The sequence below is a fragment of the Lynx canadensis genome, chromosome D3, assembly GCF_007474595.2.
Source record: "Lynx canadensis isolate LIC74 chromosome D3, mLynCan4.pri.v2, whole genome shotgun sequence".
NCBI classification, from domain to species: Eukaryota; Metazoa; Chordata; class Mammalia; order Carnivora; family Felidae; genus Lynx; species Lynx canadensis.
In genome coordinates this window covers 71,707,893-71,838,716 of record NC_044314.2, presented here as the reverse complement: position 1 = coordinate 71,838,716, position 130,824 = coordinate 71,707,893, and the positions used below count along the sequence as shown (strand labels likewise).

Below are 130,824 nucleotides of genomic sequence, written 5' to 3'. Positions count from 1 at the left end.
GGGTGGGGCGGTGCGGAGAGCAGGTGGTGCCGTGCTCAAAAACCGTGAAATGCGCCCGAAGCACCGGGACCCAGCCGGATGATGCTAAAAGCTGAGGAGGACACCCACCGCCCCCAACGGGAGCCATTACCTATCTGTGGGTCCTTACCCCCCGCCCCCGACTAGCCGACGATCTGTCTCAGTGGCCGAAGCCACTGCCGCCTCCGCCTCCTGGGCAAGCTGGCCTCTAGTTCAAGGCCAGCAGGGCACTTCGCTGCAAGTGGCGACATAGTTCAGGCTCTCTAAAGAATAGAGAGTTTTTGTAAACTCAGCGTTTTAAGTATATATATAAAGGAACATCTAAAAGCAGAGTTCTTAACTTGGACCTCCTGGATATCCTGGGTAATCTTGGCTGGCTGGCTGCGAAGCTTCTGCGATAGGCTGCAGAGTTTTATGTATCTGTGCGTTTTCTAGGGAGATGGACCACGGTTTTCATGAGATTCCTAAAGGAGTCTGTGATACCAGAAAAGTTAAATATCACTGATTTTTTAATGTTTATTAATTTTTGAGAGAGCACACGGGGGTGTGCTCTCTTAATCTATTAATTATTAGTATTAATATTATATATATTATTATATATTATATAATATTAATCTATTTAATCTATTAATAAAATAATAAATTTTATTAATTTTTGGTGGGGGTGGGGCAGAGAGAGGGAGAGAGAGAATTCAAGCAGGCTCTGCACTGTTAGCAGAGCCTGACCTCACCAATGGTAAGATCATGACCGGAGTTGGATGCTTAACCGAATGAACCACCCAGGCGCCCCTAAATAATACTGATTTTTAAAAAATTTTTAATGTTTATTTTTGAGAGAGAGAGAGACAGAGTGCAAGCAAGGGAGGGGCAGAGAGAAAGAGAGAGGGAGACACAGAATCTGAAGCAGGCTCCAAGCTCAGAACTGTCAGCACAGAGCCCAATGTGGGGCTAGAACTCACAAACTGTGAGATCATGACCTGAGCCAAAGTCAGATGCTTAACGGACTGAGCCACCCAAGTGCCCCAATAATACTGATATTAAAGGGAAAGGTTCATGGCTACCACAAATAATGGGAAATACAAATGGAAATGTTAGATTTGCAACTCCTACCCAGACCCTTCCATCTCTAGACCTCTGTGCAGGCTCCCCTCCGTTCATCCTAATATGTCTTACCTTCCCTTTGCCCAGTTCTTTCTTGATCTTTGCTTGTGATAAGACTGCCTGTGCAGGGACCACCCTCCTACATGAAGTGATAGACTGAGCAGAGGAAGTTGGAAAGTCCTAGAAAAGGGTGGTGTAGGCACTGCCCAAACAGAACTCCTTGCCATCTTTGCTGGTGACTCTGGGACCCGCCCTTGAACGGTGATCTTACCTGCAGATTTTTGTGGGCTCTGGAGTGCAGACACCTGCTTCTCTTGATGTATCGGCTAAATACAAAGATGGCCCTCAAACTTCAGTGTGTGGAGTCAAGGAAAAGTGGTTGCCTCTGAGAACTGGGCAATTGGGGAATGGAGCTGGGGTGTTTGCTTTTTTCATTTATATCCTTTGAACCTTTTGAATGTTTTAACTGTGTGTGTTTCACATATTCAAAAAATAATAATTGTTTCAGCTCATCCCAAGGAAGCTTTTTAGAAATTCAGTTTTCCATCCCCATCTCCCTGGGGTTCTGAGTCAGTAGATCTGGAATGGAATCCAAGAGTGTGCATTTTAATGAACTCCCCAGGGGTTTCTGAAGTGGGTGGATCATTGACCACACTTTGATGGACAGTGATGTGGAGGGAAATCTTGGGCTTTGTGCGTCAGATCCACTACAGAAATCCCAGCCCAGCCACTACCTAGCTATGGGAACTTCAGCCACCTCACTTAGCTTCCTCTTGCTCATCTGTAAAATGAGGATAATAATCCCTACCTCACTGGCTGAGAGTAATAAAATCATGTCTGTAAAGCACATTTGGCATAGTAGGTGTTTAGTAAGTATTTTCTAGCTATTTAACTAGAGGGTGCTCTGTGAAATGTATTAAACAGAAGCCAGAGCAGGAAGAGATGAGACCAAGGTTAATAAGCTTGGAAAATAGCCACAACGATAGGAAAAGCTCAGTGCCTGCTATGTATGTGCCAGATGTGTTTGCAACCCCAAGGAAGGAAGCCAACTATTAAAAGTTTAATGATCTGTTTTGACTACTTCAATAAATGGATGATAGGATCTAAGTCACCCGCCAGAGTGAGTGAAGAAGGTGTCACAGAAAGGGCAAGGTTTGGGGGGTGGGGCGCCTGGGTGGCTCAGTCGGTTAAGCATCCGACTTTGGCTCAAGTCATGATCTCACTGTTCATGGGTTCGAGCCCCATATCGGGTTCTATGCTGACAGCTCAGAGCCTGGAGCCTGCTTCAGATTCTGTGTCTCCCTCTCTGCTCCTCCCCCACTCGCCCTCTGTCTCTCAAAAATGAATAAACATTAAATTTTTTAAAAAAAAAGAAAGGTCAAGGCTTGCACTGAGTCAGAGGGGCAGGAAGTGGAAGGGCATTTAAGACAAAGGAATCAGTGTGCACAAAGTCCCAAATCAGGAGAGAAGACCTTGTCTGGGAAATGACAAAGAGCTCAGCATATTTGAAAAAGCTGGAAAGGAGATAAAACAGGGAGCTAAGCTAGATGGGCACCATACAATCAGGAATACCCTATATCGTACAGAAAGTGGGCCTCCTGGGCACTGGGGTCTCCTGGGAGATTTTTTTTTTACATTTAAAGTGCCAGATTCCACCTAATGGAGAAATGGCTGTCTCCAAGTCTGGGGCAGGAAATATGCGAGATGAGCCTGCCTGAGATATTTTGTCATGCCAGAAAGTAAAGAGGCTAGTCAAGACCACTGTGTGTCAAAAGGACTCAGATGCCATCTTTAAAGGGACTCCCACAGGCCAAAGACAGGACAACTTGAGCATCCAAAAGAATAATGATTACAATGGGTCAAAACACCAAATATATAAAGATCCAGAAGTTAGGCCCACAAGTTCCTAAAGTTACCAAAAAAACAAAAACAAAAACAAAAACTTATAGGTTGCTTTTGGTGACCAGCACCAATTCATTTTTCTGAAAACTGAAAATAAAGAGAAAGAATTAAGTCTGTATCCTTCCTTTCTTATACAAACCCTATCTCATAGTAACCAAAGAGTTTATGAGGGAAAAATCTTTATAGACGTATTAGCTAATGAATGCAGAAGGAATAATAAAATTAGTGGCGCCTAGGTGGCTCAATCGGTTAAGTGTCCGACTTCAGCTCAGGTCATGATCTCATGGTTCATGGGTTCAAGCCCCACGTTGGGCTCTATGCTGACAGCTCACAGCCTGGAGCCTGCTTTGGATTCTGTGTCTCGCTCTGTCTCTGGCCCTCCTCTGTTCACGCTCTGTCTCTCAAAAATAAATGTTTCAAAAATAAAATAAAATTTAGAAGAAAACATCATCTTTTGGCAACCCCAAATGAAATAATGGATCCAGGCAATGATCATCAAAGCTTCCTAGTAATGGGGTATATGGGCAACTTCATAAAGACTGATCAGGCTGTTGTCAGCTGAATCTACAGATCGATCTCACAGCACTGAAAGTGAAACCACAGGATATTATGTGCTTCTGGATATGACGCAGTAGGAAACTCATAGCACCACCTATGAAGTATTTTTACTTCTCCCTCCTTTTCCCTCCAAAAGAAACCTCTAAACCTGAAACTAATCAAGCTTCTAGCTTGATCAATACAAAAGAAATGCAGAGGACAGAGGAACATGCTAAATGACCCAAGGAGTCAATCAGTCAAATTCATAAAATAGGAAAATCTAATCAGCAAAACTAAAGGGCAACCGATGGAATGGGAGAAGATATTTGCAAATGATATATCAGATAAAGGGTTAGTATCCAAAATCTATGAAGAACTTATCAAACTCAACACCCAAAAACCAAATAATCCAGTGAAGAAATGGGAAAAAGACAAGAATAGACACTTTTCCAAAGAAGACATCCAGATGGCCAACAGACACATGAAAAAAAAATGCTCAACATCACTCATCATCAAGGAAATGCAAATTAAAACCATAAAATAAGAAAATCTATATTCAAATGACCTATTCAATAAATACATGGCCTAGGAAAAAAGATGGGAAAAGGAAAATGCTATCAATTTTAAAGACTTAAGAGACATATCAACCAGATGCAGTATGTGAACCTTGTTTGGGTCTTGATTCAAACAAACCAACTGTAAAAAATATATTTCCGGAACAGTTGGGTAATATTGAACAAAGAGTGGGTTTTAAGAAATATTAAGAAATTGTTAATTTTGCTATATGTGTTATAATGGTATTGTGATTTTTTAAAAGAATTTATCTATAGAGATACATTCTGATGTATTTATGAGTGAAATTATATGATATTTGGATTTACTTTAAAATAATACAGTTTTAGGGGCACCTGATTGGCTCAGCCAATTAAGCATCCCAACTTCTCTTAGGTCATGATCTCATAGTCCGTGAGTTCGAGCCCCATGTTGGGTTCTGTGCTGACAGCTTGGAGCCTGGAGCCTACTTCGGATTCTGTGTCTCCCTCTCTTTCTGCCCCTCCCCTGCTTGCACTCTGTCTCTCTCTCTCTGTGCGTCTCTCTCTCAAAGATAAATAAACATTTAAAAAATTACAAAAAAAAAAAAATAATACAGCTTTAAAAAGAATGAGGTGGGTGGGGAGCAGATGAAAAAAGAATGGCCAGATGTTGACAGTGTTGAAGTTGGGTACACAGGCATACATTATATTGTTTTCTCTGTTTTTGTGTAGGTTTGAAAATTACCATGAAACTGCTTTTGTTTTACAAATGTTGGGCCTTTTACAGAACTCACCTCCTACCTTTCCAACAACTCTGTAAGTTCCCCTATGTTTACATAATAGGAAATTGAGGTTCACAGAGCTAAAGGCCTGCCCCCAGTCACACCATGGGCAAATGGGAAGCCAAGATTCAAACAGAAGGTTTTCTATCCACAAAGCCTGTCCACCTGTGCCAGAATAGAGATTCCAGACACCTGCCTCCCACCCCCAAAAGAAGCTTTCCCTGACTGTCCCTGAGGACCTTAGGAACAGGAAAATACTAAGAGTGACAGTCAGTGAAGGCCCTTGTGAGCCGAAAGACCCTGGGATAGCTGATCCAACCTCATGCAACAGAGCTGGTCACAGCCACCACTTACACCTGAGGTCAGCTCAAGGTCACATTGCTAACTGGGTAAGAACTAGGCCTTTCAGTTCCCATTGGTCTTTGTTCAAAATCCAGACAGATTCTCCTATAGGCTTGTAGGCACAGATGTTGACAGTAGTTTGTGCCTCATTTTCCCCAGGAAAAGATATGCATGAGCTGAGAGGGAGGCAGGACGGCAGGTAGCTAAGAGCACAAGTTTGGAAGGAAGGCCTCTGTTCAAATCCCAAGTTAGCCACTTTCTGGCTGTATGCCCATTAGTGAGTACCTCGTAAAATGAGTTGGTGTGGGTTTCTTCTGCTATTACACAATTAGGTCTGTTGTACCTCTGGCCCTTTTGCTAAATGAGAATAGCTGGCTGGAAGCCCTGTGTGAGGGAGAATCACAGATAGCAGAGTCAGGAGGCTTCTATTCTGTGGTGCCAACATCCACACTGCAAGCTCTAGGTGACTAGTAAAAAAATTTTTTTTAATATTTTATCATTTTTTTGAGAGCAAATATGAGCGGTCAGTGTGTGTGTGTGTGTGTGTGTGTGTGTGTGTGTGTGTTGACAGAATCCTAAGCAGGCTCCACACTGTCAGTGCAGAGCCAGATGTGGGGTTCAATCCCATGGACTGGGAGATCATGACCTAAGCCGAAATTAAAAGTCGGATGCTTAACCAACTGAGCCAACCAGGAGCCCCTGACCTGAGATATTTAATTCAATTTCTTTAGAGAAGAGCCATACTGTTTTCTGCCTGGGAGAAATGTTACCTGCACTTTGGAAACTTGAGTATAGAGAAGGGTAGGACAGTAGGTTGGAGCGGTTATCCAACCCCCTCTCCATTCCCATCCACCCCAGGTTGTGTATGAGTTTATTATATACTGAGTAGATACAAAAGAATATTATAAACTATGTGTAGGACATACAAATAACAGTACAAGTGACACCCATGAGCTTACTAACTAGCTTAAGGAATAAAATGTCCTATTTTAGTTCACTTTTCTCCCTCCTCCCTTCTTCCATAACCTGTTGACTTTGAGCCCAAAGCCTCCATGGATTTTTTTCAAGCCAACTGACTCCTGTCTCCTCTTTAGTTGGCTAAGAGAATATTCTCGACTGCTACTTCCACCTGATTCATTCATCAAGAGCTCTCATCCTCTTCCACATTCCAAGCACCTGTTGAAATTTCTCATTCATCAGTTATCCATCTTTAAAACTGAAACGCCCCGGGGCGCCTGGGTGGCGCAGTCGGTTAAGCGTCCGACTTCAGCCAGGTCACGATCTCGCGGTCCGTGAGTTCGAGCCCCGCGTCGGGCTCTGGGCTGATGGCTCAGAGCCTGGAGCCTGTTTCCGATTCTGTGTCTCCCTCTCTCTCTGCCCCTCCCCCGTTCATGCTCTGTCTCTCGCTGTCCCAAAAATAAATAAACGTTGAAAAAAAAAAATTAAAAAAAAAAAAACTGAAACACCCCAACATGGCCTCACCAAGCCCCCTTAACTGTTTTCTTTATCTCCGACAGAATTTGTCACCTTCTAAATGATTTCTTTGGTTTATTTATGTCTGTTCTTATTAGAATATAAGCTCCAGGATGGCAGAAATTTTTATCAGATTTATTTCACTGCTCTACCATCAAGGCCTAGAAGAAGAGTTTTCATATAATATGACTTCAATGAATACCTGTTAAATGAAGTCTTCTTTCTAGTTCTCTTTGCTGTTGAGTGTTTAGTACTTTTAGAATTTACTATACTTCTTTTTCACTGGGGTCTCAAGAAAGATGGGAGCCCAACATGGGTGCTACTAGTGCCTCCTGAACTAGAAGTCTCAAAGTCAGTTGTTCTTAATGTGTGTGTGTGGGGGGGGGGGGGGGGGGGATTGAGGACCCTTATAAGATTTTGATGAAACCTACAGAATCTATAAATCAGCATTTACATCTAAAATTTTACATATAGTTTATGAACTTCATCTTAAGGACCTGTGATCTTAGAACTTTTCTGGAAAGATGCATAGAAACTGTTAACTTGGTTGTCCCAGAAAGGAGGAAGTGGGGAGTTCTCATTTCATTATGTACCCTGTACATTTCAATTTTGTATAAAGTGTAAGTTTAAAGTTGTAGAAACTAGTTAAATATTTTAAAGGAACCTATGTTCTGGCACTTAGGGGTGATCACAAACTCACATGTCTTCAGGGGCCAGGGAGGTAAACGCACTTGGCCAATGGTGGTGGTTGGGGCTGTTGCTAATCAGAACTTGGATATCCCACTCAAAGTGCTTAACTTTCACAGCACGGAAAACATGGTGTTGATCAAACTCGATATCCCCACTGTCAGCCCTCAGAGGACTATTGGTTAGCAACCTCTGTTTTGCCCTCTGCTTAGAGTGATAGATATCCTAGGTTGTGTTTGAAAACCTTTCTGGGTAGTCAAAGAATCCTCAGTGCTAGGGTATGCAGAATCTCTGAAGTGGTAGAAGGAAAAAGAAAATAGAAAACCTCTTAGAAATGACCTGGGAGCTCCAGAGAAAATGGTGGTGCATGACACAAATTTTACAAAGGGGTAGCCAAGTCTCCCTTTTGCCTATTTGTCCAACCCCTGCCTAGTGGGGCCTCCCAGTCCCATTAGAGAACAAAGGGAGGATGGTAGACAATGACAACACCAGGTATGAGAGACAGATGGGGTAGGTCTAGGTCCAGGAAGGAGAGCTAACCTCAGGGCAGGCTTCATGAAGGTGGACCAGGAGTCAGGCAGGCCCTGAAGGGTCTGGGTTGAATATCAAGTGGAGAGGTGGGAGGGCTGTATTCCTAGCAGAGTAAACAGTAGGATCAAAGGTTCCAGGTAGAAAATCAAGAGGCCTCTTTGGAGAAGAGAATTCATGAGGTTTGGCTCATGGGAAGAAACACAGGAAATAAGCTTGGAAAGCTAGGTTCCACAGGGTTAGGTACTCCTGGTCCTCTAATTTACATTTGGGATGAAGCTAAGGAACTGTTTTTTCCCCTGTGACCACTTCATCCTGCAGAGCCTGTGTACTTGGCCCCATAGAACCACCAGAGGGAGGCTTGGTTGGGGTCCCCCAGTGACTGACCACTGCTCCATGACCAAGTTCCCCCAGGTAGTCATTGACTTACAGAGGCTCTGAGGCCCTGAATGGGTTATAGATGTATCTCAGTCCATCCTCTTCCTCCTGAGCAATTAACTAAAATTCAGGGAAGAGAGAAGTCCATCAAGACCCAGAGATGGGATGTATGTTGCCCAGGGTCTCAGAGCAAATTGAGGGGCTCACTCTCCTCTTTTTTTCTCAGGCTGTCTCTTAAAAATAAAAAAAGCTTATTTATTTATTTTGAGAGAGAGAGAAAGAGAGAAAGCATGCGCACAAGCAGGGGAGGGGCAGAGAGAAAGGGAGAGAATCCCAAGCAGGCTCCTCACCGTCAACATGCTGCCTGACATGGGGCTCGATCCCACAAACTATGAGATCATGACCTGAGCTTAACCAACTGAGCCACCTAGGCGCCCAGCATCAGGCTGCCTCTTGAGGTTTACATGTCAACTCCAAGTACATCTCAACGATCGCCACCACAATCCTCTTCATATTTACCCCATGAGGTGCCAGGCCTCATGCCATGTTCCTGATGTGAGCATTAGCTCACTGAGTTCTAAGAACAAGCCTATAATATAGATACCACAATTATTCCCATCATCAGATGAGGAACTAAAGCTCCAAATAGGGGGGGTGGAGGGTAAAATAGCTTTCTCCTGAAAGATAGAGCTGAGATTCCGACTCAGAGTCATTCAACTACAGAGCCCATGTACATCAGATGAATGAAACCTCACTGTGGCAGTGAAGAATGAGGACACATGAATCCTCAAGGCTTGTGGGCAGCATTTCCAGTGGCTAAAGGGTTGAACAGGGCAAGTGCAGCCCCAATAGTTCTTCCTGTAGAACCCAAAGGAGGTACCAGGCACCAACAGCCAGGATTTTCATCTGATTCATTTTCCCCCACTAGGGACTATTCAAATGTAACCTCCATGAGGGCAAATGATTTGAGCCAGCCAGCAGCTGAGAGATCTAACGTGAATGGAGGGCAGGAGGGCATGTGCACTTGAATGACAGTGACTTGGTGACAGAACCTTTAAAATGCTCCCAGATGAGCAGAGTGGCTAAAGTAATCTCATTAGGAATTATTCTGCCAAGTGATAACATTAGTAAAGCAAAATTCAGCCTGAATTATCATTTGGGATAAACCTGGATTAGAGTTTATGGGAGGTTCTCCTTCCAGTTCTCAGCCCTTTGCCACATCTCAGGAGCTGAGAACTGGAAGGAAGTGCAGGTATCAGCCACCAGGTTGCAGGTGGGAAAGCTAAAGCCCAGAGAAAGTTTAGTTGAGAAGGTAGGGAGCCCCAGGCCTGCTTCTAGCTCTGCCTCCTCAGCCCTCACAGCTGGGCAGAATTCCAAAGTCATCAGCTGGACCAGGCTCTGTACTACAATACCCAAAGTAACACTTCTCAATTCAACAAGGGGCTGGACTGGGATAGGTCCCCACCTCTCTGTGCTATGGGTCCCCAGGAATTGAATGACTTGGCCTCCCTCCCAGACCCCAGCACACAAGCTCCTGCCTTCCAGCAGATCCTGACTGAGCTCACAACTGTCTGCTGACCCCTTGTGGTCACTGTGGGATCTGTCCTGGCCCAGTAGCCTGGGCCTTGGTTGCTCCTCTGGGACATTCTGGCCTAATAACCTCACTTCTCAAGGCGCTTTCCCACCACTTACCTTGTGGGGTCCTCCCTACAATCCCAGGAGGCTAGGAGAGCCAGGATCCCCACTCCCACTTTACAAATGAGTGGCAGCATCCTGCAATCCAGTCCTAAATCCACCATGAATTCCTTACTTAACCTTGACAAATCAGTTCCCCTCTCCCTGCCTCACTTACCCACCAGTAAAATAAGAGAAGTGACCCGCACCAGGCAGCCCTAAGGTTTTTTGAGCCCCACAAACTCCCAGAGTGGAGAGGTGACTTGCCCACCCACGGTCAGAGTGAAGCCAGGCAGAAGCACTCCCAGCCGGCAGGCCACCCCACTTCTCCCCACTGATCAGGAAAACTGAGAGGCATCACAGCAAACAAGAAAATGAGTTCTTCCACCTTTGTGTTCTGATTATGTGCTGAAGGGCCACATGGATAGTTGAGTGGATGGATGGATGGATGGAGGAATGGATGGATGGATGGATGGATGGATGGATGGATGGACGGACAGACGGACTACTGGGGTGGATATGTAAGAATTCTGGGTTCACTCTGAGCTGCAGCTGTAGCAGCCAGCTCCCTCCCCCTGCTCCCTGACAAGCTGCGGCTATAATTCTAGCTGTCTAGCCCCTTGGCAGCCCACATTCCCCTGCTGGGGTTCCAAAGCCACTGCCCCAGTCTGACAGCCTGGAGCTGGGACCCGCCATGAGGGGATTGAGTCTTCATTTAAGACTTCCTCCCCGCCATGTCACTGACCACCGTGGCCAACAGCAATAGCCAGGAAGAAAGTCAGCAGCCAAGGCCATGAATAGGCCCACAACATGGGTATCCCTCACAGAGCAATTTCTGCAGCCAACAATGGCTGGAATTGGGTTCGGTGCTGACAGTGAGGCTGAGGATCACCAGAGTGACTGGGTGGTATGGAAAGAGTGTGCCCTATGCATTTCATGGGCTGGATCAAACCTACTGACTCTGAGCAAGTTCCTTAGCCTCTCTGTGCCTTGGTTTTCTCACCTGTGAAATGGACATCATACCTGACAACTATTGTGAGGATTGAATGAGGTAAAATATGAAATGCCTTGCATGAAACAGGTGCTCAGTAAATAGAAGCTCCCTCCTTTTGTTCCAGGTCATGGAGAAATTCTGGAAGGAAAACAAGGTCCACTGTGCACCCAGTACATTTTATACACTGGGAATTTTTTCCAAGTACTCTAAAGTAGTAACATGCATGTGGTGATAGAGGAGGAGGGAATGAAATGTATTTTCAGCAAGAATTAAAGGTGTGCTGAAACAGACTCGATCCCTTTCAAAGAGATTATATTCATCTGTGCCCTGCCCTCAGCATAGCTCCTCAGACACAAAAGATATCCCACAGAGATTTACTGAGGGTGAAACTGGGAACATGTCTTCACAGCCAGTGGGCAGTAGGTGGGACTCCGGTGCCCTACTTCATCTCGCTCATCTCTATCTCCCTAGCCCAGCCTAACTCTCCTTAAACAGCCTATCCATCCCAGGATCACTGACAAGGTCTTCTTAGCCACCTGGCAGAAGGCAGACCTGGGCTTTAGTCCAGCTGCTATTACAGCTGAGGCTCCTGCAACACCATCTGTGAAATCATGCTCCAGAAGGCTCTAGGTCCCAGGCCCTCCACTTTCAACTAGAGTAATAAAGATGGGGAACTTAACACATGGTGGTTAGGAGATGGTCTTCAGAGTGAGACAGGCTTAGGGTGGCTTTTGTCACTTATTAGGTGCCCAACCTTAGACAGGATTCTTACTCTCTGAGACTTCTCACCTATAAAATGGGGCTAATAAAATTACCTACTTTGTCATTGGGAGGATTCAATGACTCATGTTTGAAAAGAGCTGAGCCTTGTGCCTGGCACATGAGTGCTAAATAAATGTTAATATGGCAAAAGTCTTGATTACCATAATGGGCTTCCAGGCAAAATTTCATTTGAACTAATAGTTTCACACATGTGTGCATGCATGTATGTGTATCCACTGAACTAAAGAATCTCTAAACCTCCTTAACTTCAAGATTCTATTTCTTGAACAATATCATCCCATCCAACACCCCTCCATTCTTTCCTTGCTGATTTTTCTTCTCTTTAAACTTCTTTTTCCCACCCAACAATTAAGTGGAGTCTCCAGAATTCTATCATGTCTTGTTCCCTGCTTAAATGCAACATCCCATTTTTAATTTTTTTAAAAAAAATTTAATGTTTATTTATTTTTGAGAGAGAGGGAGACAGAGTGCAAATGGGAAAAGGGCAGAGACAGAGGGAGACACAGAATCTGAAGCAGGCTCCAGGCTCTAAGCTGTCAGCAGAGAGCCCAATGCAGGGCTCGAACTCACAGACCTCGAGATCATCACCTAAGCCAAAGTAGGACACTTAACTGAGCCACTCAGGCACCCCTTTTTAATTTTTTTTTAACATTTATTTATTTTTGAGAGATAGAGAGAGACAAAGCATGAGTGGGGGAGGGTCAGAGAGAAAGGTAGACACAGAATCCAAAGCAGGCTCCAGGCTCCGAGGTGTCACCACAGAGCCCAACAAGGGGCTCAAACCCACAAACTGTGAGATCATGACCTGAGCCGAAGTTGGACATCCAACCGACTGAGCCACCGAGGTGCCACAACATTCCCTGGTTTTTAATGTGAAAATGGGAAGACTGGGGCGCCTGGGTGGCGCAGTCGGTTAAGCGTCCGACTTTAGCCAGGTCACGATCTCGCGGTCCGTGAGTTCGAGCCCCGCGTCGGGCTCTGGGCTGATGGCTCAGAGCCTGGAGCCTGTTTCCGATTCTGTGTCTCCCTCTCTCTCTGCCCCTCCCCCGTTCATGCTCTGTCTCTCTCTGTCCCAAAAATAAATAAACGTTGAAAAAAAAAATTTAAGAAAATGGGAAGACTAAGTCCACACAATCAGAGGTGAAGTAGTGACCTATAACATGACTCATTAGGTTGACATCTCAGCTCCACCACCTGCTCCACTCCCAAGGATCTCCCAATCCTTCCAGCCACAGCAAGAGGATGCAAAGACCCTCAGCCAAGGCCAGCCATCCAGGGGAGAAGGGTGCATGTGGCTGGAGGGTAGACTGGGGTAAGGCTCAGAGAGAATGCATTAAATGAGATCCAGGAAGCAGGGAGACCCCGGGGACAGTTTGGAGAAAGAGGGGCTGGGGCTGCTCTGTGTGTCCTGTAAAGACTCCAGGATCCCCAGAGCCTTTCCCCTTTCCTGGTACATCAGCTGATGGTCAAGGGAAAATATTTGTGGAAAGGAAACAAATACACCAAATTTAGGAAAGACACCAAAGTGCTAACAATGGTTGATCTAACAGAAGAGGTCTTTGGCAAATGTGGTCATATTGCTTGTATGATAAAATTTAAACATTGAAAATATTAAAATAAAATTTAAATACTGAAAATCAATTATTCTAATCAGTTGTGATCAGCCAAAGAAACAGATAAGAGTCTGGGAAAAGACTGCTTTTACCCCTGCTGAAAAGCAGCACACTCCAGTTCTCAAAGGAAGACTATAAAGGAGGAAAAGAAAAACATCATGAACATCTCCCCCTCCCCCTCCATCTGCAGGCCACCTGGGCTGGGGACTCCTGGAGATTCAGCCTAGAGGAAGGTCTGCTGCCAAGCAGCAAGACTGGAGAGGGCATGGTGAGGACAGTGAGGACAGCCACTGAGAGTACTGATGTCCTTACCTAGCAGGCGTTGTGATGCAGAATGACCACTCCATGGCAGTAAGGAAACCTGCTTCTAGTTCTCTGCCATTAACATGCTGCATGACCTTGGGTATATCAGGTCACCTCTCTGGCCTCAGTTTCCTTATCTGGAAAATGAGGGGACTTGGTTAACTTAAAAAATATATATATACTAGGCCCTTGCTCTATGCACTGTGCTAAAGCTATAATACAAAGAGGAACCAGTCATTTATTAAACAAAAAACAAAAAACAAAAAAATAAAAAAACACCAAGTGCCTACTCCATTTACTAGGCATTGTGGTTACAGATGAGTAAGTCAGGGTTCCTGCCATTAAGACATTCACAATCTGGTTAGGGAGACAGTGAGCAAACAAGAAATGGCCAACCATATACTCAGTGCAGACAGAGGTGTGGGCACAGGAAGGAGTGGCCTTTTCCACTGGGGCCAGGTGGGGCAAGTGTCACAGAAGAAGCCTGGACTGAATCTTGGAGGATCCTTCGTCCCTGCTCTTGAAGTCCGTACCATCTAATCGGGGTTAGGACAAATGCCCAAACAGCTACCACCTAAGGCAGAATGAAGCCACCCTAGGTAATCCAAGTTCAGAGGGGAGAAGAAGCCCATGTGACAAAGGCAGGGTGGGAGAAGGGTCAGGCAGGAGGCAGAGGAGGTCAGAAACACTTTGCAGGAAATGGCATTGAGATAAACTTTGAAAGATGAAGAGTTTTCTGACAGCCCTGGGGGGCTGAAGGAGTGTTCTGGATAAGGGGCCTGTGCATGTAAAGGCACAATGTGAGGACTGTCAAGAGTGTAGTCGGAACAGCAGGCAGGCCAGGAAGTGAGAACTGGCAAGGCTGGAAGCCAACGGGAGCCATCATGATAAGAGCCATCAGCAGGCCCCAGGCCAACCACACCACACACCACATCCTCACACCAGTTCTTGGAGGTTGGTTCCCTCACTACTAGCCCACTCTTTCAGATAGGAAAACAGAGGCTCAGAGAGGTTACAAAGTCACACAGCTGAGGGGTAGCAGATATAGCCCTTAACCTAGGTCTGTCCAATGCCCCACCTTGACCCCCTTACCACTAGGCAGCGGCACTATTGAATCCTTCCCATTTAAGGTACTACTGTCCCAGGACACCTGGCCTAGCATTTCACTTCAGACACATGGGTACCAGAGGTCGATCTTTGCCTTAACCATGGAAACCAGCTTGATTCAGCCTCCTCCCGGTTAGGCAGCTACAGGACCTTCAGGATCACCTTTACCAGAACAGATGGGATGGGTAGGGGAAGGAATATTACAGTGGCTGAGGGTTTTGGTGCTCCACTGTCCGCTGATCTTAGTTTATTATGGTTCTGTGATGGTGTAGGCTGGCTAGTTTCTAAGTCTCCTCCTCCTGTAGTCTAGTGTCATCATGGTTCAGGGGCAGATTATTCTGCCTTGACTAGGGTGGCTGGCTTTTCCTGTGAGGATGGAGGTTGAACTGGACCTTGCATACTTGGATGCTTCCCAGGTACTGCTGGATGTTCATGGATTCCCGTCTCTAGCACCCCAGCTTTCTGAGCTGGTCGGTCATGAACTTTTTCTTCAGATGGTCATACAAAGTGGCTCATCTTTCTCTTGGTCTTGTCTGAAGCTCTTATCTGACAAAAAACAGAGGCGACGTTAGGATGAAGAGGCTACTTCACAGAAAGAGAAATGCTCATGCTGCTGATATGGGGGTGGAAAATGTGCCAGATGGACCCAATATTCCATAAATATATTGACTCATAGGGAACCTCAGTTTCCCTATTTGTAAAATGTGGACATTGAGCTAGATTACCCCTAGAGTACCTCCAACAGTCTGCAGCCCAGGGGCCTGATTTTGACCTCAACATCTCTATTTGAAAACTGGTCAGAAAGAGGTGCGGGTGGGGAGGGTGGAGGAAAAGACCATCTTGTTCCTCCTCCTCCTCAAATCCTATCACCCCGTCCCTATGATTCATTCAGTGCTTACCACATATTGTCTGCAACATCCTCTGTATCACACTGAACTCTACTTATTTCGTCTATCATATCATTTCCGTCCTGTCCCCAACAAGACTAGAAGCTCTGGGAAGGCACATTCTCTATCTTATTCACTCATGTACTTATTCCAATGAGCTAGCTGTGAGGAGGATACTAACAAAAATCAACCACAGGTCTTCATAACAACTACAACATAGTCAGGAAGGTGGGGCACATGCCCAAATATTTCTAAGTGAGGCACAGAGTGCCATATCCCTAAAAGTACAGAGTTCCAAGAAGGGAGATATCAAGAAAAGCCTCCTATAAGAGTGACATATAAATTGGGGTTGGGTTTTGAAGGATGGGGAAGCGTTGGGCGTGTGAAATAAGAATCAGGTAGGAGGTGATCTTGGGGTTGACATTTTCACAAACTCTCCCAGGGACTCTAAAAATGGATTCTGTCTCAAAACCCAGCACAATATAAGCAAAGGAAAACTCCATAAAGGCCAGTCAGTGTTGCCATGATTATGTGACAAAGAGAGTTAAAGAACCTAAGTGGATCTTGGGAACAAGGGATAAAGAGGGAGGGTGGGTGATTTCTCTCTGTGTGCTCAGATTATTCCCAAGACACAAGGCCTTTGCTGTTCTTGTCAAGGTCCTGAGAAATCAGTGGCTAGTCAAAGCTGCCTCTTTTCCTAATGTGCCTCTTTTCCTTTCTGTGGGGAGACAGAAAGACTGCCATGCTGGGCCCTTAGCAAGTCACCAGGTCTACAAATAAGGAGAAGATAGTCTTTGTCCTTAAGGGAAGATGTCCCATACTGTGGTCAGTCAGACCCAGGTTTGCAATTCTACAATGATGCACTGTATGATCTTAATGAATTTACTCCATCTCTCTGAGCCTCAATTTCCTGAACTAGTAAGTAGGTTAATAATACATAATGGACACTGAGTATCTAAAACACATAAGGGCTCGATATAGCTTTAAAAGGAGAACTTCTGGATGGCTGGAGGGTGTTTGGCACAGCCCTCTGGTACATATAAAGCACCTCAGGAGAGTCTCCAGTTATAGTATCTCAGGGATCCTCAACCCATTTGCCAGAGGTATAACATCCCCTCCCCCACTGGTTAGAGGAATTGACCCCCAATCCATCCTGAGCCAATCAGAATAGCTCATACCCACTGGCCACACTGACCGGGGCAACAATGGACCAGTGACATATCCTGGGCCAATAGGAGTCCTTCTCCAGGAATTGTCTAATGTGAGCAACAGTGGAAACACTCCATTTCCTTTCTAGGCTACAGGCCAAGGTTTCCTGGGGCCACACTCCCCAGGGATAGCCAGCCAACATGCAAAAAGACACAGGAAAGAGATGAAAAGGGAAAATGGAAGATACATCCAATGGTATTGGAGCCCCTGGCTCCTCTCATCCCAAACATTGGTGATCCTGCCCTACCTATCCTTGATTATGTAAACACATTGTTCTCCATTTATTTGTACTAGTTCAAGTTCAGTTTGAGTCACCTGCAACCAAAAGGATCCTAATAGACCCTAGTTTACAAATGAGAAAGAGTCCTACAGGAAATGTGATTCCCCAAGGTCACACAAAGCTGGCTTGCCCATTGCCAAGTCCACCCTCTTTCCACTAACTGTGCCATTGAAGTTTAGCAGAAGGAGAAACACCCAGACCCCTGCTCTTCTTTTGGCCTCTAAGACCTTTAAGAGGATTTAGCATCATCTCCCGAGCCTCTTCTACTCTTTTTAATGTCAGAATCTCATAGGCCCATCCAGATTTGGGCCTGGAATGTTGGAGAGAAGTCAGTAGAGTCAAGAAGGGGGCAGCAACTCAACTCTGGGCTGCCTGCTCTGCTTGAAGAAATGAGTACATTCTCATAGTCCATTGTGTTCACCAGCCTCTTCCTAGTGCCCAACACAGTGCCTATCCCAAAAAGCCCCTAATGATATATTTAATGAATTAATTGAGCCTGTGTGGTGAAAACACTGTTTTCTTTCCCATTCTTCTGTGGGCTTTTGGGTAAGCAGGTCTAACCCTACTTAAAAGCAAAAAAAAAAAAGGGGGGGGGGGGGGGGGGGCTTCAGTTCTCCTCCGGAAAACAGGGGGAATCTCTGAGGGAAAAAAACAGACCTAATAGTGTTGATGCCACTTCAAACTCTAAGACCCAAGATTTCTTTCTACAGGATATAGTAGAATCCATTTATGGATTCCCTAAATAGAGAAATAACATGATTGGAGGGGGAGAAATGCCACAAGAGCCAACAAACATAGAATCCTCTCCCTAGCTCCCGCAGCCCAAGAATAGCTAGGACATCTGGGGTAAATCAGTAACCCTGAATCTCAGTTGCCTCCTCTGTAAAATGGGACTAGCTTTAAAGCACCTTGATGGCCCCCTATCACCTCTGAGATCTGTAATCTGCACCCCCCAAGGCTACTGGGGAGAGTGAAGTGAACACGGGTCAAGCCACTAATGCCCTCTAAGCCAAAAGCTTTTGATGACTTTACCTCCATCTCATAGACTCGTTGTGCACTGAGGTTGTCACGAATAATCACCTGGGGTAAGTTGCTCTTGGGTAAAAATTTTTTCACTGCTGCTTCACTGGAATTCATTAAGCTGGAAATGGAAGGGAAAAGTGGTGCAGGGTGAGATGGCTGGGGACATATGGCAGGGCTAGGACAGGGACTGATTTGCTGGGGTCCTAGGGGAATGACTAAGGCTTCTCCAGGATATTCTTAGGAGAGACACAACTCTGTCATAATTGTCAGAGGAGCAAAGGAGTAGGCCTAGGCTACTCCTCTTGCAGAAAATGCACTAAAGGGGTATTTCCTGGATGTTGAAAGGAAAAGCCATCCTGAGAAGGATGTAGAAAGGCCCAGAGCAGTCCACAAGAAAAGTGTGAACAGGACTCAGAACTGTCCTCAGAAGCAGCCATCTTAAGGAGAAAATGTAGGATGAGATGGAAGGTGGGGGTCTTAGTGGAAAGGAGCAAAAGTTGTACGATAAGGGTCAGAGGGAGGTGAGGAGGGGAGCATTTGCTCCACAGCCTAGGTCTAAGAAAGACTGGAAGGGGGAGGGATCAGGGGAAGCAGGGAAAAAGAGAGGTTTGGAGGTTAGGCTGGTTAATAGGGAAATTCTAAGGGAAGAAGGTTTGGAAAAAGTCTAGAAAAGTGAGGGAAATCTGTGGTGGAGAAAGGTTTGAGAAAACCCTCTGAGATGAGAAATAAAGATGGGATGGGAGGGAGGCAGGTGGGGTGGGGAGGGGAACAGAATGGAGCCAAGTGCTCCAGGTGAAACTAGAGATAAAAATTTGGCCAAAATGAAGAATTTGGGTCAAAAATGGATATGCCAAGTTTTCACTTTTTGATAATTTGGTTGCACCATGAAATGGTTTTGCAAATATGTACCTTTAAGTGTTTTTGCCTATTTCAAAATAATTCTTCATATTTTCTTCCTAAAATTTGTAAACTAAATGTACAATAGGGAAGCAATTGAATAAATCATAATTAGGTCATGCAATAAAATACTATGCAGCCATGAATAAAACAGACATCCATGGTGTATTAGAGGAGGGGGGGAGCAGGTAGGTAACACAAGAGTGAACTTTCTTGTGACAAAATTTTCCCCTAAAAGATGTATCACTATGTTGTGGTACATATACATGAATGGATCTGGAAAAATATACACGGTGGTTGTATGTGGCCATACATTTTGCTTGTTTGTCTGGTCTGGTTTTCCTATAAGTGTATATTACTTTGATAGGACAAAAAGGGCAATTTTTAAAGGTTAAAACATTTTGAAGGATTAAAAAATGTTTTTCTAGTTTACTTTCAGCCAATTTCAAACTATCGTTTTATGAATGTTTTTACATTTTCAGACTAGTATAAACAAATGTCCCCAGTCCCGCATTTACATTTTTCTGACAGCAAAGGCATGAAATGAAAAAGGCTCACATACAAAAAGATGCTCACATACGAAAGTCTCCTAATTCCTATTTTTTTTTTAAAAAAAAAAAGACCAAAAATATTTAAAGATAATATAAAACACTCTTCACCCACTCAGTGGTGCACCAAATTTACCAATACTTCCTGGGAAATTTTAAAAAGGGGGCGGCGGGGGCAGTGACTGTATGTATCCCCTTTCAAGTAATAAGTGGTCATTTTGAACCAAATTGCTTTCCAACCCAAGGCCTTTGTGGGAGCCTAGAGGATGCTGCCAGGGTTGTGGAATGGACGGGAAGGAGGGGAAGTTGGAGTCTGTGGGCCTGGAGCTGAGCTGAGGGGCTTTGTCAGGACTACTGGGGAACAGAGAGGCTGAGGACAGGGATGTCAGAGGCCTGAGGGGGCCTGGGACTTGCTAGGTTCTAAGGAAATTCAAGGCTGGCCCAAAGGGCGCTGGGGACCCTGGCGCCACGTGATGTCAAGCTTGGGTGACTGAAGGGCCCGGGAGATTTGGAAGACGTGGGTGGGAGATGGAGATTCCAACTTCTCCTGGGAGTCCGGGCTGAGGGCGTTTGGGCTCCCGGGGATGCGAGGAGCTGGACTGGGAAGGAGCTGAGGGGCTCGCACCTGCGAGAAATCCAGACTCTCTTGTAGTTTCACGAAGTGCCAGGCTCTGAGGGGCTCGGGGCTCTGGGAGAGCCAAGGGTGGGGGGGGGGGGGGAGTCCCAAGGCCGCTGGGGGAGCGGGGATCTGAGAGATTTCCAGGTCTGAGCAAAGCCCTGGGCACCTGGGCCGCACCTGAAAAGCACCGGCAGCTGCGCTGTCCGCGGCCGCAGGAAGCAGATCTGCGGGTGGGTCCCTACGTTGATTTCGGGGTGAGAGCCGAGCCTATCGCGCTGGAAGGTCCAGGCCGGGGTGGTGCCGGAACTGGTGGTGGCCTGGGCGGCGGTCGAATAACCCAAAGGCGAGCCCAGGTTCCATGTGACCGAGGGCCTGGGTTGCTGGGCAGCCGCGTCTACCACACTGGAGAACGACTCAGAAATGGTAAAAAATGGTAACCAGATGATAAGCCATGCTCGGAGGGCGCGGGCGGACACAGAGTGAGTCCCAGGGCACACACGTTGCGCAAACCCATGCGCGTTGCCCGGGGGACTAGGTGGGACCTGGAGGCGGGACTTGTGCCAGGAGCCCCGGAGGCTGCGGGCGCGGCAGGATTGTCCCTCGGCGGCCGCCGTGCTGCGGCCGGGCGCGTTGCCGTGGAAACGAGCTGGGCGAGACTCAGAGGGCTGCGGAGAGCGTGGCAGATACTACCTCACCGCTAAAACTCATGTGGCCCGGGCGTGATCGAGGGGCGGGTAACCTGGCGAGGGCGGGCGGGACAGCTCCAGAGAGCGGAGAGGAGGCCGGGGTTTCTCCGAAGACGCGGCCCTGAGGATCCCTCACCTCGAGGAAGGACCATCGCTATGGAAACCAGAGCGTGGGAAGGCCCGGGATTGTGGCTCCCGGATGGTGGTGACCGGTCTTCTCTCTCCCCGAGACCCTCGCCCACTTCGGGCGAGGTTGCTTCCTGAACGAACCTGCTCTCTCGCCCACGAGAGAAAGGTAAGATTATGGGGGTCTTAACACCCAGCAGGCGAAAGAGCCTATTCCAACATTAACTCCCCCAGGAAACCTATGTGACTCACCCCTGGAAGGGGCTATTTGCTCTTGTCAACCCGTGGACCTCGTTCCATGCTTTTAACCCAGTATTAATGAACGCCCCGCGGTGTTTGCTGACTTTTCTCGCCCATAATGAGACCATAAAGATCAGCTTTAGGACCTTGCTTCGTGACCCTAGATAGATCCTTTTCTCCTCTCTATCTCACTTTCCCCGTGTGTATAATGGAGATACTAACTCCAGACACCAGCCTGTTATGTTGGTTTGAAGACAGAACCAGATGAGGGAAGCCAAAGGCTTTGTAGGCTATAAAACGGTGAAATTAGTCTCCACCACCCTCCCCTTCGTGCTGAATATTTTTCAAATCTTTGTGTCATTTCTTGAGGCAATCATTGCAACTCCCTCACCCCCAGCCTGAAATAAATCCTTTTATTCTTCACTCCCATAATGCCCTGCATTTCAACGTCCTTAACAGCAGCTAGTTACCATAGCTTACTCTGTGCCAGGCCCTGTTAAGCACTTTACCTAGGTTACCTCATTTCATCCTCAGAAGATCCTTATAAGATAGGCACTGTTTTCCCTGTTTTCCAGCTCTGTTGTGCTTATTATTGTCTATTTAATGTCTTCTGTCTCTCTTACTGGACTTTTTGCTCTGTGAGGAAGGGCCATGACTCTCTTTTACACTTGATTTTCCTGGCACCTAATACAGAGCCTGATAAATATTTCTTGACTAGCATGAAAACGTCTCCTCCCATCACTACCCTCACCTTCAAGAGAAGTGTATTCTCTGCAAACTTTTTGTCACTGTGATCAATAGCATCCTCTATACCTGTTACCCACTGGGCACTAATTTTGGGGACCCTCAGTCCACTTTTCTCTGGATTTTCGGGCGATAAAGATCCTTCATTTTGGGTAATGGACATCCCATAGCATTTAGGCTTTCAACTGAGTTTTGAGGGGATTTTTCTCTGCCCCCACATGACCTTTAGAACAAACACCCCATCTGCCATTCCTGAGGTGAGCCTGATGCTTTGGGGCATTGGCTGGTAGGATTTGCCTATGTAGCCTTTGGCCATCCTCTCCAGCAGCTTAGGAATCATTCTTACTTCCACTAAGCTCTTCGCCCAAATTCTAGACAAAAAAAAAGCCAGGGAACTCATCTTTTCCAGAAGATCTCTCAGAACGCAGAGTTGTGGCTGTTAGAGTCATTCCTTCGTTTAACAAATATTTATCAAGCACCTACTTGTAGGGACACAGAACTTAGCATTAGTGATATGGTAGAAGTAAAGATAGTTACAGTGAATCTCAATAGAACTCACAGACAAATCAAGGCAAAACCCCATCTTCAGGAAATGGTAGGAAGAGGAACACTCAGGGCTTAGAAAGCCTGGAGCAGGGACTTGATCAAATGTGGGAGAGGGGTATGGTTCCAGGAGGTTTCCCTCAGGAAGCGACCCTTGACTAAGATCCCAAGTCCTCTGCTGAATGGAATAGATCAGGATCTGATAGGCTTGTAGGGAAAGAGGGTTCTGGGCTGAGAGAGCAGCAAAGGCCCTGGGCCAGAGAGAACCAGGTGTCCATAAGGCACTGCTAATGGCTCAGCCTAGCTAAGGCCCTTCAGGATGTAGGAAAAGCTAATAAGAGGCTAGAGATGGGCAGGAGCCAGACCACAAATGGCCTTGACAGCCAAGCCAAGGGGCTTTATCTCATCCTGACAGTGGGCAGCCAGTGAAATATATTAAGCAGGGGAACAGAACTTCTGCTCCTCATTTGTCTATGCCTAATGAAGGCTGCTATTTGGCCTTGAGAAGTGTGCTTTAAATATGAATACTCCTATTTCAGTGGAACATGTGAAAATGTGCTATTTTTTTACAGCTATGTTCAAGACTAGGAGAATGAAGGGCCAGGGATTTCTTAGGAGAAAGCAGGGCTATGCCCCTCCATGGGGTGCATGCCACAGCCCTGCTGCACACAGCATCATGCTGGTGTAGCTTGTCTACCTGAGGCCCCTCTGCTTCTCTGCACTTGCTCCTGGGAGCTGCTATATAGTGTGCCTTATGCTGGCCTCCAGGAAGCTTTCAGCCACCCTCTTCCCCAGGCATTCCTTAGAGGCAAGGTGTAGGAACTTGGTTAGTGATGTAGTACTCTGTGATTTACGTCACTTCTACAGGGGCACATCTGGTCTCTTCAAAGGGGTAGTTCTTGAAGGGGGGAAGCTGAGACCCTACGTCCTCTTATACCACTAGTGACTCCCAGCACAGTAGGCTCTGGTACCGTATCACTGGTTCAGAGTCTCATGATTTAAGCATAAAGTCAGAAGAGAAGGAAAGCTGTGTGAGTAGTTCCCACTTAGAGGGAGAAGAGGGCCGTGTGAACCTAGGTAGAGAGGCCAGGCCACATCTGATGGACACCAGTCAGCCTACCCAGCTAGAGACATGGAGCCCCTCAAGGGAGGCCTTGAGTTCCAGACTTGAAGATAAGTTCTCTGGCTAATTCTGCTGTGATGGCCAGAAGACCACCTTGGGGATTCTGCTGTAGATCCGTCCATCCATTTCCCAGGAATCCCCTGCAGTTGGCTTTCTGGCCCAGCTGGGCTCCTGCTCTCTAAACATTCTCTCCCTCCTTGCAGTTTCCCATGGCACAGCCTAGCAGAAAGATGCAGCCTTTGTGCCTCACTGGCCGCTGACCCACTGGCCTGATGACAGCACCCCCGTGTACCTTTCCGGTTCAGTTCCGGCAGCCATCAGTCAGCGGCCTCTCACAAATCACCAGCAGCCTATACATCAGCAATGGGGTGGCTGCCAACAACAAGCTCATGCTCTCCAGCAACCGGATCACCACGGTCATCAATGTCTCGGTAGAAGTAGTGAACACTTTATACGAGGACATCCAGTATGTACAGGTGCCGGTGGCTGACACACCCATCTCACGTCTCTGTGACTTCTTTGACCCCATTGCTGACCACATCCACAGTGTGGAGATGAAGCAGGGCCGCACACTGCTGCACTGCGCTGCTGGCGTGAGCCGCTCAGCTGCCCTCTGCCTTGCCTACCTCATGAAGTACCATGCCATGTCCCTGCTGGACGCCCACACGTGGACCAAGTCATGCCGGCCCATCATCCGGCCCAACAATGGCTTTTGGGAGCAGCTCATCCACTATGAGTTCCAGCTCTTTGGCAAGAACTCTGTGCACATGGTCAGCTCCCCTATGGGAGTAATCCCTGACATCTACGAGAAGGAGGTCCATTTGATGATTCCACTGTGAGCCATCTCACCAGCCTCTGTGCCCAGGTCAAAGGTGCAGATCTGCTGTTGACCGAGATCTGAACTTAAACGTTCTACTGTTGTTACAGAAAAAACAGATGATGCCTTTTATAAGGATCAGAAAAAAAAGGAAAGGTGCTGTAGTTTTTAACCTTATTATCCATATCTTCAAAGATTAAATTCACTAACTGTACGATGGTGCAGGTAAGTTTCCTACCCTGTGAGTGACAGGTCATGGCTGCTGGCCAGATGGGAGAGAGAGGCAAGTGCCCAGGTCAAATGGACCAGTGCCTAAAGCATATAGCAAGCTTGGAAGCCTGCTGCCCTCCCGCAGACCAACCAACCCACAAACGAGTCAGCCACCATTCCACTTCACTCTTTCAAACCCAAAGCCAGAGCCTTAAGCATCATGGCGCCTCCTGTGCCACTCACAGTCAGTGCCAACCTACTAGATAAATGGCCTTCAGGTGGTGCTCTGGGAGCCCTGGGGGCCCAGGCCAACCCTGCTTCTACCTTCAGCCACAGGGACCCAACTCTGGTTTTCTGGATTGGATTTACACATGACATAGTTTTCAAAGAAAGCATTCCATTGTATAAAACTAAAAAAAAAAATTTTTTTTTAGTGCTATTGTAGGTGGCAAGGTCTCAAAGTACCCATGGCAGTGCCCCACCGGCCTTTGATGGTGACATTAGTTTCCTTCTTAGAGGCGCACGTGGAGAGCAGGCCTGACATCAGGCTTCAGGGGTTTCTCTCACAGGTCTTGATTTGGAAGGCCAGAGCTGCAGACTGGAACCTAGCCTTGTCACCTCCTCCCTATATGATTTGGGACCTCTTGGAGCCTCAGCTTTCTCATCTGTCCAAGCAATTACAGCCCTTTTCTCCCAGCATTGTCATGAAGATTCAGCGATTCCTTAACTTGGTGCCTGACACATGGTCAGGGCTTATGGTAGCAACTCTAGGCATGAATGATGCTTTGGCCCTGCTGGTCCCGGGTTATTGGGGTCATCCTCACAATGGCATTTCCCCTATCTTTGCGCAACCCTTTACTGTTTACAAAATGTTCTTCCAAAAAGTCCTCCTGTGTGAAAAAAAAAAATGGTTTAAGTCCCTTCACACCCTACTTTAGAAGAGGCCTAGCTTCTTAGCCTTTTCAGAGTTCCCATTGCATTTAATCCATGCATGCCCTGGGGGTCCTAAAGCAAGGAGCACTCTTCCAGATTCCCCACAAAGGCCTTGTTTAGATTGCTGACCACTAAAGCCAGTGCCCTGGTCTGGCTAACCACCTGGGTCTATGAGGGCACATGACAAAGGGACAAATGAGTGGGCCCAACCTATAGACCCTGAAATCCAAGATGGTTCAAACCTCCCAAGGACCTGAGGATCTGACTCAAGACCAGCAATTCTAATCCAGAGGTTTTCAAATGAACAATATAGGAGACAAAAGCACAACTTCTCTGTGGGTCGAGTCCAGTGGAAGCCAAATGCCTTCTACCCCACCCCCACTTCCATGACGGGCATGCCCAAGGGTACAATTTTAGAGTGTGGGGGAGAAGGAAAATCACTGCTGTAGACTGACTTCTCGTTTTATAGGCGAATAAACAGACCCCCAAACACCAGGGCTGGTGTGGCAGAGCCCCCACAAAGCAGACTTTCTGGAAGTGGGAAATTTCTTCTATAGCCTTCTTAAAAAGAAATTGATTGGGACATGTTTTATCTTCATTTTTAAAAACTTTGAATTAATATACCATAAAATTAACTTTTTTGTATGTACAGTTCTGTTTTAACACATTTGTGTAACTACCTCTGCAGTTAGAACACAGCAGTTCCATCACCCAAAAAATTATCTGATGCCACCTCTTTGTTGTCAAACCTTTGCTCCACTCAAGCCTCTGGCACACACCAATCTGTTCTCCATTCCTGAAGATTTGCCTTTTCTAGAATGTCACATCCATAGCATCATAGAGGATGTAATCTCTGGAGACTGGCTTCTTTAGTATGTCTTTGAGATTCATTCAGGTTGTTTTTTATAGCTAAGTAGTGTTCCAATGTGCAGATGTACCACAGTTTGTTTTTTAACATTCACCCATTGAAGGATATTTGGGTTGTTTCCAGTTTGGGGTGATTTTGAATAAAACTGCTACAAACATTTGTGTTTAGGTTTTTATGTCAACATAAGTTTTCATTTATCTAGGGTATATGCCAAGAGTGGGATTGATCAGTTATATGGTAAAGGTTATATTTAACTTCATAAAATAACTACCAGACTTCCAGAGTGGCTGCATACCGTTTTGTGTTCCACTATGAGAGATCCACTTCCTCACTAGGATTTGGTATTGCCAATACTTTTTATTTTAGCCATTCTGATAGATGTGTGGTATTAGCTCAATTTGCATATTCCTAATGGTTCATGATGGTGTGTACTTAATTGCCTTCCACCTGCCTTCTTTGGTGAAGTGTCTATTCAGCTCTTTTGCCCATTTTAAAATTGGACCGTTTTCTCACTCTTAAGGGTTGGGAATTCTTTATATATTCTGGATACAAGTCATTTGTCAGATATAGATTTGTAAATATTTTTCCCAGTCTGACTTGTCTTTGCATCTCTCTTAGAAATGTCTTTTGCAGAACAAAAGTCTTTCATTTCGATGAAGGGCTACTTGCCAATTTTTCCTTTTATAGATTGTTGTTTTGGTGTCATGTCTAAGAATTCTTTGCCTAACCCCAGAGCACAAAGCTTTTCTCCAATATTAAAGATTGGGGGGTTAAATTTTTCACTTATTCTTATTATCCTTTGGTATAAGGTGTGAGGTTTAGTTTGAGGTTCATATTTTTTTCATATAGATGTCTAATGGTTTCAACTACATTTGTTGAAGACTGTCTTTATTGGTTGCATTTGCTCCTTTGTTTAGGTCTATTTTGGATTCTTTATTCTGTGTAATATATGTATCTTTCTCTTCACCTGTACCATAACTGTCTTGATTACTGTGGCTTTATAGTAAGTTTTAAAGTCTGATAGTATGAGTCCTCCAATTTTTCTTCTTTAAAAAAAATTGTTTGGGTTATTCTGGTTTCTTTGCCTTTCATATGAATTTTAGAACCAACTTGTCTGTATCAACAACAACAAAAATAAACTTCTACTGGGATTTCAATTGAAAATGTGTTAAATCTATTGGCCAATTTGGGGGAGAATTGCCATCTTTACTCTGTTGAATCTTCTGATCCATGAATATAGTATATCTCTCCATTTAGTTAGTCTTTGATGTCTTCCATCAGTGTTTCGTGGTTTTTCAGCATACAAATCTTATAGATTTTACTGTATTTATACCTAAGTATTTCACTGAGAGAGGGAATTGTAAAAAAAAAAATTTTTTTAATGTTGGTTTCCAATTGTTCATTGTTGGTACCATATAGAAATACAATTGATTTTTGTGTGTTGGCCTTGTATCCTATGACTTTTCTAAGAACATTTTTGTAGATTCCTTGGCAATCTGCATGTAGACAATCATGTAATATTCAAACAGAAATAGTTTTATTTCTTCCTTTCCAATCTGAATGTCTTTATTACTACACTGGCTACAACTTCCAGTATGATGATGAATATGGGATGAAAATAGACATTCTTGCTTTGTTCCTGATCTTAGAAAACGTTCAATCTTTTACCACTAATTATGATGTTAACTATAGGTTTTGTAGTTAAGGAAACCCTTTGTTAAGTTAAGGAAGTTAGGGATGAGTAGGAAAGTATTTTCTCTTCTTCTGTTTACTGAAAGAGATGTATGAATTGGTGTTATTTCTTTAAATGTTTGATAGAATTCGCCAGGGAAACTGTCTGGACCTAGAGATGTCTTTTTCAGAAGTATTTAACAATGAATTCAATTCTTTTAATAGTTAGAAGGTTGTTCAAGTTATCTCATCTTGGGTGAGTTTTGGTAGTTTGTGAATTTTGAGGAATAGCTCCATTTCATTGAAATTGTCAAATCTATGGATGTAGACTTATGTGTGGTATTCCTTATTAGCTTTATTATCTGCAGGGTCCACAGAGATATCACCTTTTCATTCTTTGTGCTGATAATTTGTCTTCTCTCTTTATTTCTTCATTAGTCTGGCTACAGGTTTATCAACTTTTAAAGTCTTTTTAAAGAACCACCTACGGGGCACCTGGGTGGCTTAGCCGGTTAAGCTTCCGACTTCAGCTCAGGTCATGATCTCGAAATCTGTGAGTTCGAACCTTTGTTGGGCTCTGTGCTGACAGCTTAGAGTCTGGAGCCTGCTTTGGATTCTGTGTCTCCCTTTCTCTCTCTCCCCCTTCCCCGCTCGTTCTCTTTCTCTCTCTCTGTCTCAAAAGTAAATAAACATTAAAAGAAATAAAGAACTACCTATCTTGTTTTTTATTTTCTCTATTGTTCTTCCCTTTTCTACTTCTTTTTTTAAATTTTTTATTTACATTTACTTATTTATTTTTGAGAGACAGAGAGAGACAGAGCACAAGTGAGGGATGGGCAGAGAGAGAAGGAGACACAGAATCTGAAGTAGGCACCAGGCTCCGAGCTGTCAGCACAGAGCTGGACATGGGGCTTGAACTCACAAACCACGAGATCATGACCTGAGCTGAAGTCAGATGCTCAACCAACTGAGTCACCCAGGTGCCCCAATCCCCTTTTCTACTTCTTGATTTCTGTTCTTTATTATTTCTACAATTCTGCTTGTTTCAAATTTATTTTGTTCTTTTTTCTAATTTCATAAAGTAGAAACTTAGATTATTGATTTCAGACCTGCATCCCATAAACTTTAATATGCTGCATTTTCATTTTGTTCATTTCAGAATATTTTCTATTTCTCTTGAAATGTCCTCCTTTACCCATGTATTACTTAGAAGTGTATAGTTTTAATCTGTAAGTATTTGAAAATTTTACAACCATCTCTCTGTTATTGGTTTCTATTTAATTCCATCATGATGAAACATCATAAGAGGACATCATAAGTCGTATGCTTTCATTTCTTTTAAATTTGGGGCACCTGCGTGGTTCAGTGGGTTAAATGTCCAACTTCGGCTCAGTTCATGATCTCTCAGTCTGTGAGTTCAAGTCCCACATTGGGCTCTGTGCTGACAGCTCAGAACCTGGAGCCTGTTTCAGATTCTGTCTCCCTCTTGCTCTCTGCCCCTCCTCCACTCATGCTCTGTCTCTCTTGCTTTCAAAACCAAATTTTAAAAAAACATGAACTTTTTTTTAATTTGTCAATGTTCACTTTATCATGTAGGATATGGTCTATCATGGTGAATGCTTTATGTGCACTTGAGGAAAAAAGGTTATTTTCGATAGAGTGGTCAATAAATGTAAATTTATTGATTGAAATTTATTGATTGATGGTGATGGTGGTGTCAATTCTTTTACACTCATCCTGATTTTCTGTTTACTTATTCTACTGATTACGGGGAAAAGAGTGTTGAGATATTTAACTGAAGTTGTAGATTTGTCTATACCTCCTTTCAATTCTATTAATTTTTGTTTCATGTATTTTGAAGCTTTGTTGTTAGGTACATACATATTTAGGATTGTTATGTCTTCATGGTGAATTGACCCTTTTTCAATATGCAATGTCTCTTTATCCTTCTTAAGTTTTTGAAGTCTACTTTGATATTAATATAGCCACTCCAGCTTTGTTTTGAGTAGTATTTGCATACTTTTACATCCTTTTACTTTGAACCTACTATGTCATTATATTGAAAATGGGTTTTTTTGAGACACAATATGGTTGCGTTTTGTTTTTACACATCCAATAGGTCTTTAAATTGGTGTGTTTAGACCAAAATTATCAATATTTGGATTTAGGTCTACCATTTTGTTTTCCACTTGCCCTCTTTTCTATTTGTTTCCCTTTTCCTGCTCTCTTTTGGATTATTGAATACTTTTAAAGTATTCCATTTTAATTTTATATAGTTTTCTTAGAGGTTACACTAGAGAATATAATATACATACTTAACTTTTCAGAATCTATTTAGAATTAATATCTTAATCACTTCCCTTTGATGTTCAGTGGATAATGTATTAGTTTTCTCTTGCTGTTGGAACAAATTGCCACAAACTCAGTGGCTTAAAACAATACCTATCAATATTTCACAATTTCTGTAGGTCAGAAGTCTCATTGGGCTTGACTGAATCCTTTGCGTAGGGTCTCACAAGGCCAAAATCAAGATATTTCATAAGGCTGAAATTACATGCATTTTTTTGTTGTTGTTGTTTTTTGTCTTGTTTTTTACTGGAGGCACTAAGGAAGGATTCTGCTTCCAAGTGTATTGAAGTTGTTGACTGAATTCAGTTTCTTGTAATTGTAGCACAAAAGACCCATTTCCTTGCTGTCAGGTGGGGGCTGGTCTTTTCTCCTGGAAGCTGCCCACATTCCTTCAAAGGCTTTCCAGCAGGTTGAGTCCCTCTCACACTTTGAATACTGTGACTTTTCCCTCTGTTGCATCACTCTAAATCTAGCCAGAGAAAATTCTCTGCTTTTAAGGATTCATGTGATTAGATTAGGCCCGCCCAACATTCCAGATAATATTCATATTATTTTTTAATGTTTTTATTTATTTTTTATTTTTGAGAGAGAGAGAGTATGAGTGGAGGAGAGGGGGCAGAAAGAGAGGGAGACACAGAATGCAAAGCAAGCTCCAGGCTCTAAGCTGTAAGCACAGAGCCCGACACAGGGCTTGAATTTGTGAACCTCGGGATTATGACCTGAGCCGAACTCAGAAGCTTAACCGACTGGGCCAGCCAGGCACCCCAGGTAATCCTCATTTTAAAGTCCATAAGCTCAATTAGATCTAAATGTTCCTTTTGGCATATAAAGTAACATTCACTGTTTCCAGAAAATTGGGCAGGACATCTTTGAGAGGGGTGGGCATTTCACCCACTTGATCTATCTTCAAGTTTACAGACTTTCCTCTATCATCTCCATTCTGCTACTAAGGCCATCCAGTATATTTTCTAATTTTGATGAATATAATTTCTTAGTTTAAAACTTTCTATTTAGTTTTTTTCTATAGCTTCTATTTTTCTGCTAAGTTTTTTCATTTCTAAAGTCTTTTTCCAATAATTCCGTCCAGGTCATCTCAGTGTTCAGACTTTCTTCGTTCTTTCTACATAGAGTAATTTTGGATTGTATCCTGAACATTTTGAATACTATGTTATGAGGCTGTAGGTCTTAGTTAAATCCTATGGAAAATGGTGAGTTTTTGTTTTAAGAGGCAGTTGCCCCATTGAGGTTCAGTTCTGATCTGCCTCCTATAGACTGTTAAAAACAACACTACAAACAGAAAGCATAAAATGGAGTCATTTATGCTGAGCCCCATGTCACCAAACTGAGACTTTATTTAATTACAGTTTTGGCTCTACCAGAAATGGAATATTAAACCAGTCAATCAGAAGTTGCATGATCAGTACTAGTTAGGTAATCTGCCTGATAAATCCCTGCCATCCCCTAAAGAAAAATTACCTTGCAATAACCTACCCACTGTTTTGCCTAAAATAACTTTCTTGTACCTGCTCCCTTCTGTTTAAAAATGTCTTTCATTTTGTACAACTCCTTGGAGCTCCTTTCTTTCTGCTAGATTGGATGCTGCCAGATTCATGAATTGTTGAATAAAGCCAATAAGATCTTTAAAATCTACTCAGTTGAAGTTTGTGTTTTAAAAGAGCCATAGTTCCAACGTCATTTCAATTTTCAAAACTTTTGCAATGTAGTTTAGATCTGTCCTAAGTTTGTGCCACTCAGGGGCCAGTCTGAAATCTGGGTAGTCTACCTAGTTTAGTTCTGGAAGTCATTGGAATACTGTTTAGAGTCAGATCCATGCATGGAGCCTACCAGTTCATGTGGAACTTTATGGGATCTATTTCTCAAGCTCTCTCTTCTCCACGATCTCTGTCACACTTACGAGTTTTCTAGACTACCCATTCCCTGTTCCTCCAGCTAGAAATCAGGGCCTTTTGGTCTGCCTGCTCTGCAGCACACATTCTGTGACTGGGTCTGCTCTGGGGCCAAGCGACAGGATGAAGAGATAAAAGATAATGAGAATTCCTCCCCCTGCCCCTCCCTTCCTCCCTCCATACACACTTTTCTTATGGCGACAGTTCTTTTGCTCAGAGAGCAGGATTCCCCTCAGAGTTTGGTGTGCTTTCCTAGCTGCCACTGCCACTGCTGCTGCCCTGAGTTCTAACTTAAGTATGAGGCTTGCCTGGGGATAGGGCAAAAGAAGAGAAAAGTCGGGGTTGGGGGGGAGGATTTCCCTTACTTTGTTCTAAAGGGGCCCTCCTTTCTACTCCTCAGACCAGGAAGATGGCTTCTCTTGGACTGTTTTCTTCCACGTCCAGTGCACAGGTCCAGGAGTCACGCTGCCTCTGAGACCAGGCCAGGAGATACAGGAACAAAAAACAAAACAGGAAGCTCACCGCCAGATTGTTAATACTTCAAGATCTGATTCCCTTTCCCAAACCACCTGCTACACTTTCATTTTCAGAATCCTCAGAGAGCTGCTCCATTCTGTCCAGGGTTTTTAGTTGCATTTGGGGGAAGGACAGATGATGCTTACTCTATCTTACTCAGAACTGGAACCCTAAGAAATTTATTTTTAAAAATATGTGCCCATTTGCAGAAAAAGGAAAACAAATATAGTCCACCTACAATACTATCTTCAGGCAATAACGAAGTCAGCATTTTAGTGTACTGGTATATTTCCTTCTATGCATTTTTTTTTTGTAGTTGGAGAAATATAATTTTGGATCTTCCTTTTGAAAATAATCTTTTTAATTTTCAGAATTGGTTGTGGTAAGACCAGGATTTCACATCCTAAGTGGAGGAGGTTGAGATCAAGGGCTCTTGGGAGGGTTCAAGTCCTTTTCCCAAAAAGTTCGCTTCATTCCTTCAGACTCAGGAGAGTAGCCCTTTACTCAAACAACATAGGAAAAGTAGGTCATGTTGGAGCTTTGACATAGTCCTGTAATAGGGGAAAATGAAGTGATCCTCACAGCCCAACATCCTGGCCTGGAGCAGGGATTCCAGGTCTCTGTGAGATTTTATGAACCTTTAACTTTCCCACTTTATTTTTTTTTTAAGCTTATTTATTTATTTTGAGAGAGACAGGGACTGTGAGAGTGGGGGAGGGGCAGAGAGAAAAGGAGAGAGAGAGAGAATCCCAAGCAGGCTCTACACTGCCAGCACAGAGCCTGATTCAGGGCTCAAACTCATTAACCTGTAAAATCATGACCTGAGCCAAAACCAAGAGTTAGACACTTAACAAACTGAGCCACCCAGGTGCCCCTAACTTTCCCACCTTAAAAGTCCAGAATTACTTTCTTTCTTTATGATGAATTAAAGAATTAATGTGGTTTAAGAAGTTTCTGTGAAATTCATAATACCCTGTCAGATAAATAGTGACATGATAGTGGCCCTGGTGATTTCCCTGAAGAACATGTGTTAAGATGGTGATCCTATTACAAACCCCAAGGACAGTTAGCTCTCGACCCTGAAGCACACAACCCTGCTTACCTATCTCTGGGATGTTACATCCAAATGCCCTAAGAATCCTTCAAACTCCACCTCTGGATTTAAGATCTATATCACGTAACAAGCTTGAAAGAGAATCAAAAGATGGATTTTCATCCTGCTTTGTGAGTTCAGGCAGACCCTGGAATTTTTCTGGAATTCTGCCCGCTCTGTAAAATGCGAGTGACAATGGCATCTATGGTGATTCTAAGAATGTGTCCCACAGACCTCCAATAACAGAAAGAAAAACTGACCAAGGGCAGGGTGAAATCCATCACCATGTTTATGCTGAGGCTTGATTTCCCTCAAACTCCTTCTAGCCAGTTCCTGAGTACAGCAGGGATGTACTCAGTAAGGCAGACCCAGTCCTAGGAGACGTGGAACTCTTCTGGTTGGCTTCTTTGGCTCAAGGACTCTGATGACCCTGCCGAACCTTAGACTGCAGCATGGTCAGGAACGTTTCTCCCCAACCATGCTCCCCTCTCTCCTCCACTCAGAGTCTGATTTAAATCATGATCTGACAACTCTCCCAGCCTCCCCAGCTTCCTTCCCATTTTCTCTCACAAACTTTTGCCCTCATAAAACCCTTGAACTTTTCATTCCACCTTGGTGTCTGCTTCTCAGAGGACCCAGAGTAATACACCATCCTACCCACCTCTCAGAGTTTCCAAGAGACACCCAAAAGCAGAAAGCTCTCAACACATGTAACAGCCTCTTGCCACAAATCTTTTTAGACTTCCCCTTGACAAAACATTTGTAATTCTTTCCCCCTGAGGACAAAAATGTTTTGTTGACTGAGCTGGGGGATACCTGGCTGGTAGCTTCTATGACAGACACTCCCTGTCAACCTGAGCCAGACCCTGCATACCTCTATAACTTCACACCCTGGCTCTGTTCTCAGAGCACAGTGGGGAGCAGGATATGGCAGAATCCAAAAACTTAGGAGGTGAAATCCTAGCCCTGCTGTTCATTCTTTGCATAAGATTTTTGCTATGGTCTGAATATTTGTGTCCGCACCCCCCACTCAATTCATATGTTGAAAGCTTAATGCCCAAGATGATGGTATTAGGAGGCAGGGTCTTTGGGAGGTGTTGGGGTCATGAGAGTGTACCCATCATAAATGAGATTAGTGCCCTTATAAAAGAGGCCCTAGAGAGCCAGCTAGCCCCATCTGCCTTGTAAGGATACAACAAAGTGACCCAGAAGAGGCCCCTCACTGACCATGCTGGCACCCAGGTCTCAGACCTCCAGTCTCCAAAACTGTAAGAAATTTCTGTTGTTTATTTCTTACAGTTTTGGAGCCTGTGGAATTTTGTTATAGCAGCCTGAACAGACTAAGATAATCATCTTGGTTCTTCCTCCTCTTTGGGCTTTAGTTTCCTCATATGTTTTTTTTTTGTTTTTTGTTTTTTTTTTAAATTGAGTTATCAGTTTATTTATTTATTTATTTTTTCAACGTTTATTTATTTTTGGGACAGAGAGAGACAGAGCATGAACGGGGGAGGGGCAGAGAGAGAGGGAGACACAGAATCGGAAACAGGCTCCAGGCTCCGAGCCATCAGCCCAGAGCCCGACGCGGGGCTCGAACTCACGGACCGCGAGATCGTGACCTGGCTGAAGTCGGACGCTTAACCGACTGCGCCACCCAGGCGCCCCTTTCCTCATATGTTTGACAAAGACTGAATTAGATCTGTGGTTTTCAAACAGGGTTCCTGGGAAATTTAGCAGCAATGCTTCAGGGGTAAGAGGTTTCCTGGTTCATCTAAGGCCACTCAGCTTTCATTTGCTATCCGACTTCAGCATAGTATGCAGGGACAAGTGTTCTTCCACCAAAGAAAGTTTATGTACAAAGAGAAATGGCCTAGTCCAGGCAGCAGGTGCTGCTGGGCCAGAATCTACCCAGTTGGGATGCTTGGCAGTGCTTAGAGAAGGAAGGAGGGTCACATGAGGGTTGTGGCTGTCAGGAGCAGGCAGTAGGAGGTCTAGATACTGGAAGGTTCCATCAGGCACCGGGAGCAGATCTGGCCTCATATAACTGGAAGAAATCAGAGGGAGGGGGCTTGGAGATATCAGAGCATCCAGGGCTTCAAATAGACCAAGGAGTCTGCAAGTGGGGAGCAGAGAAAGCAGCCTCCAGCCCTCATTGAGCAAACATTTGCCAAGTGACCATGGTGGGCAGGATCATATAGTATTTTATCAGGGAGGATGCGGAGATATGGTTGACAAGATCCACCTGGAGCAGGAGGCTCCCAGACTAATTCCCCATGGCCCCAAGCTGTGTCCTCCTCAATCACTCACTCAGCCAACATTCAGTAATGTGGTAGCCAGCCTGAGATGACCTCAAAGATCCTCTACTCTTGGCATTCATGCCCTAATGGTAGTCAAGGTAGGAGGGCCCATACTGAATGGAGTTGACCTAAGCTAGCAGAGAAATAACAGTATTAGAATTAAATAATAAATGAAGATATTAGAGAAATGAGTGTGACTTTTGAGATTGAGTCAAGAAGGCCATTGTGGCTTTTTGCGCTCTTTATCACTCACTCTGATGGAAACCAACTACCATGTCATGAGGACACTCAAGATGCCTTGTGGAGAGGCCCATGTGGCAAGGAACTGAGGCCTCCTGCAGCCATGTGAATGACCCATCTTGGAAGTGGACCCTCCAGCCCCAGCCAAACTTGCATATGACCACAGCCCTGGCCGATATCCAGAATTATTCCACTAAGCCACTCCCAAATACCTGATGCACAGAAACTGTGAAATAATTCATATGTGCTGCTTTAAGCCATAATGTCTACAGATAATTTGTTACCCCAAACCTATACAATTTATGGTACTCTGTGCTGTGCCCAAAACACTGTTCCCATTGTCATCTGAACCACTACAATACCTCTTCCCTGGTCTTTCTACCTCCTGTCAATTTCCCCTCCACATAGGATCCAGACTGTACTAAAGGGCCATTATCAGGAAATGCTTATTGAACATCATGGCTCTTGCCTGCTCAAAACCTCTCATGGCTCTCCATCACATTTTGTGTTATTTCCAGGACGTACTGGCAACTGAGCAGGAGCAGTGAGATGGTGAAGTTTCTGGCGTCCCAGAGCTGATTCTGGAGCAGAGCAGGGAGCGAGAAGAGTCCTTGTTTGCACTGGCCCCCTGGAATGACAATCCAAGGGCCCCCTGGGGAGGCCGGGAGGGGCCTCCTGGCAGCTGGGGCTAAGACAAGGCAGCAGCTTTGTTCTGAATCCACAATGGCAGGATGCCCAGCACAGACCCAGCTTCCCTGGCTTCCTCCAAAGCAGGGCAAGGGGGCGGGAGCTAGGGCATCCACCCCGCTGTGCTCCAAAAGCACTCTCTGGGGGCTCTCAGTGTGCAGTGGAAGGCTGGGTGGGAGGGGGATGGCTAGTGTGAAAAGCCTTGGGAAGGAACTGTGAAGTGTCTGTGTGAGTTAGTCTGCTAACATTTCTTAAGGCCTATTAAGTTTCAGGCACTATTGCTAAGCACTTCCTACACATTAGCCCACTTCAGCCTCCTGGAGCTAGACAGGGTTGGGTTCTACTGCTGTCCCCACTTAACACACAGAGGCACAGGCGAAGGCCTTTTTCCCGGGTCACACAGCTTAGACTCACCAGGGCTGGGGTTTGAACCCAAGTCTGACCCCTAGTATTCTCTTCCACCTACTCTATCCATGCCAGGTATTGGTACTGGGGAGACAGTCATGAGCAGGACAGCTGTCTTGGCCCTCCCAGAGCCCCTCCTGGTGGAGAAGAGAGGTGATAAACTAGTTCTAAGAGTGGGATGTGCTCTACGCCCCGCCTGAAGTACAGGGAGCTGGGCTGACCTTTAGCTGTGGCTCTCAACTCAGCTTGGCATGGGGCAGGGCAGCGGTGCGGTTAGGAAAGAGTTTCCCAAGGAAGGGGACATCTGTTCTCCTGGGTACAGACATTGAGGCGTGGAGAGGCAGAGTGACTTGCCCGGGGCAATCATCTAGTAAGAAGCAGAGCCTAGAGGGGCAGGGGCCCTTGGTGGGAATCACCCCCCACTAAGCCTTTCTTACCAGTTATTCTAGCAATCCTCACTGCCCACTCCTAATGAAATGACTCTGTGATGCCAAGAGAGACCAAAACAGATCACACTGTGAGAAAGGGTTTTCTGATCGGGGGGGGGGGGGGGGGGGGTGTGCTTTAAACATGACCTTGAGGGAATCTCCTCAGTGCAGGATGGTCCTGAGTCTGGTGACAAGCCAGCCCCCCGCCAAGCACAGCTCCAATTCCCCCCTGCCCTATCCCCACAACCACCAAGGGCTGGCTTTGATCTGCCGGGTTTGGGGATGGGGGTGGGATAGGCTCACTCTAAAGCCAAGTATTCCATGGGGACCCAGGAGCCAGGGCAAGGGTGCTACAGGGAGGATCTTGCTATGGCTGTGGGCTCCCTTGAATGGGGGAAGGGTCCTGGGTACCAGTGAGGTTCTGCCGAACCAAAGATATCTAATCTGTCCTCTCTGGCCAAGCCTCAGAGCGGAGGCTGGAAATGCCCAGGCTGCACAGGGACAGGGCTGGGCCAGTGGCATCTCTGAGTCACAGGCAGGGTGGGTAGTGAGTGACTCAGCCTGGGCCCACTTCCCCTCCACAAGGCCAGCCGGGTGGAGGCCAGGGCCAGGAAACCCTGTGCCTGTCCTTCCCAGGCCAGGTGCCTGAAGGAAGTCAGAGAGGATGGAAGGTAGAGCCCAAGGAGAGGAGAAGTGAGACAGGAGCCTGGTGAGGCCACAGGGATCAGACCCCGGGGATCTTATGGTCTGGGGCAGGAAGTTCTGACTTTGTCCCAGAAGCAGTATGGAGCCCCAGAAGGTGTGTGTTTTAGAAAGATCCCTCTGGGGCTACGTGTAAGGTGGAGTGGAGGGGCTAGAGCAGAGCAGGGAGGAAGCTACTGCCACCATCCAGAATATGAGCAATGGTGGCCTGGCCAGTGGAGGGACTTTAGAGAAGGGGGCTAGGTTGGGGACCCAGACAGGCTATGACAGGTAAGGAAGGATGTCCCCGTTTCAGGGTGGGTGGTGGTCGCCAGCAGGCCCAGAGCTCTCCCTGTATTTCCTTGGCTGTAACCCTGAGCAATGACACAGGTATACAAGCAAAAATAGTTTATTTAAGGATGGAAGACCCAAAATTGGGGGGCCCAGGGGTGAGGCTACAGCAGCTGCCTGGAATTGGCATAGATGACCCCAATCCCCAGGGGATCCCAGCAACAAAGAAGCCCTTCCCTGGGCCCCCTAGCTGCCTCCCCCACTTCCTGGAGGAAGGATTGTGCAATCGCCAAGAATCATCATCGTCGTCATCAGAACGTGGTGAGGTTTTCCAAATTTTTGGAGTAGTAGTTGATGCTAATCATAATAATCAGTCCGACAAGCACAGTGACTGTGCCAGGTCTGGACCCACCATCCAGTGGTGAGTGAGGTCTGTGATGAGAGGCAGGCAGGGACAGGAGGTGGGTGTCTGGGAATCCCCATGCCAGCTTCCAAGGTGGCCTTTCCAGAAGGCCCCTCTCTCTCCCATGGCCCCAGTAGCTGCCTGCTCTCCACTTTTCCCATGGCCACTGGCCGAGGTTGGATTCAGGCCGGGGCTGTTCCAGGAGCCCACATATTCCCCTAGATGTCATAGACCCTTGCCAGTCTGGTCCCTCCGCCAGAGGCCACGGCGGGCAGCCCAGGAGGCCACGAACTCGCAATTGTGGTAAAGGAACATTCCTGAAAGGGTGAGTGCAATGCCCACATAGCTGAGGGCGCTGAGGCGGCTGCCAAACAGGAGCCGGGACAGGATGAGGTTGCCCACGACAGTGAGGTTGCCCAGGACATGGACGGTGAGGGCAGAGGTGAGAGCCAGCAGGGAGAAGCTGGCCAAGTTGTAGAGCACGGACAGGAGGCAGCTGATCAGGATGCAGGCCCAGAGGTGGGAGTTGGTGGGAGCGGGCGGCGGTGCCACACCAGCCTCCAGCACCAGGGCCGCGCCCGCCAGCAGGCAGAAGCTGGGCAGCGAGGTGGCGTACAGCAGGGTCACCGCGTCCAGCCTCTCCTCCTGCAGCAGGGCACCTGCAACCAGGACAGCAGCCATCAGCAACCGGAGGCAGACAACCCCCACTTGGCTAATCCGGCATGGCCTCCGGGGCCCATCACTCTGGAAGCCTGCCTCAATCCCTCGGGCAGAATCAGTGGCTCCTGCTCCGTAACATGACGGACAAGAACCCAGTCACACCACCTGGGTTGTGACCTGTATCCACTCCTTACCAGCTGTGACCTCGTACTTAACCTCTGTATCACCTGCAAAGTTCAGTGATAACCACACCTAATACGCAGCATTGTTGTAATGATTAAAATAGATAACATTTATAAAGCCTTTGTAAGGTAAATGCTCAGTAAATGTAAAAAGATATGATCAATAAACATGAAGCGTGGCTCTAAAAAAAATCTTCAGGGGCTCCACAGGCCCTGGAGAAAAATATCCGAGGTTCTTAACCTGCTCAGAAGGTCCTGTGCCAAGGGACGCCGACCCACCTTTCTTGGCCTTAGTCCTTACCACACCCACTACCCCACACCGCAGCTCCCACCACCAAAGCAGGGACAGACCAGTAGAAGGTCCCAGCTCCGCCACTGACTAGCCAAAAAAAAAAAAAAAGAGTGTTACAATAATGAATTGTTTGAGTCAAATGGTGGGTTCATTCATTGCTTCATTCACTTATGACCCCTGGGATGACTAAGAACAACAAGAAAGTCATTGTTTGCACTTGGCTGTCACTCACTGTTTATAACTGATCACTAAGGCTTGTCAAGATGAATCCAGGCCTAAGAGGAAACCTTTTAGTTTTGCAGAGAAGGAGAGGATCCTACCAGCTTGCATACGTGTGATTGTCTGCCTGCATGTGTGTGTGTGTGTGTGTGTGTGTGCACATATGTGTTATTGCCCAGCTGGTTCACAAAGGAAGCAGTGCCCATCACCAAAGTCAGACACTGCTTCGGTGAAATGATAGTATTTGCACGGGCAATGATGTTTTGGGGCCTCCTCCAAGCTTTAGTGGAGAGAGATGAGTAATCGATGGAGGCCCCCCTCCCAGGGCTCTTGGAGCCTCTGTGCATTTTCTGACACACGCTTTCCAAAGAGCTACAAGGGGTGCTTACTCATAGGCTAGAAGAGGAAAACTGTATTTCTCTCTCTCGATTTCATTTTGATGTTTTGGCTTTGTTCTCTAGGCAACAGTTCCTCCAGCGTTTCTAGAAATGAACAGATAATTGAAATGTCTCCTGCTCATTCACTCCAAATTTAGCACCATTACAAGCAGTGTGTGGCTTGTACGTTTAAGGTCCAATCGTTGGAAGGTGTTTAGGGTTTCAGGTGAACTTCACCTCTGTGAGGCAGCCAGGGAGGAAAGTCCTAACCTCCCCCCACCATCCCCAGCCCCTTGTGCCTATTCTACATCCCACCCAGCCCTCTGCCTCCCTTCCCTGCAGCCAGGGGAAAAGCCAATGATCCTCCACCACAGGCCACTCACCCCACCCAAGCCCCCCCAAATGCCAGCCTCTCATCCTGCCTCCTTAATGACCTCTCCCCTGTTAGCCCCACCAAACCCTCTATCTCAACCTCTCCTTCTCTAAAGGCATTTTTGTTTCAGCATCTGAACACACCCAGGCTTCTGCCACATTCAGACAAACATGTCCTCTAGACCCTCTGTTCCACTGCCTGGTGGCTTATCCCATTTTTGTTCCTTCACTTGCTGTGTGACATCACACAAGCCACTCTGTGTCTCGTCTCCTCATGTGTGCCTGGGGAAGGTGACAACAGCCCCCTCACTGGAGTGTGTGAGATGCTGAGCTTAGGGACTGGTGCCCAGCAGCAACTGCTCACTATGACAGCTGTCATGATCCCCCACACAGCTCCTGCTGGCTGACACCTGTGCCCTGGCAAGGTCTGCTTCCCACTCCCAGAATGCCCTCCTGCATAGAGTTGGGCACAGTGGGGGCACATAGTGAGGGCTCAGCAAGTGTTCACTACTACTATGATCTTATTTTTATCATCATTGCATGCCTCCTCCCCCAGGTAGCCTCCCCTGGTCTCCCCAGGAGGAAGAAACCGCCCCTGACCACACCTGTGCCCACCTTGGCTCTAGAACTTTTCTCTTGCCATAGTAATCTCTGTTTCTGAGTGCATCTCCCCACCAGCCGGAGAGCTCAGGCAGGGATCAGGTCAGGTTGCTCTCTGATGCAGGTGGGTACAGCTAAAAGCAAGTTCAGCAAGCTGCCCCCCCACTTTCCAGTCTTTTTGTGAGTGTAGACCCCCTGGGCCTGCAACTGGCCCAGGTCGGAAGGAAGCTACTGGCCCTGCCTGTGGCTGCCTGGATGCTCCTCTTCCTGGACTTTCATGCCTACTGCCATGGAGTCTGCTCTCAGGAAAGGAGCTGATATCTGTCATTTACACTCTAGTCTGAATCTGGAACCCCTGGAAGTCCAAAACCCAACTCATTGTCCTCTTGTCCTCTTGTCCAAAACCCAACTCATTTCCTGGCTCCAGTCTGTTTCTCCCCATCCCACCTCTGTTGGTGAGGCCTCCAGCCTCCCAAGCGCCCTCCTTAACACTCTAGGCCATGTAGCCTAACCAGCCTGCCAATTATTCTGTCAGAGCCATTAATAACACCACCACCTAAGGAGTACTTGCCCTGTTCCAGGCCTCAGGCCAGGTGTTGGGGACAAGGAGATGCCCAAAACCAGTCCATGCCCACTCAGAGCTCCTGTCTGGGGGGACACAGACAGGTAACCAAGTGGCTACAATACAGGACATTCAGAGTTGTGATAGGGGAAGTAGAAGGTGCTGTGGGAGCCTGGAGGAAGCACCCAAACAAGCCACCTCGAGGGCCAGGCAGTTGACACTTGAGAGAGAAGGCTGGCAGCAGCCAAGAAGCAGCCCAATGCCAGGCACCTGCTGTTCCGTGCCCGTGTTCCTGTGGCCTGGGCGAGAAGCACTGGCCTCAGCAGGCATGGCATGGGCCTGGAAGCTGGGGCCTTCCCAGGTAAGGTGGGGGGTCAAGAGGTCAGGTTTCCCATTGCGACTCCTGCCCAGAGCTCAGGCCCGAGCTTAGTCACCAGCTCTCATGTAACTGGGAGGGCAAAAATAGAACTGAGCTTTGGCCATGCCTCAGGGCCCAGTATGGGGACAAGGCCTCTGAGTGCTGGCTCTGAAGATGCCAGGGCAGGGGCTGAGCTCTACCTTCAACTTTCTCTTCCCTTCAGGCTGCCCCAAACCCCAGCCTAGCACCCTTGGAGCCCCCTCTTCCTTCTCCCAGGCTTGGGTCACAGATCTCAGAGCTGGAAGGCAGAGAGAGCAAGAGACCCCTGGGACTCCCAACAACTCCAACCCTCCTCCACTGAACAGATAAGGAGACTGAGGCCCAGATAAGACCCAGATCTGCTGAAGGCTGACCAACAAGTATGAACAAGGGTGTGGCTAGAACCCAGGCCTCCTACCCCAAATGGGCACCTTGCCTTCCCCAGCCTCTCCCTTCAGTTGAGGAAGAGAGAGAGTGAGGACTGTGACTTGGATGCCCCTTGATAAGCCACAGGAAGGCATCCTCCACCATCAGACACAGTGATTTGGCAGGGTCTAGGCCTGGAGCCTCCACTTCACCTTCTCCCAGAGCCCCCTGGCTCCTTTCCTCAGAGGTGAAGTGACCCAGGGCACCTCTAGGTCTCAGTTCCATGGGCTATAAAACAGGGATGAAGGTGGTGGTTGCCATGACAATTCAAGGTCAACACCCAGCATGGGGCCTGTTACACTGCAGCTCCCACTAAATATCACCTCACCTCCCAGATCCCGGCTCAAGGTCTTGCCCTCTTTCTCTCTCCCAGGTCCCCACTATCAGATTCCCCTCTGGGTCCACAGCCTTATACCATATCACGTGGACAGCATGGAGTCTGACTGCCTGGGTTCAGATCTTGTCTCTGCTACTCACTGGCCACATGACCCAGGACAAGTCTCTCTACCTGTCAGTGGGAACAATATTGTGCCTTCCTTAATCAGGGCAGTATGGAGATCCAAAGAGATAAAGGGCTTGAAAAAACACGAGACACAGATCAACGGCAACTATTATTAAATATCGGTTGGGGTCTAGAGCCTAAGTTTGGGGCCTGGAATTCACTGAGCTGTTGGCCCTTTCTGAGTCTCAGTTTCTGCCTCTTCCAAAGTCATGAACCTCAGTTTCTTCATCTGGAAAATGGGATAACAGCCATGCCCCTCCCAGGATGACCCAGGCCACACAACCACCCCAGTCCCCACCTCCTCAACCACTCACTCTGCTGAATGGACTTGAGGCCACGGAGGCAGGTAGCAGCCAACAGGAAGCCACAGCCAGCAGGAGGTGTCCGGAGCTCACCAGCCAAGCTGCAGGCAGCCCCCAGGCAGAGTGGGCCCATGGCAGCAAATTGTAGCGGGTGGTGGCGACGTCCGAGCAGCAGTGCTGACAGGGCCAGCGTGATCAGTGGTGTAGTAGTGGTGGCCAGTTGTGCCAGGTCTAGGGGCACAGCGCTCAGGCCCACGTTGCCACAGGCCATCGAGGTGCCGAAGGTGAAGCTAAGCAGCAGCACTTGGCGGCGGGTGCGGCTGGGCATGGGGCGCTGTGCCCCCCAGCGGCATGCCAATGCTGCTGCCAGCATGTGCAGCGCTGAGAGCAGGAGGGGCCGCCCGAAGCCATGCACAGTGAAGATCCACTTGTTGAGGCTCGACATGCTGGCTCCTGCCAGCAGCCACACCAGCGCTGCCACTGCCACCCTGACCCGGCCAGGCCGACCAAGGGCCTGGGGAGTGTCGGGGGGCCACTCGGGGGACCCAGCCACCCGAGCACCACTGGCCACTGCCACTGCCTCCGCTGAGGTCATCCTGCCGTCATGGTGCTCCAGTGGGCAGCGACACATCCGTACCAGTGGGTCTGGGGCAGAAGGACAGCTCCCCAGTGACCAGCTCTGGGCCACCAGAGAGTCCCAGTCTAGGCCAGGCCTGATCCCAAGTTCCTCGGGTCCTGGGCCCAGTCTCAGACAGGTTAAGGCACTGCTTCTTGTGCCAGGCCTGTGCCAGCCAAGGTCCAGGAGCTATGCTGTATTCCTGGCTCGGGTAGGACAGAACCCAGGTCGTAGCTGCTGGGATGCCAGGCTCTCTGGTGCTCCAGCCTGGCCTAGTAAGCTGCAGGCACCTCTGCTCAGTCCTAGGTGAAGTCTCCACTCTTCTTCCCGCTTTTAAGCCCACTCCACAATTAGATGGAACCCTCGTTCCTTTTTCTCTTTGGTTCAGACCCCGCGACCTAATGCTTGTTCAGGCCGGGCCCAGGCCTGGCAGGGGCGATCCGGGCACACGCTCCCGGTGGTGCCCGGTGGTCGCGGCTCGCTCCCTCCGCCAGTGCGCCCAGGCCCTGCGGCTGGCTGACACACCGGCCCGCGCTCAGGCTGGTGCCAGGCGACGAGCTCTGCTCGGTTAGGCTGCGGCAAGGCCTGTATTTTAGCCCCGGCTCCGGCTCCAGCTCCTGGCGGCTCCGGCTCCCGGCGGCTCGGGCTGCGGCTGCGGCTCCGGCTCCGGCAGCACCTCCCGCCAGGCTTCAGCCCGAGCCGGCGCGGCGGGCGAGGCCCCGCGCTCTAGACCCCGCCTCCACCGCCGCCGCCCGCGCCCCACCCGGAAAGTTGGGGGGAGCCCCCCAGAACCGCCCCTGGCCAGGCACCGCCCCCGGAGCCGGGTGGGCGGTCTCGCTCCGCCCCCACGCCGCCTGCTCACAGCCCCTCCTCCATCCTCCAAGAAGTCCTCCCCTCAGCCGAGCCCTCCAGCTGGAGTGTTCAGGCTGCCTGTTCCTTACTCCTCCCACCAGTGCGGGATCAGACCCCTTCACACCTAGCGCCAAGGCAAGCCCCCATAGAGACCAACACGAGGCGGGGACAATAGGGTGCCTTTCTGAGGGATCTCAATAAAATCCCCCAGCCTCACAGGAGACTGCACCTTCAAGGACCCCCACCCAGGAACCCCCATTCCAGGACCAGTCTCGGGGCCACACGATCTCTGGCTACAGTTACTCCGTGGGACCTCGGCATCCAGATGAGTTGGACCACCGGGCCCCTTAGGCCCCTCCATAGCCCATCCCTACTCTCAGCACCTCCTCCCTCTCCCAGCCCAGGGCCGGCCCCTTCTAGGCAGGCGCAAGGAAACTGAATCACCAAGGCCACCGACATTTGTGGAAGCGGGGTGCCAGCCAGCATCTATCCCTAGCCAACAGACCCTGTCCCGTCCCCTGGGCACTCAGAGCTGACTCATAGCTGGACTTTCTGGGGTCCACCCTCTGCCCCCTAACAGGACAAAGAGCCCTGGGTGGGCTGGGAGCCAGAGCAGCAGCCACTAAGCCCTTGCCCCTGTTTCGGTCTCCGTTTTCCCATCTGAACAACGGATGCTCTCTGAGCTCAGAGTTGGGTAAACAACGCACCCCAGAACAGAACAAGCTGTTTCGGATTCCAGGCTCGACTCTGAGCTCTGAAGTGTGCGCCAAGAACCAAGGTGGAATGAATGTCTGGAGCAGGTAGGTGCCCACTGCCAACTGTGAGCCTCTTTCCTGACGTCCGGCTTCCTTTCCTGCGGAAGCTCCTGCGCACTGGAACACGGCTCAACCTTGGCCTGCTGTCTGACAAGCAAGTCCTGATGACCGCAGCCTGTTCTGAGGAACAAGATCTCAAAGGGGAACCACTTAGCTCGGTCCGCGGCGCCCCGCCGTGGTCAGACCGCGGGATGACAGCAAGCGTCCCCCAAGCCCCATCACAATCACGGGGCAAGGATTAGTACCGTGTCCTCCCCCGACGCTTGTCCCCAGCTTCACTGGAGGCCTGCTGAATCATACGGTTTCTAGTGGGCCCGGGAATCTGCATTTTTACACTTGCCTCTGGTGATTCTGATGCCTGCTGGAGCCTGCAAATAGCTGCTTAATAGCCCAAATTGTAGGGTAAGGGATTTCTAGGTCAAGGACTAAAATAAGGGAGTATTTGGACAGGGTTTCTCTAGGAAGGGTTGTGGGAGAGAAACTGAGCCAGCCAAGGGGGCAACCTCCCTCCTTCCATATTTCCTGAAGAAGAGGAATCAGTGCCGCCTAAGAGTTATATTCTTTTTGAGATTCTGTCAGTTTTCCAGTAAGTTTCCTTTAATTAAAAAAAAATAATAATAATGATTTTAAAGATAGTAAATACCCTGACCTTCTCAGAGCTGAGCTCCCAGGGAGTGGTAAACAGTGTTTACAACTCCTCCAAGACCGCCACAAAGCAGCTCACCTCCTACCTGCCCTGCCTGGTAAGGGATGGGCTATGAGTAATGAAGATTAGTCAAGATAAGGCCTGAGTGGGCCATGGCAGGATAGAGAGAGCTGCCCATGTTGTGGTGGGAGGCGAGGCAACAGCTGAGAGCACAGCCCAAAGCAGGGGTTGTGCAGCCTGAGTGCTGGTGGGGGCATTCAGATTAGTTTTGTCTGGGTCCAGAGCCCCAGTTTTTTAACCTGCCTTGACTTGTAGGCAGCAAGATTCTCTATAGAATATTTCCTTGTTAAAAAATGGGAGCAGGGGGCTCCTTCCATATCCCTGGGGTCCACCCAAAAGCCCAGAGCAGCCTCTCCTTGCCCACAGACTCCCAAATCCTTTAGATCCAAGTTCTGCCCGTGGGGGGCCCAGGGTACTATGGGAAGCAGGTAATTCAGGGAGGGACTCTGGGTGCCACCAGGGGCAGGAGAACCCATTTCTAGCAACTGTGCTACAGAGGCTGTGGGATAGACCTCTCCTCTGGTCACTGCATGTCCCTAGATAAATCACTGCTAGGACCTCAGTTTCCCATCTGTGATACGATTATGATAGGAGAAGACAGGATTCAGTAGGCAGAGAGGAAAAGATTAGGGCCTGAGGTCCCTGTGTGGGGAAAAACACCTATTTTGGAACAATGCTGGGAATGTCCAAGTTCCTCTTAAGAGTGTAACAGGCCCCAGCTACTCCACCTCAGGTTTCCCTTCTGGAATTTGACAAAAGACCTAAGTATGGCCATTGACCATCCCTCACCACCAATCAGGAATGGACAACCCAGCACCTAGAACTATCAAGCCAAAAAGGGTAGAACTTGGGAAGGAACAAGGGGGAAAGGAAGGGGGAGGGCTGACCAGAACCTTATAAAACAGGGACCCTTGCCTTATAGTCCTCGGGCGTTCACTTTTGAATGTCTCTTCTCTGTAAAGAGAGCTTTCCTATTCTTCTTCCTTTCTAATCTTATATTCTAATAAACTTTTGCCGGCTGTTCATTTTGTGTCCACCTCTTCATTCTTCAGAGCAGTGAGACAACGAATCCTGGGTATTGTGGTAAAAAATCCTGCAACATGATGAGCTGATAAGCATGAACATGCTATGTAAACCCAGGCACCATCGCATAGCTGTGAAAGAGGGGAAGTGGTTTGTCTGGAGGTCTACAGATCTAAGTTAAGGCTAAACACAAACCTGGTCCCCAATCCCCAGGGAGGGCCTCTGTTTATCTCTGTTTATCTCTTATGGTGGGGCCCTGCACCAGACATGATTGTGCTCTCACACACACCCCTTCTCAGGGGACCAGCAGATTGTGCCAGACTAGACCCCTAGCCCAGAATCCACAGGTGGGCTGGGCTGGGCAGACCCCTCTCCAGGCTATGGGACATGGGCTGAGAAAATGAGAGGGGGCTGGGAAATTGAACTGGAAAGTGACAAAGTCACTGCTGGGGCCACATTCAGAAGAAGCTGACTGAGGGGGAAGATACAGAGAGTAGGGAGCATTAGCAGAGCTAAAGGAATCTTGAGCCCCAACTTCTGTTTCTCTACCACCCTTGGCTGCCCCTGAGTTGGTGAGCTGGGCTTTTTCAGCAAATAGCCTTTGATTTGAGCAGGACTGAGTAGTCCCTGCTCCTCAGAGCCAAACACATCCTTGACTACAATAATCCCTTTGGAAGGGGTAGATCACACCTAGTACATATGCCCTTGAAAGCCCGTGCAGGGGGCTCTCCCTAGCCTGGCCTGAGACCTGCCACTGCCAGCTGGTGAGGAGGCAGCAGGGTGGTACAGTGGCAAGTGCCCGAGGGCTGGCATCAATGGCTCTGACACCTCCAGGCTATGTGACCTAAGGCAAGCCTCAGGCCTCTCTGAGTCTCCACCCTTCTTTGTCAGGATTGTAAAACCAAGGAGCACAGAGCAGGTTCTGAAGCCTCTGAGAAGTGCTCCTGATGGTGACTAAGGTGGGGCAAGGGAAAAAGCACTCTGGGGTTCTGGGCACACACATTTCACCTTCAAAGCAGGCTGCATATCTTCATTTGGCTTCCTGGTACTTTGACGTTTGTTTCAATATAAGAATTTTTATTTATTTATTTATTTATTTATTTATTTTTTTATTTTTTTAACGTTTTATTTATTTTTGAGACAGAGAGAGACAGAGCATGAACGGGGGAGGGGCAGAGAGAGAGGGAGACACAGAATCTGAAGCAGGCTCCAGGCTCTGAGCCATCAGCCCAGAGCCCGACGCGGGGCTCGAACTCACGGACTGCGAGATCGTGACCTGAGCTGAAGTCAGACGCTTAACCAACTGAGCCACCCAGGCGTCCCTCAATATAAGAATTTTTAAATCGCCTACTTCCCCTTCCAATCCAGATGCTAAATATTTGAAACTGGAGCCCTAGGAAGAGGCATATATGTAATATGCAGGTTTGATAACTTTGTAGTGCTGTAGCTCAGAAAGCCCCTCTGAGACAAGCCCCCTTCCTAACCTCGGTGAGGTGGGGCATGTGGGGTGCCTCCTTGGCCTGAACCCCACTTCCTGAGGTTCCCGAGGTCAGCTCGGGGTTCAGGGCCCTCCCACTAACAGGCAAGGTTCTGGGGCCTGGCTGCTGGGGCCTGGGGTGGTACCCTGACTGTGTGTTGGGCAAAGCAGAAGCGAGAGCCCAAGCTCTAGGGTCCTGGGCCTCAGGTTGCCTTTGGGTTCTGCCATATGGTCATAACAACCATGGGAACCCCCAACTTTCAGTGTTTGAGTGGAAGAGCCAGGAGGCCACCCCAGGCCAGGTCTGTCTCCTAAGGCACGTCCCCTGCCTGACATTGTGGGTGAGTCACATGTCCTCTTTGAGTACCAATTTCCTTAACTGTAAGGCAGAGATGGAAACAAAAATATCCACAACCTCAGAGTCATGCAAGAAAGTGTCTAGCAAGTACATGCTCCCTAAACAGCAATCACCTTTGCTACGGCCTGCATCACTCCCCCAGCACCCAGGAGAAGGCTCACCCACCTTCCTTTGCTCCCCTGCAGGTACCTCTTCCTTCTGTGTTCCAGCCCCCGGCACTCACTCACCAACTTGAGGCATCAGGACGCTGGGGCAGGTGCACAAACACTTTAATCATTTCATAGGCAGGGTTTGATCGTCTCTGTGGAGCCCCCACCAGCTACTATGCCACAGCAAGCACTGGGGCCACCACCATGAAGGTGGAGTTGAGAGCTGGGATCAGGGCTGTAGCCCCTGGGCCATAGAGGTCTCCTTGCAGGGCTTCAATCCCAGAGGGGCAGTCCTCATAGCACCAGTAGCCGGTGACTTCTCCTCCTTGTGTTGAGGAGTCGGAGATGCTTTATACCCTACAGACCATGCATGGCCTTCAAAGGATGCCTGTGTGGCCAGACTGGGCCAGACTGGAGCAGACAGCCCTCCCAGGGAAAGCGCTTGGTTAACTGATCCAGGGTGGATGATAGCTTAGGACCTTCACAAGGGTGGTAGCTGGAATGATCCAGGGGACCCTATCCAAGTGCACATGAGGTAGCAGCAGGGTTAGGCTGTTACAGCGATGTCTGGAGGGAAGGCGGAAGCCCAGGGAGTGGGCAAGGCTGCTGGGGTGAGTGAGCGCAGAAGCTACCAGGTAGCCAGCCTCAGCTCAATGGTTTCTCCGTCCTTGGGGGTGTATTCAGCAATACCTGCAGAAACAGATTGAGCAGGGGGGTTAACAGGGAAGAGAATCCTATCCCCAACCTCTTCTTATGGACAAGCACCCTGAGGCCAGGGTCTATAAGATCCACTCAGGGCTTGGTGGTGGGAAAGTGGGAACTATGCAGAGCCAGTCTGGAAACTGAAATTAGCTGTAACCTCGGGTCCCTAAGGCCCACAGGCTTATTTTAAGGTGGGGGAGCCCCCCCAGGGGGGTATACAGGACAGCATTCTGGATAACTAACACAGGGTGAAAGGAGCCAGAGACCCCTTGACAACACCTGGTGGGCAGGGTCACTGTCTTCATAGTCCCCTGTGGGGCCAATGGGAAGAGGGACTTGCTCAGTGTGGTCTGAAGGAAGAACCAAGACTGTGAGTGAAGTCTTCTTCAGGGCCAGCCTCTCATCACTAGAGACAAACCAGGCTCCAGCATGATACCTGGGTTCAAGCCCCAGCTCTTCACTCATCAGCGGTATGACTTTGAGCAAGTTATTTAACCTCTGTGAGTGCTAGTTTTCCCATCTCTGAAATGGGGACAATAATGGTATCAACAACCAGGTATTCCTTTTTCCCCATGAGAGGGGGTTCACGCTGGACTGGAGGGCTAGGGGGTGAGAGATAGAGGACACATGTCCCACATCTGCCTCATGATTGAGTTGTCCCAGGCTACCCTCCCTGCGCCACCCCCTTCCTTCCCCACAGCCCAGCCTCAGTAATTAGAGGCCAGATCTGGGGTCTCCATATGCCACGTCTTTGTTTTATTACTCAATCTTCTCAGAAGCCAGGCAGAGAAAGAGAATGCTTTTTCTTGGACTCCTTCAGAAAGTCCCACATTCTGGAAAGCACTTAGCTCAATTCCTGGCACATGACAGGTGCCCAACAGAAGCTCCAGGTAGCAAGAGCAGGGACAGATGACCCTTAAGAGTCTGCCTGGTGACTGGGGGCTGATGCACAAGGATGCTCATGACAGCTTGAGGTGTAAGAGTTAAAACTGGAGACACCCCAAATATCTAGCAGAAATCAAGAAGCTGCAGCCTATCCATCTCACTCCATGCCCCACCGCAGCACCCAGTGCCAGGGCAGGCCCTGACTGGCCTAAACCAGGTGTGTGGCAATCCTTGCTCTCCAGCCAATGGTGAGTGCAGAACCTGAACCAGCTCCTAGCAACAGGGATGGGTCCAGGAATGTGCCTGTGTCCCAATTCCACCTTTGTCTGCTGGGGGCAAACAAAGTTCTAAAAGGGAGCAGCTCTGGGAAGACATAAGAAGGGTGTGGAAGCCAACAGAGAAAGGAGTATGGAATCACAGGGGAGCAGGGCTGGAGACCAGGTTACACCAGCCCGGAAGTCCTCAGTCCAAGACACTCTGGACTTGGGTCACAACAACCCAATGGATGTCATACAGTGGAAGCTAGTTTGCATCGTGTTTCCTGTTACTTGCAGCTCAAAGCATCCTCGTGAGTGATATATTCTACGTGGCTATTACAAAGGAAGGGGGAAATCTACATACAGCAACACAGAAAGATGTCTACAATACATTAAGAATGAAAAAAGGGGCGCCTGGGTGGCTCTGTTGGTAGAGCATGTGATTCTTGATCTCAGGGTCATGAGTTCGAGTCCCACACTGAGCACAGAGCTTACTTTAAAATAAACAAACAAATAAAATGTTTAAAAAAAAGAACAAAAATTAAAAAAAATAAGTTGCAAAACAATATACAGGGCTCTGCCATGCAGTATGCTAGCACTAGCCACATGCAGCTATACAGTGTTTGAAATCTTAGCACAGAAAAAGCATGCAAAATGTCACTAATAATTTTGGAATGATAATATTTTGGATATATTTGGTTAAATAAGATACATTATTAATATTAGTGTCACCAACTAGAAAATTTAGAATTACACATGTGCCTTGCATTTTACTTCTGTTGGACAGTATTGCTACAGAGCATGGCTCCATTTTTATGAAAAAATAAACTTATGTATTTAAAAAATTAGGTAGAAAAAATACACCAACAGTTAAAAACAAGAAATAAAAAGCAAAAACAAAAACAAAAAAAAAGAAAAAAGAAAGGAAAAGAAAATATATCAATAGTTAAAAGAAGTTATTTCCGGGTAGCAAATTATAGGTGATTTTACTTTCTTCTTTTTTGCCTGATTTCCTAGAGTTGCCACAGTAACTTACATAAAAATTCTTAAGCATTCAGTTAAATAACATACAAGCAACCTTGAGCATCAGTGATTATCTGAGGCTGAGGCCCAGAAAGATTCAGAGGAAAGCTGAGGTGTGCTGGCCTCACTGCAACAAGGCTGGATGGGGGAAATGTCCAGAGGTAGCTGGCCACCAGACCTACCCTGTAGCAGTGGGGTGTCAGGGGCTCGGAGGAGCTGCCAGAACTCACGTTCCCCGGCTTCTTTTCCCATCACAGAGGTCAGGAAGGGGCCTGACAAGGTGTTCTGCGTTCCATACCTACCAAAGGGACAAACAGAGGGAGAAGTGACTTTTGCTCCCACTGACCCAACAGCAGGAGCAGAACTGCCCCCACCAAGAAAGTCCTGGCCTCTCCCTTAGGGCCAGAGTCCTTCCCAGGCCATAGGCCTCACCTCCATGCCTCCTCTGCAGCCCCCTGACACTGCCCACCCAGGGGACTTCACCCCCTCTGCATTGACCAGGACCATGGCCTACAGGAAGGGACACCTATTATATTAACAACTCAGCAGCTGCCCCTTCTCTGGGAGCTGATATTGCAGGGGTGACGGTCAGAAGATGCCAGCCCCATATATAAGATGCCAATGCCCAATGAGAGAGGGTGAAGCCAGCATGCAGATAAAAGCAGGAACATGTGAGATGGAGACACCTGGTGGTGGCATTGGGTCTCTGGTTCTGGAAATTTTATGACTCAGTGGCACTCCCCTCTTCTTGTGGCAAGATTGCTCAGTCTTCTCTCTGATTCTACACACCCCATGCTCCCCGTTACCAGAGAGAGTTGGAGTTAGATTTCTGACCTTTGCAACCAAGAGACTCCTTATTCACACCACCCCCACCCTGAGCTCCTGGTCTCCAGCTCTGTGTTTCTCCAGACCATGTGGATGCTGCTGCCAAAGGGATCCTCTTAAATCCATAGGCCATGTTCTTCCTCTCCCCAAAAGGCTTATCAACGTTTCTGTCTTAGAGAGGGAGGGTTTTTACAGTTTTAAGAAACAGAAAACCACTCATGGTGACTTAGTCAAAGGGAAAGTGTTATTTGAGGGGGTGTCATGGAGCAGTCCCCATTGCCCTGTCATTCCCTAACTCTATGGGTCCGTGTGGCTGCTTGGAGCACGTCTCTTTGTTTCTCTCTCTCTCCTCTCTTTCTCTCAGGAATCTCTCTGCAGTCCAGCTTTCCCTGCCATGCATTCATGTGCCGTCAGACATGGCCTTCCTGCCTGGCCTCTGCACCCAGTTCAGACACCTACTTCCACTAACAGAATTGCTTCTCTGATTAATATCCCTGATGTCTTCTCAGAGGCTTTGGAATTCTGAATTAAAACGTTAAGTTCTTTTATTTATTTATTTATTTATTTTTCATTTTGATGACATTTTACAGACAGGAAGGCCAGCAGGTTCTGGGTAATCTCAATGCCTGCTGGACTGTGGCCTGTCAAAGGTGCTCGGTGTGTGTGGCCGTCTGGGACTGTGTTGGCTCCCAGCAGTATTGCTGTATGAGCTGCAGGCTACCAGGAAGAGAACTGAGGTGGGCTTAGTAGGTAACTCATCACAGGGAGTAGACCAAGCCCATCTGATAATAAAAATTCTTATTCTTATGAAAGCTAACATGTATTGAGCTTACTAAGTGTGGGACCCTGCATATGTAATAAGCATGTTCCATGTCTTCTTTGTGCACTAATTCCTGGACTCTTTGCATGGGCCCCGTGAGGGTACAGCTGTTGTCTTCAATGGCTTATTGGAAATAACGGGTTCTGGGCCTGTAGCTGGGGAGTGGTGGAGCTGGGATTCCAGTGTGGGTGCTCTGCCTCCAGAGCATGTTTTCATAGCTACAGAACAGCGCTGGCCCATGGCTGTCTGTTTCCACTACAGCGTGAGCTATCAGGGTTAGAGAAGGTGGAAGCAGAGCCTGGGCCGGCACCTCTCTTGAGGGAGCCTTCTCTTCCATCCTCGTCCCATCCAAGTTCTGTTTCAGGGATGTGGGGTCAGGAGGGGGTGAGGGCTGGGAGGTGGGGGTCTCACATGAATCCTCTGAGCTTCTGGGCCTTCTTAAGGACATCTTCCAAGGAGGACCCAGCAGGGACAGAGATGGAGTTTATGTATGGTGGCGAGACACTGGGGACCTTCAGCACGACACGGATGACCTCTTGAGGCGGTGAAGGGGTCTCCACAACTGGTTCCAACATGACTATGTCAGGGAGAGAGGAAGGGGCAGCTGGTGTGAGGGCAAGGAGCCAGGTGTTGGTGTTCCTTTCTTCCCTCGAAGACACTGTGGCTCGTCAGAACCTCTTCCTGCCCCTTGGTCCCATCTCAGCCAGCACCACCAGCTGCCATCCCAGCCTCCCTTGTCCCTTAGCCCCCCAGTTCCCCAGCTGCCCAAAGTTGGGCCCCTCACTGGTTTTTCTGCCTCCAGTATCCCCCTTCCCACATAGCACCCCAGAGGGCTCTTTCTAGAACATGCATTTATTCATATGACTCCCCTGTTACCTCCGAAGGTCTCCTCTCTTCATTCTCCTGCCTGTAAGCCCAGCTCATTCTCCCAGACCCTACTCTCTAGTAAGACCTTCCCCAAAATTTCAGTCTTTTCCACCTCAGTGCCTGTTCTTGCTGCCTCCTCTCTCCTCTGCCCTTGCTACCTTCTTCCTCCACTAGCAGATCCCACTCTCCAACTCAAGTCCGTCTCCCACATGAAGCCCTGATTCAAGCTGCTAATTGGAACTCATTACGATGTATCAGAGCTACCCAAAATGTGTCTCTCCCATTCATTCATTCAAACATTTTTATATCGGGCATCATGCAAGGGGCTGCAGATTCATGGCCCACCCAGAGCTCTCTATTTGGTATCTCTCTCCTCATACTGTGGCTTTCTAGAAGCTGTGACTGCATCTTAGCTAACAGTATGTCCCACGTGCACCCCCAAACCCCCGTTGATTCAGCAAATCAGGACTAAGCAACTTCCCTTCCCTGACACATGCAGACTTCAGGAAGGGCCCTGCAGACTGAAAAGAACAGGGCTCCCCTGAAAGGCCTAGCTACCTCTTGGTGCCTCACAGTCTGGGGAGATGAGATCCACATAGCTCTTGCCATTCAGGACAGGCAGCAGCTGGGAAATCATGAGAGCGTTCTGGAAGGCCCCATCCTGCACACTGGCCAACAGAGCAGCCCTTGCCTTAAGGCACGCTGTGCCCAGCTCCACCCCAGGCATGGAGGACTTCATCAGTAACTGGTGACAGAACGGGGAAGAGAAGGAGGAGGTGAGGTGGGTCAGCTGGCATGGAGGGGCAGGTCTTCCAGCCTCTGACCAGGCCACCTCCCACCAAACACCAGGGTGGGCTATGGCCCCAAGCTCTCCTTCCTACCTGTAGTGCCAGAGGGGTGCTGTAGACATTTCCAAAGTAGCCCTCAGGGGTCTGGGCCTTTAGGATCTTCTCTCGTATGTTCTCAATGGCCCGGGTGATCTGGTGTTTCCGATTGGGGTTGAGGTTGGAGTGCTCTAGACAGGTGAAGGCCAAGCCTGCCATGGCCACTGTGTCTGCAGGGGACAGAGCCAATTGGGGTCAGACCAGGCAGGGCCCTGGGGCAATAGATGACCACCCAAGGCCTCGAAGAAGGGCCATAATCAGATCAGCAGTTTAGAAAGTTTTCACCAGCTAAAGGGAACAACTCAGTCCAGTGTGCCTAGAGTTTGCTCAGTTTGGCCACTGTAAGTCCAGAGTCCTGGAAGCCGCTTAGTTCCAGGCAAATGGGGATGATAGGTCACCCTACCCCTGTCTATTATTTAAGGGTTAGAGGTTAGGGAGAGAACCTGGAGGAGAGAGATCCAAGAGGACTTTATCTTACACCACTCATTCCCAAACCTGCCTGCCCTTTGAAATCACCAGGGAAGTCTGGAACTCACTGATAGCTGGGTCTACCTCCAGCTAGATTTAATAGGTCCAGGGAGCTTCCTGGGCCCCAAGGTGATTACTGTGTCCACAGTGGTTTTTCTACAAGCCTCGGGCAGAGAAAGCTTCCTACTGCCTTCTCTCTGGGGCACCTCCTTGCCCTCCCAACCTACTCCATCCTACCCCCACCCTATGCGAGGCACACACACTCACTCACAGAATGCCAGAACTGAAAGAGACCCTGAATCACAGTGACAAGAAAGGGCACTGGAAGCCCAAGGTCACATAGTGAGGTAGCAGTTCCAAAATCCACGTCTCAGGCTTCCAAGCTCATATAATGACAAGATCATAACTATGTATCCAGAACTTCTCTGTGCCAAGCACCAATCTAAGTCCTTTATTTATAAGGCATCTTCTATCAAGATACTGCTGGGAGGTTATTTTACAGGAGAGGCTGAACCAGAAAGGCCAGCTGGCTTGCCCAGGGTGTCCTACAATCAGTGTGTGTGACAGAGCAGGGGTCAGGATCTCAGTTCAGCTCCAACACTGGCTCACAACCACTGTACCACACTCAAGAGTCCTCACCATTTCACTCCTAAGGGACTCATGAGGAGGGGCCCCAAGGAAAGGTGATCTTGGGCCGAGGGGTAGAGGCCCTCAGTTGGGGCTGGGGACTGGAGGAGTGCCAGCCTGGCTTTAGCAGGGTCTAGCCCACTCACCCACAGAGAGGTGGCCCTGGTGGAGATGCTGTTCATGTTCCACGGCATACAGGAGCTTTCCCACCACACTGTCATGGAGCCGCTTCTGGTGAACACACAGGGCCAGGATGCCCAGGCCATACTGATAGTAGCTGGTGTGGGGCTGGCCTTTGTTATTGTGTCCTGGGAGGGAGAAAACCATGGGGCAGGGACTTCATACCAGGCCTGAGGGGTTGCCTCTCTGCCCACTCCCAGCAACCAGCCCAGCCGGCACGCAGGACCCCCTTGCCTATGCTTCCTGACACCCTCCTTTGGGTCGCGAGATCCTTCATTCCTTCATTCCCTCAATCCGTTCTTGCTGAAGATCCACTACGTGTCAGGTGCTGTGCTCAGAGTGATGACCAAGCCGGTGGTGACCGGCCAGGCACAGCACAGCCAGGGTCTCCAACAGTAACACAACCTGTACTCATGACAGCATGATTAGTACTGAAATGTGGACTGAAGTCTCTGGGGCCATATGGTAGAGGTCTTTGACTAGCTGGGGAGTCAGAGCAGGATTCTCTAAGACAGTGATGCTGGGATGGTGGGTGGGGGGAGCTAAGGTGGAGCAGGAGTAAGCTAGAAGGGGAGGGAAATCTTCTAGATAGAGAAAACATATATTAAGACCTTGATCTGCAAGCTGAGAGATCAGTGTGGCCAGAGCCAGAGGGGCAGGTGAGTGGGTGAGCCAGAGAATGGGAGAGCAGGTCTTAGAGAGGAGAAGAAGGGAAGACAGACTGGGCTTGAGGTGCTGTGGACACAGCAGTGGGCAGCCTGTGCAGGGTTTGAGCAGGGCTAATAACATCAGATTTATATTTAAAATGCTTGTTCTGGCTGTCATGTGCCGGGCCGAATCAGGAGGCAAGACAGTTGGCAGAGAGAGGCTGAGGAGTAAGTAGTACAGGGGCTGTGCAAGGGGTCGACAGTCAGGTCAGTCATGGTGGCTGAGCAGTAGAACTTGTCAACAGAGTATATGTAGAGTGCAGGAAAGGCTTGATCAAGGATGGCAACTGCAGCAGGCCCAAGCCTCTAGGTGGATAGTGACACAGGCAGAATGGGGGGTAGGAAAGAAGCCTGAGGAGAAAACCCAAAGTTCTGACTTAGATGCTTCCCCACAGAATACTATCTGATGAGCCCCACCCCCCAACACTTGGCAGACCACGTCCCCCTCACCAATGGCCTTTTTCTCATCCTCCAGGAACCGCTTCAGCTGCGAGACCAGCCTGTCCCCCTTGCGGCCCTCAACAAGCTCACAGTTAGCCCTGAGAGCTAGCAGGTAGAGGGCCAGCTGGCCCATGGAGGGCTTGTCCTGGTAGTCACTGTTGTCATCATTGAAGGTAAGCCTAGGAAAAAGCCAGTTAACAACACTTCTGTAAGAAAGTGCCACCCTGGTGAGCCTGGCTTGGGGCACCCCCCTCAACATCATAAAGTGAAAAAAAAAACCTAACAATAAGAAACTTTGCTAGAACTGCCCAAAGCAGATGTAATCAGCTGTGCAAGTTGTAAGGTGCATGCCACACATATTTCATAAAGATGAAAAATTAGACTCAAGGACAAACCCTGAGGGTTCTCACATCCAAATGACCTGTGCTTACCCCACCATTTTGATCACACTTTGCCTACACAGTCTTCCCTTTCTTCCCTCTCCCTGCCCTGCATCCACTCTTTGAGAGGGAGTCCAAGCAGGACAGGCTTCATGGTGTTCCTGATCCTTCACCTCTCATTCAAACTCCCACAGTGAGCCTCAGAACAGGTCTTCCTTAATGCCCCTGTAAAGGGAGCACAGAGTTAGATGCTGCTAGATGCTGCTTCTGGGTTTAGTATGGAAGATTGCAGTCATGGATTAGTGATGTCTGCCTCAGCATGGGAGAGAAACACAGACGGATGCTGCTTCTGGGCTCAGTATGGGGTGGGGGGCAGAGGGGGAACTGTGGTCATGGATTAGTGATGTCTGCCTCCAATCTGGTCAAGCCAACCCCATTCTACAGATGGAGGAAGTGCCAAAGGAGACAAACTTGCCCAAAATCTCCCAACAAATCAATGGCAGCCCAAACGAGAACATAGTTCTCCTGTCTCTTAGGATGTGGAGCAAGGTGTGGGGAAAGGAGAAGAAAGTGAACAGCAATACCCCAGGAGGCTGTGCTGGTAACTGAGTTTGAGGATGTGCAGATAGAAGGCCTCCCTGGCCCCGGCCTGCAAGCTGGAGAGGCGCAGACCCACGTAGATACTGGGGTTCAGGTGCTCCAGAGAGAGCCAGTCCATCCAGGGCAAGAGGCGCTGGCCCAGCCTCTCCACCAGCTTGCTATCCACCTGTGGTATTTCTTAGGAAAGAGAACAGACCAAGTGAGGTCACAAGGCCAGGCCACCAGCAAGGAACTGCTTTTACCTTACCAGGGCCTTCTCCGGGGTATAAACAGCTCTACTCCCTCTCCATCCAGTACACACCCTACTTGTATGGGGAAATATGGCTGTAATAAAAGGCAGTATGTAAATAGGGGAAAGTAGATTTCCCAGAGGAGCAGTTGGAGTGGGCCAGGGAGAGGTGGCGGGCTGAGGGCAGAGGAAGCTGGTACCGGGCAACCAGTCTGCCATCAGGAGTAACAGAGAATGGAGGCCAAGCTGTGTGATATGCCCCAGCCACTGTGCCCGACCTCACTTGGTCCTCATGCCAGCCCTGTGGCATAAGTACTGTCATCATTGCTTTGCACAAAAGAGGAAACAGCCATTCAGAATTAGGTTGTGTCTTCCAGAAGGTTGCACGGCCAAGGATAAACCTGCCTACAAAACGGCTGTTCTCTGGTGCTCGGCTAAATTCATGTTCTATCCATTTACACAAACTGCAACCCACATGCAGAACATGTTACATACCCAGTTTTAAAACTCTGCTGGCTGCCTATGGCTAACTGGGGCTCTCCTGGTGAGCTTCCTCTGTATAGATCTCAAAATAATGCTTTTCCTATCACATCTGTTTAGGTGAAGGGGACCTGAGATTGAGGGGTGAATCCTTGGAAAGCCATCATTGTTTACAACCATTTCTCTGTGTGCTTTGGGATTTGCCTGAAACTGTGTAACCAAAATGCTGACATACCAGGGGAAGCCTCAGGGATATTTTCTAGCTCCAGCTGACTGCTGCCTTCCGCCCTTAGGGAAGGAAACTTGAGCTCAGTAGGTGGCCCTGGAGGCACTTTGGACTTTTCCCCATTTACTGCCTCCCAGTTGCTGTAGGGCTCCAGCTACTTCCACTGGGCCACATCTCAGGATGCTGGGCAGGCCACCCCTCCCAGGAGATTCAGCAATGGAACTGCCAACCAGAGCTCTTCACCTGCCTCTTGGGCCTTCTGATACGAGGACAGGGTTCCTCTCATACAGGCCCACCTTTCTTGGTTTGAGTCCCACCATTTTTTTTTTTAAAGTAATCTCTACCCTCAACGTGGGGCTCGAACTCACGACCCTAAGATCAAGAGTCCCATGTTCTACAGACTGAGCTAGCCAGGTGCCTAATGGGTCCCACCATCTTATGCCTCTTTTCCCCAAAAGTCACAGGTATTTGTTGCTACCTGTGGAGGTGGTGGGGGTAAGGGGTAAGGGTGACTTTTCTTTCTCTTTCTCTTTCTCAGTGCCTTTCTGTATCTGCTTCCATTTCTGTAGGTGTTTCCCTCATTCTCTCTGGATCTGTCTTAGTCTCTACCTCTTTCAGCCTATCTCTCTGGTCATCTGTCTCTCTGTAACTCTCTTTCCCTCTCTCTTTTCTTCAAACTGGTAGGGGAGCCTCACCCCCACTCCAGGCTTTGACCTCCAGCAGATGAGTCAGCCCTGGGGCTACAAGTGATAAAAAGAGGAGCCAGAGCTATAAAGAGAGGCTGATAACCACAATTCAGCCTCCTTAAAAGGAAGGAGCCAGGCAGATTCACCTCAGTAATAAAAGTGGCACTGGGCAAGCTCCCTCCCGTGGTGCCTCCTGCTCACAGGGCCACGCAGCGTTGCCAGCTGACTGGCTTTGACATTCAGAAGCATAGAAGCCTACCCTGGGCAAGCATTAGTGCAGCATCCTTGTCAATTTCACAACTGCACAGAGCTTTAAGCTGGTAAAGCAGATGTTATGGGGTCCTTCACACCACACCAAGGAGGAAGGCCAGGAAGCATTCTTAGACCATTTTGCAGGTGAGGGAATGAGGGTTGAGCAGGTAAGTGGCTCAGCAGTAGTGGGCTGTACCCCCAAACCCTGCCCAGGGCTTCTGTCTTGACTATGGGCCCACTATTGAATGGTTCATGCCCAGTGAGGATGAAGACTGGGTCCCAGGTCTCCCCTGGGGACTATCTAGACAGGAACCAAGATCCAATAGTGAGGGGTCTGGTTGCACTTATGGAACACAGGTTGGAGGCTCCTGGTGCTCAGGGAAGACCCTGGCCTGGAACTCTGAGAACTGAGTCCAACAAAGCCCCGACAGGTCACCGGGCTCCTCCAACCCTTGACAGACTTATCTGTCACTTGGACATGACTGAACCTGCCTCTCGATTTCTCCAAAGATCACAAGAGACACTGGGAGTGAAAGCATATTGCACAGTGTAAGGCCGTGGGCAGAATATAAGGAGGGAGGAGAGGTGGGTAGCCCCAAAACACAGAGGCTTCCCTGCCTGCCTCCTGCTTTCTGCCCATCGCCAGTGCACAAATAGCCCCAGGCCTGTGTGCTCAGACTCCCAAGGGTTCCCAGAGAGACTCCTGGGGACACGGGCACACAGAGCTGAAGCAGCCAGGCTCCTATGCTAGTATGCAAATGCCTTGCCATGACCTGCCACCTGTGCCTCTCTCGGGCTTGTCTCCTGTAACAGTGACTGCATACTAGCTTCCCTCTGCCTGGGATGCCTGTTCTACCCCCCAAACACACTCTTTTTCTTGCCAGCTCCTTTTCTTCCTCTGGGCCTCAATCCCCCTGTCACCCTTGGTCCTCGGAAATCCTTCCCTGAACGCTCTTCCTGAATCAGTGGCCCCCAGCTCTCCACCTCCATGCCTGGCTCACTTCCTTTGGTGCTTACCACGGCCCCCAAATACAGCACTGATTTGTCTCTTGACTTCTTTTGTCTGTCCCCTTTACTAGAACAGATGGACTAGGAAGACAAGGATGGGACCTGTCTTGCTCCTTGTTCTTTCCCCAAAGTCTAACACTGCACTGACACAGAGAAGTCTTAGTCAATGCATGTTGAATGAATAAATAAACCCATGAGTGAATGAATGGGAGCATTTTTGTATGGTGGGCTATCAGACATACACAGTTGACCCTTCAACAACACGTGTTTGAACTGCATGGGTCCACTTATATGTGAATTTTTCTTAATACAGTACAGTACTTTAAATGTATTTTCTGTGGTGCCTGGGTAGCTCAGTCACTTAAGTGCCTGACTCTTGGTTTTAGCTCAAGTCATGACTTCACGGTCTGTGGGTTCAAGCCCCAATCTGGCTCTGCACTATCAGTGCAGGGATTCTCTCTCTCTCCCTCTCTCTCTGCCCCTCCCCTGCTCACACTCTTTCTCTGTCTCAAAATAAATAAACTTAAAAAAAAGTACTTTCTTTACCTTGTGATTTTTTTTGTTTTTAATATTTTTTTAATGTTTATTTATTTTTGAGACAATGCGAGAGACAGAGTGCAAGCAGCGGAGGGGCAGACAGAGGGAGACACAAAATCGGAAGTGGGCTCCAGGCTCTGAGCTGTCAGCCCAAGGCCGACGCAGGGCTCGAACTCATGAACTGTGAGATCGTGACCTGAGCCAAAGTCGGACGCTTAACTGACTGAGCCACCCAGGTGCCCCTACCTTGTGATTTTCTTAATAATATTTTTTTCTAGCCTACTTTATCATAAGAGTTCAGTATATAATACATATAACATACAAAACATGTGTTAATTGACTTTTTACCTTATCAGTAAGGCTTCTTTCCAGTCAACAGTAGGCTATTGGTAGTTAAGTTTTAGGGGAGTCAAAAGTTATACATGGATTTTTGGCTGCATGGAGGGTTGGCAGCCCTAACCCACATTTTTTGAGGGTCAACTATAACTAGTCTCATTATAGTGTGTCAAACATTGAGGTCCAGCTAAGTCCCAACTGTTAATGAAGCCCAAAGGGGCAGATATAGTGCACCCTCCCACACACCCCAGCCTACTTCCCCAGGAATTATATAATCAGGGGCTTGGACATTATAGTCCTCCCTCCTAAGGACCCTGGAGGAAAGAGGCGCAGGGTAGATCTGGTTACTCACCGCAGATATCAGCGAGAGCCCCCAGGCCCCCAAGCAGGAAGAGGAGGACTCCAAGGTGCCCCATGGCAGGAGCAGGTGGGTGAGCAGCAGGCGGGAAGCTGGACAGACTCCTAGGGCTGGTCTTGCAGAGGCTTTCCTAACCACAGCCGGTCACGGCTCTAGAAGAGGCAGCTTCCTGTCACTGATTAATCCCTCCACGCCAAGCAGCAAACTGCTAAGTCAACAGAGAGAAAGAGGAAAAGATCTGTAGCTGAGGGAAAAGGAAGGGCAAAGAACAGAGGAAGGAAGGGCAGAGCAGTCTTCCTGGAGGTAGGGAACGGCGGGGGGGGGGGGGGGGGCGCAAGTAGGAATGGTATGAGACACCTTGAGGCCAGCCACATTCTGTCTTGCTGCCTAAAGAGCCCTGGGCAAGCACAGAAGGCCTGACATCTGATCTGCCCAAGTCTGTCCAACTGTGCCTGTGTGGTATCCCTTTCACTGTTCCAGCTGTGGACAGGAAGGACTGGGGTGCCTACCTGGTACCCCCCACCCCCAACAGAAGGAGACCCTGGAAGTGCTCACCCAGTTCTGGGACAGGGAGCAAACAGAAAGCTGTAGTGGTCACATGAGTGACTGCTGGCGTCAGCTGTTCTCTGCCTGCCCAGAGTTGGGGGTGGGAGGGGCTGGACCCGGGCCAGTTTTTTCAACCGGCCAGGAAAGCTGGAGGCCTCCTGAAGACAAAACGAAACAAGGAACAGGATTTAATCATTTGAGACACGAAGCGCTGGGTAGCAGGGCTACTTATTAGGTCTAGGAAAGTAACCTTAAAAAAATCTGTAAGGAGAAGAGAGAACAAAGGATTCCTCATTTGCCTAACTACACAGGAGAATCAATGTCTAAGAGTTAACCCTGGTGGTACTGTGTGGCCTTGGCCAGGTCACTTAACCTCTCTGAGTTTGAAATAGTTTCTTCTGTGTGAGATGACAGGGTTGGATGAGATCATTCTAAGCTCCTTTCCAGCTCAACTTGTGAAAATGTTATGATCTTAAAACACCTATAATCATTTCCTCTAATGAGGAATGCAGTCATATTATGGCTAATTGCCAAGGTTTAGCCTTTCAAGATAATCTGGTTTTGTGCCTGACTTATCACAATTCAAGCTCTTGACATCGATAAATACAAGTATATGTATCTGTTTACAGAAATACTTTACAAATTAAAATTAGATTCTCTGGTGCAAGAAGGCTGGGTGTGGCCCATAGGAGTGAGGTTCTTGGGAAGGAGGGAGGCCAACTGGAGGCCCAACATCTGCAGATTCTCAGGTTTGGACCTCCAGGGGACCCTCAGCAATTTGTGTGCAATGGAGTTGTCTTGATCTGGGACAGGACCGTCCTGGCCCCCCAACCCTCTGCCTGTGGTGGGTGGTGGTGATTCTGATTCCTGCCACTTCCAGGAAGGCAGCCTGGAGGAGGTGACCATGACGGAGGAACTCCCCATCCCCCAGCCTCTGGTGAGAAACAGTTTCCTTTAGGAGGATCACCTCTGATTCCCACAGACTCAAAAGTACTGTGGTGACCAACCAGGGAGGAGGCACATTCACCATAGCTTATCAGAAACAGAATCACTGGGGGCAAAGCTGGGCTGTTTTAGGTAATACCGTCTAGAAAAGTGAAAAAGAAAGATGACTAAAATGTTTGGTTCAGGATTTCTACTTAGGGATCTACACCAAGAAAGTAAAAGTTAGCTTGGAATGAACAAGTGAAAGTCTGCCCTGTCCATGCATCAGGACAGGTACCGATAAAGTCAGCTGCAATGTTAACAGGAAACATTTTTCCCAAGGTCATGTTACAGCTACAAAGTGTCCCAATAATCATGTTCTTTGAGTGACTATTACTTTTTTACTGAGATTTTTTTGTTTTCCCCCTAAAATCATAAATTTGCTATTTGAAATCATAATTATAAGAAAGAAACATGCCTGGAGGAGCTAAGTCACTTTGACACAGAGAAGCAGCCTCAGGTCAGGAGTTTCTGGATACAACATTACACACCCATCCTTATAATTTCCAAGGGAACAGGACTCTGGGTCCACTTTGCTGTCCAGGTCTGAAGTTGACCCCTCTCACGCAGCCCTGCAATGCATTGAGTCTATTGAAACACTGCTTGGTTTACATTTCATCTAACCACAGCCTTTTGCCAAATACTTCAATAACTTCTCTGTGTGGTCAGACCCCCATAGTTGCTCTGCTCCACAGAGGAGCCTGCAGATTCAAAACAGTCCCAAGGATCTGTCTGAGAAGTTCTCTTGGGACCTAGCAGCAGGGATCCAGTGTGTTCTCTCCAAGGGTCCTGGTCAGAACAACCAGCCTTTGAGGATGGAGGGAGTTTCAGGTGAAAGAAGGAAAATAGCACTGCTAGGAATTTACCCAAGGGATACAGGAGTACTGATGCATAGGGGCACTTGTACCCCAATGTTTATAGCAGCACTCTCAACAATAGCCAAATTATGGAAAAAGCCTAAATGTCCATCAACTGATGAATGGATAAAGAAATTGTGGTTTATATACACAATGGAGTACTACATGGCAATGAGAAAGAACGAAATATGGCCCTTTGTAGCAACGTGGATGGAACTGGAGAGTGTGATGCTAAGTGAAATAAGCCATACAGAGAAAGACAGATACCATATGTTTTCACTCTTATGTGGATCCTGAGAAACTTAACAGAAACCCATGGGGGAGGGGAAGGAAAAAAAAAAAGAGGTTAGAGTGGGAGAGAGCCAAAGCATAAGAGACTTTTAAAAACTGAGAACAAACTGAGGGTTGATGGGGGGTGGGAGGGAGGGGAGGGTGGGTGATGGGTATTGAGGAGGGCACCTTTTGGGACGAGCACTGGGTGTTGTATGGAAACCAATTTGACAATAAATTTCATATATTGAAAAAAAAAAACTACAATAAAAAAAAAAGAAGGAAAGGCTGTCAGACAGGATTACTCAGATTGTCTGATGTTGCCCAGCATTGCATGGATTAAGATAGTCTAACAGTCTTGTGTCACATGCAAGTCTGTTTTCTCTTACTAAGCTGGAATCCAGACCTTTGGAGATGGGAAACTTGCTAAGTGGACATTTAACTCTTCCCCTGTAGCATTCTTTCCTGGATTTTGATAGTTAGCCATTAATAAGCACTAAAATGGAATGAGCTTGAACCATATGCCTACCACTGTGCTAAGCAGTTCACAAACATTCTCATCTGATCCTAATGAGAAACCTAGGAGTACAGTATTACACTCCCATTTTATAAGAAACGGGCTTGGACAACCATCTCAGCACATGGCAGAAGGAAATGGTAGGCCTTTAAGAATGTACTTCAGGGGCACCTGGGTGGCTCAGTCAGTTAAGTGTTCAACTTCGGCTCAGGTCAAGATCTCGCCATTCGTGGGTTTGAGCCCCAAGTCAGTCTCTGTGCTGACAGCTCAAAGCCTGGAACCTGTTTTCAGATTCAGTGTCTCCCTCTCTCTCTGCCCCTCTCCAGCTCGCTCGCTCTCTCTCTCCCTCAAAAAATAAAAAAAAATAATAAAAAAATAAAAGAATGTACTTCAAACCTAGGCTTCAAAGAATTCCAAAAGTCAAAGAGAGAAAACAATGTGAACAGTAAACTGAACAAAATATGTATGGGATTGGAGCTCTGGGCCGGCTCAGTTGGTGGAGCATGCAACTCTTGATCTCAGGGTCATGAGTTCAAACCCCACATTGGATGTGAAGCCTACTTAAAAAAAATGTATAGGATCTATACGTAGAAAACTCTAAAATATTGATAAAAGAAATCAAGGAAGATCTAAATAAATGGAGAAATATCCTGTATCCATGGACTGGAAGATTCAATATTGTTAAGATGTCATGGTGACACTGATGTCAATGTGATCTAGAAATTCGAATGACCCCATTCAAAATCCCAGTAAGCTATTTTGTGGATGTTGACAAACTGATTCTAAAGCTTGTATGGAGAAGCAAAATACAGAGAATAATCAACTACTGAAAAAGAACAAAGTTGAAGGACTGACACTATCTAATTTCAGGATTTACTATAAAGCTACAATAATCAAGATAGTGTTGGGGCACCTGGGTGGCTCAGTCAGTTAAGCGTCTGACTTCTGCTCAGGTCATCATCTCGTGATTCATGGGTTTGAGCCCTGTGTCAGGTTCTGAGCTAATGCTGACCACTCAGAGCCTGGAGCCTGGTTCAGATTCTGTGTCTCCCTCTCTCTCTGCCCCTCTCCTGCTCGCGCTCTGTCTCTCTCTCTCTCTCAAAAATAAATAAACATTAACAAATATATATATGGTATAGAACTGGTGAAAGAATCAATGGATTGGCTAATGGAACAGAATAAAGACCCCAGAAATAGACCCACACAAAAATTGTCCACTGATATCTTGACAAAGAAGCAAAGGAAATTGACAATGGAAAAAGGATAGTAATTTTGTGTTCTAGTACAACAAATGTGCTAGAACAAATTGGATGTCCATAAGCAAAAAAAAAAAAAGTCTATGTAGGGATATGTCTTATTAAAAAATGAGAGCTAAATGTAAGATACAAAGCTATAAAACTTCTAGAAGAGGCAATAACTTTTTATTTCTTATTTTCATTTTTTAAGATTTTTAAATTTTTTAAAAGTAATCTTTACCTCCAACATGGGGCTCAAACCTATAATCCAAAGATCAAGAGTCACACGCTCTACTGACAGAGACAGCCAGGCGCCCTGAGGTGATGACTTTTTAGATACAACATCAAGGTCATGATCTGTGAAAGAAATAACTGATAAGCTGAGCTTCATTAAAATTAAAAACTTCTGCTCTGCTGAGGACACAGTCAGGAGAATGAGAAGACAAGCCATAAACTGGGAGGAAATACTTGCAAAAGACATTTATGGTAAAAGACTGTTATCCAAAATATACGAAGAACTCTTAAAACTCAACATTAAGAAAACAAGCAATCCATTTTAAAAATGGGCAAAATACCTGAACAGACACCTCATCAAAGATGATATATAAATGGCAAATAAGCATCTGAAAAGATGCTCCATGTCATATGTCATTAGGAAATTGCAAATTCAAACAACAGTGATACCACTACACACCAATAGTGCTCAAAATCCAAAACACTGACAACATCAAATGCTGGTGAGTCTGCAGATCAACAGAAACTGCCATTCATTGTTGGTGGGAATGCAAGGTGGAACAGTCACTTTGGAAGACAGTTTGGCAGTTTCTTAAAAGCAAAACATAGTCTTACTATCAGATCCTGCAGTCATATTCCTAGCTATTTACCCAACTGGAGGTCCACACAAAATTCTTCATGTGTAACTTTACAACAACTTTATTCATAATTACCCAAAACTGGAAGCAACCAAGATATTTTTTTAAAAAATTTTTAATGTTTATTTATTTTTGAGAGAGAGAGAGAGAGAGCATGAGTGAGGGAAGGTAGAAAGAGGGAGAAACAGAACTTGAAGAAGTCTCCAGGCTCTGAGCTGTCAGCACAGAGCCAGAGCCAGGGCTCAAACCCATGAACCGCGAGATGATGACCTCAGCCGAAGTCACCCAGGCATCGTCCCCCAAGATATTCTTTAATGGGTAAATGGATAAACAAATTCTCACACACACATATATAATGAAATATGGTATAAATTTAAATAGCAATCAAAAGAAATGGGAAAACAAGCCACAAAGACACACAAATGAAACCTAAAGGCATATTAATGAGTGAAGAAAGAAGAGAGTCTGAAAAGTCTACCTAGTATATGATTGTAATATAACATTCTAGGAAAGGCAAAACTATAGAGATAGTAAGATCAGGAGTTCCCAGAGACTGGGGGGAAGAAGCTAGGGTAGGGGGATTGAATAGGTAAAGCAAGAACAGGGCATTTTTTTAGCACAGTAAAACTATTCTGTATGATAGTAATATGGTGGATACATAATATATGTATTTCTCAAGACCTATAGAACTTTACAACACATAGAGTGAACTTAGTGCATGCAAATTAAAAAAAATGATTGAGGAGATCAGGAGATTCCAGGATAGAAAGCAGAATGTGATAAGCAATCTAGTCTGTATTACCAATATATGAAACAACCTCACTGAAGGGGTGGAGGAAAGGATGCTGACCTAAGAAACTTTGAAAATGAGTGGGATTGTAAGAATAATGGCAAAAGGATTTGCACATAAGCCCTGTACTCTAAGTTGTATATCATGAGGGTATGAGTTAATTCTGATACTATTAGGCATGTGTACTGGAACTGAACAATTAAGTAAATGGATGGCAGATTATGGAAGGTAGGTTTCTCACAGCTGGAGTGGGAATTTACAGATAAGCAAGGGGAGGTTAGAATGATCCAGATGATAATGGATTAGCGCTGGAGGCATCACTATGAAGTCATATTTAGCTTAACGTAGACAAAGATGGTTACATATAGAATATGTATAGATTTGTGTGTACAAAACAGAACAGTATTGTGAAAAGTAAAAAAAGGAAACCTTGTTTACAATGGCATTGGGAAGCCAGCAGGGGGAGCTCTCGTGGCCTACCACTTGTCTTCAGTTGCAGACCCTCTAAGAGACTTTGCACGTGGATACCCTAGTGTCCTAGCTGGAGGAAGGAAGATTTCCTCCTCCCCTGGCAACCACATAGCCAATGAGAGACAGTCAAAGTTCAGCAAATAAGAAGCCACTATTCTTAGAACTCCCAATCTACTCCAATGGACTATTTACAACAGCCCTTCCAAATCCCCCTTTTCTCTATAAAAAAAGTGTTCCTCTCATTTGTTCTCCTGACTCACTTATGGTTTTGCTGTAGCTTGCCTGTCCTGGATTGCAATTCTCAGCTATTCCCAAGTAAAGCCATCTTTTGCCGGTAAAATAATTGACACTTTTACTTCTAAGGTTAACAGCGTACATACATATATTTTTTGCTATCAGCTGTGAAGGCCTAGAAGCAAAGACACCACAGTAGCAATAAGATTACCTAGTGCCCAGATTTTGGTTTATAACACTATTCTCCAATAAAAGAGAGGAGGGCTCCCTGGAAAATAGCCTGATTCTAGGACTGGGGCAAGAAATATACAAGATGAGCCTGGAACACCTTATAGTGCCAGAAAGTAAAGAAGTGTGTACACGCCAGCCCCCCCCCCCCTCTTTCACACACACACACAGAGGCATGTATGCATCTGATGGAGTGTGCCAAGGGAATAGAGAAGTCAACGAAAAGAACCCCCTAATGGCCAAAGCTGGAACAATCTGAGCAACAAAATAAAGAAGTATTAGAATATAACTCCCAAAACAACAATATCATTAAGTCCATACTGATTTCATAAATGATTGAATAAGTAAACAAATGGTGCCATAGGCTGCACATTTATGTCTTCCCAAACTTCATGTATTGAAACTTAATCCAATCTGCAACCAATGTGATGGTATTTGGAGGTGGGGCCTTTGGGAGGTGATTAGGAGCCCTCATAAGTGGAATTAGTCCCCTTATAAAAAACACCCCAGGAAGCTCCTTTACTCCTTCAGTCATGTGAAGAACACAGTGAAAAGACAACTGTCTACAAACCAGAAAGCAGGTCCTCCCCAGATATCAAATCTGCTGGCATCCTGATCATGGACTTTCCAGCTTCCAGAAATGTGAAAAATGAATTTCTATTGTGTATAAGCCACCTAGTCTACAGTATTTTGTTATAGCAGCCTTAACAGACTAAGACAAATGGATAAGAGACAAATATCTTATGCAGAAGAACTCCAAATAATGTGTGTAGATATTCTACCTTCTTGAAGGGGGAGCATAACTCCCCACTCCACAAGTATGGGCTATGCATAGTGACTTCCTTCAGAAGAGTACAGTATGGAAAGGAAGTGGGAGGAAGAGCAACTTTACAGTTGAGAAAAGATATAAATCCTCAGAATGAGGAATACCAGTGAATCTCAAGCCAGAGAAATATAAACAAATCCAAACTTAGATACACCATAACAAAACTAAAAATTCAAAGATAAAGAGAATATCCTAAAAGAAGCTAGAACAAAACACATTTCCTACAAGAAATAATAATTCTACTGACAGATAACTTCTCAATAGCAACAATGGAAGCCAAAACACACTAGATTAATGTCTTCATTGTGTTGAGAGAATACACCATTGGAATGGTATTCTATACCATTGGCTGGAATTCTATACCCAGTGGATCTATCATTCAAAATAAAAACTGGGTAAAATGAAGACATTTTAAGACAACCAAAAAATCAAGAGTTTACCTGAAACAGAACCTCACTAACATACCTCCAGAAGAAGAAAAATGTTTACAGAAGGAAAGTCTAAGATGTAAGAAAGAACAAGAGCAAAGAAAATGTCAAGCTTGAGGACAAATGTAAACAAATATTGACTATGTAAAACAATGCAAATAATGTCTAATATACAGGGCATAACATCAAGATAAAAATAAAGTACAATTGTATATAAGTGTAGAGGGTTCAGAATGGAATTAAAGGAAATAAAGGTCTGTGTATTTTTCCTGAGAAGAATAAAATAATGATTAACTTTAGGATCTGCTAAGTCAAAGGTGTAAGTTAAAATTTGGGGGTAATCGTTAGAAGAACAGAAACAGTATATAAACTAGTAGAGAGAAAAACAGAATTAGTATGGGGAGAATGAATCCAAAAGAAAACAAAAAGCAGTGGAGGGGTGGGGGGCGAAACCTAGAAAAAGTGAATAGATAGAACAAAAGTTAGACAGAAGACATAAACCCAAATATATCAGCTATCACAGTCCATGTACTAACAGTGTCTTGAGTCTACAAGGAGAGGATAATTTGAAACTCTACCTTTGGTACTTTCCTAGACTCCACCCTATATGTCTCATCTCTTGGCTGATTTTAATCTGCATCCTTTGCCTGTAATAAATTGTAAACATGAGTATAACAGCTTTCACTGAGTTTTGAAAATCCATCCTTCTAGTAAATTATCAAACCTGAGGATGATCTTGGGAACCCCTGAACTTGTAATTATTGTCAGAAGTGTGAACTATTCCCTATCTTCCCAGTTGGTGAACTTTTTGCACTATCTAGTCTCCACCAAAAATAACATGGATAAAGTATGGCATATTCTGTATAGCAATGAGAATGAATGGACATTCACACAACAAGGATGAATTTCATAAACATAATGTTGAATGAAAGAAGCCAGACAAAAAAGAAAACAACGTGGAAGGAAATAAAACGTCCATGGCTGTCTCGGTGCTCCTATAGAAAACCCTACTCTCCTAAGATGTGGACATGTATATGATATAAAGATAGGCAATGCTCACTTTCAATTCAACATTCAACTTTTCAGGTATCACGAGAGTTTAATCTGTAGCCATTTGTCTAGTTAATTTAAGTCCTATCCAAAAGCATAATAAAACTTCTCTTATTTCCCTGAGAAGGCCACGTGGGTACAATCTAACTAGGCCCCTGGCTTAAGCTCCCAAGGTTCCAGGAAGACTGGAGTGCTATTCTCCCCATGTACTTACTTGTCAAAATGGATAAAGCCCAGATACCCCAAACATCTCTACATCATAAGAGCCAGATACTGGGGCTTATCCAGTTCTTGGAAGGATGTATTTACAATCTGTCAGATTAGGGTAAGTACCTAGGAGCTTTTGCATTCAGTGTCCAATAAACAGCGATGTTTCTCTTTCAAGAGGGAAGGAGAAGGCAGCTGATTTTTCCTACATATAGAAGTGGGGAAAAACCATTGTTTTCCATCTCTCACTTATGAGGTATGACTCACCACTCACACAGAAAGCCTCCATTAGCTGTTACTGAGTTGTCTGTGGGTCTAGGTGCAGGGAACCAATGCTACAGTGCTACTCTAGCTATTGATCTGGTTGTGGGTATCAAGCAAAAATTCTTTCCCTGACCCAGAGGCCTCATGTTTCTGCAGTGTTTATATATAAAATTACATATCTGTGAGAGTGGGTTAACACCTTGGACCTTTCACAGTTCTTAACAAAACAATCGAGAGTCAATTGATACAAAGTTCAAAAACAGGCAATGCTAAGGTATGATTTGGGAAGTCAAATTAGTGATTCTCTTTGAGGAATAGGAACTAAAAGGGAACACAGTTGGGAGGGCTTCCAGGTTGCTGGTCACATTCTGTTTCCTTATCTGGGTGCTGGTTCTATGGATATGCTTACTTTGAACCATCAACAAGCTATGAACCTATGACTGGCTATGTTAGTCCAGGTTCTCCAAGAACAGATGCCAAGATGAGATTAGGGGTGCATAGGATTGACTGGGGAGAATTCTCTGGGAGGGAGCCAGAGGAGGCCAGGGGACCCATCAGCCTGGGGTACAGGTCTAAACCCTGTGAAGGAGAGAGGAAAAGAAGGAAATAAGTAAGGGAGATCAAAGGCTGGTGTATAGCTCTAAGAAAGTTTTAACAAGACTGACAATGAGCCCTCAAATCAGTCACTATAGTGTCTGTGTCTGAAAATAAGCTTTTTAAAAATTGTAATAGAAGTGCCTGACATTAAACTTTTGATTGCCAAGGCATCCATTTCAAGGACATTCATCTGAAATAAACATATTGCCAACTTATGTGATCCAGTTACTAGCTAACCAAACAGATAAGGAAAGAGGCAGTCCCCATTCATGCAGTCTCCGTGTTATTAAGCCCTAGATAACCTATATGACTGCCCATTGAGCCACCCTGCTTTTCTCCTCTGGTGCCCTATTTCCTGTTCTTATGTTTTTAATTTGCCAATGAAGAGTGAAACCTCAAAACCATAGGCAACCCACCCTTGACCCTAATAAAGGCAAAACCCCTGGTGCATGCTCTATCTCCCTCTACCCATGACCTTGCTGTATGGCCCTGGGCATGTCATGTACCCTCTAGAATCTGTGAGTAATAAACCTTTTTTTTTTTTAATTCCCTGATGGTTATTGTTGAGGTATGTTTTGCAATCATAATAGGAAGCACAAGGGCCAGTCTGACCACAACACTGGCTCCAGTCTGGGCAATGTCTGTGGGGGCCCACCACAAGTTGTACAGCCCCAGAGGAGTGCCTCACATTCCTAGCTGAGAGCATCACTATCAATAGCTGAGATGGACACAAAACAATCACCCAATAGAGGAGTCCTGTGATCCTAAGGAACAAGTCTGTATCCTTGCTGTACTCAGTCATTGAGTACACTGAGAGTCACTGAGAGCAGCCCCATGGGAAGAGTCATCTTGGCACTAACATGTGATAAACTTCATAGCACAGCTGGGGCAGTCAGACAATTGTGCTTCCCACAGTAGGAGATCTAAGGGGTGTGTTTTGCAGCCATTACAGTCCACCCCTTGTGCTATATATATTGGCTTATCCACACAGGTTCAGGGAATAGCTCCACAGGCCTCGTTTCCTGAGCAGAACTTTAAAAGAGGGAAGTTCGTGGAATAAATTACAACACCCCATTGTTTCAGTTGTTCTCGGGGTTGCAACTGGTACTCCTCCTCTCTGTCTTCCACTATCCATTCTAAATTTACCTGACCCTCAGCTCTCAACTCAGCAGGTCTTGATGGCTAACTCAGTGGTGTAATCCAAACCTTATTGCTGAGGGTCCTGAGCCCTTGGAATGCTAACTGTCTTCATGGCAGGGCATTCCATGTGTCCACTCACAGCTGCAATGGGCAATGGAATACAAGGAAGCTCCCACAATTCACCTGTGCTCTGTACATATTGCCCCGTCCCCACTGAATAAAGTGGCCTGATCTTTTCTTCCAGCTGGTCAGAGTCAATTACTCCTAGCAGTACAGTGACTCCTTTTCAAACCCGATGGTCCCTGGACAACAAGAGGTCAAAGCATCCAGGTGGCAGCCATAACTTATAGTTCAATGGGACCTTTTCTGTGGATCCTGGAAAAAGCATGTCCCCTTTGAAAACCAGGGTCTCCAGCTCTGCAGAGCCCAGAGTTACGAGGATGAGAAGTATAATATCCTCCCAGTGGGTCATTGGGTATAACTGGAATGAGTTCCCATTGTTGCAGAGTATTTTCTCCAACCTGATGCTTCAGCCATGCCTGTAGAAGACCATTCCAGTATTCTGTGATGCTGGCTGCTTCTGGATGGTGCAATAAGTGATACAACCACTGAATCCCATGGCCACCTGCTGACTCCTACATAACGTTACATGTGAAATGGGTCCCCTGGTTGAATGAAATGACATGTATCAGGAATTCCATAGGCTGCTGGATAGTGATGCTGGCTGAGACTCTCCAGGCAGAAAAGACAAACCCTTACCCAGATTATGTATCTATCTCTGTGAGGACAAACCAGTGACCTTTCCAGGACAAAGAGTGTACACTGTGGCTAAACTGCCATTGAGTGGCCAGTTGTCTGCCTCAAAGAATAGTGGCATATTGGGGGATCAGTGATTTCTCTATTACTTTCACCATCACATCCATCAACATACATCTACCCCACAGCCAAACCATTAATTACTGCCCAGGAATCTATGTGTATTCTTCTCTTGGGCCACTTTATCTTCCATACAGAGCAGATGACTGGTTACTGCCCCACCCATTGGGAAGATCTTCCATCTCTACTGTCTTTCAAGACCAACCCTGAAAGTAGCTATGATGTATCATCTATGGTCTATTTTTGCCTTGTACCTGTCTGTATACTGAGCCTAGTCATCCATAAATCAAGCTTGAGTATTTTCCTCCTCCTTCAGCTAGTCAAATGGGACCTCCATACAGCCTTTGGTACAAAGTGAGGAGGGATTCTGGAGCAACTGTTGTGTGTAATAGAGAGGCCTTAGGCTACCTGTTCATGTTGCTTACTTGTGCCCTCTGGTCCCATAAAGGCTTGGTTATACTTCCCACCATGAAAAACACTATGGAGGTTCCTCAAAAAATTAAAAATAGAGGGGTGCCTGGGTGGCTCAGTCAGTTAAGCATCTGACTCTTGATTTCAGCTCAGGTCATGATCTCACAGTTCATGAGTTCAAGCCCCATGTTGGACTCTGTGCTGTCAGTGCAGAGCTTGCTTAGAATTCTCTCTCCCCCTTTCTCTCTGCCCATACTCTCCTCTCTCTCTGTCTCTCTCTCAAAATAAATAAATAAACTTAAAAATTTTTAATTAAAAATAGAAATACCATATGATCCAGTAATTTTACTACTGGGTATTTGCCCAAAGAAACCAAAAACACTCATTTGAAAAGATATATATACCCCTACGTTCACTGAAGCATTATTTACAATAGCCAAGATACAGAAGCAACCCAAAGTGTCCATGGATAGATGAACAGATAAAGAAGATATGGTATATGTTGTGTACAATGAAATATTACTCAGCCATAAAAAATAATGAAATCTTGCCACCTGGGACAACATGGATGTACCTAGGTTGTACTAAGCTAAATGAAATAAGTCAGACAGAAAAAGACAAATGCCACATGATTTCACTCATATGTAGAATCTAAAACAAACAAAGAAACAAAACAAAGCTAAACAGACTCTTAAAATACAGACAACAAACTGGTGGTTGCCAGAGGGGTGGCGTGTTAAATAGGTAAAGTGGATTAAGAGATACAAACTTACAGTTATAAAATAAATAAGTCATGGAGATGAAAAGTATAGCATAGAGAATTTTAAAAAATAGTTTGGTATAAGGATATATATACAGACCAATGTAATAGAATGGAGGGACCAAAGATAAACCCTCGCATATATAGCAAATGATTTTTGACTTGTTACTTGTCTCATCACCTTTTTTTCCCATCCATTTCAGCAAGGTTGTTTCATATATTTGTAAAACCTTTAGACTGTTTTGTCACATTCTGCCTTCCATGCTGGGATTCCACCAGCCTCCTAAGTGGTTCTTTTTCTGTGGTTAATTTGCACACATTAAGATTCACTCTTTGTGCTGTGACATTCCATGGGTTTTGACAAATGCATAGTATCATACATCCTCCTATACCGTATCACACAGGATAGTTTCACCACCCTAAAAAACTCCTTGTGTTTCATCTATTCATCCCTTTCGCCCTTACCACCAAACGGCTGTCAACCATTGACCTTTTAACTGTCTATAGTTTGCCTTTTTCAGAATGTCACAAGATTGAAATCTTAAAATATGTAGGCTTTGCTGACTGGCTTCTTTCGCTTAGCAATGTGTATTTAAGATTTATCCATTCTTCTCATGGCTTGATGACGCATTTCTTTTTATTGTGGAGTAATATTCATTGTACGGTATATACACAATATACCATAGTGTGATTTGTTTATCCATCCGCCTATTGAAGGATATCTTGGTTCCTTTTAAATTTTGGCAATTATGAATAAAGTTGCTGTAAATATTCAGGTGCAGGTTTTATGTGTATATTTAGCGATGAAGGAGCATAAGGCAAGCTGACAGGCTGCAAATACCCCCACACACCCCCAGGGGGGATATGTGTGATATTCCTCAGGCGGCCCAAGAACAAAGGAAAGGGGAAAAACAAATGGTTAACTGGGAGAGATCACAGTCAGGCAGGACCCGAGTCTCCATCTATTTACAAATATCTTAGTAAATCACAAGAAAAAGGCAATCTCATCAATAGCCTAATCTCCAGAAAACTATAGACTCCGTTTCCTGGAGCCCCAACATCACCCCTCCATAGTGATGTGGGAAACAAAGGCAGAAGGAAATGACAGGTAGAACTAAATTTCCTTATAACCTGCAGCCCATTGACAAATACTTGAGGTTGGCAGAGTAAAAAGTTTCTCCGGGAACTCCCTATGTCTTAATGCTAATGCTTTGCTGGAGGGAAAAACCTTAGCCTGACAATAGGTAGGCCTCCAGGATCCTGCGAGTCCTCTATAACATATGAAAATCCCATTGGAAACTTCCCCAGGACTTTGATCTCCACAGTATATAACCAGTCTCTTCTCATGTTCCCTGGGCAGCTCTTTTCTGCCCACGGGTCCTTTCCCTGTGCTTTAATAAAATCACCTTTTTGCACCAAAGATGTCTTCAAGAATTCTTTCTTGGTCATCAGCTCCGGACCCCACAAACCCCACTGTCACCCCAAAAACCTCATCATTTAATATTCACATCAGTTGAGTAAATACCTAAAAGTGTTGTTATTGGATAGTATGGTAACACCACATTTAGTTTTGTAAAAAAAACAAAAAAACAAAACCTGCCAAACTATCTTCCAAAGTGGCTGGATCACAATTGTCTGTTTAAAAAAATAATTTAACAATATTTATATCAACAACTACTTTGTGTTTTCCCCATTTTACAATTGAGGAAGTGTGGTACAGAGGGGTAAAGTGGTTTGTCCATAGCTTGGGGATAAAGCCAGATGTGTCTACCTGCAGAGACTGGGTTCTTCACCCACAATGGTGAAGAATGAATTCTGTGAGTGCACAGGAGGAAGAGAATAAAGGCAAAAGGAAATGTAAGTAAAATTAAATTTCCTTACAACTTGCAGCCCATTAACAAATACTTGAGACAGGCAAAGTATGACATCCATCCGGGAACTGACAATTGTCTTTTAAAGTTAACGACTTGCTAGAGGCAAAAAGCAACCTTAGCTTTAAGATAGCAAGACCTCCAGGATCCTGTTAAGTCTTCTTTAACATAGGGAAATTCTTTTGGAAACTTCCTTTCTCTGTGTCCCTCCTCAACTTAAAAGTGTATAACCAATCATTCCTCACAAATCCTGGGTGGCTCCTTGTACCCATGGGTCCTGTCCCCATGCTTTAGTAAAACCACCTTTTGAAAGAGCGGACCTAGGCCGGCTGACTTCATTTTGTTCTGTGTCCTCCATCTTGAGTGACTATATCCCCAACATGGCCCCCTTTCCGGGAAAACCACAGAAAGAAATTCCAGCTCAAACCTCAGACCACGCCTCCTCCCCTTGAGTAACTTCCCACTCACCCGTTCAAACTTCCCGTTCAAACCACACCCGGCAACCTGCGCAACGGGACTCTGACCCTTCCCCAGCCAATCGGCTGCTAAGGCCACGACCGTTACCCCACCAACCGCCCCTAGATCCCTATAAAACCTTTGTGCTTTTGAAACTCGCTCTCTCTCTCTCCCTCCGGCATCTCACCGCTGCATCGGTGCGGGTAGGGGATTGAGCTCGAACTAGCTCAAATAAAGGCTCTCTGCTTTTGCATCGGACTCGGCTCCCTGGTGGTCTTTGGGGATCACGAATTCTGGGCACAACACTTTTTTGCACTGAAAATGTCTCAAGAATTCTTTCTTGACCATCTGCTCCCAGAGCCCACATCATATCACATCAGACAGATCTAAAGATTAAAAACCTCTTCCCTCACCCTCTTGCACTGTTGGTGGGAATGCAAACTGGTGGAGCCACTCTGGAAAACAATGTGGCGGTTCCTCAAAAAACTAAAAATAGAACTACCCTATGACCCAGCAATAGCACTGCTAGGAATTTACCCAAGGGATACAGGAGTACGGATGCGTGGGGGCACATGTACCCCAATGTTTATAGCAGCACTTTCAACAATAGCCAAATTATGGAAAGAGCCTAAATGTCCATCAACTGACGAATGGATAAAGAAGATGTGGTTTATATACACAATGTAATACTACTTTGGCAATGAGAAAGAATGAAATCTGGCCATTTGCAGCAACGTGGATGAAACTGGAGGGTATTATGCTAAGTGAAGTAAGTCAGTCAGAGAAAGATACCGTATGTTTTCACTCATATGTGGATCTTGAGAAACTTAACAGAAGACCTTGTGTAAGGGTTAAATTGTAGTGTAGGGCTAACCTGTAGCCTTAAGAAATAACAGCTTTGTTTTAACACTGTAGATTAAGAGATAACAACCTTGTCCTATCAATCAAGGGAACAAAAGTTCAAGCAAAATCAACTGGATTAGTGTTTGATTGGATTGGGGCTGTTTCCACCCCCATCTGGGAACTATTTCTTTGTTCTGTTACCAGGTGATGATAACACGATGTGGTCGGCTGTAAAAACTCTGTACCCCGGCTGTTCAAGACCGCACTCTGGTCAAGAGTGTCGGTCCCAATCGGTTGGCCTTGCCTCTCATTGCAATAAACTTTGTTGTGACTGTCACTGGTGCCCATAGCATTGGGGGAGAGGAAGGGAAAAAAAGTTACAGAAAGGGAGGGAGGCAAACCATAAGAGACTCTTGGATACTGAGAACAAACTGAGGGTTGAGGGGGGTGGGGGAGTGGGGAAAGTGGGTGATGGGCATTGAGGAGGGCACTTGGGATGAGCACTAGGTATTGTATGGAAACCAATTTGACAGTAAATTATATTATAAAAAAAAAAAGACAGCTTTTCAGGCACAGAGGTTAAAGCTTCTCTGTCTTATCCCTACTTTTAACAAAAAATAAAACAAACTCTTCCCTTTATGGAACTAAAGTCTGCCTCACATTGTCCTGGAGTTACACAACACTTTCCATAAGACAGGAGGGAACTAAGCCTTACATGCCTGAATTGAGCCTGTCTACAGCTCTTCAGGCAGTGGAATGTGCATTCAGCAGTGGGTTCTTCAGCCAATTTACCTTGGGTGCAGTGACCTTGGGTAAGTCCTTTCACTTCCCTGAGACTCAGATACCTATAAATATCTGGTACCTATATGACCTCGATTTTGAGCTCTGCACCTAAATGTACAACTGCTTTCCTAGATACCTCCACTTGTGTCTTCTACTGACCCCTCAAGATCAATGTAAGCAAAACAAGGTCCCTCCTGTGAACAGGACCAACTGATACTAAGAATAAAGGCAAAAGAAATGTAGAAAAAACTAAATCTCCTTACAATTTGCAGTCTATTGACAAGTCCTTGGGACAGGCAGAGTAATCTTCCTCCAGGAACTCAACTGCCTACATGTTAATATTTCACTAGAGACAGAGGCAACCTTAGCTTGACATTAGCTGACCTCCAGGATCCTGTAAGTCTTCTTTAACATATGAAAATCCCCTTGGAAACTTCCTTTATCTCTAACCACCCAAGATACAGGTTAGCAATCATCCTCCAAGCCCACTGATTACCTCTGAAGGGTCTCATGACTTAAGAGTTTACTAGACAGTAGTAAATGACCTTACTTAATAGCAGCTAGCCCCTCAAGATGCTGGAAGCTTTGCTTCCGAATTCCTTAGAGACTTACACTATCCCTAACTCCTAGTAACTAAAAAGTATATAATCAGTCACTCCTCACAATCCCAGTGCAGCTCTTTCTACCCATGGGTCCTGTCCCCATGCTTTAATAAAAAAACCTTTTTTGTACCAAAGACGTCTCAAGAATTCTTTACTGACCGTTCACTCCTGACCCCCATAACATCACATCACCAGCTACATGATTTATCAGGGGCAGTGTGAAATGAAAATGCAGGGTGCCTTGTTAAAAAATTGTTAAGAATTTCAAGACAGTGGGACTACCGGGTGGCTCAATCGGTTGATTGTCCAACTCTTGATTTCAGCTCAGGTCATGATCCCAGGGTCGTGGGATCAAGCTCAGTGTCAGGCTCTGTGCTGAGCATGGAGCCTGCTTAAGAATTTCTCTCTCTTTCTCCCTCTGCCCTTCTCCCCCACTAGCATGCTCTCTCTCAAAAAGAGAGAGAGAGAATTTCAAGATAGCAATGGAGAGAGTACTGGATCAAGCACAGGGCCAGGAACAACTGCCCAGGTCACATGTCTCATACAGGTCTCACTCCCATCTTCCTTTTAGGAACCAGCCACTACTGACCTCTCGTGTCCATCATCTCCTTTTGTCCAGTCACACCCTCCAGGCTCCAGTCATAATGGACTTCTGCAATCTGTCATTCTTCAAATCACCCAAACTTTTGCCTCTGGCCTGGGCAGTCTCTTTCTCCTTCATCCTTGCTCCACTCCTATTGTCCTCAGATTCTTTGTGAAACACTCCTCAGTCTTCTGCTGTTAACATCACATGCCCCTGGTTTTCCTCACACTTCTCTCTGGCAAGTTTCTTCAAAGTCTTTGCCAGCTCACTTTGCCCTACCTGGTTTTTATTTCATTTTTCATTGTTTGTGAAATTGCTGGATCTTTATTTTAGCTTTAGTTTAAGGTCGATAATAGACTTCACATAGTTCAAAACAAGCATCAGCCAGTGTTTAACGTCTGTCTCTACCTCTAAAGGATGAAATCTGTGACCATGACTTTGGGCTAGGTCAGATTCACAAACGCATCAAAGTTAAACTTTCAAGGCAATATCTAAATGGGAGTTTGGAGGCCTTAAAATTTTTATCTACTTCCCAAGACCACACTGATGTGGAGAAAAAAGGCAAAAGGAAAAAAAATTAAATTTCCTTATAATTTATAGCCCATTGACAAGTACATGGGACAGGCAGAGTGACCTTCCTCCAGGAACTCGACTGCCTTAATGTTTTGCTAGAGGCCAAAGGCAAACTTAGCTTGACATTAGTCCAACCTCCAGGATCCTATAAGTCTTTTTTAACATATAAAAATCCCTATGGAAACTTCCTTTATCTCTACCACTCCTCCCAAGATATATGTTAGCAATCATCCTCCAAGCATATGGCCCACTGATATATATCTGAAGTGTCTCATGACTAAGGGTTTACTAGACAGTAGTAAATGACCTTACTTAACAACAGCTAGCCCCTCAAGGTCCTGGAAACCTTGCTTCCAAACTCCTTAGGGACGTACACTATCCCTAACTGCCTCCCAACTTGAAAGTATGTAATCAGTCACTCCTCACAAACCCAGTGCAGCCCTTTCTGCCCATGAGTCCTGTCCACATGCTTTAATAAAACCACCTTTTTGCACTGAAAATATCTCAAGAATTCTTTCTTGACCATTTGCTCCCAGACCCCAACATTTCACATCTTTCAGGGCCCAACGTGGGGCCTGAGTCTTCTCATCTGGACTCTGAGGCTAGGTGCAAGATTCATGAGTATCTCCTCTTCTATTCCTTTACTTTCATTCCAGGAGCTTTTCAAGGAGTATAGTCTTATCGGAACACTTTCATGTCAATTGTTCAGGCTGCAATGCTCTAGCCCCTGGCTGCTTTATGGGGAGGAATTAAAAGCCTGCCTTTTGACTCAAAGTTAGTACCATGGCCAGAATGATAAGACCCAGAAACTTGTTCCCCTCTCTTCATTCATGTCCTTGTACAAAGGTGTCTGTCTTGGGCACAGGACAGCCACCTAAGTCACAAGGACAGCTGCAAATCTTGACTCCCATGTGAGGTTTCCTCCTAATTGGTCTAATGTGATCCCCTCCACATCTCTGGTTTAGCCACTTCTGGCCACAAGACCTCCACTCGGAGCCAGCCCAAACTAGTACCCAACTGAATTAAAACCCAACCAGGAACCATTTCTTAGGGAACGTGGCTTTAAGGATTACATGTGTTAGAAAGTTTTTCAGACCATAATGGATTTCTACCTTTACTGTTTCCCATCAATGCTCCCTATTAACTACTTAAATTACAAAATTGGGTAATTTCCCCTCTTAAAACTTTTCTAGTGTTTTCTATGGGTTAAAAAGGGTAGGTTCTTTAAGGCATGGCATGGCATGGCATGGTGCAGTGTGTCACAGTATCTCGGCCCATACACCAGCACCCATTTGTAGTCTAGAATGCAATAGGGAAGCAGGGGACTGCTGGCATCCCTCCTACAGGTCAGGGCACTGATCATAGTGATTTCATTTGAGGGACACCTCAGGTCACTTTGACACCAGGAACTTCTGACATATCCTGCATGGGATGCCACCTGGGAGTTGGAGGTGATTTTTTGGGTAATGGACCTTCTCTACTTTTCTAGGATCTTCTTCAGTTCCCAAGGACTCTTCCTTTTAATGCACTGGAAACAATTCAGATTGCAAAATTTAAGAAAAGCCTGATCTTCTTCTGTAACATTGGATGGCTTTAATACTCCTTAGGACACGAGGAAAAATGGTTCATTAAAGGAACATTAAGCTTCAATAAATCAGTTAGATTTCTTCTGCAGGAAATAGAGTAAATGGATGGAATGTACTCTATGTCCAGCCCTGCATGGCCCCAAATCAGAACCCTGATCTAAGGGCATTTTGCAGAATGTGTTTGGCCACTAACCAGGCTGGTAAACTCCCTCCTGACAATGGATAATAACTATCCAAATAGGTTTCCTCCTAAACCCAGATTGCTGACCCTCTCTCACTGTTCCTCCTAGTAGATGTGGGGGCTTCTTCTTCATTCATTTCCTGGGTTAATGGCTATGATCATTGGAGCCAACTGTGGTTAGTCTACCTTGGGATGGGGACTTTAAAGAATATTCCCAAGCAGCTGCTGAAACTCCTTGTAACAGGGAAGTTTTCTGTTTTCTCTGGCCTGACATAGACTGCCTACTTTTACTTGTTGGAAGAAAAAACATGGCATCTGCTCATCTGTCTGAGATGATAAGCTTTAGAACCAGGAGTCCTCTTTCTGGCCCTCAGGCAGCCCCTCACTTCTTCTGCCTCCCTTTCCCCCTCTTCCTGTTTCTGTACCACGTTGGGTGTAGTCTGCATCACTGGCTCCTGTACCATTCTGCATGCCTCTGGCACCATGGGCTCCTCCTCCTACCCTCACTGTCAAGGAGTGAAGAGCACCCCCTTGAAGTGGGTGAACTCCACCCACTTCAGATTTCCCCACTGGTGCCCCAGGTAAAATTGACATTGGGGAACAAATTGACTGACTTTTAAGGAGACCCAGGTGGAACATATTTGGTATTTAAACTAATTTAAGTTTATTGGTTTAATTAAGATAGACATGTCTTTGGAGTTATCAGCATTAAATTTGAAACTTTTACTCTACCCTGGTTTACTGAAGGTCAAATTAGCTCATGTTACCTGTTGCAATTTGTCAGCAAAACAGTGACTTAAAATGGTTAATTTTGTCTGTCTCAATGTTTTCATGGGTAATTAAGATAGTCTTTGGCAACCTGAAACTTTAAAGTTTTGCTTGGATGATAAATTGGATTGAATTCATTGGACATCTAGACCTTTTCCAAATAGGAGGGAGTGCTAAAGCACTGATTCCTGCATGTAGGTTTGTGCTTTTGGCTTCTTATTGCAAAGAAACTAAGGATATTTGGGTCTGTTGGAAAACATGCTTTGTGCTTAAATGTATTCATAAATTTGCTATCTAAAGAATTCTGGCACAACAGACAGTTCACAATTGATTAGTACTTAGTTTTCACTGGAGACTAAGATTTCTGAGAGTTAAAATTCTGCTAAATGTAATTAAGACTGATAGATATAAGGGAAGCAACTCTGTATGTAGGGAAAGTAGGAGATGTATGAGAAAGATATAAGGAACAGGAATACATTTTTGTTGAAGGAAAAAGAAAGTAATTTTGTCCTAAAATGAGACTGGCTGTTTGGAGAGAAATGGATTGGGGCAAAATCTGAATACAAAAGCAACTTGTAGAAGGTTTGTGAAGGCAAACCTTTGGAAAGGAATTTTATGTGTGGTCAGGATGGACTAGATTGAAATGAATGGATTTAAAAAACAATTTTTTAAATCTTTATTTACCTTTGAGAGAGAGAGAGAGAGCGCGCAAGAGGGGGAGGAACAGAGAGAGAGGGAGACACAGAATCCAAAGCAGGCTCCAGGCTGTCATCACAGAGCCCAACACGGGGCTTGAACCCACAACCCGGGAGATCATGACCTGAGCCAAAGTTGGACATCCAACGGACTGAGCCACCCAGGCTCCCATGAAATGAATGGATTTTAAAAGTACACTTGTATAAGACTGAAAATCTGCTTTCTCCTGTTAAAAAGACAAGGTTTTCTTGGATTGCTGATCTGCTCTTGGCAAGAAAATGTAAACAAAGTTGTTTTTTCTTTGGCTTCCCAGAAAAACCAGTTTCTATGTTTTGTTTTTATCAGGTCTTTGATGATTCCTAATCCTACTTAGGCTTGTGCTTTAAAACTTTCTGAGGTTTTTAAACAAATTTCCCCAAGATTTAAATCTTAAGCTCAGTCTCTGACTAATTAGGCTTGTTTATTTGGTATGTTATGTTCTGGTATAAGGTCAGCACTTGATATTCTGATTATTGAAGTGTTATGTGTCACAGACATAACTGAATTTCCTTGTCAATTGCATTATAGTCCTTTTGTCATTTGTGAAACGTGTTTAATCTCCAAGGAGATTCATAAAAAGGTCTTTTGACAAATACAGGTATTAGGTATCTTTACAATCCTAAAACTGAAGTGGGGAATAATTTCCAGAACTAACTAAAAAGCTGCATTCAAACTGAACAAGAATTAGTAACATGGGACTAAATGAATTGAGGAAGAGGATTACAGTTGTTGTGACTCTTGTTTGAAACACTGCTGGTTCTCTAATGTTGGCTCCTCCTGATTAAGGAAACTTTCTCTTAAGATAACTATGACTTACAAAAATGTAATGAAAGTATTCATTTGTGAACAAATGGAAGCATTTTTTCTCCCTACCTGAACGCTCTGAAATTCAAAAAGTCTCAGTATTTTTCCCCCATGGCAATTATAATCCTTTGCATAAGTTCAGTAAGAAGCTGTTCTCCTTGTAACAAGACACCACTGGAAACACTGTTTTGTTGTTGTTGTTGTTGTTCTTCTTCTTCTTGTTCTTGTTGTTGTTGTTGTTTTTATACCAAGGCTTTGACTGAAATGTCATATTTGAGAGAGACATGCATAGACTCAGATATGACCAGATGGCTTTAAGGAATTAAGGTTGGCTTTATGGAGTCAATAAAGCCCTTAGAAATGTTGGCCTGATACCTTGCTTATAGAGTTCCCAGCAGACTTACCAGGTAAGTAAAGAATGTCACTTCCTGGCAGGTACAGAAACCTCAGGATATTGTGGGGATCTTGAGAAGAGGAATTTGCCCAAATCTACAGCTCTTTCAAGTATGTCTGATGGCAAGTGTTTGGCGTGGCTATTGGCCTAGGGGGGGCTACTAAAAGTTTAATCTAGATTCCTTATTAAAGCTCCAGCCAGGGGCGCCTGGGTGGCTCAGTTGGTTAAGTGTCTGACTTCAGCTCAGGTCATGATCTCATAGTTCATGAGTTTGAGCCCCATGTTGGGCTCGCTGCCGTCAGCACAGAGCCTTCTTTGGATCCTCTGTCCCTCTCTCTCTCTGCCCCTTCCCTGCTCATGCACGCACTGTCACTCTCTCTCAAAAATAAATATACTGTAAAAAATAGAAAATAAGAAAAGTTGATTAATAAAAAAAGGAAAAAAAAGAAAAAGAAAAAAAGTTCCAGCCAAACGGATTTTGAAAGATCTGTACGATCAATCACTATTCTTGCCGAACTTATGTAAACAATTAGGCCAAGTTGGTTAAAATTGCTCTTGTTTTACAAACAAATTAGTCTTGATTTGGCTATCTCTGGAAATAAAGGTGAATTTAAAGAAAAATTATGTTTCAGGAACACACCTTTGCAGATGTTAAATTCTAGTTTTGATTGTCTTTGAATATTTGTTAGTTGTCTAAGGTAGACAACTTGAGGTAAACTTCCAAAAAATTGCCACAATAGCTCATGTATAGACAATCTTCATGTTTGTTATTCTGTGGGGATAATAACAGGACCCCATGGGCATATGATTATTTGAATAGCCAGAAAATGGGAGGGATTCCTCAACAATTGTATAACTCAACTATCATCTTGACCAATTCTGTGTGGCTGGGATGAAAAAATCACTTCTTAAAAGCTGTTGTAGACTCTGGGTCTAAAATTCTCTCTTGTCTAGCAAGAGAGCAGAACACAGGATTAAAAGTGAGAGATGGCTAATGTCCTGGAAAAGACAAGAGCCCCAAATAAGGGTCCTTGCCCTCTATTTATTAAGATCAGAAGGCTTACAAACGTGATGGATGTGCACAAAGAGACAAAGAAACTAAGAACATTAACTTGGGGATGTGAGGGAAAGGGGGGTTTTGAAGATATATGGTGTTTGGGGGTTGGGTCAATATAAAACAAAATCCTGGCACCAGGCAGATGGGCAGATTGTTGTTAACAGCAGACAGGAGGCACCCTGTCTGTTTATCTTAGTTAGCCTAGGGGATAAGGCAGATAGGGGTAATAACCTGAGGGTTAACAAGACAACTTTTCTTTTGTTAATTATTTCCACTCTGGGCTGCTTCACCTGCAGTGCAGAGGTCTGTAACTCAATTTACCAGTTTACCTAACTTCGTCCTTTCCTCCTGTGAAAGCAGCTTTTTGCTATAGTACTAAATTGGGGGATGCTTCCACCCTGAACACCTAATCTTGTTTACCTCATATACCTTTGTGTTGGGTGCCTTTGTGCCCCTCCCTCTCTATTCTGGGGGCTCTGTACCTCCTCTATTTGGGGGTGCCTTTGCACCTCCCTATTCCAGGTTGCCAATCTTATTTACCCAAACTCGGGTGTAAGCATCCTATGGCTTTGTATTTCTTTATGCCTTGTTAACCTACTGGTGAAGCCCAGGGGATTCCTACGTTTATTCCCCACAAAAAGCCAGAGTGCACCTCACTCCATGGGGTTAACTATGGACTTGTGGAGATAATGGATGGCCCCACTTTCCTTGTGACTGTATTAGATATTGCACTTGGGGATGCCCATATCCCCAGACAAGTTTTCTCCTACTTGCCAGTGATTCCTCATAATTAGGATATTGTTAAAGTTAGACATCAAACAAAGAGGGTTTCTTGATGGTTTTATCCCTTAGCCATATTTGTCCCAGGAGTTGCCTCTAATGATATAAAATTGCAAGTAGAGGCTTCAGCCAAGCATACAACAGCCGCCTTTAACCAGACCCAACTCGTTGTCAACCACAAATTCAAAAGGTGGCCCTCTAAAACCGAATGACCCTTGATATCCTGACTGCATCCCAAGGAGGCCCAGAATTAGATGGCTGGCTCCTAATGAGACCCAATGTCTATGCAGCTCTAACCTGTGGTCATGGTTGCCCAGAAAAGGGGCAGAGAGAGGAAGAGAGAATTTCCTTTCAGTGCAGAGCCTGATGTGGGGCTCAGAGTCACAGTGAGATTGTGACCTGAGCTGAAATCAAGAGCCAGATGTTCAACCAGCTAAGCCACCCAGATGCCCTTCAAATGGGCACTTATAAATGATCCCTCTCTTTCCTTTAATGATTGGTTAAACTCCTAGACTGGAGATGATTTTTGTCAACTATCAAAGGACTCTTATTTGGGCTTCTTCTTCTTTTTGTTATTCTAATCATGTTTTGCTGTTTTCTCCCATACCGCCCACCTGGTGACCAGACTCCTTCACTGCCATATCGTCAAGTTGGCAGATGATCCCTTCCACTCAGGGAGATCCATATATGCAGTCTCCCTTAGATTCAGCTGTCTCTACTTTTCGTAACTCCTATATATATGTCTCCAAGTGACCATAGGTAGGGACATCTCTACACCCCTATTCAGCAAGAAGTTACAGAAGATAAGACCTTCCAACCTCAGCAACCTTAAAGATTTTAGGGTCAAGATTATTCGGAGGGGCGGGGCAATGATTTGGAGAACAAAGGCAAAAGAAAAAAAATTAAACTTCCTTATGACTTACAGCCTACTGACAAGTACTTGAGACAGGCAGAGTGACCATTCTCCAGGAACTCAACTGCCTCGATGTTAATACTTTGCTAGAGGCAAAAGGCAACCTTATCTTAACATTAGCCCAAAATCTCCAGGATCCTGTAAGTCTTCTTTAATATGTAAAAATCTCTATGGAAACTGCCTTTTTCTCTACCCTCTCCCCCAAGATATATGTTAGCAATCATCCTCCAAGCATATGGCCCACTGATACACATCTGAAGGGTCTCATGACTAAGGTTTTACTAGACAGTAGTAAATGACCTTGTCTTAACAGCAGCTAGCCCCTCAAAGTCCTAGAAACCTTGCATCCAAATTCCTTAGAGACTTACACTATCCCTGCTTCCAACTTGAAAGTATATAATCAGTCACTCCTCACAAACCCAGTGCAGCTCTTTCTGCCCATGGGTCCTAGCCCGGTGCTTTAATAAAACCACCTATTTGCACCAGAGACATCTCAAGAATTCTTTCTTGACTGTTGGCTCCCAGATCCCAACATTTCACATCACACACCATCTGAAGGTGGTGTGAATATTTGTATAAACCTTGTAATTATCCTTTGAGGAACACATACGTAAGACATATGTACATTTAAAAAGCTCAAATGTGCTGAATGTACATTTAAAATACCACAAGTTCCATAACTCTACTTGGCCTTTTGTCATTTTTCAATCCACCGCTAAGTCTCGGTATATATGAGTGGCTTCTCAAGTCACTATACTTCTGTGAGGAAAAGTCTGCTTTTGATCTACTTTATCCCCACTAAGAGCCAAAGAACCAAAGGAAAACCCACACAGGCCAGCGGGAAACAGAGTCCAGCTTCACTCAGCGCCCCTGGCGGTGGCTTTTCCTCCACGGAGGCCAAATTCCCAAGTTCCCACGACGCCTAGCAACCGTTACCGGGACAACGCCACTGCCGCTCACGCACCTCAAAGTGTGGCCGTCCTTGGAATCCCAGAAGGTACTGCGCTGCAGCCGCAGGGCCTTCCGCCTCCCTCCATCCCAACATGCAACGGGGCTCATAAAGTCAAGCGATCGTCATCAGGATGTCTATAGAAACGCCTGAAAATCTGCGTTCGCTGAAACATTAAAACTGTTTAAAATAGGTCCACAGATGGAAAAGAACTCTAAATAGAGGTCTCAGTGAATTTTTTTTTCCAGAAAGTTCAGTAGTAAATTTCGAGGAGGAAAGTCAAATAATTCCCCAGACTCGCTCAGGCACCTCATCGGGCAGCCCGCGCAGACAGCGGCGTAGGGGCCTCGGGGCCCTAAGCGGGGCACGTTGCGGGAGGAAGTGGCGCTGTCTGCCCACGGGGCTCTAGTAGACCCTTCAACGTGGAGCCATGGGAGGCCTAGAGAAGAAGAAGGTGAGTGGGGCATGTGACCAGGCGGGGTGGCGCTGGGGGGCGGGTGGTGGGAGGTGGGAGCGACGGAGCCAGGGGACTGCGCCTTTCCCGGCCTCAGCCCTTCATGCGTACAGAAATGGCTGGGATCAGCGCAATGAGAAACAGCCACGAGATGGGGTCTGAGAATAGGCGAGGACGGCTATTCGTCCGATGAAGCTCAGGAAAGAACCTTGGAGTAGGGCTGTAAAACAAAGTTGGGGTTGCCAAGCATCCCAAATGCAGCCCCGGTCGAAAGGCAACTGTTTACTGAAACAGTAATAAACATTATGAGAAGTTTATCGTTAGGTCAAGTTTATCATTTCCAAAACTTGTTATTCTTTTTTGTTAGACTTGCCCTTGACATTGGAGAGGGAAACGTAAACAAATGGATGTGGACACCCAACAAAACGATCACAGATTGTTAAATGTGATGTGAAAGATAAGGCTGGTGGATAGAAAAAGCTACTTACTTTAGTTGGTGTTGTCTTGGAAGGTCTCTCCTATTCAACATTTAAGCCGCAATCAGAAAGTTCAGAAGGTCTCACATGGGTTCTGGGCCATGGGAGTGCTTAGCGAGCAAACCTGGCAGGGGAAACTCAGTGCCAAGACCCTTAGGTGGGAAAAGCTTTCTGTGCGCGAGGAATTAAGACATCAAGATGGCTTAGGGTATAGTAAACCAAGGGAAGGGAAGAATGGCATTTGGTGAGGTTGAGGTTAGACAGGGACCAGATGTATAAGGCCTGTGAGCCACAGTGAGGAGCTTGAATTTTATTCCAAGTGCAGTACAACTCAGCTAAAGGGAAAGTACCACGATACAGTTTTTCAAGGGTTTCTTGTTGCCGTATGGAGAGTCACCTTAGTGGTATGAAAAGATGGCGGAAAGGATGAAGGTGAGGAAGATGTAGTTGTCTTGTGTTTTCTTCAGATTGAAAGTTTCTGTTGCCTGTTTATATTTAACCCAATACACTGTTGAACAACCAGTAAGTGCTAGTGTTTAGAATCACAAAGATTTAAGATAGAAAATTTTTCCTTGCAGCACAGGTGCAGATATGTAAACAAGTCACGACAGTTGTTAAAGCTGGGTTTCACAACCATTTTGAGCCACATAATGCTTTGTTGTGGAAAGACCTGTCCTGTGCATTGTAGGATGTTTAGTATCATCCTGACTTCTTACACACTAGATGCCAGTGCCACTCAACAACCCCAAATGCCCAATTCCCTTCCCTCCATCTCACACACACCCAGGGAGTAAAATCATCCCAGTTGAGAACTATTTATCCACTTGCTATTTAAAAGGATAAGCATAATGACAGATATATATGTAATGGAAAACACTTTTAAACCCAACTTTCTGAGACAGTCTGAAGCTCATCTTTGTATCCCCAGTGGACAATGTCTGGAAAGAATAAATGAAGGTGTGTTTTATGATGGGGGGTGATCATAAACCTCTTGAGGGGCTATAGGTTTATCTCTTTAGAGCTGGACCTGGCCGTCAGGTCCCTGCTGTTTTACTGCAGAGGATGATCTTGTTTGGAAAGGACACGCTTGGTACCTTGAACTGCTACTCTTTATCAGGAATACAGAGATATGAGCATGAGGCAGCATCTTGGCACTACAGACATCCACATGATTGCATCAGACAGTATGCTCCTTAGGGGCAGGTAGAGACCAGGCCTTTTTTGTCTTCCTTGCCCTCATAGCATCTTGCTTAATATTTGGAACATAGTAGAGATCCTCTTATTTTCTGTTAAGTGAATGAATGATGGAGGGGAGAGGTTTTTTAGCTTAGGGCATGCATTTTCAACCAGATATCACCCCCAAAGGAACAAAAATTAGTTGAAGGGATCTTAGATATTTCCATGGTTTGTGGCCCTCTAAAAGACCACATTAAACAGATCTTTGGTATGTCTGTAGTATTAATATTTCGTGGGGCTGTGAGAGGGGATGATTAAGGGGGAGGTCTAAAAAACCTTCTGGTGGTAAGGGTTGGTTATAGTGAAAAAGTTGAAAAAACCAGTTTAGGGGATTAGGCACTGAGGCTCAGGACTCAGACCTACGTTTGAATCCCAGCCCTTAAAAATCTGTGTGACCTGGACACAAGCCATGGTTGTTGTGAGGATTAAATAAAATAATTGCTGATCAAAGTAGCCAATACTTAGAGCCACTACTAAGTGCTTTTGGTATAGCACCTGATCCATAGCAACCTCATGGTCCCCAGCATCATGCAGATGTGTGTGTCCTTTATGCTGAGTACTGCAAGGACAGTACAGGAGAGCTTGTTCAGGTGGGTGGACTCCCTCCCTATAGCATTTCCTGTCCCAGAAGCCTATCAGCTGGTTATGCACAGTGATAGTTGCCCCTAGCATGAGGCATGCCCAGAGATTGATGCCATCACTGCAATCATTGCTAATGGTCACTTGGGTTTTTTTCTCCCCAAGTATGAACGAGGCTCTGCCACCAACTACATCACCCGAAACAAAGCCCGGAAGAAGCTGCAGCTGAGCCTGGCCGACTTCAGGTGAGGTTGGAGAGGAGTGGCATAAGGGGGCCACGGGGGTTCCTGAGCAATGAATCATGCTCAGTAACGGTGAAAACTCAGCCACATCCCTATCTTCCCTGTGCCACCACAAACTCTGTCCAGAATTCTGACATTTCTCATTCTCTTCCTCATCTGGCTTTGCTGTAAGTGAGCTGTGCTTTGCCAGGTGTGGTCTCTAGGGAAGCTGGAGAATGGGTCATGCCACCCTTAATCATCAGAATGGGTCCACTGGTACAAGGCATTGCTACTCTCTGGCTGGGTCTTTGTCACCCGTTCCCTCCGTTCCGGCAGAAGGGACCCCTGATCCTGCAGCTAGGGGTTCTCAACTCCTCATAGAGTCAAATATCTTTCCACAGCCTGTGGGCCCTGCCACATGGCCCACTTTTAGTCACACAGCACTTTTCGCTCCTACAGCCTCTGTCCTTCCTAGGATGCCTTTCCCTCTACCTTTTATATGGCTGAAGTGTGGGTTTCTCAGCAAGGCCTTTCCTGACTCCCTTTGTGAAAAAAGGATACCTGCCATCTGGCCCCTGTTAGCATTCTGATTGTTTCCTTTCTGGTGCTTGTGACAGTCTACATTAGGTGGTTTGGGGGGAACTTGGGATTGTCAGATCCTGCACTAAGATGTGAATTCTCTAAGGGCAAGGCCCCCATTTTCATTGTTCACTGCTGTTTTGCTGGCCTGATGTGGCCAGTGCTTAGTACATTTACCTACAGAAGGAATAATTTTTATCTTCCAGGCGGCTGTGCATCCTGAAGGGCATTTATCCCCATGAACCCAAACATAAGAAGAAGGTTAACAAGGGCTCCACAGCAGCCCGAACTTTTTACCTTCTCAAAGACATCAAGTTCCTCCTCCACGAACCTATTGTCAACAAGTTCCGGGAGTACAAGGTAAGGCCTAGGCTCTAGTGTCTGGATGGGGTCCATCGCTGCTCTGTGACCCACCACCCGTGACCTTGGGCAGATTGTTTAACCTCTCTGAGCAAGCCTATGGAAGGGTGAAGTAATTCTACCTCAAAGGAATGTCTTGAGGATTAACCAAATGAGATCACATGTGTGGAAATCATTTGCACAGAACCTGGCAAATGATTAATGCTTTACCTGTTGTACCTTTCCCCTGGGTCTTTTGGAAGAATAAATTTATTGCCTTTGAAGCAAAGGTGGTACTATTTGAGGGGCTTTTTTGTGTATTCTTCTTTGCCCAAAGAAACCACTGCTTTTCGAATTCGTTCTGGAATTGCTCCCAGGAGACCAAGCTTTTTATTCCACGAATAGAAACTATTAAATGCTTAAATGCCACAGGGAAAGTAGAAACTTCATAGACCAAATGCAGGTAATTGAGAGTAGACTACTGTTACTGAAGCCTTCACTGAGCTGCAGGACCAGGCTGAGGCCCTGTGCTAGGAAGGGTGAGGCGCCGCCTGGTGGCCACAGGAGACTGGCCAGCACCTGCTGCTGGCCCTCTTGTGGAAAATGGCTGTCTTGGAGCTGCTGTTCACGACACTAGCAGAGGCAGCTTTAGAGCCTTTGAAGAGTACCAAGGGCAGGCCTGACCAAAAGTACTTATAGGGAAGAAATCAGTTGGCTTGGAGGACCTTCTGGGCCCATGCCTGGCCTCAGCTGCATTTTCCTGTGTCACCTAGCCCCATATGTGGGCCCGTGGCTTGCTTCATGCCCGTGCAGACTGGTGCTGAGAATGAAGGCCAGCCTTCCTGGCCCTGAGCTGCTTTGCTGGCAAGTCACTTGGCCTCAGTTGGAAAATAGAGCTGAAAACATGTTTTCATGTAAATGTGAGGAGTCAGCCTTCTAAGTGGTTATCTCTGGTCATCCATCATGGGTGCAGCAAGCTGGCTCTGATTATCAGTGTGGGTCAGTTTTGATGTTTTTTGGAGTTTGCTGTTTTATACATCCTGGGCTTGAGGGGGTCCGATGGCACAATCAGAAAGCTGTGGTCAGCTTCAGAAGGCCTTGAGAGTCCTCCTGCCCCATGCATCCCTCTTCGATGAAAGAGGGGTCTCCAGGAGCCTTTGGTCCCAGCATCAGTGATCTTCTCTCACCCAGGTGTTCGTCCGGAAGCTCCGGAAGGCCTATGGGAAGAGTGAGTGGAACACGGTAGAGCGTCTGAAGGACAACAAACCAAACTACAAACTTGATCACATTGTCAAGGAGCGGTGAGTTGGGGACTCAGTCCAAGCACTGGGATTAAGACGAGGACCCTGCTTATGTTGCTGGCATCCTTTTGGAGGAAGCCGACCAAAAAAAAAAAAACAAAAAACTAAACAAACAAATTGCTATAATGATTGCAAGTCACAGCAAGAGCCATGTGGGAGGCTAACAGTGTAAAGGGATCTGGGGGACATATGTTAGTTACAGGTTTGTCAGATAAGTCTTTGGGGGCAGACGTTTCAGCCAGCCAAAGGAAGCCTGGTCAAAGCAGAGGAAACAGCAGGTGTATAGGCCCTGTGGTGATTGAGAGCCAGAGTTCTGGGAGTGCACACCAGGCACATGGTCACACCTGGCAGACATGGCTGGCTGCCTCTGATCTTAAGTGTTTTTTGCCCAGCCTACTCAGCAGTCCCACTCATCCATTGGCAAAGTCAGTGGTTCTTAACCAAGCAGTTTTGGCCCCTAGGAGACATTTGGCAATGTCTGGAGGCACTTGTGGTTCTTGTGACTTGGGCTTGGGGGGCAGGGGAGGAGTCTTACTGGTGTTTAATGGGTAAAGATCAGGGATGCTGCTAAACAGTCCCCACCACACAGAACAACCTGGCCCAAATTGTCAGTGGTAAGGTTCTGAAATTCTGGGCTAGTGAATGTCTGCTTTCTCTTGGGGGCTGATGGCCTGGGAACACTTAGTTCCAGGCCGGATGGACTTGGCTCATTGAGTCAGGCCAGCCATGGGCTAGCATGGGAAGAGCCCTGGCTTAGGAGCCCAACATGTGTCCTCACCATAGCTCTGCAGCCTTGGTGGCCTGAGAACAGTTCCTGCTCTGAGCAAGTTCTCTCAGAGAGAGACGATAGCTCCTGTCCTGCCTGTGACACACAGCTGTTGTGTGGAGCAAATGTAAAATTACACACAAAAAAAATCAAGTGTCTGGATTCATGCCCACACCAGGTGGCTGTGTGGTTGTGGTGTTCCAAGTGTGTGTCACCCCCATTTCCTTAGCCATCCGTTTAAAAAAAAAAGGCGGCTCAGGTGCTATTTCTACAAAGGCCCTGGATTGGTGGGTTTGTCAATGAGGTGTAGAGAGGAAAACTTTGAGGCACCAGAGGGGGCCAGTTGAGGTTCCCACCTCCACACAAGAAAACCAGATGCCTCTCTTCCTGTTGTCTTTGGAGAGGCCCCTGCAGCCTTTCTTCCATCTTGGTATGGTTCGAAGACTGGCAGGTTCCTCCTGAGGCATTGCAAGGAGTGTTGCCCTGGAAGGACTATGGCCACCTCTGGTCTCGTGGCTTTCAGAGTTCCTTTTTGAAGCAGCAGAACCCTTTCTTCAAAAGAAAACTTCCTGGAAGGCAGTTAGGGTGCCAGAGGCCCTGACAACCACTCTGGCTGGGGGAGGGAGACCTGAGGCCCTGTCTATCCACTTGTCCCCAAGTGTTGCCAGGGAGCTGCAGGAGCCCAGTTTTAAACCAATAGTCTGTTCCAACAATGTCATTTTCCAAATGATATCACTAGGGTTGTGTGAGGCAAAGTGACCCATTCTGGGTCACAGCTGGGACGAATCCAGGTGTCCTTACATGTACTCCAGTGTCCTCTCCATGACCCAGGCCCCCATCCCTCAGCAGGGCAGATGTGCAATAGTGGATCCTCCACCGCCATGGATGGCTCATTCTCGTCAGCTTCCTAATTTACCACAGGATTCCTGGAGGCACTTTCTTGCTCTGACTTTTCCTGCCCCAGGACTGAAAAAATTCCAGCATTTTTATCATCTGGTTGTAATTGGTTCTGCAAACTTAGAGGTCTGGGTGGTGAGGCACAAGACATAACCCACTCTGGTGACCTGTGGCTGGGCCAAGCTGTAAGTGCTGCTGAGTGTGGGCAGGCCCCACCCTCCCCCTTGGTCCACTAGGTCAGCATCACATTTTTCTGCTTTCTGTTTTGGACATCCAGATATATTTGCTTTGAACTGCAGTTTCCACCTTGAAAAAGAGTTAGCGAGCCACTGACTCAGTCTACCCTCTTTGGCCACAAATAGAAGTGGGTCCAGGCGGAGACTGGTGAGCAGTGGGTGTCTTCAGAACCTCCATTGGGATTTCTCTGATCCTCAGAGCTAAGTGGGCATTTCCTCATTCCATGGTTCCTCCCAAGGCTATAGGGAAGCTGGCACTGCCAGGCCCCTGGGCTTTGCCCAACTTTGTGGTCAGGAGATGAGAGTGGCAAAGCCTGATTGGGAATGGGGCCTCTGGGGTGACTAACAGGGTGGGCAAGGGATTCAGGGTCCCCCTTGAAACCCAGACTGACCAAGCCTCTGGGCACTGTCCTCTTGGTCCTGCAGGTACCCCACATTCATAGACGCTCTACGGGACCTGGACGACGCCCTCTCCATGTGCTTCCTCTTCTCCACCTTCCCACGGACTGGCAAGTGCCACGTGCAGACCATTCATCTGTGCCGCCGGCTCACTGTGGAGTTTATGCACTATGTCATTGCTGCCCGTGCCCTGCGCAAGGTAAGCCCAGGGCCTCCTGGGGAAGGGGGGACCGCCCAGCTCCCTCCTTTGCCTGCCCTTTTCACCACACTGTCTCTCCCCATAGGTCTTCCTGTCCATCAAAGGCATTTACTACCAGGCTGAAGTGCTGGGGCAGCCCATCGTGTGGATCACACCATATGCCTTCTCCCATGACGTGAGTATGCTCATGGGGAAGGCAGGGGCCTGTGCTGGGTCATTGCTCCTTCTCTGGCTCCTACACAGAGATGAGAACTTGGGCAGAGTGGGGGATTTTGTTGTCCTGCATAGTCCAGCATGTGCTGGGTTCCTGCGTGTGGCCGGGGCTAGGATGTGGGGTGAGGAGCGTACTGCACAGCATCATAGTAAGAACTGGAGTCAGCCTGTCTCCAGCATCCTCCAGCTGGGTGACCTTGGACATGTTCCTGCACCTCTCTGTGCCTCAGTTGATGTGCTTCCATTTTCTAAGCCTTGTCCTGAAGATTTAAGAAAAAATAAAATCTTTCAAAGTGCCTGGTGCCTGGCCCTTTGGGGTTGCTGAGTGAACAGTGAGCAACTGCCAAGGCTTGGATGAGCCTAACCCTACCCTCAGACCCATGGGGTCATCATCTCACTCTGCCGCTAGTGGCTGCCAGACTTTGGCCAGGCTGCTTTGCGTAACTCCTCAGCTTCCCCTGACCGCTACCCAGGGCTGGGGGGACTGGGAGAGATGGAGGAGGATGAGCACATGAGAAGGTTTTAGCACATGGTTTATTTATTTTGGTTTAAACTGGGAATTTTTGGCAGGGATCCACAGAGAGAAATCCTGGTTTTGCCTCCTCGTGGGACAGCATTAGCCTCTATTCCCCTCCACAGTCTCGGCCAGGCTGTCCCTCTGCCTGACTTGTCATCTTGTGGGCCTGCATTTGACCCAGTTTCCTGCCTGTGCCTTGAGCAGCAAATGCACCAGCCTGGCTGGACAGTGTGTTCACCCACCAAGTTATCAGGTGCTCCAGGTTGAGCTGGGGGTCTGGGCCCCTCCCCTTTTCTCTGGGTTGGCAGGGGTCCGAGGCCAGAACCCACTCTGACCACAGGGCAGTGGAGGTGTTTGGGGGTAGGCTGCAGTCTGTGGGTAAGAGGTAGCTTGGTCCTCAGCAATCCCCTCTTCCCACTCTTCAAGGCACTTGTGTGCCAAAGCCTTTGGCCCTTCCCTCTTCCTTGTTCCTTCCCTTCTGTCCTCCTTCCTTCCTGTCTTCCTGCCATGCTTCCTTCCTCTCTGGCCCTCTCTCTCCTTCCTTCTCTCTGATGTCCCACCCCCGTGCTGCTCAGACTGGTCTTTGTATGTCCTCTGGGTAGTGAATAGGGCCCTGTGGAGGCCAGCCTCCACACAGCTGACCCTGGGGGAAGGGAACAGACTGCCCATTCCTCCTTCCTCCCTGCCAGCTTACTGCTACTTCCTCTCAGCAGGAGAATGGGGGACCAGTCCTGGGTCATAGCTAAGGCCCTTGTGTCCTCTTTCCCTGAGCAGCCAGTGCTGGGCTCTTCAAAGTACGACCCAGGCAGGCAGTAGGGTGGGGGGGGGGGGGGGGTTGGAGGGACCCTGCTCAGCACTATGCAGTTCAGAATGGAGTTGTCCTCAGATGCTCTTGGAAAGATGGAGGTGTGAGTAGGGGGACAAGTGGGGTACTTCTTGGTCCCTGCATCCTCACACTCACACTGCCCAGTGGCAAGATACAGAAACAGTTCAAAGTCACAGGCATGGCCAGCATAAAAAGGGACGTTGTGATCACTACTAACTTTGACATTGCTGGGTATATCCTGCCATCCAGGTCCCGGAGGTCAGCAGAGCTGGGCTAGCCTCCCGGGTTGTTGGGGGCAGTGCTGCTCAAGAGACGAGGCTGTTTTTCTGGCTTTCAGATCCTTTCCGTATTTTGCTTTATCAACTCCTCAAGGGCAAAGATGAGTCCTTTGATGTTCCCTACTTGCTGGGTTGGCTGCTCTTGAGGGTAGCTGTGTGCCTTTGCCCCAAGCAAGCAGCTTTTCTCCCACCATTTCTCCAGAGCTTCCTGGGGCTGAGCCGGGCAGCTGTTCCACCCTATCTTGGATCCTTAAGTTGTACCTTTGTCTCTGGCTTGGGGCTGGGGCTGAGTTGCTGAATTGAGTCTCCATCCCTCCTGCCAAGGCTTGAGGATGCTGAGTTCTGTCCACCCAGGGTGACAGACTGCTTGCTGCAGGGCCGCCTCTCCCAGATGGACTGGCGATGGGGTGGGGCTCTGGGAGGCTAGCAGCCTAGGCCTGGAGAAGACATTTAATGAAGATTATGGGATGACTGATGCATAGGAATGAGCTGTGACCAGACTGGCCCTGGAAGGCCACCTCTGTGACCGAAGTCTGGTCTGAGCTGGGATTTATAGGATGATTGGGGAGCTTGGGCAGGAGCAGGGGAGCTTCATCCAGTCCTGGGAGCAGCATGACAGAACTTTCCCTTTTTTCCTTTTCATCTCCCCCTTTCTGGCTCAGGGATTTGGACTGACCTCAGGATGCCCCTAACCTTTGGGACCCCTGTCCAGAGCCTCAGCCAAAATGCTCCCGGGTAGGACATGCCACATGGCTCCTTCTCATGGAACAGAGCTCTGAAGGCAGAGCTACCATGGTAGAGCTTCAGGCAGGCTGGAGTCCCCTGCCCCATGTGGGTTGTCCGTGCTGTCTTTCCCCTGTACCTGCACCTGCACTGCCAACGGGTCTTCTGTGCCCCCCAGCACCCAACAGATGTTGACTACAGGGTCATGGCCACCTTCACCGAGTTCTACACCACCCTACTGGGCTTTGTCAACTTCCGCCTCTACCAGTCGATCAACCTGCACTACCCGCCCAAGGTAGGGTCCCAGCCTGGGTCTTTCTCAGTGTGCAGGGGCTGTGGCCCTTCTCCCCGCATGGATGTAGGGAGCTGTGGCATCTTCTCCCTCTGATCTTCCCCCTGCCTTGCAGCTGGAGGGTCAGGCCCATGCAGAGGTGAAGGCCAGTGAGGACACCTATGCCTTGGACTCTGAGAGCTCTATGGAGGTGAGAGAAGCTTCCAGAGCACTGGCCCTGCATCCCCTCAGAAGGGTGGGTCCTGGCCTGGGGGTGGGACTGTGCATGGCTAGATGAGTGGGCTCGGGGCTTGCCCTTGCAACGCAAGCCCACTGATGTCCCAGAACTGTTGCTGCTCCACCTTCTCCACCCTGACCGTGCACCCAGACAAGATCTCCCACCTGCAAGCAACAGCCCTGCTTCTTTCCTATAGAAACTGGCGGCCCTCGGTGCCAGTCTGGCCCGCATGGTAGTGCCTGTGGAGGAGGAGGCCGAGGTGGACGAGTTTCCTGCTGATGGGGTGAGGACTGCGTGCTGGGGTAGTGGCGGGCGTTGGGACTGAGGGACCTAGATGGAAGCTGAGGACCATCTCCGCCCTCTGCCCTCCAGTGCGGGTGTGGGCAGGTCTGATGGTGCCATGGCCCCTTTTGTGGCAGGAGATGACGGCACAGGAGGAGGACCGCAGGAAGGAGCTGGAGGCGCAGGAAAAGCACAAGAAGCTCTTTGAGGGCCTGAAGTTCTTCCTGAACCGTGAGGTGCCCCGCGAGGCCCTGGCTTTTGTCATCAGGTGGGAAGCTGATGGCATTGGCTCTGCCACACTCTGGGCTGCGTCCCGCCCCAGATGCCCGACAGTAATATCAGGGTGGTGTCAGCATCCACCCCTCAGGGCGCTTGTGCAGATTCACCTATGTGGGCTTGGAGAGTGCTTGGCTCGCTCTGGAGTATGCGGCAAGCACTTGTCAGAGGGCAGCTGGCACCAGTTTCTCACCAGCTTAGGGCAGGCCTCCACTGGGCTGGCACTGGATATGTTAGCCTGACGACAGGGCTGATCCTGGTGTGGGGTGGGGACAGGAGTGTCCCGGGAGGGTAAGCTTGTGGGCCAGTGGGTCCCAGGACAGCCACTTCATACTGAATACTCTTGTGGGCTCTTCCTGTGCCTGTAGGAGTTTTGGGGGGGATGTGTCCTGGGACAAGTCTCTGTGCATTGGGGCCACATATGATGTCACAGATTCCTGCATCACCCACCAGATTGTGGACCGGCCTGGGCAGCAGACACCTGTTATTGGCAGGTAAGCCCCCAAGGCTCTCATCTTCCTCCTCCTGTTTGGGTTTCTGGGTGTAGAGGTCTCAAGCGCAGATGCAGTGGGGCTTCAGGTTGCTTCCATGACCTGTCTCCACCACCAGGTATTATGTGCAGCCCCAGTGGGTGTTTGACTGTGTAAATGCCCGGCTCCTCCTCCCTGTGGCGGACTACTTCCCTGGAGTGCAGTTGCCTCCACACCTCTCACCCTTCGTATCAGAGAAGGAAGGAGATTACATCCCTCCTGAGAAGCTGAAGCTGCTGGCCCTGCAGCGGGGAGAGCACCCAGGTGAGTGGGCCAGGCGATGGGGTGGATGGGTGCCTCCAGGCTGGTTTTGGCCTCGGCCCCACCTGGTTGTTTCCCTTCTTGGCTACAAAGACAGCAAACTCCTGAGAGTGGGCAGCAGGGGCACAAAGCCCTTTAAGCCTACCTTTGGAGTAAGGCTTAGGAGAAGGCAACGTTTGTATTCTATGATCACCTGTTGATGTTGAGAGTAACTGAGCACGAGTGGTCTGGAAGTTGTCATCAGTATTTATATAGGAGGTGGCAGAGCTCAGGAGGAGGCGCCTTGAGTTTCCTCTGAAGGTGTTGGGGGCTGTGGGGAGAGGTGCCGGAAGGAGCTGTGGTTGGGGCAGCCCTGCATCGTCTCTGGAATGTCTTCGTGGCTGAGGAATGTGGTGCCTGGCCCCAGTTCTCACCCTGCAAGAAGAAGAGCAGGCTCAGAAGTCGTTGGTTATTTACAGGAAGTATGGATGAATCTGAAGAGAAGGATGAAGAGGAAGACAATGATAGTGATGGTGATGAAGGGGGAGAAAACGAAGAGGAGGAGGAAGAAGATGTGGAGGCCGGTTCAGAAAAGGAAGAAGAGGCCCGACTGACAGCCCTGGAGGAGGAGAGGATGGAGGGGAAGGTACTGGGAAGCTGACTGGGGGTGCAGTCTGGAAAGCAGCTCCACTGGCCATCTTTGGTACCAGCCCTGGGCCAGAAGGGCAAGAGCCAGGGGACTGGTGGGGGTGGGGCATCCGCAAGTGTTGACCCTGTGTCCCCAGAAGCCCAGAGTGATGGCAGGCACTGTGAAGCTGGAGGACAAGCAGCGGCTGGCCCAGGAGGAGGAGAATGAAGCCAAGCGCCTGGCCATCATGATGATGAAGAAGCGGGAGAAGTATCTTTATAACAAGATCATGTTTGGCAAGAGGCGCAAAATCCGAGAGGTGAGTCCCTGCCATCTGCCTGAGACTCCAGGTATGGCTACCAGATGTGGCTGCACATGTGAACTCTGGGGCCAGCTTGCTCTCCTCTGTGCTGATTCCATCCCTTTTGTAGCTTATACAAGTGGCCTGTTACCTGCTGATAGGATTGGATTGTTTCTCATTTTGAGGCATTCTTAGAAAATATCCTTGAGCACATCCCTTTGAAGTCTCTGCAGGGTAAATTCTTAGGCATGTCATTGCCAGGTTGAGAGGTCTATGTGTGTTTTGTAGTAGGTATTGCCAAATGTTCCCCAGGGGAAAAGACTAATGTTCCAGGTTGACACCTCCCCAGCAGCCTGGTGAAGGTTTGATTGGCACTCAGCTTTCGCAAGGAGAAGGGTAAATGGGGCAGTTGCCTCTGGCTCTAGGAACGTGGGATCCTACTAACTTGCTGTGGGCCCATAACATAATAGAGTCATAAAGGCAAAGGTAAAGGCATGTTTAATGACCTGAGGTGGTTCAAATAATTGTTTTTTTCTCCTGGTAATTTGCTTTTTTAGTTTCTGTGGAAGCTCTGCTTTTAAGGGATGGCCTTGAGTAGGAGAAGTACCCTACAATCACAGCTTGATCCCCCTTTCCTCCTCACAGGCCACCAAATTGGCAGCGAAGCGGAAAGCCCACGACGACGCTGTGAGGTCTCAGAAGAAAGCCAAGAAGGCCAGGCCCGTATGAGTGGTGGCAGCCTCTTGATGGGCGAGGCCCGCTCCTGGCAGCTGGACTTGGCACAGGCAGGCCAGAGGACCCAGGCTTGGTGGCAGACCAGAGTCTCTTCTCTTTTCATCCCCTTCCTCCCCCTGCCAGCCCTGGCTTCCTCTCAAGCTCTCTGGCTGGATCCCCAGCCTCCCTTGGATGGAGCTCCCTGCTGGTGGCTGGGCAGAGGAGAGGCCTTTGTGCCCAGCCCAACTTGATGCTCCCAGGAATCCGTGACATGGGGGGCAGGACCAGCCCCTCACCAGTTGCTCCCTGTTCTCTGGTTTTCTGCAGCGCACCCCTCCCTCCAAGGTTGGACTGGTGATTTTCCTGCTGCTGTGATGGGGTGAGGGTGAGGAAGCATTTGTTATTAAACAGCTGGAGTTTTGGAACGATTGAATTCTGTGTCCCATTAGCCTTCTTGGGGTTGGAGAAGGGACACCTAGTGACGTGGAGTCTACCCTTTGTTCACATTCCAGCCCAGGTACTTTTCCCCTATAAACATTGCTTCCTTGTGTGTAAATTAGGGGTAGAAATTCTGGAGCCTCTCTGGGGAGCCAGGAGTGCTGTAGGTGAGGAAGGTTCAGTGATAATGTTATGCAGACTTAGTATCAAGGTCTAGAAAGTAAGGTACTCTATAAATACCAACTGTGATTGTCATAGCTTTCTGCTGGAGTAAGACCAGAGGTGAAAGCCAGTGCCTAAAGGATTTGTGAGGCTTGAGTTGAGGGGTACCTAGCTTTACCTTGTTGGCTTATGGTCAGAACTACCCAGTAACCCCCAGTGTGGGCATTGCCACCAGTCTGACTTGTGACCCTTGCTGGGACAGCCTTACAGCTTCCCACCTGACCCTGACAGTGCCCTTGCTGAGGCCTGGAGAAACATGCCTTTGCCTAGACTGCTAGGACCCCACAGCAGAGCCAGGGCCAGAAACCAGGGCTCAGGACAGTGCTCAAGGCTATCAGGAGCTGGGGCCAGGGTGGTGGAGTGTGGCTTTGGACTGGGGTTCCATGTCCCCCCAATCGGCACCTGAGGGCCTTGGCCTGTGCCCAGGCTCTCTCAAAGTGTTTTGGGCAGTGGCTGCAGGCTTACCGTGTGCAGGGGGGAAGACCAGAGTTTGGCAGGCTCTGGCAGAGGGACCAGAGAACCCAGGGCCCCCCTCTTGGCTGGGTCTTGCTGTGGGTGGGGAGGGTTATGTTCTACTCTGGCATGCTCATGGGGATAGGGTGGTATATGTCCGTGCAGAGGCAGGGATGGGGTCAGGGCCTCTGGAGCCAAAGCCTGCTGCCCTAGGGAATGCCTTGGGCCTGCCTCGGTGCATGTGCATCCCAGGACCATGGCAAGAGTGCCAGGGCAAGGCTGGAAAGCAAGCCCATCAGATATGGAAAAATCCCTGGCAGCCATGATGATGTGGAATTTTCCCCATTCCAGAGTCGCCCATAATGGTGGGGGCAGTGGGGCTCTGACGTGGCCCATGCCCCACTGAGTGGCCAGCTGGTTTTGCACTGCCCACAGCTGGAGCTGTGCATTCCCAACTCAGGCGGGCATTACTTCCTATCCTTGGTCCTCTAGGGTGAGGAGGGAAGCCAGGAACTGAAAAAAGGTGGATGGGGATGGGGCACCTGCAGCCTGTGCTATGCTCAACCCTTATGGGCACCCCGGAGAGGTGTGGCAGCTGAGACCTCCTAGTGGCATGACTGGTTGCAGATAGGTCCCTTGTCTGAGCTTCCCTCAAGGGATTCTGGCACGACCCCCACCTCTCTCATCCACATTTTGGACCCCAAAAATATGTCCCCAGCTTGCCCTGACTCTTGAACCAGGAGCCCATACCTTTCATTGGATCTTTAGGGCTCCGGAACCCCCAATAAAAGTTCACCAATTGGTCTAGCCACCTCCCTTTTCCCAGAGCTGGGCTGCCCTCATCACCACCACCACGCCACCCCGTTTCCCAGGCACCCTCGAATCCCCTTCCGGGGCTGGGAGCTCAGCCCAGCCTCAGGGTCCGGCGGTGGGACAATGGCCCCGTTGGCGCTTCCGAGACAAACGCGCCTTGTTGAGCCGGCGGCGGGGGCGCGGCGCTGCGCTCCGGGACGCTGAATGCGGCTTCTGTGCGTTCCGGGCGGGCGCGGAGGGGCCGGGAGGGGGCCGGGGCCAGGGCGCCTATTGGCCGCAGCACCGGGGGACGGGCCAGGCGGCCGCACCTGGCCGGAGTAAGTGCGGCGGCGGCGGAGGCGGGAGCATGGTCCAGGCCCGGTGGAGTCGGGGGCCCGGGCGGGTACGCCCCGCCGCCTAGGAAGGGCCCGGGCGGCGCGGCCCGGGACGAACCAGCCACGCCAAGCCCGAGGAGAACGGGGCCAAGGTATGTTCTGGGGGCCCAGGACCCACCGCCGGCTTGTGCCCTGCCGGGGGTCTCTCCGCCGGTACTCCCCAAACCTCCAAACTGGGACCGCAGTCAGACTCAGACTCAGAGCTGAGTGTTTGGGGAGTGCTGCACAACTGCTCCAGGGTCCCAGTGCCCCTGCAGGCTGACAGAGGGTGGGCAGGTGGGGGCAGGGAGGGGGCAGGTTGGTGTGTGCCCTGCCCTTGATTTCTTCCTCGTAGACCCCTGTCCAGGGTTTTCCCAGTCCTTGGATGTGGGGTGGGTGGAGCTGGGTTGGAGCTGGAAGTCCATTAATGATTAATCTTGGACACAGCAGCCTGAGCTCTGGAGGAGGAAGGGCAGGGATCTCCCCTGTTCCCACCAGCGCTCTCCCCAAGGAGGAGGGGCATCCGACCAGGGGCTAGGGGCCAGGAGAAGGGATGGGTCCCCTCTGCTTGGGGAAGGCCCTGTCCTAAACCACAGAGGGGGCAAGGCCACCAAAGAGAGGCATGGGGGAGTAGGACAAACCTTGATATCCAGGAAGGGCCCACAGGAAATCCAGCCAGTTGAGTTTCCAGCACCAGTGCCCAGGAGGGGGTCCAGCTTGGTCTGTCCCCTCAGTATCAAGCCAGTATTTGGTCACAGCACAGAGCAAGACTGTGGTCTCTTCCCAGTGGAGCCCTTCTCCCCACCTGTCTTGAGCAGGAGAGGGTATGATCACACATCTGGCTGCAGTAACCCACACCAGTGGGGGGGAGGGAGCAAGGGCTGCAGACCTGACACCTGATCGCCTGTGTTGCCAAGGTGACAGGTGCCATGAAAATCCTCAGGAGGACAGTCCAGTTGGGAGAATCCAACCTCTTCCTTTACCAAGGGGTGACCCAAGGTCCAGGGAGGGTAAGGCACGAGCAGGCCTGGGCCAGAGCAGCCCCAAAACTGCTGCACTGTATTTTGCCCTGCAGCGGAGGCATTGCTACCATCCCCATTATCCTTATGGAGAAACTGAGGCTCCAGGCAATTCAGTGACTTGCCCAAGGTCACATAGTTCAAAGGTGGCTGAGTTGACTACAGATCACAGGAGTCCTGTCCCAGCCTGCATCTCAGGACCAAAGCCCTGCTCAAGACCTCTCTGCTGCTCTGGGGTCCTGGGCTCTTGGATCTGCCTGTGCTGCCCCAAACCCCTAGCTCAGGACCCCTCCCCCTCCTTGCCTTCCTAGCTCCCAGCTCTGCCTGACACTCAGGGGGTGGGCAGGCTGCTACCCTGGGAGCAGAGACAACAGAGCCCTGTTCCCAGCTGCCACCTCGGGCTGCTTCATTCCCTGCTTCTCACTCAGGCAGAGCCCTGCCTGAAGGAAGCTCCCTGTGGACAAAGAAGCCTGCCTGCTTCCCACATATCCCCTTGTCCAATGGACATGGGTCTGCTGTTTGAGAGCATGGGTTGGAGGCCCTCTTGTCACCCCGCAAGAAAGGGGTGTATCCCTGACAGTCCCCACTCTGGGCCCTAACAGACTGTGTCACCCCAGTGAGAGACAGTGATTAACCTGGGAGAATGAGACACAGATGGTAGAATTCCAGGCATGGCAGCAGGCTTGTGAAGGGCTTCTTGCTTCACTTTGACTGAGTGAGGAATATGAAGAACAACCCCTTTTGTGAGCCTTATTCTACTCCAGACGGGAAGGGCAGGATTGAGCAGAGGTGCCCATGGGGATCAGTGGGCTGGGGGCTGGAGGAATCCCCAGGTGAGGAGTGATGGTTGGAAAGAACTGGCATCCCAGACAATACCTTCTTTCCCACCTGCCAGTTCCAGGTGGCTTGGGCACTCCCAGGCCTGGTCCCAACAGTGCCCTGACTTGTCATGGGACCTTAGGCAAGTCTTTTCTTAATCTGTGCCTCAGCTTCCCCCGATGTGAAACCTGGGGGTTAGGGAACTTGGGTTTGGAGCATGGGAAGTACGGGTGTTTGGATGAGGAGGGTAGCCTCCCAGAAGTCTGCACTGGTGGGTTCTGTTTTTCCTGCCAAGTGGGTCTAGAAGGGTCATGATAATAATCTGAGGTATGAGCAAAGGGCTCTGCATGCCTCGTCTCATTTGATCCTCACAGCAAGCCCTTGAGAGGGTCAAAGTATTCCCATTTTTAAGAGGTGAGGCTCAGAGAGGTAAGTCACCTGCCCAAGACTGCCCAGCTGGGGAGTGATGGAGCGAGACTTCATAGCCAGAGCATCTCAGCCTCTCCAGGAGGGGAGAGGCAGGTGGGCGGACCTAGGACGTGGTGCAGAGCAACTGCTCAGCACTTTGGAAAAACCTTTATATTGTTACATATTTTTATGCAAACAAGTGCATGGCATTCCTTTAAAAAACATTTCAGTCAGGGTGCCTGGGTGGCTCATTCAGTTGAGCGTCCCACTTTGGCTCAGGTCGTGATCTCGTGGTTCCTGAGGTCGAGTCCTGAATCAGGCTCACTGTTGTCAACACAGAGCCTGCTTCGGATCCTCTGGCCCCCTCTCTCTCCCTGTCCCTCCCCTGTTCATGCTCTCTCTCTCTCTCTCAAATATTAAAAAAAATAAGTAAGTGAAAACAGTTCAGTCATGCTAGAAGATACAGAGAATGATATTACCAACCTCCACATACTCACCTCTGGTGTTCTCAGTAATTTTGGTACCAATAAAGAAATGACTGACTTCTTGGTTAACCTGTTCTTTGCCACTCTGAAGCTACTTTGGGGCAACTCCAGTCTGGTGGTGATTTTGCCCAGGCAAGGCAGTGTAGCAGGAAGAGCTTGCCTGTAGTTCTGACTTTGCCCATTTAGCCCCTCCACAAGTTTCTGGGCCTCAGTTTTCCCACCTGTCACATGGGTCAGCAGGTGACACTGGGAAACCTGTTGAGGTCCCAGGTATGGGTGCCATTTGAAACAGTAAAGACAGGTGACCCTGCAGGTTCAAAAAGTGCTTTCCGAGTCATCAAAGACATTGCCCTCTTTCCAGTCAGCTGCCAGGCCTGGTACCCAACTGGCAGCCATTCCCCCAGCCAAGGGGGCAGTAGGAGCAAGATGTCAGGGCTGACAGTTTGCGGGGGATCCTGCAAGCCAGCAAGTTGGGGTTCAGCTTAAGTGCCTCTCTGGGCGATCCTACCCATCTCTACTCCAGCACCCCACTCCAGAGGGACAGAGTGAGGAAGCTTCTGGGTCCTTGCAGGTCACTGCCCCAGGACTCCCGGGTGGAGGGCCAACCTCTCCCATCTGCACCTTTAACTGTGCAGCCCACACTTCCCAGATTCTCTGTCCCATGCCCCTGCTGCCTTTTCCCCACTGTAGGACACTGAGGCTCAGAGAGGGCTATGGTCACACAGCAAGGTGGGGTATGGTTCAGACTAGCCACTTCTCCCTCCTTCACCAGTCAGACTAGTTTTTCAAAATGGAAATATCTTTATTTTTCATTTTAGTTTTTTTCCCCAAGTAATACAGACTCTTGGTAAAACAAAATTATATATGTGTGTATATATATTTTCACTTCATGATGTATTGTGGACACCACTTAAATGAATACATAACAAACCATGGGGTTAATGGCACGTAATATTTTTAACCATCCCCTATCATTGGACATTTAAGTTGTTTCTCTCCTCTTTGCTAAACTTTTGCACCCATCTCAGATCTCCTGTTAGATTATCTTCTGTGAACAAATTACCACAGATGGTATTGCTGGGTCTGAGATTGGACACTTTTAGAACTGTAATAAGTTGCTGTCAAACCTGCAGTCCGAGCACTGTAGGGAGAGTTTTTTTGCTCCACTTTTGAAGTGTCCTCCCCATGAGATTCCCTTCCAGCTACAAGAAACAACCCTAGGACACCCTCACCCGTTCAGCTTCTCTGCCAGAGCCCTGTTGCTATACACACTGAGCAAACAGCATTGATGACCAACAGTCAGGGAATGGTTCATGGGGAGCAGTGTTCCACAGAATGTTCTACAGGGAGTGGCTCTAGAGGCAACCTTTATCTTTATCTCCTTGGGGGGCTCTTCCCCTCCCTGCTCTCTTAAGCTCAGGGCTCTTCACCTTCCTCAACCTTTCTTTGATGATCCCATCTGCCCCTCCGACCTCAGTCCCCACCTCTGTGCCCATGACCCCCAACCTCTTTCTCCTGAGGTCTCCCTCTTATGCTCCAGGCAAGGGATCCTATTGCTCTTTGCACATTCTACAAGCATCCCCCACACACCCCAAACTTAACTGGTTCTAAATGGAAACTGAAAATTGAAACACAACTCCAATAGTAAACATACGGCTCTCTTATCTGCCCCCCACTCAGGGACTAGCTCCACCCCCAGCCAGCCAGTCACCCAATAGGAGTTCTTCCTTCCCCTCTTCCACACCCTATCACTCACCAAATGTTGTCTATTCCATGGCCTACAGATGGTTCCAGTTCATTCCCAGTGCTTTCCTTGGTCCAGGTCATTTCACACCTGGACAGCTATAACAACCACTGTCAAGGTCTGCTGGCTTCTCCCAGTCCTTCCCCACCTCTACTGTTTGTTTTCCATCCAGCAGCCTGATGGGAATCCCATCTCCTCACTCCTCTGCTGAAGACCTTCCCAGGGTTCCCCATTGCCCACAGGATCCAGCCCAGATTCCTTAGCATGCCTCCCAAAGTCTTGCATCTCCTGCCTGCCCCTGCCCCCTTTCTGGCTGTGCCTCCAGTCTCCCCTGTACACCCAACCTCTGACATACACACATACTGGACAGGCCAGCCAAGCTGAACATTTGTTAGTTTCTCGAGTCCCCTGGGTCTTTGCACATGCTTTTCTGTCTGCCTCCTGGCTCATTCTAGGGTAACAAGTGCATTAATTAATGCTAGCTGCTGTAACAGACAAGCCCCAAGTTCCAAAAGGCTTGACACACTGGAAGTTTAGTTGTCATTTTGAAATGGGTGTTAGGAGAGTGGTCAAGCGAATACCAGGCTCCTCCCATTCGTAGCCCTGCCCACTTCCAGATCCTTAAAGACCACCTCATTCATCCAGCCTATGGGAAAGGAGACCACAGAGAAGGCCTGCCCGCTTAACATCAACAGTTATTATTCTGCTTACATTCCATTGGCCAGAATTCCGTCACATAAGGACATTGAACTGCAAGGGAGGATGGGAGATGTAGTTTGGCCATGTACTCCAGGAGAAAAGGGAACTAACTGCCTTTAAATTGGAAAACATGCAGCAGCTTCTGCTACCAGGGCCCTGTAAGCCCAGGAAGCTTCCCTGACGATGCTTTTCCTGCTCCCCAGGCTGGATCAGGTGTTTGTGTTCCAGCAAGGCCCACCAATGTGTCCTCCATCACAACCTGCAGCTGTCTGCTCCTCTCACTCCCAGGAATGTGAGCCCAGAGCTCTGGCACAGGACAACATGAACCCCAGCACTGGGCATGGTGCAGGTGCTCCCTAAGTATCTGTGGAACAGATCAATTTAAAACTCATTGTGGTCATGAAAAAGATATCCACAATCTATTGATATGTGGGAGGGGCCTGGGGAGCAAGTTAAAAACAAAATGTGCTTCCCTGAAGAGACCCTTCTGTCATCTGTATGGGTTAATATAGACAGAAAAAATACGGGGAGGCTTGTGCTAAAGTTTTAAGGACAGTGGCCTCCTTTAATGGTCTTCTTTACATTTTTCTGTAATTGTCTGGGTTTTTTTTTTTTCAGTAAGCATGCACTGCTTTTATGATTAAAATAAATTTTGCCAGGGTTTAGGGGTTGAACTGGCCAGAGATGGTGTCACTATCAATATTCTGAGAAGAGAAGCCTCTGGCAGGGCTGGAAGCATAGGTTCTGCTATCAATGCTTCCTACTCTAGAAAGCTTTCCTTCACGAGGCTCTTCTTTACTGGCCTTCCCACCCCACCCATGACCTCACCTTTGGTTCAGGAGCCTGAGCTCCACTCCCACCTGCCTGAGGTCTTTAACCTTGTGTGTCATATCTGGTCCTTGAGACTCAGCTCCCTCCTCTATAAACTAGAGGTGGTAACAGGGCCTCCCAGTGGCAAGGATTAGGGGTGTGTGTGATGCATGGGAAGTCCCAGGCACCAGACTGTGTTTGGTCAAAAGTCCACACTCATAAACCACCTCTCTGCTGTTTGATGCCCGCTCTGCCCTGACTCACGCCCATACATTTATCTGTCTTCAGACTAGCTTGGTCCAGGACAGATAAAACGACTCTACTCCATGCCCTGGACCAATCCAGCACTCACAGATATAAGGACTCTCAGCCTCCCCAGTGGCTATTTAAACTCTGGTATTTCATGGGTACTTGAGGGTTGCTCCCAGGCTGTGTGGGGCTCTGGGGGAAAGAGCAAAATGTCAGAGCAGTGTCAGATGCCTGCTGTTCCCTGGGAGGAGCTGGCAGCCGCTCAACTTATGACAGTGCTCAGTGTGGGATACATGATTGTCACAATAATGGTTACTATTAGCTGAGAGTGACACCTTGGTCCCTAGAGCCCCCCATGCCTGAAGGAAGGGTGTGAGGTGCTTTTCTGGGCATCCTCTGTTCATGGGCAAGGCTGAATCCAGACCTGAAGACAGACCTGAACCCAGCTAAGAGCGAGGTATAAGAGATTTCAGTGCCTGGGCTGAGCCTGAGGGCCACTGGGGTTTGGGACTAGGGCCCCTAGAACTGCCTCTTCCTGTCAAGACCTTGGGAAGTATTGGCAACTGCAGTAAGGACAGGCATGATCCATACTGCCTCTTTGATGAAGGACTTGGAGCTCAGAGAGGTGAAATCTCATCAGATACCTCCTCCCAGAGCTGGTCAGGTTTTCCACCTCCAGGAGGCCTCCCAGGCTGGGTTACTTGCTCTCTGGGCTCCCAGAGATTTTAGACAAACCTTGGTCTCTGGTTGTGTCTTAGAATCTTGAAGCCTTGGAGTTTGGCAAGTCTGCATTTGGACTCTGGCTCTGATTGCCCCCTGCTAACTGTGTGACTGTGGACAGATGAGTTCACCTCTCTGAGCCTTGGTTTCTTCACCTTGTGAGTGGGCTAATCCTGGTGCTTCCTGCCTAGGGCAGGCGTGCAACTTAAATGAGGTGCAGCTTGAGGAGCAATTAACCTCCCTGCCCCACTTGCCCCCCTGTCCCTCCCATGGCCTTTGAGCCTATCCCAGACTCTCTGCAGGGCTCTGCGGCTGCTTGTGTCCTTTATCCAAGGACACCTGAGACCTTGCTGAGCCCTTGGATGAAGGAGCTGCCTGGCTGCTGAGGTCTAGAGACAGTCAGGGACCACCCAGAGGGTGCTCCTGGCAGAGGGCCAAGGCAGCACCTGCAAGGTATAGACACATGCCACCTGCTATCCCCAGGGAGGGAGCTCATGAATATTCACACCCGCTGGAGCGTGAGGGAGCCAGCCAGAATACTGCTGGGTGTCATTGGAGCGTTCCTGTTTCCCAGTGACCGCAGAGGCAGCCTGAGAGTCAGACGTGGCTCATACAGGGAGAGGAAAGGGGCAACCAGCTACGGCCCGAGGTGAGTGTGTCTTCCTCCACTCCTGCATTTAGGTCCCTGGGAGAGCAGGACACCTGGAACCAAGGCCTGCCAGTAGTAATGCTGTAGGACAGAAGGTTTACCATCCTGGGCTCGGTTTCCCTATGCGCACACTGTGGGGATGAGTCCTGTTTCTCCTTCATTCTCTAGAGGATGCTGGTCCAACCAAACAGGAGGATTGCTGGGCCTGGCCTGGAGCCAGCTGTCAGCACAGATGGAAGGTGATGTGGCTAGGGTAACCAAGAAGGACAGGAATAGATGGGGTGGACTAGGGAGGGGGTGCCATCTACCCTGAGTGCCTGGAACTGTCACGACCATAGGCAGAGGAAGAGAGACCCAGGTTCTAGTTCTGTCTCTGCTATGGCTGTGCTGTGTGACCTTGAGGGTGGCCCTGTCCTCTCTGAGCCTTAGCCTCTCTGCCGTCTGTCTTCCAGATTGGAAGCTGTGAGGCTTGGGCCACACTGAAATTGTGCCTGGTACCCCATGGCCTTGGACCTGGGGCTTTTAGCTGACTGCAAGCCCCCATCACGGGCCAGTGAGCACACACCTTGAAACACCTGTGACTGGGACCTGGGAGGGTAATAATAATGATGATAATAATAATAATGGTGGCAGCTCCTGCACAGGGAGTATCTGCTCTGTGCGAGCCCTGTGCTGGGCACTTTCCTTGTGGGATGCTTTCTGCAGAGCACCCTGTGATGGAGAGTTGGTGGCATCATTTTGGAGGAGAAACTGAGAACCAGAGAGAGACACAGCCTTGCCTAGGGCACACAGAAAGGAAGCAGCACAACTGGGTTTCAAATCCAGGACCTTGGCCCCAAGGTGCTGGCTCCAGGTGCCTCTCATATGTGTGACTCACATATGTGGCTCTCACACTTGTATTAGCCCTGGCCATGCTCTGCTCTGAAGGTCAGGGGGGTCATTCATCAAACATTTACCAGGTGCCAGGCTCCAAGAGCTCAGGGATGAGTTAGCTTCAGGCTTGCCTGTGGCTGGGCACAGAGGAGATCTCTCCTCCCATAAGCCTGGGACTGCGAACCAGGACTGGGCCCTGGTCAATAGTGATAATAATAATTAATATGGATTGATCTCCATTCGTGTGCATGCATTCTCTCATTCAAATCTCAGTCTCATGACTATTTCCTTTCTGCCAGGCTCCTCGCTGCCAGCCAGCCCCTCTCTGGGCCTCGGTCTACCCAGGGGCTCTGCCTGTGATTACCAAGGGCCCTGTTTGCCCCTATCTTGCTGTTGTGTGTCCATTGTACATGTGAGGAGACTGAGACTCTTGAGAGTGTGAGCGACATGCCTAAGTTCACAGAGGCCAGGCAGAAAGGAAACCACTAGCCTTGAATGCTTCAGGCTGACACACTAGGGACCAGCCACCAAGGCCCCCCGTCTGTCCACTCTTCATCCTGGCTGCCCTAGCCCAGCCCACAGAGGCCTGAATCTGCTGTGCTGCTGAGAGAGAGCCCCATTAGCCACACTGTGGCCTCCTGCAGTGGATCATCTGGCTGCACACACACTTCCTGCAGGCTTGGGACCAGGCCTGGGACGTGCCAGGCAGAGGCTGTCATGGACAGAGCTGGAAACTGCATATTGGAGGCCGACAGACTTGGGCTTCAATCCCGGCCCTGCCCCCTGCCTTACCTGGGCAAGTCACATCACCTCCTGGAGCCCCAGTTTCCCCATCTGCAAAATGGGGGTGACAGTGGGGTCTGCCTGGCAGGATAGCTGAGCAGAACCCATGAGATGCTCTAGAGAAACCCCTGTCCAGGGTCTGCCTGATAGCAGGGGCTCAAAAGTGAAACCTGAGGGCCGGCATGGTTTGAGGAAGCCCAAGTGGTGGAGTGAAGTAGTGACGCAGTGATGGGAGGGTTGGGGGCGCTGTCCTGGGCAAGTCTAGGCAGAGCCTGATTGGTGGTTTTGGGAAGCTGGTCTGCCCCCTACTGCTGGGCCTCCACCCCAGAGCCTGTGCCTTCAGCTTCCAGATTTCTGGAAAGTGCCCTGGTGAGTTGCGCTGCTGGGACAAGGGTGGGCCCTTGGGATCTAGGGAGGGCAAGAATTTTACCCTTCCCTGTTTTAAAGTCAGAGAACCTGAGGCCTAGGGCCTCATTCAGGGTTTGGGCCCGAGTCTGAGGCTCTGGCCTGGCCCAAGGTTCTGCCCTGTTCCCCCCTAACCACCTCCTCGCTGGGCCCCCAGGGAGCGGGAGGCCAAATGGGGCACTTGATGCATGGGGCCAGTTTGTGCTTGGTGGGGGACAGGGAAAGGGGAGGGGAGACGGCGGGGGGCTAGCAGCCACTCCTTGTTCAGGAGAGCTCACCCTGACAGAGACCAGGAGCAGGTCCCCAGGAGCTCAGGAGGGAAACAGCTAATACTCTTTGAGAGAGACCTATGTGCTAATTGCTTTGCCTACTCCCATCTCTGGAAGAGCCAGTGAGGGGGTCTATCAGCTTCCCAATTTCAGAGATGAGAAACTGAGGCTCTCAGGTTCCTGTGATTGAAACACAGGCCTGGGGCTTCCAGAGCCTGAGGTCGGCACCTCGCACTCCATTACCATACTGTCTAGTCACCTTACCCCACCTGGCAAGCTTTATGACCTTACCCCACCTGGCAAGCTTTATGACCTATTATTTAAACATATTAAATATATTTTATTGCCTTTTTATTAAAAAATCCATATTACCTTTTGGGGCACCTGGGTGGCTCAGTCAGTTAAGCGTCTGACTCTTGATTTCGGGTCAGGTCATGGTCTCATGGTTTGTGGAGTCAACCTCCATCCCCCAACCACTGGTTGCCTGCTTGGGATTCTCTCTCTCCCTTTCTGCCCCTCCCCTGCACATGTGTGCTCTCCCTCTCAAAATAAACTTAAAAAAAATATATAACTCCTTTTTAAAAAAGTAATTGTTACAGAAACGCATAATATTGAAAACTATTCCATTATGTACCCCTTTCCAAGCTATGTAGAGGATACTACGGCTCAAATTTAGAATACTGCCCTCCAGTTGTTTCTGGGCCTGCATGTATATTTACCTATATATGCATATGGATGTGGGGGCATAAAGTTCTGGAACTTTCTTTTTTCACATTAATAGATCATGTGCTTTTTTTTTTTTCTAGGATTAAAAAAAATTTATTTATTTTGAGAAAGAGAGAGAGAGAATCCCAAGCAGGCCCTGTGCTGTCAGTGCAGAGCCCAACTTGGGGCTCAATCTCACGTGAGATCGTGACCTGAGCTGAGATCAAGAGTCGGTCACTTAACTGACTGAGCCACCCAGGCGCCCCAGATCATGATGTTTTTTGAGTCAGTCCACTTAGCTCTGCCTTGTTTTGTTATTTGGTACAGATGACTCCATCTGGGAAAAGGCCTTGGTTTGTGTAACAGTCCCCCCCCTCCCCCCCGCCGATGGACACAGATTGTTTCTAGTTTTTCAAATTTCTGACTAAGCTTCTATGAACACCGTTACATGTGTGACTTTGTCCAAGTGTTTCTGTAGAATAGTTGGAATTTGAAGAGCTTATACCTTCCTCCTTTGATAGAATAAACGGCTCTCTGGAAACATTCTCCCCCATTCTCATTTACTCCTGACCTGTCCACCTTGCCCACCTAAGAGTGAACAGGGATATGTCATTGTCATGAGGGAAGCCAAATTCCTTCTCGCATAGTTTCTTCCTCTGCAACTTGTTTCTTCATGTCCTTTCCAGTGACGAGAAATTTCTAGATAAGCAGAAGACTCAGGGATGGGTGCTGGCTGGTGGGGTTGGCCTGGAGTGCTCCTTCTCTGAGAAGCGTTTATGGGTGCCTTGGGTAACTTTCCCAGAGGGGAGTGTGGGGTCCTCCTCCAGGCTGGTTATTTAGCCTCTGCCCCAGGGGTGGTGGGAACGTGCCATGCGTGTGGTCACGGGGCAGCATGCATGACTTCTTGTGGCCTCAGGGGCCCAAGGCCCCCATGCAGCTTGTGTCAGAACAGGAGTGGAAAGTTTCGTGCCCTGGTCTTATAGCTAAAGGGAGGTAGGAAGGCATCCTGAGCCCCAGCTGTCTCCTGGACTCCCATCCCTCAGCATGAACTACCTCCATTACAGTTCATGCCTCATTCCTCTGCTATTAGGGTTGCCACAATTAGACTAAAACTAGACTGAAAACTTTCCCCAAGCCCGCCCCCCCCAAAAAAAAACCAGGACACCAAACTAAATTTAATTTTCAGATAGACATTGAATAATTTTTATTATGTACTGTATAATATTAAAATTAAATTTTATTCATTGTTTATCTGAAATTCAGGATTACCTGGGCAAACCTGCCTGCTGGAAATTAGAGAAGAGGTAGGCATGTGGGCAGAGCCTGTGCTGTGTGACTTGAACCCTCTCCTTCCTCGCTCTGAGCCTCAGTTTCTCCATCTGCCTGCCCTACAGATGCAGGGACATAGGGGCCAGCGAAAGGAGCGGAAGAGCCTCAACCCTTCACCAGGCAGCTGGGAAGGGTGGCACGGGGAACAGGTGGGACTGGTTAGGTCCTTTGAAAGGTGAGACATCCAGGCCCTGGGAGGTCCCTGGCCCCAGGCCTGGGGGGACAGGGCGTTGGGAGAGGGTCTTCTTCTCCATCTTAGAAAATGATTTCATTACGAAGCACAAAAATGTATAAGAAATACACTGATGAACACCCAGGTATCCACCCTACCCCTCAGCTTAAAAATTAAAACCAAGGGGCACCTTGGTGGCTCAGTCAGTTAAGCATCCGACTTCAGCTCAGGTCATGATCTTGCAGTTCACGAGTTCAAGTCCCACATCAGGTGAGCTCGAGCCCTGCTTCAGGCTCCTCACTGACAGTGTGGAGCCTGTGTGGGATTCTCTCTCTCGACCCCTTGCTTACTCTCACCCTCTCTCTCCCCCTCAAAAATGAAAAATAATTAATTAATCAATTAAAATATTTATTTTATTAAAATTTTTTAATGTTTATTTAATTTTGAGAGAGAGAGAGAGAGAGAGAGAGAGAGAGAGACAGAGCAGGAGTGGGGGAGGGGCAGAGAGAGAGGGAGACAGATCCGAAGCAGGCTTCAGGCTCTGAGCTGTCAGCACAGAGCCCGATATGGGGCTCGACCCACAAACTGGGAGAACATGACTTGAGCTGAAGTCTGCCACTTAACCAACTGAGCCACCCAGGCACTCATCAATTTAAAAAAAATTTTTTTCTTATTAAAAATTTTTTTTAACGTTTATTTATTTTTGAGACAGAGAGAGACAGAGCATGAACGGGTGAGGGGCAGAGAAAGAGGGAGACACAGAATCGGAAGCAGGCTCCAGGCTCTGAGCTGTCTGCACAGAGCCCGACGTGGGGCTCGAACTCATGGACCGCGAGATCGTGACCTGAGCTGAAGTTGGACGCTTGACCGACTGAGCCACCCAGGAGCCCCTAAAAATTTTTTTAAAACCAAACCAGACAGTAGAACCTTCTCCCTTCTCCCTGTCCCATTCCCGGGTCTCTGTCTGCATTGGCTTTGCCCACTGTCTCTGTCTGCAACCCTGTTTCTCCCTCTCCATGTGTTTGTCACTCTGTCCCTGTATAGACCTTGCTGGGGCCACAGAGCTGGCAGAGGCCAGTCCCAATGCCAAAGGCTTCCCCTCAACCCAGCCAGGCCTGGGGTAGCAGTGGAGGCTCCCTGGGGCCGGCCTCCTAATGCTTGCCCTGTTCTCTGCTCCCTCAGTTGTCTGAGATGCCGCTGCCGCAGAAGAAGCGCTGGGTGTCCATGGCCAAGGGGCTGGTGCTAGGAGCACTCTTCACTAGCTTCCTGCTGCTGCTGTACTCCTATGCTGTCCCCCCGCTGCACGCTGGCCTGGCCTCCACGTGAGTGGCCCTCCTGGAGGGCCAAGGGGTGGGAGGGTTGGGGTGAGGGGGCACCCTGTACCCTGCACCATGCTGTGCTGGGCAGAAATTGTACTGAGGGCAGAGCTTGCTGTGTAATCCTGGGCCTCAGTGTCCTCATCTGTGAAGTGGGCATAATAGAGCCTGCCTCATGGATCATGTGAAGAAAATAACACTGTCTGTGTACAGGGCTGGGATTATCATCTGAGGTTGCAATGGGGCTGGGAGGTGGGGGTGACTTGTCCAAGAGAACTCACTGGCACAGGGCCGAGATTCAGACTGCGGTCTGTCTGCCTCCAAGCCTGGCTCCTAGCCATGAGGCTCTCCCACCTCCTCGTGGGGCTGCTCAGCCCAGGCCTGGCATGGCTTGTGCTCTTAGTTGGTGGTATTAAGTTGAACTAGAGGAAATTACCGATTATTGACTTTCTGGTCAAAAACTGACCTACAAAATATGTGGTTCAGCCTAATCCTAGTTCATGATAAATGTAGGATGTGGTGGCCATGGATGAGACAAGAACCAGCAAGCTTGACCTCACACCAACACCGCAAATGGGGCCTGTTATTTTCCCCATTTCATAGATAAGGAAAGTGAGGCCCAAGAGACCACACCACCTGCCCACGCATCACAGCCTGGACACAGGCCTGTCTGGTCCCCTGGCCTGCCTCTTCTGCTATCACCATCCTCAACAACCCTGATCTTTAGATACCAGTGGGCAGGGGGTGCTGAGTCCTGAGGGCCCCAGCAGACCCTGAGGCTCTCCCCACCATTTCATCCACAGCAGGACCCCAGAGGGCGCAGCACCCTGCTCCCCGGCCCCGGGTGAGCCAGAGGTGCCCACCCTCGCCAACGGCTCTGCAGGAGGGTGCCAGCCTCGGCGCGACATCGTGTTCATGAAGACGCACAAGACGGCCAGCAGCACGCTGCTCAACATCCTGTTCCGCTTTGGCCAGAAGCACGGACTCAAGTTCGCCTTCCCCAACGGCCGCAACGACTTCGACTACCCGGCTTTCTTCGCCCGCAGCCTGGTGCAGGACTACCGGCCCGGGGCCTGCTTCAACATCATCTGCAACCACATGCGCTTCCACTACGACGAGGTCCGGGGCCTGGTGCCCCCCAACGCCACCTTCATCACCGTGCTCCGCGACCCAGCCCGCCTCTTCGAGTCCTCCTTCCACTACTTCGGCTCAGTGGTGCCCTTCACGTGGAAGCTCTCGGGCCACGACAAGCTGGCCGAGTTCCTGCAGGACCCAGACCGCTACTATGACCCCAACGGCTACAACGCCCACTACCTCCGCAACCTGCTCTTCTTCGACCTGGGCTACGACAGTGGCCTGGACCCGGGCAACCCGCAGGTGCAGGAGCACATCCTGGAGGTGGAGCGCCGCTTCCACCTGGTGCTCCTGCAGGAGTACTTCGACGAGTCCCTGGTGCTGCTCAAGGACCTGCTGTGCTGGGAGCTGGAGGACGTGCTCTACTTCAAGCTCAATGCCCGCCGCGCCTCAGCCGTGCCGCGCCTCTCCGGGGAGCTGTACCAGCGCGCCACGGCCTGGAATGTGCTGGACGCCCGCCTCTACCGCCACTTCAACGCCAGCTTCTGGCGCAAGGTGGAGGCGTTCGGGAGGGAGCGCATGGCCCGCGAGGTGGCCGCCCTGCGGCGCGCCAACGAGCGCATGCGGCACATCTGTATCGACGGGGGCCGAGCCGTGGATGCCGCCGCCATCCAGGACTCGGCCATGCAACCCTGGCAGCCGCTGGGCGCCAAGTCCATCCTGGGCTACAACCTCAAGAAGAGCATCGGGCAGCGGCACGCGGAGCTTTGCCGTCGCATGCTCACGCCTGAGATCCAGTACCTGATGGACCTCGGTGTCAACCTGTGGGTCACTAAGCTCTGGAAGCTCATCCGGGACTTTCTCAAGTGGTGACATCCGGCCCACCGGCAGCCCCCTCTGCCCGCTGCATCGCTGAGGAGGGGCCGGGCAGGGGCCTGCTGGCCTCCCCTATGCCCTCCTGGTGCCACCCCGGCTCTGGGGGTAAGGTGGGGCTGCTGCAGGGGCGCAGCCAGCCAGGACTGGGCCCAGGCACACAGGGCCTGAGATCAGTATTTGACTAGTTATAGCTTTTTTAAAAGTTAAATCTCCTCCCCTCCAAAAACGAATGTTCTGTTTCCTGCCTCCTCTTAAAGGGGAGACTTGAGAAGTAAAAGAATTTGATGTTGTGTTTTTTGTTAATCAGCCTCAGTGGTGCTGACTGATGGGGCCCTGGGTGGGAGGTGACTGAGGATGGGGGGACCCGCAAGAGAGCATGGCGGGTACCTGAGAGTGTCTGTGGGACAGAGCCCAGTTGACGTGACGGGGTTTGATGTGCACCTGTTACATGCTGAAGCCCTGAGTGGTTGAAGGACTCCCATGATTTACCAAGACCTGGAAGAGCGTGTGTGTGTGTGATCATCCTGGGACTATTCCAGTCACTTACTCCAATTGAACATTGGTTATGTGCCCAGCGTTGGGCTAAGTGGGTTGGTTATCTCAGTTCATCTTCGTCAAAACTTAGCAACGTGGGAACTGTTATTTTCTCATGCCAGAGATGAGGAAGGGAGCTCAGAGAAAGTCGTTTGGCCAAGATCACACAGCAAGTAAGTGGTAGGACTGGAACAGAGGCCGGGAAGGATGGTGTGTGCAGCCAGATTTGAGACCGTCCAAGTGGTGTGTGTGTGTGTGTGTGTGTGTGACAGGGAGTACTTGGTGTAGCGCTGAGCAGCAAGCCCCGGGCCCAGGCTGAGTTCCTTGTGTAATCTCATTAATCCTCACAATCACCCTTTGCAGTAGGCACAGTTACCATCCCATGTTACAGATGTGGGAATTGACATTCTGAGTGACAGCAAAAGGGACTATCCCGAGATCTTGCAGGTACACATTAGACCCAAAACTAAACCTTCTTCTCCCTGGGACCCCAGATGCCTTGCCTCAGTGCCTGTGCACCCTGTCCCTGTTTACCCCATCTCTCCACTGACCACTCCAGGCTGCCTCACCATCTGCTTGTACTCCACCCTGCCCAGGCTCTGGGTTTCCCCCTTCCACCCTGGGGTTCAGTTTAATTAATCCAAAAAAATTTGGCATTTATCAGAGAGCTGCTGTGCCCCCCAGCCCTGAGCTGGCCCTGAGCATACAACAGTCAGCAAGTTGATCCCTGCCCTCCTGGAGCTCAGGTCCAGAGACAAAGATAGAGGCCAAGCAATCAAGTCACATTGAGTATGACCAACCAAGGTGGGGATGCGTCAGTTCTAACCATCTGTCTCCCTCGGCTTCCCCAGGGGGACAACAGCCCTTTCTGGGGCACGGGACTCTTAGATCTCTAACTAAGAGCCAGCAGCCAGACACAAAAGGCAGAAACCACAGCCAAGTGACTTTATTGGAGACCTGTCTGTACCAGGCTCCAAACCACATGCTTGCACACCTTATCTGAATATCTACAACATCCCAGCTTTATAAACCAAAGCTCAGAGAGGTTAAGTGACCTACCCAAGGCCACACATCTAATTAGTGCCAGTACCACATTTCAAAGCCAGATTAGTCAGCTCTTATCTTAACCCCTCCCTGAGTTTGAGTCACTGTTTCTCCTGGGAGCAAGTTTCTGGCCCAAACAGGCTGGGAAGAAGGTGATCAGCTGTCTCAATTTCCTCGGACTGTCCCAGTTTTTGCACCAAAAGGTCTCACATCCCAGGAAACTCCTCAGTCCTGGGCAACCAGGATGGTTGCTCAGCCTGCAACAGTTTTGACCCCACCAGCCCCCAGGAGCTACTGTCTATACCTTCTTAAAGTTTCTTTGCAGCAAGCAATAAGCACATCTTTGAGGGCTTTAAATCATATGGAGAAAACTAAGCAGAAGAAAAGAAAGAAAGAAAGAAAGAAAGAAAGAAAGAAAGAAAGAAAGAAAAAGAGTAAGTTATTATTGACTCCAAATTCATGAGATAATCCCCCTCCCTTTTTAGTAATCAAAAAGAGATGTGACTTAGTGCAATATGATAGTATCTTGGGTTTGTGGAACCCCATAATTTTATTTCATTGGACCTTTAGGGGCCTAAAACTGCCAATAATAATATTATATGTCATCAAATTATTTATTATTAATACTGGCACTTCTAAGCCCTTAGGGATCCAAGGAGAATAAATCTGGCAAATAATAGATGCCAAGAATATAAATTGTCCCATTAGCATTTACTATCTGCCTGATTTGTTTTACGAACATTATAGTTATTAACTCATTTATTAACATAATTAATATTTAACAATACGTAGTTGCGTGGTACTGAACAAGCACTCTGCACCATACAGGAACATGGACAATTCCCTTTGCTCTCCTGAGGAGGCAGCCAAGACTCAGAGAAGCTAACAAGCCCTACCGTCACTCAGCCAGGCAGCCATAGAGGCAGGATGCAAACCCAGGTCTGTCAGACACCAAGGCTGGTGTTTGCAGGCTCCAGACCTTCAGTGCCATTCCAGCCGGCCATCTCAGCCTCAGGACCGAGGTTTTTTCCATGGTTGAAAATGTATGAGGTCTCCGAGGGCCTCGGCAGCTCGCAGCTCGCAGCTCGCAGGAACCAGCCTGCTCTATCCACACCTGGCAGCAGAGGGCGCCATGGTGCCAAATTTGGTCTCAGCCTGTCAAGACATTCCCAGCAGTGGGGGCTGGGGGCACCCACAGTTAGGGCTGGGCCTACAAACGAAAGCCAGGGTGAGGGTCATGCTGTTCCCTGGGAGAAATTCAGTGGAACTCCCTGTTCCTCTCTGTTATGGGATGAATTGTATCCCCTAAAAAGATATGTTGAAGTCCTAACCCCCAGTTCCCTATGACTGATCTTATTTGGAAATAAGGTCTTTGTACATGTAATCAAGTTAAGATGAAGTCATTAGGGTGGGGGCTAATCCAATATGGCCATAGCTGGTGTCCTTAAAAGAAGTGGCAATGTCATGTGAAGATACAGACACACAGGGACAGTGCCACGTGAAGACAGGCAGAGATTGGCATGATGCAGTTAGAAGCCAAAGGCTGATGGTGACCTCCAGAAGCTAAGAAGAGGCAATGAAGGATTCTACCCAGAGTCTCAGAGGGAACAAGGCCCTGCTGACACTTTGATTTTGGACTTCCAGCCTGCGGAACTGTGCAAGAATAAATTTCTGTTGTTTTAAGCCATCCAGTTTGTGTACTTTGTTACAGCAGCCTCAGGACACAAACACATTCTCTGTGCCCAGGACCCTGCTCTGGGTCAAGCCTCTGCCCCTTACCTGGACTCCCTCCCCGGCTCCCTCCCCCAGGCTTGCTCCTGTGATCCACCCTTCACCTGCAACCAGAGGCCATCCTCTGCTCCAAGCCCTCCATGGTCCCCCTTTCCCTCGGGGAGAAGCCACGCAACTGCAAGCATCTGCGGCTTTGCACGTGCTGTTCCCTCTACTATAAGGCCCCTTTCCCATTGCAGGTCTAACACTGCTGAGTGTTTTCAAAGCAAGCTCTGCTGCCTCCTCTGGACATTCTCTGACAGCCTAGCCCTCAAGCTAGCCTGGGGCTTCTGGGCTCCCCCATCTCAGTCCTGCTCACTCAGGGCCAAAACTATGGATACGTTTGTCTGCGAGGCCCTGATGGTATGCTCCTCCAGGACAGGATCTTTGTTTGTCTTAACACAATCAGCCTCTAGTGCCCAGTCCATTGCCTGGCACACAGTTGGTTTTCAATAAATATTGAAAGAGGAAAGAAAGAAAGAAAGAAAGAAAGAAAGAAAGAAAGAAAGAAAGAAAGAAGTGATAAAGGAAAGAAGGAAGGAAGAGAGGAAAGAAGGAAAGGAGGGAAGGTGGAAGAGAAGAAGCAGAAAAGGGAGGGCAGGGAGTGCCTGGGTGGCTCAGTTGGTTAAGTGTCTGACTTTGGCACAGGTCATGATCTCATGATTTTGTGAGTTCAAGCCCCACTTCAGGAGAGCTCCGCTCCAAGCTCCTCACTCTCTCTCCCTCTCTCTCTGCCCCTCACTCACGTTAGTCCCCGCTGGGACTGAGCTCTGCTTTATATCCTCGGTTACCCTCCCTGTATACCTGCCTCCCATGTTTGGTCTCACTACCTCCACTGCCCTACTTGGGTTTTCCAGGATCACCTCTGGAATAAACTCCCTACACTGGAACCCTTGTCTCAGGGTCTGCCTCTGGGTGAACAAGACTAAGACAAGTACCTACTGTGTGCAAGACCCCCTGCACACAGCATGATCTTTTTACCTGACCGAAGTAGGTCCGCTCCTTGGTGAGCTATAGGAAGAGACTACACCAGGTGGCCTTGCTTCTCCAAGTTTTTTTTTTTAATTTTTTTTCAACGTTTATTTATTTTTGAGACAGAGAGAGACAGAGCATGAACAGGGGAGGGGCAGAGACAGAGGGAGACACAGAATCCGAAACAGGCTGCAGGCTCTGAGCGGTCAGCACAGAGCCCGACGCGGGGCTCGAACTCACGGGCCGTGAGATCATGACCTGAGCCGAAGTCCCGAAGTCGGGCGCTTAACCGACCAAGCCACCCAGGCGCCCCTCAAAGTTATTTTTAATAAGAAGATCACAGGGAATAATGCCCAAAGCAGTGACTCCCTGAACAGGAGTAAACAGGCTCCTTTTGTTAGGGTTTGGGGTGAATATTCAGAAAGAGATTTTAACATTATAATGAAGCTATCTGTTGGGCATTTAATCACCTGCATAGGCATGGTCTTCAGATGTGTCTTTTCCTGTTCCAGAAATTTGTCAGTTAGTTTCCAAAAGAAGAAACTGACAGGCAGAAGCTTCCAGGAATTTCCTGAGTTTAGGGAGTCAGGGGGTCTTGCCAGTAACAGTCTCATGTGTCCTTGTCTTGGGCTCTGGCTTTCTGCTTGTCCAGAGGGTATGGAGGCAGACTATAGCCAGGAGTCCCCCATCACCCCTCACCCAAAGGTCAGGCTGTACATTCACCTGCTGGGTCTGGACCTGGGACGTCTCTCCTCACCCTGAAGCCACGTGCTGTTTGAATCATGGACAGTTGCACCTGACACATCAGGTGGTAGATGGAGCCTGGGACAATTTGGGACACAATGACAATGGGTTCCAGGCCTTTGTTGGGGGTGAGCAGAGGCCAACCCAGCTCAAGGAGGCATCTGATGGGACCACAGGAGTAGAGAGTGGGGAACTGAGGCAGGATGGACAGCAGCCCCTATGTATGTGTGTGACAACAGATGGTGTCCTTCCAACACACCCACATCAACACCGTGGGGAAAGCACCACTGTCCTCATTTTACAAATGACTTTTTGAACCCAGGGCAGCAAGTCTAGGGGCCAGTGCCTCAGGCATCTAGCAAGGAATGGGCCCTACAAGTCACCTTGAGGTAGAGAATAGAGGCCCGGCAGGAAGGGGCTGTCTCTCTGGGGAGGGGTAGGCATGGCGGGCTGCCACTGGGTAAAAGACAGGAGGTCTGGAGGAGGTCACAGGGCAGGACTTGGACCCCAGACCAGAGACTCAGACACCAGCCTGGCCACCTTGTGTTACGGGAGAAGACTTTAGGCCAGGTAAGTTGGTTTCTTCTTCTGGCCTACACTGTCCTCAGTTTCTTCTTCTGTCCCAGAAAAGGCAGCACCCACAGCCCCTGAAGTCACTCTGAGCTCTATAGCTCTGGGTTTCTTCCCAACTCTGAGAGTCTTGGTGGCCAGAGGCCACACCAGTGCTATCCATTAGAAATATAACACAAATCACAAATGCAAGACAAATGTGTCATTTCAAATTTTCTAGTAGCCACATTCAAAAAAGTAAAAAGAAACCAGTGACATAAATTCAATAATATATTTTATTTAACCTGATACAGTCAAATTATTATCATTTCAATATGTAATCAATATAGAAATTATTACTGAGATTTTTTTTTGGGGGGGGTACCAAGTCTTTGGAATCCTATGTGTATTTTGTGTATGTCATACTCACAGCAGATTTCAGTTTGGACCAGCCACATCGAGTGGCTCATATTGAATGGCACAGGTAAGGACTGCTAGCCCTGTGAGGGGAGCCTGGCATGGCAGGTCACGACCTTCAGCTGTGACTAGGAAGCAGGAGCAGGTGTGAGTTTTCGTCTCTAGACTGGGAGGAGTATCTCATAGGATCTTAGGGTCCTTCCCTTGTGGTTGCTAATGGCAAGTGTGGGCTCCAGTGAAATTCACACACTTTCATGAACATTGAGGGAGTGACTGGGCAGTGGAGGTCCCGACTCCTGCCCTCGAAGTGTTCCATCAGAAAGAGGGCATATTCCTCCCAGGCCAGGAATAAATCCTGTTACAAGACAGCTGGGGTCAAGAATTGGGTCCAGATCTCATCTGAGCAAATCAAGTCACAAGTTCAAGCCTCAGTTTCCTCACCTGGGGAACAGGTATAAAAGCAGTATCATGTCAGGGTTAATTTAATGCTTAGTCCAGAGCCAAACACTCCTTTGTGTCCTTGAAGACAAAGGTTAACAGCTCATTTGGGGTAGGGGGCCCAGAGAAAGTCCTTTGAACCCTCTTTTAGAAGCTGAGGAAACTGGGACCCGGAGAGAGAGGAAGTGACCCAATCAAGGCCACACTGGAGCTGCTGACTTCTTGTCCAGTGCTCTTTCGCCACCAGATTCATCACTATTGAAGTTTGTCTTTGGCCCACAGTCAGCAACCAACTCTTGGGCTTGCCTGTGGAAGATCCTCTCCCAGGCTAGGTCAAACTGCCCTTCACTCAGGCCTGGACAATGGGCTCTGGGCCAGATGTGTGATCTGGCTCCCAACTCTGCTACTTGCTGGCTGTGTGATGATGGTCGTGCAAATTGCATGACCTCTCTGAGCCTCAGATTCCATGTAGCACCACAATCTGCTCTGAAGATGGGGATTACAGGTGTAAAGAGGGCCCCTCCCTGCCCCTATAGACCTGAGGGAAGAGTCTGTCACATAACCCCAAACTGCATTTAATCCACATTTAATCCTTTCTGAAGCTTTGGGAAACTGGCTTGTTATTATCCCATTTCACAGAAGGAGAAAGCTAATGCCTGACTTGACCCAAGCCTTGGCTCCTCCAGCAGGAATGGGTCTTCTCCTAAGGGCAGGTGAGATCTGAAGGCCTGAGGGGTGCTGGCACTACAGAGCCCCTCTGACCTTGGTCTTTCCCAATCTGTCCCTCATTCTAGGATAATATCCAGGATGTGCTATCTGTCCTGCCCACCTTGATGACTACTCCTTCCTACTCTGGCTCAAAGTGAGGATGGAGGGTGGAGTGGGATGAGGTCAAGGGTAAAAAGAGGAGTGTATTGTGTATCTATTGCTATATCTACATCTGTTAAGACAAGTTACTCCAAAACATAGCCATTTATTTAAAACAACCATAAACATTTCTTATCTCCCAGTGTCTGTGGTCAGGAATTATGGTAGAGCTGACTTGTTCCGGCTCAGGGTCTCCATTGTTACAGGTGAGATGTCAGCCAGCACTGCAGTCGTCTGAAGGGTCAACATCATTCCTGCAATATCCTCTTGATTACACAGGTCAGCCCTGCTTGGTGTCAGAGGGGGCTGAACAAGGCCATGAAAACCAGGAGTTGTGGATCATTGGGAACCATTTTGGAGGTGGCTACCGCAAGGAGTAATAATAATTACTGCTATCTTTTGAGGACTTATTCTGTGCCAGGCACTGAGGAAGATAATTTTTGTTTATTGTCATATATTGTTGTTTTGTATTGTTTTGGTTCTGGTTTTGGTTTTGTTTGTTTGTTGG

General features: G+C 48.1%; 6 protein-coding genes across 9 annotated transcripts; 3 read left to right on the top strand and 3 right to left on the bottom strand.

Annotated features, from left to right (window-relative positions):
* Window positions 1–13,926: 13,926 nt before the first annotated feature.
* Window positions 13,927–20,775, bottom strand: CD3H5orf52 (chromosome D3 C5orf52 homolog). The gene is given in 5 exon segments (XM_032595448.1): window positions 13,927–15,261; window positions 15,263–15,301; window positions 18,164–18,272; window positions 20,396–20,652; window positions 20,654–20,775. Coding segments are annotated over 5 exon segments (483 nt in total). The 5' UTR covers window positions 20,672–20,775; the 3' UTR covers window positions 13,927–15,201.
* Window positions 20,776–20,870: 95 nt separating this feature from the next.
* DUSP18 (dual specificity phosphatase 18) lies at window positions 20,871–27,608 on the top strand. The gene is made up of 2 exons (XM_030292182.1): window positions 20,871–21,199; window positions 23,884–27,608. The coding sequence occupies exon 2, from the start codon at window positions 23,953–23,955 to the stop codon at window positions 24,517–24,519; it is 567 nt and encodes a 188-aa protein (XP_030148042.1). The 5' UTR covers window positions 20,871–21,199; window positions 23,884–23,952; the 3' UTR covers window positions 24,520–27,608.
* Window positions 27,609–39,172: 11,564 nt separating this feature from the next.
* SLC35E4 (solute carrier family 35 member E4) lies at window positions 39,173–45,663 on the bottom strand. The gene is made up of 2 exons (XM_030336980.1): window positions 44,377–45,663; window positions 39,173–40,132 (listed from the first exon to the last, which is right to left on the bottom strand). Exons 1-2 carry the CDS (start codon window positions 44,993–44,995, stop codon window positions 39,699–39,701), a joined length of 1,053 nt encoding a protein of 350 aa, XP_030192840.1. The 5' UTR covers window positions 44,996–45,663; the 3' UTR covers window positions 39,173–39,698.
* Window positions 45,664–50,463: 4,800 nt separating this feature from the next.
* TCN2 (transcobalamin 2) lies at window positions 50,464–91,669 on the bottom strand. Of its 3 annotated transcripts, none has more exons than XM_030336267.1 (11): window positions 91,595–91,669; window positions 64,694–64,842; window positions 64,133–64,346; window positions 60,011–60,203; window positions 59,056–59,225; window positions 57,865–58,026; window positions 56,621–56,793; window positions 56,298–56,484; window positions 55,284–55,449; window positions 53,410–53,525; window positions 50,464–51,050 (listed from the first exon to the last, which is right to left on the bottom strand). In XM_030336267.1, exons 3-11 carry the CDS (start codon window positions 64,194–64,196, stop codon window positions 50,989–50,991), a joined length of 1,293 nt encoding a protein of 430 aa, XP_030192127.1. In that variant the 5' UTR covers window positions 64,197–64,346; window positions 64,694–64,842; window positions 91,595–91,669; the 3' UTR covers window positions 50,464–50,988. The 3 variants fall into 3 exon arrangements, with proteins under 3 accessions (XP_030192127.1, XP_030192125.1, XP_030192128.1); XM_030336265.1 differs by having other exon boundaries at window positions 64,133–64,343; XM_030336268.1 differs by lacking the exons at window positions 64,694–64,842; window positions 91,595–91,669 and adding an exon at window positions 64,496–64,641 and having other exon boundaries at window positions 64,133–64,343.
* Window positions 91,670–91,925: 256 nt separating this feature from the next.
* PES1 (pescadillo ribosomal biogenesis factor 1) lies at window positions 91,926–105,731 on the top strand. The gene is made up of 15 exons (XM_030336435.1): window positions 91,926–92,033; window positions 94,490–94,569; window positions 95,331–95,484; window positions 96,655–96,764; window positions 99,090–99,261; window positions 99,347–99,436; window positions 101,997–102,113; window positions 102,226–102,300; window positions 102,524–102,610; window positions 102,747–102,877; window positions 103,254–103,379; window positions 103,495–103,679; window positions 104,135–104,301; window positions 104,441–104,602; window positions 105,230–105,731. Exons 1-15 carry the CDS (start codon window positions 92,010–92,012, stop codon window positions 105,311–105,313), a joined length of 1,764 nt encoding a protein of 587 aa, XP_030192295.1. The 5' UTR covers window positions 91,926–92,009; the 3' UTR covers window positions 105,314–105,731.
* A 1,888-nt stretch (window positions 105,732–107,619) lies between these two features.
* GAL3ST1 (galactose-3-O-sulfotransferase 1) lies at window positions 107,620–123,267 on the top strand. 2 transcript variants are annotated; one of them, XM_030336714.1, is made up of 3 exons: window positions 107,620–107,690; window positions 120,898–121,037; window positions 121,835–123,267. In XM_030336714.1, the coding sequence occupies exons 2-3, from the start codon at window positions 120,907–120,909 to the stop codon at window positions 122,976–122,978; spliced, it is 1,275 nt and encodes a 424-aa protein (XP_030192574.1). In that variant the 5' UTR covers window positions 107,620–107,690; window positions 120,898–120,906; the 3' UTR covers window positions 122,979–123,267. The 2 variants fall into 2 exon arrangements, with proteins under 2 accessions (XP_030192574.1, XP_032451289.1); XM_032595398.1 differs by lacking the exon at window positions 107,620–107,690 and having other exon boundaries at window positions 120,871–121,037.
* The last annotated feature ends 7,557 nt before the right edge of the window (window positions 123,268–130,824 follow it).

Coding starts and splice junctions, on each gene's coding strand:
- DUSP18 (XM_030292182.1), top strand. CDS start 23,953: ATGACAGCACCCCCGTGTACCTTTCCGGTTCAGTTCCGGCAGCCATCA.
- SLC35E4 (XM_030336980.1), bottom strand. CDS start 44,995: ATGTGTCGCTGCCCACTGGAGCACCATGACGGCAGGATGACCTCAGCG. Junction 40,133..44,376: donor CCTCAAGTCCATTCAGCAGA/GTGAGTGGTTGA, acceptor TCCTGGTTGCAG/GTGCCCTGCTGCAGGAGGAG.
- TCN2 (XM_030336267.1), bottom strand. CDS start 64,196: ATGGGGCACCTTGGAGTCCTCCTCTTCCTGCTTGGGGGCCTGGGGGCT. Junction 58,027..59,055: donor GGATGAGAAAAAGGCCATTG/GTGAGGGGGACG, acceptor TCTCCCTCCCAG/GACACAATAACAAAGGCCAG. Junction 55,450..56,297: donor AGACTGTGAGGCACCAAGAG/GTAGCTAGGCCT, acceptor TCCCTGACATAG/TCATGTTGGAACCAGTTGTG.
- PES1 (XM_030336435.1), top strand. CDS start 92,010: ATGGGAGGCCTAGAGAAGAAGAAG. Junction 94,570..95,330: donor CTGAGCCTGGCCGACTTCAG/GTGAGGTTGGAG, acceptor TTTATCTTCCAG/GCGGCTGTGCATCCTGAAGG. Junction 96,765..99,089: donor GATCACATTGTCAAGGAGCG/GTGAGTTGGGGA, acceptor TTGGTCCTGCAG/GTACCCCACATTCATAGACG.
- GAL3ST1 (XM_030336714.1), top strand. CDS start 120,907: ATGCCGCTGCCGCAGAAGAAGCGCTGGGTGTCCATGGCCAAGGGGCTG. Junction 121,038..121,834: donor CACGCTGGCCTGGCCTCCAC/GTGAGTGGCCCT, acceptor TTTCATCCACAG/CAGGACCCCAGAGGGCGCAG.